General features: G+C 39.8%; 4 protein-coding genes across 6 annotated transcripts; 3 read left to right on the top strand and 1 right to left on the bottom strand.

Moving 5' to 3' along the window:
* The first annotated feature begins 30,459 nt into the window (after positions 1–30,459).
* LOC139469591 (voltage-dependent calcium channel gamma-5 subunit-like) lies at positions 30,460–101,960 on the top strand. Of its 3 annotated transcripts, none has more exons than XM_071251799.1 (5): positions 30,460–30,895; positions 87,069–88,213; positions 90,349–90,435; positions 91,670–91,804; positions 96,412–101,960. In XM_071251799.1, exons 2-5 carry the CDS (start codon positions 87,997–87,999, stop codon positions 96,708–96,710), a joined length of 738 nt encoding a protein of 245 aa, XP_071107900.1. In that variant the 5' UTR covers positions 30,460–30,895; positions 87,069–87,996; the 3' UTR covers positions 96,711–101,960. The 3 variants fall into 3 exon arrangements, with proteins under 3 accessions (XP_071107900.1, XP_071107899.1, XP_071107901.1); XM_071251798.1 differs by lacking the exon at positions 30,460–30,895 and adding an exon at positions 45,979–46,059; XM_071251800.1 differs by lacking the exon at positions 30,460–30,895 and adding an exon at positions 55,163–55,259.
* A 4,371-nt stretch (positions 101,961–106,331) lies between these two features.
* Positions 106,332–123,914, top strand: LOC139468633 (ankyrin repeat domain-containing protein 50-like). Its single transcript, XM_071250755.1, has 10 exons — positions 106,332–106,372; positions 107,713–108,315; positions 109,684–109,830; positions 111,406–111,519; positions 113,777–113,914; positions 115,147–115,272; positions 116,053–116,129; positions 116,407–116,533; positions 118,288–118,502; positions 120,228–123,914. The coding sequence occupies exons 1-10, from the start codon at positions 106,336–106,338 to the stop codon at positions 120,786–120,788; spliced, it is 2,145 nt and encodes a 714-aa protein (XP_071106856.1). The 5' UTR covers positions 106,332–106,335; the 3' UTR covers positions 120,789–123,914.
* A 276-nt stretch (positions 123,915–124,190) lies between these two features.
* LOC139469378 (microtubule-associated protein 6-like) lies at positions 124,191–125,309 on the top strand. The gene has a single exon (XM_071251538.1). It carries the CDS (start codon positions 124,191–124,193, stop codon positions 125,307–125,309), a length of 1,119 nt encoding a protein of 372 aa, XP_071107639.1.
* Positions 125,310–126,724: 1,415 nt separating this feature from the next.
* Positions 126,725–142,608, bottom strand: LOC139469589 (methionine aminopeptidase 1-like). The gene is made up of 13 exons (XM_071251796.1): positions 142,485–142,608; positions 141,632–141,683; positions 141,191–141,273; positions 140,327–140,387; positions 139,720–139,811; positions 139,076–139,159; positions 136,367–136,434; positions 135,656–135,726; positions 134,390–134,521; positions 133,765–133,870; positions 133,218–133,255; positions 132,130–132,195; positions 126,725–129,792 (listed from the first exon to the last, which is right to left on the bottom strand). The coding sequence occupies exons 1-13, from the start codon at positions 142,602–142,604 to the stop codon at positions 129,626–129,628; spliced, it is 1,140 nt and encodes a 379-aa protein (XP_071107897.1). The 5' UTR covers positions 142,605–142,608; the 3' UTR covers positions 126,725–129,625.
* Between the last annotated feature and the right edge of the window lie 1,571 nt (positions 142,609–144,179).

Raw genomic sequence — 144,179 nt, 5'->3', positions numbered from 1 at the left:
TCTAATGCGTTTTGTTCTCAAGGGTAGAGCTCATAGACCTTTTTTATTCATAGAACCTTTCGGTATTTAGGTGCATGCACCACACACACACACACACACACACACACACACACACACACACACGCGCGCGCGCGCGCGCGCACTGAAACAGCGTAGACAACCATTGTTATAATCCACATCTGATCACCACTGTCAACTCGCTGGATAAAGGTAGTACTAACTACTAACTAACTAGTACAGTACTAACAAAGTGGAATCGCTGTCACGCAAATAAATGGACAAAGAGAATTACCCTGGCTGGGTATATCAAGTTGAGGCCATAAACGTCACTTATGTATTAGTAACCTGGACATACTTAACACGGGAACACAAACTGATGCAAAGATTCAAAGTGTCCACGATTTCTGAAACTGTATTTTCTCGTGCGAACAGTTGAGTGATGAAATCGACAAGCCGTAACTCGACATGACGTGTGGACTCGCAGTGTGTGACAGCATGATATCGACAAAGAACTCAATTACACATAGCGGAATGCAGTCTGGTCCCCTGATGGAACAACCTGCCAACATTTCTAACATCCATGTGACAAGACTTCCGTGTGAACTGACCCTGAAATCAAAATGCACAGGTGGGATGCATCTGTTATTAACCGTTTTACATCCTTAGCACGGGAACGTTTTCTAAAAAGGAAAAATATCACATACATGTGTAGAAAAATATGAATAAAAGGACATTCCTTATAATGCAATTCATACCCATATGTTTTTTTGTCCTCAGTTTCTAATCATAATTTCAGAATGGATACTTGGGGGCACGTTTGCCAAAGTGACCTCAGGCTCAGCATCTCAAGCTCTTCTTAATTATTCTACAAACCGCACCCCACAATCTCATTTATTTATGATGGCTCACGCTTGATTTCCATCTGTGTGCGTCTGTTATAATGTACACAAATTCCAATGTCTTGCATGATAGATACTATTAGTAGGTTCAATAAATTACTAGTACTTGCAAATGGTTCACAAAGTAATCATATCATGCACAGGATTTAAACTTCCGTTTGTAAGTCGGGCATAGGTTTGTGTACTGATATGCTCATTATTACTGAAAAGAGAAATACACATATTTGTTTATTTATATGTATACTATTATCACAACGCTTCAGTGTCAAGGTTGGTATCGATTTCATATAAAAAGAACAATCAATAAGTGGATGACATATTTAGTTTGGAAGTAGTCACTTTCTGACCCACTTGAATGTTATGTTTCTAAAACAAAACGTTACGATATAACTGGAATACTTTTCAAAGCGACGTTAATCCCAACTCGCTCACTCGCTCAAAATTGTTTTTAGGGCGATGGGGTCACGCCGAAAGCCCGGATTTGGTTCCCCACATGGAGCTAATTTCTGGGGTTTCCTAGCTTGATATTGCTGGAATATTGCTAAAAGTTGCGTAAAACCATACTCACAGACTAAAACAATATTTTATTCTATTTCATTGCATCTGGTTTATGTAAAATATTACTGACTATCCACTGATGCCCTCTGTTTATTTTAAAGAAGAAAGTAATGTCAATTGTGAGATTGTGCAGGCTCTCTGTTAAACGTCTCATGTAACTGATTGCTTTACTTAAATAAAAGACATAGTTGCTATTGAGAAAAGCGCTAAAGCATTAGCTGCTCGAACCTAGCAGGGCTTTGATGTCAGTCCCTGGTGGTTGCAAACGTGTTAATCCATTTCCCAGTATGTCACCCCGTTGGGTCAACTGAAATGCCACACGTTCTCCCAGGGCAAGACGAATAACTGAAATACATGTAGTCTGCATGGATTGCGAACCAGTGGGAACTAAGCGCGAAAATAATGAATAGGAAGGTTTGGGGGCAAACTTTACATTCCTTCTGAGAACAAAAATCGATTTTGAAGGTGAACAATTGGCGAGGATTATCATATGTGATACTGTTTAGTATCAAATATTATTTAAACAATCATTTAGTATAAAAAGCACGTGTGCATGTTTAGCATTATGATCTGTTCAAAAACAAGCATGTATTTATAGAAATGAGCGATAAGTAAAGATTGCATAATGCTGCATCAACAATATTACAACTATTCTTTAAGCTATATTTCTACGCTATATTTATAACTAAAAAAGTACATCGCAGTGTGTCTGTTGGCTTTTCTATACAATTTAGAATAGCATCTGTCACCTCAATAATAAATATGTATGTTTTTTTAGTAGAAAAGAAGTGTGAGAATAGAGTTATTTGGTAAAGGTATAGCAAACATTTTCACATCAGTGAAAGAGTGAATTGTAATTGCGATAAATATGACTTCGCTTTGTGATAATTACGTTCGTTTTGTAATATTGCATATGTGATTACAAACTACAACTTAACGAAACAGAGGACAATCTCAACCTTCCCGGGTGCTGACATTAAGGCAGGATCTATGCGTTCTGTCCCTGACGCCTGGTGTTATAACAGCACATGACAGGCTCTTGAAATTATCCACGTCATTTTGTTCTGGACTGAAACATCCATCCCACAGTCAGATAGGAATAGAAATGATCATAAGGCAGTGACGTAATATATTGACACCGCCGATATGCAGTGAGAGTAAGGATAATTTGAAAGGTGAGTAACTAAAGGAGACAAAACCCTATGCATAAGCATAAGGAACGAGTTTGAGTGTGGGTGTGGGTTTTGTCAATTGATTTGTTATGATAGCACATTGATCAGGCGAATGACCAAATATAATGCGGTTAGTGTTTTCATTCTCAATAACAGACAGACAGGCAGACAGGTTAACAGATTAAAAACTATAGGAATTACTTAAAGTAGACAAACGTATCCTTTTTCGATCTTTTCACGAGCCTCCTTGTGAAACCTAATTATTTACAGTCATGAAATCACGCCATCATAAAAATGTTATTTTAACAACACATTGATAGCTAAGGTTTTATCATGACACTCAGTAAACATATGTACGTTGTACATGGCACATGCCCCATACCTGACATTGTTTAATACTTTGATTGTCTCTAATATCAGCTGAATGAGAGTATAGAAATATTTTCATTTGGGCTCCTAATCAAAGGTCGATGCAACAAATTGCAGCACAGTGGGTGATAAAAGCTGTTCCTGGCTTAACGAGTCCGGACAAGTAGATGCAAACATGCAAGACATGAAGGGTTATGGCTCCATAATTACCACAGACATGCAATTTACAAGTGATGCTGCCCGTCAGCACCATTTAACTACTACGTGGTCGCATCATAATGACTGCTATCAACAAGAACAGGGACATGAAGCTCAGGATTTCGTTTTACAGATCCAGAGTCAATAACACCCTTAATCAAAGTGGTATTACACCACTCGAGTGCGTATCACGACATCCGCGGTAATCCAGGCAATAATATATGTGTCAGGGTAATAGATATATTTCCTGGTCGGTATAATATGGCCTGTTACATCTAAACGATTCTGCTATGAGCATTGGGATTTCGTTCCAGAGGGTTATTTTTCTATGCAGTGTTGCTATAACGTTTATTCACATATATGTTTTACATGTAAGATATGTCCGTACGTAGGTGGGCAATTGAAACAGCGAGTGAGTGAGTAAAATTGGGTTTAACGCCTCTTTGAACAGAATTCCAGTTATATGAGATTAATGTGGCAGGAGAGCCCGAAGTGATGCAGGTCTCAGACCCACGAGCGCGATATGGTCCTGAACAAACTTTTAACCATAATCGGGGCGAACAGGGATTCGAACCCACACAACTCTGCACAGCGAGTTGTGGCGCCTTAAAAGATCTAATTATATATATTTAAAGTTACAGCTGAGCTGAAGCACGCATTTAGCCAATCAGATATTATCAATTTAATACTGACTCTGGAATTTAGGAGACCAGAATGTATCTAAATAAGTCACATGTATTCCCCTGCCACTTCTTTGAGCAAACTATTTGTGAAATTTGTCCAGTATTGCAGTATCTTAAACTACTCGCCCGCATGACAATAAAAATGTATACATAAATGTGACAAAACAAACAAACTCAAACAACTGGTAAGTCATGTTTAGTTACATTCAACACCTGGGAAATTTAACAAGTGACAATTTCAGAAGCAACCCAAAATAGTTATCAAAAACAAACAAGTTATATTGACAGCGATAATTTGATGTACATGTACGCAGTACCGCTAGTTTTGGTATCTAGTTCAACCGTTAAAACATTATTTAAAGGTGGTTGACCTCCTCTTTACAAAGGTTAGATGGTCATGATTGTATACATGTGTGTTTGTTGTATAGCACAAGAAGCCAGGTTTTCCCCATGTTTAATAGTGTTTCAGTGTGAGTGTCAGTGCATCACTGTTTGTCTATTCCACGCCCTTGCTTCTGACCTTTATTGCTTTCATTCAATATAAGTTAGCAATAATGTATAATCTCCGAAGAAGATTATGGCAATAATTTGAACAAAATGTATTTTTTCCTATCTATCACAACGACGGAAAGCACTTATCGTTTCCACAAATTCGTAGAAACAAATGTCCTCTCTCTAAGGCATTCCACAAAATTGAATTATATTTATCGTACCAAATCCCCAGGAGTGAGAGGGGCACGTACTAAACAATATCGATGCCGGGGTTTAGAAGGGTTATAAGGTGGTAGATCGGCTCTTGTGATGACTGACCACTGTCAAATAGTGCAATGAAACAGACAAACATCGTTTTTCACTTGACTGCCTGTGAATTGCAGCGATGTGTTCCCCTTTAGCAATGAAGTGAGACAATGTTTCTGAGAAAACAACAGAGTTCGTTGGCAGAATGAATGTACCCTTTCGTACACATCGGTTAGAATGTAACGCGTATGTATATTTCCTTGGGTTTGCCCACTAAAACGGGTGACCGCACGACGAACAGTTGGAGTCACAGTTATGGGTCATATTGATTACAACCTTTGCAGGTCTTATTGTGAAATATCCACGTACGCCTTAAATAATGGCGAGGAAAAGACTGTTCCATTTATATTCGAAGTGCATGCACGTGTGTGTCTGTAGAGGGGGTTTGGGCCGTTTTTTCTAGTCCGCATTTATGCAGGTTCTAGCCTACTGAGATATCATGCCGCAGTTTAACATGAACAACCCACTCAGACACATTATACTGACTCCGAGCTGAGTAATCCTTGTTTATCGCATTAATACGGAGTCCAAGGCAGGGTAACAACAAGTACCAACCTTTAACCACTTTCGGTACGACGCAGCCGGGAATCTGCTCTCCTGGCAGAAGCTGTATCCACTAGACTGCGGAGGCGGTCCACAAATACAAACCAAAAAGTTATATTTTGCATATCATTACCAGTACCAGAAAGTAAAAATCGATTCCAAGTAAAGAAAAGAAACTTCCACAAGCAGATGACTTCCTTTCTTGAAATGGGTACAATGTGTGAAGCCCATTTTTGGTGTCCCCTGCCGTGATATTGCTGGAATATTGCTAAAAGCGGCGTAAAGCCATACTCACCCACATCCTTTATTGAAAACAACAGGAATGGCGTCACAAAAAATAGGGTGTCAACTTGAAGTCACGTCATACGACAATTTCCGGAGTTAACCTCAAAATGCAGGGATGAATTAGTAATGTAAATATCTATTTTGATTCAGACTACGGTATTTTGTTACAGAAGTGACACGACAATATTAGAAATGTAGTCTAACATCTCTGAGTCCTATCATTAAGAAATACACCATGCGTGAAATAAGAAGTAGCCATTTATTTCCCATTTCTTACGCAGCGTCACCACACTCCTCAGTCATGGCCACGGTGTCTCGTCCGCCTGAGATGACGGCAGATAGAGTTATAACTGTTGAATGTAAATCAATATCAGCATTGATGAATTATTGGAAAATATAAAAGTCGATATTTATCAAGCGTTATGTGGTAGAATCATATCCCCCGAAATATGAATTTGCATTACAGTGAATCCCCATTTATAACAGAATGTATTTGATATATATCGCTATATACACATGTAGCAATACGTTAATGAGAAACTGCAAATATATTTGCATGGCTGTACTTAGTGGTTTTATTGAAACGTAAAGGGAAATCTCTGCTAAAAGAAGTCCATTTTACTATTCCGACTATATCATGAGCATGTGTTTATGAAGCACTATCAAATAGTGATGACACTCGGTTTTTGCGAAAAGGTGAGTGTGTCCTGACCCATCGGTGGCCCCGTCAGAAACACATACAAAGGCAAGTCAATTGTTCACCTGAGTTAAACATAGAAGAAGCAATACAAGCCAAGAAAGACCATTTCTGGTGTTCAAAGCCAAAAAGTAACAGAAGATTTCGAAAGGACATTATTTGAGTTCAAGGGTACAAAATGTTACCTTCAATATTTCAAACATGAAAACAGTCTCGATGGGAGCATGCAAAATGACACTACGTCAACAAATAAACGCGCACATATATGAGCTAACAGTTCCTGTGAAACAAATCATGTAATATGTACAATTTGGATTAAAAATAAGAAGTTGAATCTTTTATATATCTGTTAACAGACACGATGTAGCCAAAGGTTTCAAAGGTTTACGTAAAAGTGATATGTTCACATATACATATAACTAACAGTTTACAAATATTCTGTTCTGATTGGTCAGTCAGAGGTATCAAATCAAAATTACCACCTCAGATTGGAACAGTTGATTTGACGGCTTTATCACAGCGGAAGCTAATATTTATAGAAAATACGTCTGTCTCAATCATTGTAGGTAGGCAAATAATGATATGTACAATTATAGGTTACAAAATATGTGGCAAAAACAGTACGCGCTTAATTTTGTCGTAAAACGAACCACAGTATTAAGTATGCTTACCTAACATAACTTAATGGAAGATTTTAATAAACAACTACTACTACTAATACTACTGCTGCTGCTAATGTTACTACTACTACGTCTACTACTTCTACCACCACCACTACTTCTACCACCACTGCTGCCATTACTACTACTACTGTAACTACTACTTCAAATACTACTGCCACGTCTACTGTCACAGCACTACCACCACTACTACCACTACACCACATTTGCTCTTACTGCGGCTACCAGTACTACTACCACCACCACTTGCACTACTTCTACCACTACCACACTCCCCCACCCCCCTATCGTGAAGATCCGGGCTAGAATTGGTCCTCAACCCATGTTTGTCGAAAGAGGCAACTAACGGGATCGGATGGTCGGACTCGGCTACTTGGTTGATACAAGTCATCGTATCCCATATGCGTAGGTCAAAAAGAGTTTTAAATTTAAACGGTTTGACAAGATTCCTAGTAACAGACATTTTTTGTGAATAATCCTAAAAATCTTTTTTAATTCCTCGCAAGACATTTTTATTTTGTTTGTAGTCACTGTTGTCTAGCGATAAGCATAATATTTTATCGCGCTTCAATTAGTAATCACAGCCACTTACAAATTTCCGTACACACACCTGGAGATCGTACTATGTACTGTTCAGTTGCCTGGGTACTGTGTCGAAGCTGGTATCACTCATTCAACCCTGTTGTATGAACCTCAGTACGTCGTGTAGAAGAAAAGATTCGCAGATAACGGCAAGATGCGTGTACCCCTCTCCCATTCCTTTGTGTCCAAACAGATTGCTCAGTGTTTCATGTGTCTTTGTCAAGTGCGAGAATACCGAACGTATTTCGTTTTGTTTGTTGTGTAACGTCGTGCACACGTGTTCCTATGGTGGATACAGACATTTACTGATATATGATATACGGGGATACAGACATGTCCTGATATATGATATATTGTAATACAGACATTTACTGATATATGATATACGGGGATAAAAACATTTCCTGATATATGATATACGGGGATACACACATTTACTGATATATGATATACGGGGATAAAGACATACTGATATATGATATACGGGGATACAGACCTTTATCATGTAATGGGTAAGTTTCTCGGCAGGATAAAGCCAACGGATAAAAACGATATCCGTTGGGGTCATATGCGGATAGAGATGCAAATTTCAAAGGTCAACTAGGGACTACTGTCACTGTTTATAAACAAACATGGCGTCTCCCTCGTCATTCGGCGATCGAGTCAAAATAAACCATCGGGAATCTTGATAAACTACAGGGATAATTGCTATCATTATTAAAAGAACAGTCTAATATACTCAAAATCAGCGTGTAACTGTGACGTAGCTAAGGCATTGGCAACTTTTGAGACATAAATTTCGAAACAATTTTGTGAGGGCACGAGGCCTAGCCAAGCGGGATTAGTAGTCATATCTGTGCTTGTAGACCTCTGCGGCTCGAAACTTTCTCCACAAATTACAATAGTTGGATTTGGCCGAAATATGCTTGAATTGTTACCTTGTTTCGTTTTGTCGCTGTGTGTACATCTGACTACACTTCTCAACGTTTTGATAGGAGAAACCGACTGTCAACAACGTTTGACCGTGGCCGTGACGTCTCATAGACTAGGGTTAGAGTAGCTTCCCTTTGACAAAGGGCAGTTACTCTAACGGACAGACCGATGGATTGCTGCAAGAGACAATTAAAAACAATTGTTGTTTTGCGTATATGTTGCTTTGCCACTGTAGAAGAAACATATTTCAGTTGGAACTATATTGCCTACTGTCACTGTCCGACTGATACATCACTTACCCTGTGACGTAATAAATATTAATGCGCGTATTCCAGGAAAACTCGCAATGTTTCGGTAATGTTTGTGAGAGAGGGAAAGCGATTTTGAAACACAGAATTAAAGAATGACATTATATGATAAAGAGGTTATCACGCTTCTGTGTTTGGGGATGGTAAAAATCCTGTCTTAGGAATAAACACTATGTATTTAGCTCGCCAAGGCTCGCTAAATACAATGTTTATTCCTAATGCAGGATATTTACCATCCCCAAACACACTCGCGTGATAACCTCTATATAGTGACATATGATATACGGGGATAAAGATTATACTGACATATGATATACGGGGATACAGACATTTACTGATATATGATATACGGGGATAAAGACTTATACTGACATATGATATATGGGGATACAGACATTTACTGATATATGATATACGGGGATAAAGACTTATACTGACATATGATATACGGGGATACAGACTTATACCGACATATGATATACGGGGATACAGACATTTACTGATATATGTTATACGGGATACAGACATTTACTGATATATGATATACGGGGATAAAGACTTATACTGACAAAAGATATATGGAGATACAGACTTATACTGACATATGATATGCAGAGATACAAACATATATTGACATATCGATAGGCATGGATATAGACATTAATGACATATGATATACGGGGATACATAGAGGTTATAACGCGAGTGTGTGCGTGGATGGTAAATATCCTGTATTAGCGTATTTAGCGATCTTTGACATGCAACAACGCCGCTTGCTTTTAAGCAAAGGTTTGCTTGGCCCAGACTCGATTATTTACCAACCGCCACGACAAAGCCGGAATATTAATGACTGAGACGTACAATAACCAACAGGCCAAACTGTGTGTATTGATTAATTCATCACTTGTTCACTTGAGGAGATGTTCTTATGGTGAAGCAACTTCTCTATTACAAGTGAGGCGACGTGATCAGGTGCTAAACTCTACACCGCCTCGGTTGTAAAAGAGAGAAAAATATCCATAAGAACATGCCCTTGTTCAACTTCTTAATGCCACTCAAAAATGCTACGTGTTCATTTGGCCAAGTATACTAGTGTGCACATTAGTGCGATATAACCCTTTGAACAGCAGGGGGCAGTAGATTAAGAGCGATTTCCAGTTCCTATTGCGTCAGTTGATGCATCCTGGTACTTCTTCTGCTGAAAATAGCCGCTAATACATCCAGGGGACATCTTAATGAAAACATAGTGGAGTGTTAACCCACTGCTGATAGATACATTGTAGGTGGGTGGAATACATTTAAACACCCCCTCAGTGATGTCACAGCACATGGAAGGTATAAATATACATGCTGAGTATGATCAATCACGAACCCAGGCAGTATATCTTTTAGTCGGATAACCAGTTGGAAAAACTCGCCATACAAACAATCTGCAATAGTTGCCGAAGGCGTTTCTATACACCAGCTACAGATGACGCGCGAGACACCCACACGCCAACATTGGTAACGTTGTGTGCAGCTTTTTGCAGACAAGACATCATAATTGGAGCTAACATCAGATTCGAAATCGCGACAAGCGGATTCGGAAACGGCTAAGGGACACAGCTGTGCAAGTCATATTACGGCTTCGTTGACCTCCGGCCAAACCGTGTTCCTTCTGAAATACTTTCCAAAAAAGAAACGCAAAAGTGATTTTAGATATATGTTTTATATATCATATAAATAATCAACAGATGTAATCGATTGTTCAAAAGTGGCACACGATATTTCCGTTGACAAAGGTTCCATGTGGCATATATGGAACAGAAGATGTTCAAGTTCGACATCATTGTCCCATGGAAACAATCAGATCACGAATTGAGGTCCTGGGAATGTCCACCTATTTTGCCTTCAGTGCTTGTGCCAATTGTCGAAGGCCCCAAGGTTGTTGCTGACGTATCCGCAGTCGTTGATCCAGTGCATCCTATAAATGTTGGGTTCAAATTTTGAGACCTTGGGGGCCAGGGCAGGACCGGGAAGTTGTGATTCCTGAAGAAGGCGGTTGTCAGTCTTGCCATGCGGTCAGGAATTGTCTGGTTGGAAAATGACGTTCGCTTGTTGCATAAAAGGAAGGGCGTGCGGCCGAAGAATCTCATCCGTGCAATGTTGAGCCGTTAAATGTCCCAGAACTTTCACGAAGTTTGTTCTACCAGTGTAGGAGAAGGCTTCCCACATCGTCACACTACCACCACCAAATCTATCCACTTCCTGTTTGCAGTTTCGAGCATGACGTTTCCCGCGACGCCCGTAAACACGGCGTCTACCATCCGCACGCCGAAACCTAAAACTAGACTCCTCACGAAATCAAACTTGTCTCCATCGCAGTTGTTCCCATACTCTGTGACCTTCTCATCATTGACGTCGCATACCTTTAGCGCGTAAACGGTTCCTCACTGGCTGGGCTGATATCCTACGCAATCCAGGAAATGCCGTAGTTGTAGAGGTGGCCGTGGTAGTTCTTTCACGTAAGTGACGTTGCCGTATGAATCTGTCCTGTGGTTGACCGACGGTCACGTCTTGTCCCATGTGTCTGATAACGGTTCCAGTCTTGTAATGGTGCTTGGTGCTACGTGGAAATACCTGGGCTACAGCTGAAGATGATTCTCCTATTTGCAGTCGGCCAATGACGTTATTGTGTGGGGCGTCCGTCAGTCGTGGCACGTTTTCGCTGTTCCCTTGCTGTAAGAATGTGATGGCATGCTAATGTGTGTGTTTGTGTGAGTTTGGTTTTACGCCGCTTTTAACAGTATTCAAGTTATATCGTCACAGACGTTTACCACTTCGGTGAAACCCACGAGCACGGGTATGGTGCTGACAAACCTAGAAACATAATCCTGGCGAACCGGGATTCGAACCCATGATCATAGGTTTCTGGCGTGCCAAAGGGACGCAACCCTTCACAGCGAATCGCGGCACCTAAGACGACTGGGCCACCCGTGCCCCCGGCAAGCTAATGAAAAACAAACGGTTTTTTCTAGCCCAACAGGTGATGTTGAACATGCACGTCACGTTGGTGTGATTCGGCGCCAGGCTCTCACGTGGTTGTGCTTTTGCGATCTCTTCACCATATTTCTGCTGTACCACATTCTTTCCGGACAAATTAATCCCAATCTGTGCAGAAATGGCCAATTAATTCTTCGTATTAATTTTGTATGAAAGTCGGCAACGTACGATTTACGATTTTACTACTTTTGCCTCTGTATTTTTTTTTTTTTTTTATTTTGGACAGTATGTGTTAGGCAGGGTTGATAGGTTTGGCAAAGCTGCATTTGAAATGTTAGTGATAATTATTCAATATAACTGTATATGTATTATGTACATGTGTATATGTCTGTTATATATGTTTGTGTGTTTATCGATGTAGACGTTATTTATACTTCCGAACAAAGACAGTCTTGTACTTTTAAGCGTTCCTTGGAGTGATCCTTCTGGTGTGGCAATGGGCATGCAACTACTGCAGCCTTCATTAACATTGTATGTTCCACTATGGTTCAAAACTCAATTCTCTCAAGAGCCAGACAGGATAGGCGGACTCACTCTCGTGGTATGAAAGGTTGCGTCAGGTTCATTCGTGTCTGTTCTTGCAAAAGAACAAGGCCAATTTATATCACATCAATTCAGTTGTTTATTCCCACCAATTTATTCTACATCATTTGGTATTTATGTGCATGTATAGGGACAAAACAACTGCTGAATTGGCGTGGAATAAATTGGTCTTATTTTATGGCATGAAATTCATATATCCTACGGGCCAAAATAATCATGAAAGGTAAATTTGAATGCGTAGTACGCCGGAATTGATGCAAGGAATTACTATGTTCTGTTGCTATCTCCCCATTCTGTATTCGTATTCCTCAATAGCAGCCGTGATGGTGCTCCAACAAAAAAAAAACATTCACGTGTTCTTTGGCTTGGGGCAGGATGATCGGAGCAACTGTATCCATGTTTGTGTCGTTGTGAAATTAGGAATGCGTATAAGGAAACAACCAAGCAACGATTCTAAGGCATGACCATAAGGCATGTTCCATTTGAGTAATATTTGTGTGTGCCGTTTCCTTTGGAACGCCATAGAACATTCAGTCTCCATTATCCGCCGAAATAAATTCCACTGGGAATAAAAGGCAAAATAGTGATGAAAAATATATGAATGTTTCACTGAAAATCCGTGATGACACATCTATAGTACGAGTTCTTATTATGCAAAACAAACAAAATGCATTCAATATTCTTATATGTTTAGTGTATTGTACTATATCATTCAAGATTAGTAAACACATATAACATGAAATTAAAATTATGAGGGACAAGTTCCTGCAAGTTGCCAAGACAATTACATTGGTTCATGCTTTCAATTTTAAGGAGTGAGTGAGTGTGAGTGAGTTCCAGCAATATCACGACGGGGGACACCAGAAATGGGCTTCACACATTGTACCCATGTCGGGAATCGAACCCGGATCTTCGGCGTGACGAGCTAACGCTTTAACCACTATAGGCTACCCGACCGCCCCTCCATTTTAAGTAGAAACAGAACAACGATTATTGTACTCATGTTGCTCACTCAAGCCATAAGAGTTCATTTCAAAGTACATATTGACATAACATCTGAGCAGGTGAGCACAACGTGTGTGTGTGTGTGTGTGTGTGTGTGTGTGTGTGTGTGTGTGTGTGTGTGTGTCAGTCTGTCTGTCTGTCTGTCCGTCTACTTGTGTGTTTGTTCCAGACTATTTTTTACAACGCATAAAGTAGAAATCACAAAAATGTCCAACGACCATGTACTCGATATTTAAGGATATTCAGTGGTCGGATCTATTTTTTCGTCCGCTCTTTTCATTATGAAATTCTTTTGCCTATTTTCGTTTTCATTGTGTTTGTTCGATTTCTTGTGTAAGACCTGTGAGTGTAGATTACCCCTGAGGCATTGTCGTTATTAAGAAATGTAGATGAACAATGGTCAGGGGAATAGAAAAGACATTACTTCCAAAGAAGAGAAATGTTAGTTCGAACAAAAACAACAATCCTTTTAAATTGAGAAACGAGCGATGTGCCGGGAATGTGAAAAACACCCACATTTACACATCTGAGGTAAACTCAAATGAAATTAAATATTCATGTCCTGCCACTCACATAATTTGCATAAAAACTTATATGTTTGTTGTTTGACTCCGCACATCAGTTCTCCTGCCATGCGACCGCGGCCTGTAAACAAACCAGACAATCAAGTGATCGATGGACCAGAAACTCCAGGCACACGATGGTGTATTTACGGAATTTGTTGAAACTAAAAACGAAATGCTAATTTGGAATTACGTCTGCTGTGTACAAGTGCTGATATATTTCGCTGCTTGTAAGTATAGAAAAAACGTTTGAGAAGCATTTTTGCTTTGTAACACAGTGGGGGCAGTTTTATGTCTCGGCCGAAACATGTCGTTTTTTTCTGTAGTTTATGATGAAACTCGGGGACTTCAGTCCACTCGCAGACAAAATTGGTTGCATTTGGGAGAAATGTTTCTCCCACATTTCATTTCCATTCTCACAATTATTAAGGAACTGAAGTTATTCCTTCTTGGTATGGGGCGGTCGGGTAGCCCAGTGGTTAAAGCGTTCGTTCGTCACGCCGAAGACCCGGGTTCGACATGGGTACAATGTGTGAAGCCAATTTCCGGTGTCCCCCGCCGTGATATTGCTGGAATATTGCTAAAAGCGGCGTAAAACCATACTCACACACTCTTTCTTGGTATAGTTTCTTTTTATTGGGCCCAATCGACTACTTCATTCATATATAATTAAAAAAGAGATACTCTTAATTACCAACAAGATCTGTTTGGTATCGACAATTTTATCTACAATAGAAGCGGCAGTTGTAATTTTTGACTGTGGAGATGTACCTGAGCTGAGATCTACGAGCACAAAACCTCCGCGAAAATGACGAGGTACATGTATACCAATAAGTGGTTGTAAATAAAAGCGAAAAAATCATTTCCGCGATCATAAGAAATCTCTAACATAGGTATGTGTTCATGAATCACCATCCAATACTGATTCTACCAGGTGTTTGCGAAAAGAAGGGCCCCATCGGTGAACCGGTCACAAACACATGCAAAGGCATGTCAATTGTTCAACACGGGAACATCTGGTGCAAATCAAAATCTTTTTTGTTACTGATGCGTCAAAATTTGGTAGTGTCCTCCAAATTACCTCTGCCATACAACAGTTTGAATGCTTTACTGATATGTTAAACCTTTATTTGTTTTGATTTTGTTAATCATGTGCATAAGGAAACAGATCAGCAAGGAGTGGAGCACAGTTTGTGTCCATGGAGATGCTTACTTCGTGCCTAAATGTCTCAGTATTTCTGGTTCTTGGCGTGGAACTTGTACAAGGTGCTGCTTTGACGCCATACCTTCCCGTGTTTTTTTGTTGAACAATCGACATGCCTTTGCATGTGTTTGTGACGGGTTCCCCCGATGGGGCTCTCCTTTTCGCGAACACCTGGTATCACCACTGTTTGATAGTGATTCATAAACACATGCTCATGATAAAGTCGGAATCGGACAATCGATTCTGCTTTTAGGGGAGATTTCGTTACTTTTTTTTAATCAGCCAGGAACCGAGAACAATAGGGGTCCTTGACTACTTCTTGCCCAAATGTCTTACCCCTAAATTTCACATAGATGTTATCTGGGAGGAAATGCTGCATTTCACATATTGTTTTCTCAGTACACTTCAGACAAACCTCTGAAGATACAGACAACTTGTATATATATGTCAATGGTCAGCACGTTTAGCAACACATGCCTGAAGTTTGTCGTGTGGGATAGTGTTGTCCAAAGTTGAAAAAAAATATTTTGACAGAATTGAGCTTGGTTATTCTGATATTGCAAAAATCCAAGCAAATCCTTTGACTTTTTTAGAATCCACATGGTATTAATTCCACTTTCCTCAATTTTTTTCTAGGGAAATAAAGAAATTCCTCCCTTGATTGCATTAGACTTGTGATTAATCTTTGAGACAGGGATCTGGTGGTACATTTGTTGAATCCACATGGTATTAATTCCACTTTCCTCAATTATTTTCTAGGGAAATAAAGAAATTCCTCCCTTGATTGTATTAGACTTGTGATTAATCTTTGAGACAGGGATCTGGTGGTACATTTGTTGGACCAAGTAATATGTCTGTTTTAATGGAGTTTTGCAATCAAATACAAAAGAGGAATGGAAATGTCTTCAGGTCTTCAGTCAAGTCAAAAGTGGTTTTAGCAGATTTCGTCCGCAGTTAACACATTTGCCTTATAATGCTTACATAAAACGGGGATGTTATTTGAGGCGTTGCCAGTGGGACTTTTGAAGATACTCAGTTTGTTCAATCTACCAATGACAACATCTTTTGCCCCATATTTTGGCACATGCTTCTTCGGCATCCATAATATTTTAAAACATGTGATTCCAATTTGTAGGATTCTGTATACGATATTCTGGTCCAAATGTATATAACCGACGAAGGTTGTCATTCTCAACAATAGAGAAGTCCACCATGGTTATATGACCAACAGGTTGGTTCGCAATATGATGAGTCTTGGCTGATAAACGAAGTGGAATTTATTTGTACATTATGAGATGCCACGTCCACGTTGTGCAACACGCCGCTGTAATTAAACAACTTGGATGATATAGTGTTCGTAAAGGAAAATTAAACTGTTGGTGCTTCCTGAAATTTGAAATATTGTTTGATATTTAGGTAAACTGATTATTGTCTGAGAGTGTTACTCAAGATTAAATCATCAATGCCCTTGTTTGCCAATTTCATATTCTGGAACATCAGGTCTTTTTTCTGATTTAGTAGAGTCTGTTTCTGGTTTGGTCAAAAGTTTCAACGCAATATCAAGACGCAGTCGATGCTGTGGACAAAACTATGCACTTGTATAGCAAAGCTTGATGAAAGCCAACGACAGAATGAAACATCATGGAAAATATCCTGTTTTAAGAATGATTCTATTTAACATAATATAATGTCATTCTTAAAATCCATCATTAGAATATGTATTCAAATTTCGCAAAAAAACGGTATCTGCTCAGTGCAACTTTTCCTGGAATGTGCGAGTAAATTACGGTCAGTTACAGCAAATCAATACAGTTCAAACTGAAACGTGTTTTCGTATTTAAACAAAAGGACAATTACCTATAGCAAATTTTCAACTTTGTCATTGGTCGTACAATCCATTGGTTCGTCCACGGCAGTGATTGCCCTTTATCAAAGGGGAAGCTTCTGATATATATTGTACATGAGGCGTTACGTTTGTCTTCCGTCTGCCTGGCTTGTCACATTTCGTGACGGAATTACGAAATACAGTCACATCTCACGAAGCGACAAAATGAGGCAAACTGTGGACATTATACGGCAAAAAAACGTGATACGATTAAAAACCTAAAGTTGCAGAGGTGAATAAGCACGGGTGTGGGAATCGCTGAATGTCTTTGCAATTTATATTGACAAGGGCGACACCATATTTGTTGGTAAACACTGAAAGCAGTACCTACCTTACTTTTTCTATTTGAACTGAAAATGACCCCAATATTTTTGTCCGATGACCTTATCATGCCGAGAAACCTACCCATTCTATGATAAACATTCTTATCTGTATACATTGTATATATATATATATATATATATGTGTGTGTGTGTGTGTGTGTGTGTATACATATAGTAATAATTAAAAATATGTGGAGTAAGATTGAACGCAGCCTATTAAAAATGTGTTCAATGTTTGTGTGTGTGTGTGTGTGTGTGTATTAACCACATGCAGAACGTAATATAGAAAGGAGGAGCGGTCGGGTAGCCTAGTGGTTAAAGCGTTCGCTCGTCACGCTGAAGACCCGGGTTCGAATCCCGACATGGGTACAATGTGTGAAGCCCATTTCTGGTGTCCTCCGCCGGGATATTGCTGGAATATTGCTAAAAGCGGCGTAAAACCAAACTCACTCACTCACTCACTCACTCACTAATATAAAATGGTCATGTAATATATAGCGAAAACCTCGCTAGGTTATTTTCTAACATTACGGAGGCGTCCCTTAATCAATAATGTAGCCACAGGCAATTACCGATGGAACCTGTACTTTTACAAATTTATTCAATCATTACGTCTTTTAAATTATGGACGATTTGAAAACACTATCGGATGAATGTTCTTGCCAAGTGATGGCATTCATTAGTAGAGTCTCCTAGTAGTCTGTCACTTGATACTGAAACTATACGTCATGTGGGCTTTCTTAACAATGCGGCTTCCATTATTATCCAAAAGACAATGTGTAGCAATCAATAATCGCTTCATACAGTGCTGCGATGTTGCTAGTTATGTTACACGAAGTACAGCTCCAATGTTTATAAATTAATAATGTATAGAGCATATTGATATTGCTTGTAGGTATGCTATAACAAGCTATACGTGGGTACGATAGTATAACATTTATATTTGCCCCTTTGGGATATCGGGCTTAAGGCGTTTCCAAGAACGCAATGCGTGTCGCAAGAACAGACTAAATAGAAGATCGGGTGGTTAAACGTGTGATATCGTACCCCGGTGGGAGTCACGTTGGGTTGCCGTGTTAGAATATTTACAGATCATCACTGGAATGTTGCTTACGTGAAACATTTAATTACGACGCATTTAAAGACTTTGCCCCAGTGGTACCTTTGAGATGAACACATTGGATTTTGTACAATAGTTGGTTGGTTTCAGCGATGATTCGGTCATTAAGAGGAAGTGATGTCGATATACTGATGATAGCGGTTTGGTTGGTTTCTTGTTTAACGCCGCACTCAGCAATGTTCCGGCTATATGACGGCGGTCTGTAAATAATCGAGTCTGAACCAGACAATCCAGTGACTGATATCAAAAGCATCGATCTACGCAATTGGGATCGATGACATGCATCAACCAAGTCAGCGAGCCTGACCACCCGATCCCGTTAGTCGCCTCTTACGACAAGCAAAGACGCCTTTTACTGCAAGCATGGGTTGCTGAAGACCTTTTCTACCCCGGATCTTCACGGGTCCATGAATAAAACAGACATTTTTTATGTGTAATTGAGGCAATCAGTAACTGTTAGATTGTTATAAAACATATATACTAGTGAGTGAGTATGGTTTTACGCCGCTTTTTGCAATATTCCAGCAATATCACGGCGGACGACACCAGAAATGTGCTTCACACATTGTTCCCATGTCGGGAATCGAACCCGAACGAGCGAACGCGTTAACCACTAGGCTACCCGACTGCCCCACATATATACTGATGTAAAATGGTAACCGTGCTTCACATAAAGTGCAATAAAAAATTAATTTAGTCTGAAATTTAACACCAGTAATGCATCTTTAAAAAAATATTCTTTAAGAGATCTCATGGTCGTGATTTACAATTTTAATGCACGGCTCACAATTTGGATATTTGCATGTTTGTGCAGGGACGTAACGTCACGTAGCAGCAGCATAATGCACGCCCACAAATTGCATGTGTTGTAACATACTTTTGAGCCAGCATAACATTGTTGTATTTTTCCACACATAGAACATGTCTTGGGTGAGATGAAAACGATGACTACAACATACCAACAGCCGGTAAAGCTAACTCAGTAAGATCCATCTTTGGCCGCGCCGCCGCTGCCTCGCCCATGTCAACGTAAATGGTGGTCACACCCAATATTGACATCGTGAATTGAGTTGTTACCCCCACCTCTCCTTTAAGGCGTATCGCCCAATCTCCTGTTACCAGGTATAGGTGTTGTCATGAATGAATTTGTTATGATAAAACATTCAGATGAATGACCAAATGTAATGATGTTATTTTCAATAACGTAGCATTTACAACACTTTATATGAAGCATTGTTACTTTTTTTCGCGAGTATATATGAATTGGAAAAGAAATATAATGTGTTTCAATAGATATCAATAGATATATATGTGCCCGAGCCCAGTTCATCTGGCTGTATTTGAAGGGCTTTTCCAACAGTTCCTTATTTAGATATTTAAGATACCTGACCATGGCTACTTTAGATAATCAACGATTCTATTAGGGTAATTAAAGGTTTTTTTATACAAATTCCATTTCAGTCACCGTATCGCCGTGGTCACATTTAACAATGTTAAGGATATTGGAATTATATCAGCATTTGTTAGAGCCTTTTCGTCCAGTCTCATGCTCCCAATTCGATTAAGTAAAGGTCACATGGCTATCGTAGTTATGGTAATGAGAACAGTAAATTACATTTTTGTCAAACTTGACAAGTAATACGACGCCAAAACATAATGTCTGTCTCTTAGTTGCAATGATGCTTCAGAATCCTTTCGCAGAAAATTTGCAAGGAAATCCATTTGATTCGATCGATCTCCGCCTCTATTCCTTTAAGTCAGTGATTAAATCGCCAAGCATCATCCTTAGCATTGGAATTGGAAATATCGACTTCGAAGGAAATCCGAAAAAATCTGGCTTTTCTCCGTGATTGTGCAGACAAGATGGGCTTCAGCTTCTCCAGAAACAATTGATGTTTTTTTTCAAGGGCAGAGCATGTTCCGTAACACATCTGAACAGATCTTCTTGGACTGCTCTTATAGTTTGTCTTCTTCTAAATTGATGTTTTAAATATTGATATTCTACATTTTAACACCGCAGAACCCGCGTTTAGAGACGGGAAAATAGATTTGTCTGCCATCGAATTGAAATTTGTTTTATGTGTAAGGAGAAATGTATATAGTTCGCATACAATCAAAACAAGGAAAGGAGGTTTTCATTTAGGCTTGTGTTGCTTCTACGATTTTGACATGAATTCACCTTTAACGTCTTTTTACGCTATATATAATTGAATAGATTGATGCAATTTCCTCGACTTAGACATGCATGAACAGATAGACAGGGACAGGTATGAAGAGACATACGACAGAGACATGTAGAGACGGGCAGACACATGGAGGCAGTTAGAGACAGGCATACAAATAGACGTACAACAGAGACAGGTCCTGACAGAAAAAAAGCTCAGCATCTGTACAGGTATCAAAACAAGCCATCTGCTGACACAGGTTGGGTTTTTAAATGAAACTGGCATTCTGCATCACCGTTATGGAGGTATTTAAAAATTGGAGAAATACGTTAGAGATGTTGACGTGTTATACCCTCATAATAATTATGTATATACAGTTAACTACGGTTATATCGAACTCAAAGGGACTGCTGATGTTAATTCGTTATAACCGTAACAGTTATAAGCATATATACAGCATAACCACAGCAAATAGTCGGGACCACAAAAGAAAGTTCGTTATATCCGTCAGTTCGTTATAAGCGTGTTCGTTATAACCGTAGTTTACTGTATGTTTACTGAAAACATACCAGATATATCGGGTAACCCCAGATCCCGATTTGACAGCATGGTGCAGCTGTTGACATCTACAATGGATGATGTGCAGGTGGCAAGTCGCCAGTTATGGGGTAGATGATAAATGCACAGTACATGCTGTTTACGACACACCCATTAATCATGATCATTTCCTGGAACTCCCACTGGTGTTCAATCTGTTTTGCTTCCACTTGGGAAGTGTTGTTGGAATCTCCGAGGCTTCCAAGCAAAGCTCATGTTGCATTGTGTTCCAAATGTAGTGGAATCGGTCGAATACTCCATAGCCTTCACATTAACTAGTCTTGTCTTTGTGAGTGAGAGAGTGTTCTTTGTCGCTGCAGTCAGTCATAGTAACAGTCAAGGCCGTCTGAAGTAGAACAAGGAGTGCTGTTTTGGTTCCGTTTTAACCCCGGATCCCCACAGTGATGTTAAAAGTGTAGTTCTGTTTTGTGATATATTTAAACTGTAAAGAAAATATGAAAGGGTGTCACTCAGTACATCTTCCAATGTATTACCGAGGATCTTGTTCATATCAACAATTCACGTTTCATAAGCAGTTAATAACAGACAGACAGACAGATAGATAGATGACAGACAGACAGACTGATAGATGACAGACAGACAGACAGACAGACAGATAGATAGATAGATAGATAGATAGATAGATAGATAGATTAATGGAAGTAAAACAATACATCCATTATAATACATTGGCAAACAGGATCAAAAAGGTAAAAGGTATACATGATTGCGCTTAATATGTTCTCGCGACGCTGGAATGTTGCCAGCTCTTGGCAATGCAAATGATAAATCCATACGCAAAAGTTAACCCCTTGTCCTCCTAAACACGCAACAAAGCGTCCAAGTTTACAACCGGTATTGGTGTGATCGACATTAAGTTTATGGCCAATTACACATCAAAACCCTCTGCTTTCATACAAATCTTTGAACTTTTCAAAAACTCAAAATAGCAACGATATCTCTTAAATCGATTAATGTATCCAGTGGCTTCGAAACCCCTAAAGTGAAGACGATGTGGCAAAGACAACGGAGTGAGGACACAAAGACCACATTTCCCCCTACGTGTTGAGGTAAACAGAAAGTTGCTGCTATGTACTTCTGTGTAATTGAACTTGGAACCCCCATCACACGTTCTGACACAGCCGCAAAGACTAAACACTTCAGAGTTAAAAGGGCTGCATTTAAGAAACCTCAAGTGCACGGGGAAGCAAAATTAATTTGATAAAGCATTTCCAAATAGTTCCACACGTGAATTATACATTTGCACGTAAGTGGAAATCGTACTGAGGTTTGCAAGCCAAAGTGTGCAGTGTGTAATCGAACATGTTCATGTTCAATGTCGAAGCGCGATTAAGCATTATACATATCTTTTTCTAATCTTATGCCATGGAATATTAATAACTAATTGAGATTACATCATTCAAAATATATGTCAATGAAAAAGTAAATGTGTACTCGGGATCGCTGAAATAGTCTTAGAAAACATCCAATTTGAAGGAGATTTTATGACATCGTTATTCCTCATATTCGATTTCAAATATTGCTTTCGTAAATACCATGGAGAAACATTAACAACTCAAGGAGACCTATTTCCCGATTTCCCTCCTATTTGTGCCATAAATTCAAACCTTCATTTAAACATGTAGCATGTGAATATAAAAAGTTTAAATTCAAAATCCCATTAAGAATGAATTAACCTTTCCGCTTGTAATAAATATACTGCCAGTCTTTGCTTGATAACATGAAATAATCACAGTTAGGTTGAAAAACAATTGACAGGCTTAAAGATTCTGTTTCTTTATGTAATTACAGCAGCATGAGATATTCCACATGGGTTTAGCCTCTCGGTGTAGTGTTGATACACTTGTGTTTTTGGCAAGAAAATAACATTGGACACTGTTATCGATTGCATATAACCTCGCTAGCTTCAATCTGGGATGTTTCCAATAAAACATATTTGCCCAAACATGATCATATGATTCCAACACATTTGCCCTTATCGGAGGATTACCAACATCACTCGTTTTCCAATGTTTGAAGAGGAACCATTAGATGTGGCGTATTTTCCCTCTGCAGCTATTAATTTCCTCCTGAAGACGATTATTCAAAGACAGCGAGTGAATGGGTGTGAGAAGTCAGTTTTTGCACTGCCTTAAACTGTCCACTGATACCACTATTGCTTACCCCAAGAAAGGGCTTCACACTGTGTACCAATATGATGAATTAAACCAGGGTCTTCAGAGCGAACGTTATGACCACTGGTCAAACCCCACCATCATATTAAGAGCTACATGTGGATGTTTCCATGTTATATAATTAATAAAACTATCTTGCATGTCTGTAACTGCTAAATCCCTACAGCCCCATATGTAACAGGATGTACAATTCAAATCATTCACCATTGAAAATATTTACAATCTGGCTTTTATTCTATGCAATATACACAATGTACATTAATGATGACAGTCTTGACCAACATTTCTGTTGGATAAAAGACAGGATAGTGTGTGTGTACATTGTGAACATGTGCGACTCACATATGTATACATGATTACGGTTTGATAAACGCATGGAGACAAATTGAGGCATGAAATGCTGGCGTAGTTTCCTTAATGTTTGGAGAGCAGCTTCAAAGAATTGGTATTCCAATGTACGTTTCAGATATTGTAGACTGTCTAGACAAACGTTTGAAGTGCTCTGCACATTGAATGCTTTGGTCTGAGAGCTACATATACCCAGAGATTATAAATAACTTCCAGATGGCCATTAAATGTAAGGCTCGCAGTGCCCATTATAATGTTTCTCTTTGAAAGGTGCAGATATGGGCAATCTTTAGAGGTAAGCGTGTCCACATTGAGGTTTATTTGAAACATTAACCAGTAAGAAGCTATTGCAACTAGACATTTGACATATTAAACAAGATCCATTTTCCATCTCTACTGGGGGATTGATGAGGCAAAGCAATGCTTCCATTATCCGAGAGTGAGCTATAATTTACTCCCGGTGAAAGGAATCGCTTACAATAAAGCTGGATGAGCATGGTACAAAGAATATTCTGTGTATCGTTTGTGAGTGACGTATACTGAAACAGACATTCTATATATTAGATACGGGTCAACCTGGTATTATCAGAGAAATATGCTCAACTGTGATCATGGTCTACTATTTTCTATACAAATTGTGTGAGTGGTACATGCTACTGATACGGCAGGGCATGCTTACCCTTTTCGCGAACACCTGGTGTTAATACTGATTTTCAGTGGTCCTTTTATATAATGTTCACCACTGCTTTGTCTTTTTCGCCAAATGGAATCTGTTTCGGTAGACGTTTTACATTTACGAGACGCAAACTCATTTTATACTCTTTATATTTAAAGATTCCTACTGCTGAGAGTTAAAAGAACTCCATCAATGATGTTCTTAATAATGTACTTCATCTGATCTTCTGATCTGTGATTTCAGAATAGGAGACATTAATACTCAGTAAGTAATTTATGCCAATATAAAACCTGAAGTCACCAAACTGGTGCATGTCTTTCCAAAATAATACTTAATGTCCATTTAAAACAAGTTAATTTGACATTGAAATGTTTTAGTTCTTCTTCTTTACACTAAAACGCTATGATAATTGCTACTATTAGCTGTTCCCTTCCTCAGGAAACAGTAATTTCAGGGGACGAGGACATTGCATGATGAGAACAAATGCCAGTGAGCTTCTTCGATTTCCCCGTTTCCCGTTCCCTGATATGAAAAACGTCCAGCGTTCTAGATTTCTGTTTTTCCTGGACTGTTACAGAAAATCACTGGCTGTGCAGCAAACTGTTGCTCGTGTAACAAGTATCCTACTTTTTGTGATGACTTATTATCAGTTTCTATTTGTAAATATTCTCACTGCAACATGTTATATATCATTTATATAGACTATCCGTAAATCACTATAGAATAATGATGATTCCAGGTGTTCGCGAATATATACATTTGTAATCGTATCCTTTCCCACCGTCTTAAACACATGCAGAAGCAAGACAATTGTTCACCTAAAAAAACCGGGAACATTATGGTAGTTCAATAACAGTCAATAGCCAACTCAATTCCATGATTTACCCAACGGAAATACAGTTAAAAGAGTCCACTGAAAACGCTCCATCTGTTTATCTCTGTGCATGAGAAAAGTGACAAAAATACACACACGACAATGACACGAGGGATATGACTTCATCTTTCGAATAGTCAACTTTCTCATTTATGTCTCAATATTGCAGCATCTCCAGATCTGTCTACATTTTACAACTAAGTAAAGCTTTCAAAAGGTTGAATGGTAGACATGTGGAGGACATTTTAAAATTTGAACCTTCATTGACCAATCTGATGACAGATGCAATTCCCTATTTTGACTTGTACAATATGTTCCCGTGTCTGTTCAGTTGAACACTTGACTTACCTTTGTCCCCTTTGCTCACCTTTTCACGATCATAGTGATTCCTAAACATATACTTGGGATGGAGTCGCAATCGTACAATGGACTGTGGTTTTGTGGAAAGGTTCTTTTGTTATCAGTGTTATAATGTCAACTATTCAATGTTCCTCATACATCGTATATATCCGTTGATATTTTATTTCTTCGATAATGTGGTAATGTGACACCACCTGGTAAAATCTGTTCCAGCAACTGAACAGGATTATAATCATGAAAAGTACTTCGTTTATATTTTCACAGTTCATGTTAACTGGAACAAAAACAATGAAAGAATCCTGAAGTGGATGTGAACTTCGCAGTAATCAATGTAGTGATTGAAGCCTGTTCCTGAACAAGAAAAACTCTGACTGACAATCCATTTCCTGATTCTCCAGAAAGCAATTAAACCTTTTTCTGTCTATTCTTTGATCTCCATTACATCGCCTGTTAACATTTAAAAACATTAATATTTCGAAACAATTTCTAATTCATGTGTTAAAATAGGTTGTAAAATTAAGATGTTCAAATTTAGTCTCATCGCCGCAGCACCACGTCTTGTCTTAACAAACAAGTACATCCCATGAAATATCCAGCATTACCCATGTGGCCATGTAATCTTTAATTTAAACGAATTGCCTGGAAATAGGACACCATTACTGTAATCTTTACAATGCTATGACGTCTTATTTATGTGCCTGTAAAAAGTATTTTCCTGGAGACACACTTGGTTTCAGGGAATCTTTGACTAGATTGTTGTTGGAAAGGAATGTCTCTAGACATGACAACAGAGGGAAAATACTGCGGAAAATTGAGCGTAATAAAAAAAGAGTCAGTGGCTTACACAGGAAGGATCAATTCAAAGGCTCCAAGCTCTCTCCTAATCTGAGTCACAGGTGTAACAATAGTTACATCCTAGATAATTACACATTTAGAACGCTTTAAAGACAGCGATGATTCGGTCATTAAGAGGAAGTGATGTCGATATACTGATGATGGTGGGTTGGTTGGTTTCTTGTTTAACGCCGCACTCAGCAGTATTCCAGCTATATGACCGTGGTCTGTAGATAATCAAGTCTGGACCGGACAATCCAGTGATTAATATGATGAGCATTGATCCACGATATTGGGATCGATGACATGCATCAGCCTAGTCAGAAATCCTGACCACCCGATACCGTTAGTCGCCTCTTACGGCAAGCATAGTCACCTTTTACGGGAAGCATGGGTTGCTGAAGACCTATTCTACCCCGGAATCTTCACGGGTCCATGATGGTAGGAGGCCACAGATAAAATGACGGTAGTGTTAGTGGCTTATGTTTAGAACTTCATTATGCCTGCGATGTTGACAGTCAATTTGATATACTTATCTAATGTATGAATAAAGGACATTTCGTTTCATGCGCATATGATCACAATAATTAGTGATACCGCCAATGACCTTTTAGATTTATCTAAATAAACCTTGTATATGATTGTCAGCTAAGAAAACAGAAGACAGTTTCATTTCCGGTAAAATCGAACGCTGAAGCAAAACTGACTAGAAATCTAACACAGTTAGCATAGGTCATTAATCACAAGGTTATTTCTTTCCATTCGACGTTTCTTGCTGCTCTAAAGAACTAAAGGATTGATTTCTGACGCTCTCATTCTCTGAACTAAAGGCAAAATCCATGGTGTTTTCAAACCTACCACTGATATTTATTTCTCAATAATTCACAACACGTTGAGAGCCCATTACACGTACATCTCTTCCAACTGCAGTGACATTTAGCTTGTAACTCTTCATCTTCTGAAAAAAGTAATAGTTTAATTACACGATTTCTATAAATGTCGATATTCTTGGACTATTTTGATGTGATTATATTGAAATATGACCGAGGCGGATTGTTTTGTTGGAAGCAGATGTATTGACAATATGGGTTTAGCCATGTTCATTGATCACAATTATATGTTATGTTATGTGACGATTTTACATCTGCCAATTACATTTCTTGCGCATGAATATGTTTGTAACATGGTGTTTATGTAAACATACTTCTGTGACACATTTTATTCCAATTTATTTTAAGTCCTTTTTTTAACACTCGCGAACGTCAACCGTATACTGAACGGAGATTATATTTTAATGAAAAATGATTAACAACAATGTATTCGTTAACAAACACTGTCTGTTGGTTAACATGCACTATTTTCTGCATTCCCGTTTCGGCTGAAAACGCAGGGAATCCCGGAGGAAAGGTTTATTGTGTCAGATATATATGTAGAACAGACTTATATACATGTATGTAGACGTTACAAATAGACTCATCTGGGATCGTTCCGACTCCACTGTAGTTTCTTTGTTTAAATCATTTTTATCTCAAAAGCGTCTGGCATTCAACGTGAACGTGAATATGAACCAGTTCAGTCCTACAGCTACAGATCCACATCGATCATTTAATTTTGCTTCCGGTCGAGACGTCGAACCAAGCTTTTCGATAAACAGAGTTAAATAAATCTGGCATTGTCAAAGTCTACCGTGCCAAAACGTGTGAGATGTGAGTCGAAATGTAACGCATCTCCAGACGTTTTTTCAATATGTAATGCCATAATGGTATTATTTTCATGGAGAGCAGTACAAAATTGAACAGTGGGTCACTCTCACGTCAAGAAGGGCCACCCAGTATTGACATAAGGTTGTCTCCCGTCTCGATCAGCAAAGAATCATTTCCTTAGCACGCCCAGCGCAGAACACTGTGTCAACGTCTTTACGAGGTAGCAACATGTTGCGCAGTATCTGGGCCATGGGCTGTGCCTCACCAAGGGCCGATAATCAATACAAACAGTGTTTCGTATCGTGCATAAAATGTCTAGACAAGTTTTACACACAGATGCCATTGTATTGTTCCTTCTTTTATTGCGAGTGGTTCTGATGTCCAAGCTCCTCTCAATGTGTTCACAAGACGTTCGTTAAATGGCTGAGACTAGGGTGTAGTTTTTATCAAGTGGTGCAGCTGTTTGGACCACTGGAATGAACGATAAACAACCTGCTATACAAGCTTGTGTTGTAGTTTTATATACCTTGAGTGTATCTGGATCTTATAATTATTTACGTGAGAGAACTACATATTTGATTAAGTATCTCTGTAAAACATATGTGAATGTTATTAGCTGAAACACGTGTTTAAATGAGAACCAAAGACCAGAAACCTAAACTGTCACCTTGAAATCAGAAAGTGATGATACCAGGTGTTCCAGAGAAGGTAAAACTCGGGGTTTGATATTGGATTCATTTTGATGTCACTGTGACACAAAACCGTTGTGTATTTGCATTTACCCCATCATTCTGCAAACAAGGTGATTATGGTTTTTTTTGAACTTTTGACGTCATTCCTTCATTCAATGGCCATTTCTGCCTCACATATTTTAAAAATATACAAATACATTTTCGATTTACAAGAGCATTGACATTGTGCTCTTACACCTTTGCGGACGTTATTTGATGCCAACGAATTAAGCATACAACCCAGATTGACGTAATGGCCCACTTATATCCAAACATACTTTCACACATGATTTGATTGTATTTGCTGAGGAATACTTCAACTAACTATAGCCACACTAACTATAGAAACAACACTTACGAGATTCTGCCACAGGCTGCGACTGTGCACACTTCTGGCAGTTGCTTTCTGCCATCGAAGGGTTTGGAAAGGTTGAAGGTTTTTGTTCTTATCGACATGGATAATAGCAATAATCTATGGTATATGTGCACTCTCAAAGAACCGCTTTAATCCGGTCGTTTCCAGTGAAAATCGTCCGTATTTAGAAAACATGTAATCTTTATGAAACTTCAAAAAACTCTACTAGACCATTCAGCAAGTTTGCCTATCTGTATCTGCCTATATTCCTTCTTTTGATTCCGTATTATAAATATAACCATCTCCAAAATCGTAAGAAATGTCCATTGTACGATTCCGACTACACCAAAAGCATGTTCTTCTGAATCAGTATCTGACAACACATAACACCTTGTGTCAGCACTATTTGATAGTGCTTCGTGAACACATGCTCATAACACAGTCGAAATCGTGCAATAGACTCTGCCTTTAGCGGAGAATTCTTTAGACTATGGAAAGGTTTATTTTTTCTTTTATTTATCAAAGAGTGATGAAACCAAGTGTTCGTAATAAGGTGAGCGTATCCTGCCCCAACAGTACCACCCGTCACAAACACATACAAAGGAAAATGAAATGTTCGCCTGAAAACAGGGGAACCAATGGCACAAGTCAACACAGGGAATTTCAAGGACTTCCTTTGTGTCCCGGATACGCCAAATTTGGAATCATTCTCCAGATAGTATATTAAACCTTTTTTAAAGCTTTACTGTGGCTTTGAATGTTCTTCTTACCTTTAGACCCGTGAAACCGAGAAAATATAATTAATGTAAATAGCACTCTTTATCTTGTATCAACATTTGTAATCTGGTATAGAATTTGTATCCGTTTGATAGGATGCACGCCGTCCTGGCTTGCAGCTTCACAAATCATTTTAGTGGACTGGGCGGATTATAACATCGTCACCCAGAATAACTTCATGACCGTCCGCTTCTGATGTTGTAGATCACTGCGGCTGATAATTGTATATCTCACAACCAGTAACATTAAGATACGTCCTAACGCTTGGAACGGTGCCATATACGTTGTCGAAATGTGTTTAAGCTGAACTAATTAAGCGATAAATCGTCGCTGCAGACACACAAGTAGGGGATGAACAACTCTTTGTATGCAGACACACACCCCAAACTTCTGTCTCTTTCATCACATCGGAGGAAATTTGCATATTTTCTGTTTTGAAACACCCCTTGCATCGACGGAGAGAAACAGAGATAGCTCGCAGTTTTCCGAGGTGTTTTGTGAGGCTAAGAATAGTTTCAAGAACCCCTGGGGTCTGACATGGAATAAACCAAGAGAAAGGGTAGAACCGAGATGTGAGACCATTTTCCATTCTCACCATTTCGTTCCTACAGCAAATGGACGGTTAATTTAATAATCTCCCTTTAACGCCTGTACAGCGAGGAATCTCCCTTAATTGAAAGAAAAAAGCTTCTCAACAAATGAGGAATTCATGGGACTGATCCATACTTGGTGCCAAACTGGTAAAGCCTATTCTTGAACGGGGCATGCCGTTAGCAGAGACGAGATGCGTTGTTAGGAATGGAACAGAAGACGCATGAACACTGAGTTAGAGTACAAAAGGGGATATTTCATCGCTACTCCTTGTTTTCCGTTCTCGAGTTTTCAGAGAGGTGAGTACTGTCTATGTTGCCTCACTAGAGCCGCGTTACTCCAGTTGATTAATGAGACGTCGTCCGCCCGTGGACGCTGCGCTATTATTGTCCTCAAACGAATAGTCGAGCATGCAGTGATCTTGAAATAGTATTCCCGGTTAGATGAAGAATATGCATTCTGTCTCGAGAAATTATAGGGTTTGCTGAGCTGTATTTATTAAATGTGTTTGTGTGAGTGAAGCGTTGTGTAATGGTATGGCTCTTATTTCAGTCGTACTTGTTATTTCTCTTGTCAATGATCTTCAAGTGAACATTAGAGTTTAATCACGGATGTTGATGATGTAGCGAAATCTAGACACCTGTTAATCTGTAAATTATCTGCAATGCGTTAGGGCAAACTATGTACGCCTCTGTATAATCACATGCCTAAAATGTATTTTGCTCGATGGGAGAAATGAATAGTTTAATCTTGGAATATATCTAGTTTTACCTTCTGACAAGTAACTGCCTCTTATGGTATCGTGAATAGTCAATGAAGTTTTTGCGTTTGACAAAAATTCAAGTACAACAACAATATTAGCTGTAAGTATTTCAAGTCTTCTTGAAACCAAATGATTGTGTGATATGTATTGATTATTGACGGCACGGCGAGAGGTTTATAGAAGGCATTTAAGCGCTCAAGAAAGAGCTTACGGGACATGCTGAAGAACGTTACTTGTTCTCAATAGCATTGTATTGTAAACAAAGTAAAATGAGATCATGAACTGTCTGTAATATCTATTTAGATCGCAGAGCATCCTGATATTCATGTGTTAAGAATGAGTGTTTTCGTTTCATTGAATGTGAATACAAGAGACACGTCAAAGGCCGTCGTGTCTTCTTGCTCCCTGTGCAACTCTTAACATGTCAGAAAATTGATTAAAAAATACAGCTATGAAAAGGATCAATACTTTCTGATAATTTTAAACACTACATAAAAGTTGAAGTTGCTTTCATACTCCAAGCATTAGAAATGTTATCAAATGGGAATGGTGGTGTGATGTTACCGTTATTCACCAAATAAAGTTTATTTGTTTTAATGAATGATTCAGTGAACATGGTTAATATTGCAGCATTGTGGGTTCATACATCTATTATCCTCATGTGGTATCAAGTGGAATATCATAAGGAGTTGATTTAGGTATGTTATTCTTTTAACAGAAATTCTGCGCTGTTTATAATGGTGGGGGCGGGGGGTCAAAGTAAAATCTTCTCGATCTTTGTCTTCGACTGACTGAAAAGCATAAAGTAGGATATTTCAGTGAAATTTCAATGAACGCAAATATTCACCCATCCAATCACTCGATCCCGAAAACCTTCAATCAAACTTAAGAAGTATCTCCCTTATCAATAATCATATCCACTCATGGGACCCTGTTCTTCAGTGAAGGTAATTTGTTAATCGTTTTAACGTTTGTATACTCTCTTTTTTACCCGTCCGACCTAATTCCTTAACCTTTAAGTTGATCGGGAAAAGCATAATTGTAAAGAATCTTGCCTGAATGAAGTGGTATCCCCACCAATAAACCCCCAGTGTCAATGGAGGGGTTGTTACACAATTGATCTGACAACAACCGATGCATTTCTGTGTCTTGTTACTACCAAGATTCGTTACAATCGTCCTGTTACATCTTTTTTATAAGCTAAAATAATGTAAGGCTGAAATATCACTCAAAACACATCTTATAAAGTGGCTGTGGAAAACCTCATGTATTGAATTGAAACGAATTATGCATTTCTTAATAGAAAACAACACATTCAACTGACGCCTGAACTGTGAATAACTTTGCATAATATTTCTCTAATAATGTGTGAGCGCTTCACAGTGTACAAGTGTGTCTCATCTTGACATCAAGGTATGTGTTCTCTATTAGTCTAAGGTACAAATTGTCAATCGGAGGAAATGGAGTGGCATGTCGTTTTCAACTGCGACGAACTCTGTTAATAGTAAACCGTGTGACATAACAAATATTTTTGTTCCCTGAAAAATGCGTCGACAAATAATAATGACAGTTTCCCATGGCTAAATATATATTTATGTGTGTGTGTGTGTGTGTGTGTGTGTGTGTGTGTGTGTGTGTGTGTGTGTGTGTGTGTGTGTGTGTGTGTGTGTGTGTGCCATTGCTACAATATACTAAAACAGATAAAAGATAAAATAAATGTTTATAACTACTCTAAAATAAGATTCATCCTGAAGCCTAACCAGACTTCATTTGTTATCCCTCTCGCCATTTTCCCCATATGGGACACAGAGACGAAAGTATTAGAATTACCTTTTAAAGGACATCGCCACTGGACGTTGAGATGTATATGAAGTGACAACAACATTGGGTTTGTAAACAGTCTTCATACACCTCCTGTCATTCTCCATACTGTTATCTACAAGCAAGAAGCACAATTCATCATATATTACACTTGGCGTTCAACATATTAACCCATTGACTGCTTCATCGATGCAGGACAATTTACATACTTCACATTGTAAACTGGGGAGATTGATTATCAATATACTTTAGGAAATATTTTCAATAACAACTCTTTAGCAAAGGAAAACACAATCTTACACAGTCTTGTTAGGAACTGATATAAATTGCACTACATTTCAATAAATCACATTCTATTGATGTCATAATGCAAAAATAGGAACAATTACCATTTATTCCAATGTTTGTGTCAATGGGTGCGAAACTGACGGTTGAACGCAGTCGGATAACTAAAACCAATCGATGCAAATTGTTTGCTGATCGCTGTCCGTAGAAGCGAGTCAGGATCATTGATGATAACATGTTGGTTTAATGGTAATAGGACTATGCTCTCTGCTGTACTGGGCTGATTGAAATGCAAATGCAGAGTTGGGGCAAGCGGGCTGTAATCTAGTTATCAAATAGCCTTTAGTTTATGACTTCTTAATGCCCATTTAGGCATACCGTAAATAGGTCACAATAAGCACAGCATGTTCAATATCGAGTCTCAACGTGTTGGTTGGAACCCTGTTTCCTCAATGATAAACCCACTGCAGATAAATACTCTTAATAAAATACAAGGAACAACCAAATTAAACATTATTAACACGAAAACAGCTTCATATCAAGATTATTAATTATTATGAGAATGGCCCACAACAACAGTTCATCTGTGGACAGAACGATATATCTTGTTAAAAAATGTTACATATTGATTAATTTTGTATATATGTTTTCTTTGTGACCTTGGGAGCAGGTCTGCTGATAGTCATCCAATTTCTGTTGCATATTCTATCTTTGGGGGAAACTCTGCGGATTGTTTTCGAACAGCTATTATTTTGTAATTATTTAACAAATGTTATTTTTCGAAGGAACTTTTCCAACATCCATTAATCAGTTTTTGCAATCTGCGTCATCTGTGCAAGGAACACAAATCTCGTCTTAAAAAAACTTATCGAACGCATCAGTTCGCCCCAGTACGAGATAAACGATGCCACATTCAGGCAGATTTGAATAATGAAACCGAAAAGGGGATCTCTTAATGCACCCTCAGCAAATCTTAAACAATAAGACGAACTCAGTATGCAGCAAAGACTGCCTGTTAATGTTCACCCCATAGAGTCGGAGAGTCTGACTACGTTGATAATGTAATGAAATTCAGTGTCCCGCCGACTGAACATCAGAGAAAAATGTAATAAAACAACGCTGCAGTCAAATCGAAGGCTTATCAAGATCTCACCTAATTCATTTTACATGTTTCCGTCAGAATTTTTAAGTCCTCCAGCCTGGAACGAAACGACAAAAAAACTTTGATTGGAAACTCAAAAGTTTTTCCGTTGCATCTGAACTTGGAATATAGTTCATTTGGTACATGTTCTAATTGAGGTTCTTACTCAATAAATGATGTTGTTTGAAATGAGAGGAAGTTTATGTAAAGGTTTTGATGTTTGTAGTATAGATACAACTTGGTAGTATTTAGTTTTGTAACTACAGCTGTTCTCTCTATAAGCATGTTCTGTTCTCTCCTTGATCTTCTGTTCTTCTCATTATGACCTTGTTCTGCTGTCTCTTTGACCCTGTATTGGTCTCTCTATGACATTGTGTTCTCTCTATGGCCTTGAGTTGATCTGTTTTGGGCCTTCTTTTGTTCTCTCAATTACCTTGTTCTGTCGTCTCTATGACCTTGTCCTGTTCTGTTTTTGGCCTACTTTCATTTGTTCTCTCAAAAACCTTGTTCTGTCGTCTCTATGACCTTGTCCTGTTCTGTTTTTGGCCTTCTTTCACTTGTTCTCTCAATGACCTTGTTTTGGTCTCTTTTTGGTCTCCCTATGACCTTGTGTTCTCTCAGTGACCTTGTTCTGGTCTCTTGTTGACCTTGTGTTGTTCTCTCTATGATTTTATGTTGTTTTCTCATAGATCTTGTTCTTCCTCTCTATGACCCTGTAGTACTCTTCTCTCTTTGACCCTCTGTCATTATCACCTTGTGTCTCTTTGCCGTCTGTTGTTCTCTCTATTACATTATGTTCTCTCGAAGGCGCATACTGTTTTACCACAATATAAACCAGTATGGCTTAAAAGTGAATAGGATAAAGGATGGTAGTCTGGACCATTTTCCCGCACAATTAGTGGGAGTTGCACCTATGGGTATAATGCATTCCATGATCATGTATCTCTCAGACTGCCTTGTGTCATCTGCATGCTTGTAACAACCCAGACTAAATTAGTGTATTAATAGCTGCATAGCACCTTCATCAAAACAATTTTATTGTTATGAATATAATTCGCAAACGCTACTGTAATTGTATGAAGGGGTGAATATGATATGTTATTAATGTTAAAACGGTTTTCATTCAATGCATCTAAAGCACACATGTTGAAAGTCGTGTTCTTTGAATTCCAGAGCAGGCTTCAGATGGCGATTGATTTAAAATGGCCATTTCCCATGTTTATGGCATTTGTGCTTGAACTACCATGTCATTTGACACAAAGCGATCAAAATCCTTCGCCTGGCGTAATTATATATGTCATCTTAGAGATGTTTAAGTGAAATATGACATGGGTATGGTAACATGGCACATGGGATGAAGTGATTACGCTGTGTTCATATGTAGATTTATGTGGCAATTATGACCATATATCCTAACCAGCATAATCATTAAAGCAGCTTATAAAGGGAAGTTATGCGTTGTCAGCAATATCTAGCTTAATGATAACATTGGTTGATAGGAATGGCATTGCCTTTAAATAGACGTTCCTTCTGTGAACACTTCTAATGATTATGTAATCATATTGTCGTTATTCGTTCACACATCGCAAGATATTGAGGACAGCACAAATTCACTGAGAGGGCTGCACACGGTCATTGAGACAGGCACACAAGGTAAGATAGAGAACAGCAAAAGGCCATAGAGAGAACACAAGGTCACTGTGAGAACAACACAAGGTCATGGAGATAACCTCGGAACCTCGATTGTGATTCTGTGTTAGAATATACAGAATACGCTTGTCGTGGGGTCAACCTCAATGACTTGTATTGACTGTCATCTTACCCCGGTGGCGTGGGACGATGCTCATATTATCAACCACTTGATTGTCTGGTTCAGATTCAATTATTTACAGGCCACTGTCATATAGCTTGAATATTGCTGAGCGCGGCGTTAAACAACACAATATCAACGTGTCTTCGCAGAAAGTATACATTATTTCGTGAGTATATGTCTCCCTGAATTTGTCACACCCATTTTACGATAATGTGGTCCTCTTCCTGCGACAGGGATACGAGTGTTAATCGAAGGCAATAGTTTCTGGTTTGATTGGTGGTTAGGAAATATTACGACCATACCTTGACGTCATGTTGGCGAAGTGTGACGCAGCTGGTGACGTAAAATAGCAATTGATCAATGAACAGAGACATAATATGGTGTGTGTAATACTATCAAACTAACTATGCAATATATCATATATCAGATACCGACCTTCTGCCAAAATCGACAAGACAATAACCAGACTCACCAGCAATCATCCTCGATTATCCAGAGTATTATATCTCCATTCAATAATGTTAATTGCCCTGCACAAATTTGCCATCGCATTTTGTTTTAATGAGGTCTCAAAACAAGTTATTATCGCGAATGGGTGCAGGATACGCATCATAATAGAATGTAATATGCTCTATTATCGACGGATGATTACAATGAATACACCATAATGAGCCCATCCAAGGTTCTCCCTTTTTCAGATGTCAACCGCATTGGCAACTTCACCTAACTATTGACTGATGTCATTTTAGAGTCGGTACAAATAGAGGAGTATACAACCCACTTATCATACATTAGTTCTCGTTACTTTCACCCGCCCTATCAGTGGGTACTGGCGAGGAGGGACGTAATGACGTTTTAACAGTTCAAGTATATTCATTTTCTATGTGCCCGATTTTCTCCAAATAAGGTTATATTATTTTCTATAGCACCTTGATATCTATATCTTGACAACTATCGGGGAATATCCCTACTGAGTTGTTTTGGAAAATTATATACCATGATTCTTAATGGCAGATAACGTTTTGATCAGATGCAGTGGGAAACATTTATGAAGAACAGGCAGGATTTAGAGCTGGAGCTTCAATTACAAAATAGCTCTCAAAAAGGGGAGGTAAATTATATGCATGTTTTGTTGATTTCGCATTTGATCTCTGGCGCGTATTTGGTAAACATGGTTGGGCATCAACGATGAAAAATCATTAAAAGCCATTCACGAATCAGTTAAAGCTTGTGTACGAACCAATGGCAATATCCTTACAAGTGTGTTTGATTGCCCTTTGGGAGTGAGTCCGGGTTGTGTATAAAGCCCATTCTTGTTCTCTTTCTTTATAAATGAACTTGTTCTTGAAATTAACTCAAAATCTAAAAATGGCATCCAGTTATATCCAGATCTAATAGAAATATTCCTTTTACATTTTGCTGACGATGTTGTCCCTATTTCTGATTCGGTAATTAGTCTTCAACGTCAAATCAACATTTTGGAAAATTATTGTGACAAGTAGTCATTGTCCGTCAATCTAAACAAATCTAAAGTTCTTGTTTTTCAAAGCGTTGGGAAATTATCAAATTAGAGAACTGGATAAACAAAGATGCACATATAGAGGTAGTTTCATCTTATACTTACCTTTGAATACAGTGTACTAGGACTTTGAGTTGGAATCTACATCTAGAATCTACATCTGTTAAAGCTAAGAAAGTGTTGATGTCAAATGGGATTGTTAAAATAGGATAATCTGACCCATAATTTATACTTTCATTTTTTTTATGCAAAGATAATGCCAATTTAACTTTATGAATCTGAAATATGGGGTTATAGAAAATATGAGTGTGTAGAAAAAGTTCATCTTTATGCGTGTAAACATGTAATAGTTAGTTGGCCAGGGGTGAAAAACAAGATTTTCGTTCCCACATTTTACTGTATACCTTAAAGCTTTTGTATTGCATAAAGGGGGTATCAGTACCCAAATTTCATTGGGTAGTAGGCTTTCATGTGTGTGCGTGAATTTTCAGGGTGTCGAAGTTGCATCAATTGAAGGAAAAATGCATTATTTGACAAAATTGGCTTTAACATTTTTATTAAGTCATTAAACTATCCAAATTATGTCTTTGATTACAGGTAATGTGTTCGGTTATCTGAATTTGGCAAACATTTTGTTTCATATAACTGTTATTCTAATTCTCAGTGGAAACATTGATAAAAATAATGTTTTTTAACTTCATTTTCAAATCTTGTGAGTAGGTAAAACACTAATTCCATTGAATTGTGACAATAAAACCACTATAACTGGAATTAAAATCTGCCTGAACCATTGTACTATCCTCTACAGAAAAGAAAATGAAAATATATTACATTGGGGCTGAGATAATGTATGCAATGTTACCCCAACCCCAAAAAACAATTTTGACGAAAATTGCTTATTGAGATATGGTTATAGATTATGTTGATCTAGTGGATGAGTGGGATAATTGCAACAATGCTTAAAAACACCAGAATAGTAAACTCAAAATGAAAAATGATGTTTCAAGTTTTTCTGTGAACATCTATTTTGACCTGTTTTCAAAATCAAGATCTAATATAGTTCTTCAACATGGTCATGTAATATGTCATATGAAAGTATTTTACATTTTCTTTTCAATGATGTACATTTCATTGATCCCCAACAATGAAAAAAAAGTATTGAAAGCTAATTTCTCTAGCGACTTCAACCCATACCTATATTCAAATATAAATTGAAATGGACATCGTTTCACTCAACATTGTAGATATACTGCACTTTTGTCTGAGCATTTCACTAGTTTATCATTTGAGTGAAGAAACAAACATTAGAATACTTGCAGTATTATTAAGTATTAAAACTAAAATGGGAAATAATGTCACCTCTAGTCACCGTCAGAGTCCGTCTCATCTGGAGAGGTAGGTAAGTTGTTTCTGTGTAGGCATGACATGGCACAACTGCATCCAAGGGAACATCCCATGTTGTTCTTGGTGCAATCTGCCTGTTGTGAATTTACAGGTGAGCAATTCTAGACACAGTGCTGGCATTCGTTCCTGGGTCATTGTGATGGGTTCTATGACATCGTCTGTAGACGTCCACGTATACTCTTCTGGCGGTGAAATGTTAGCCTTTCCTCTGAGTGCAGAACACCACGTGATGAAAATGTGCTGATATCTGAGTAGAGGTTGTGTGGTGGGAGTTTATCTAGGTCTCCAACTCTGTAGAACATGTCAGCCATAAGTGTATTTTAAACGCTAGTTGCAGTCGATGCTGGATTGTACACTTTGATTACAAATGATTCTGTCTTTTTAATAATACTAATGATAATAAGTGCATTTATAATGCGCCAGATTCCATTAACCAAGTGGATGCTCATAGCGCTACACTATTATTACCCCGGTCAATGGATCAGTGAGCACTCGATTTTCATTCTCAGCTCCCTGGGGAGTATACAACCCAAGCTGTGAGGCGCTAGAAGGTTAACAGCCACATTACTCAAACAACATTACATTATCTCTTCAAACAACAATTTATATTCGAAGAATATCTAATATCTGTTACAATAAACAAAACTTTGAGTACCGCTAGCGCAGTTCAGAGCAGAGCAGGTTATTATGATTTAAAGATCTATAGAGGTATATTTAAACAGTCTAACAATATGTCTACATTGTGTTACCTTAATGTTGTAGAAAACGAGTATCATTTTATGCTTGTGTGTAAACTTTATCTTCAATTAAGAAACAAGTATATTCCAAAGAAGTATACACCTTATCCAAATATCAATTTGTTTTGAATACTCATGTCAACCTCAAATATTACTTTATTACAAGGGGCACGGGTGGCCAAGTCGTCTAAGGCGCCGCGATTCGCTGTGCAGAGTTGCGTCCCTTGGGCACGCCAGAAACCTATGATTGTGTGTTCGAATCCCGGTTCGCCCCGATTATGTTTCTAGGTTTGTCAGCACCATACCCGTGCTCGTGGGTTTCACCGAAGTGGTAAACGTCTGAGACCTGCATCACTTCGGGCTTTCCTCCCACATTAAGCTGACACGCCGTGATATAGCTGTAATACTGTTAAAAACGGCGTTAAACCCAACTCACTCACTCACTCACTTTATTACAAAATATTGCATTGTACAGACAGTTAGAAGAAACATGCATACCTTTAAATATGTTGAACTGTGGGCCTATGGCCTTTCAGTTTGCAATGGATAAACAATTTGATATCTATAGGGACAGAACACATCAGCTTCCTAAAATAACGTATATTAAGCCTCAATATTCCAATAATACCAAGCGATTTTTATTGTTTAACCAAAGCATATAAGCATATAGTGATACATAATGTTTATGCTACGACTGGATGGTACATAAACCTTATGTATCACTACAACCTTTAGGTGATTCTCAAAGCCATGCAGAGTTTCGTGAAGTGGGTAAGCACAGGATTTCTCTGATTTTACCATTGTCAGCTCAGGTTAATTCTATGAATACTTCAATTAATCCAAGACATTAGATATTTTGATAACTGTAACTCCCATACATATACAATCAGTGCTGGGGGTGTACATTAGGAGGGTCATCAGATCCTGCAACGTACATTGAAGTGTGGGTTAACATTCCTCAGGTAACAGAGTGCTCCTTCGTAAAACAAATACCATTGCACAGCGATGTTGATATAACAAATCACATTATGTTTGCTTTAGTTGAACAATAAGCTGCGATCACCAATGTAAGAGTAACGTGTTTACTTTCAACATATTTTATTCTCAATAATCACTTAAAAGGGGTCTTTCAGTGCCAGATGTGTTTGCACCTCTGGAAGGTACGGAAATCGATAAACCACTTTCGTAATGCGTTTACCAGCTTTGTTATGTGTAATTGAAAACCAGTCTGGACAATTTAATATTCTTAATAGCTTCCATATTCACATGTATTTACGCTAGGATAACAGTATGTAGCACATGTCTCCCAAGTGTCAAGTAGCAAATGAATTACACAAATAACCCCAGGAATTTTTTAAGTAGGTGATACTTTCAAAGCAACTAATGGCAACATACATCGTATCATATCTTATCGTATCTTAAGTGCCAAATTACGTCTATATCAACTCTCGTCAATGCTGTATAGATTTTAACACCAAACCTATTTACATTTGCACCCGTTTGAATATAATAAATAATTGATAAACTGTTGTTTTATAAGTAGACATGATATTGACCATCATGCTGTATGGCACAGCGAAACGAATATTTATTGTCAAAGACATTGGAAATTCAATGGGAAGCAATTAAGAGACCTTGACTCGAATGTTACATGAAACAGTTCATAATGGCAAGAACGGTCGGGTAGCCTAGTGGTTAAAGCGTTCGCACACTACGCCAAAGATCCGGGTTCGATTCCCGCCATGGGTACAATGTTGTGAAGCCAATTTCTGGTGTCCCCCGCCGTGGTATAGCTGGAATATTGCTAAAAACGGCGGAAAACCATACTCACTCACTCATTCATAATGCCAAACATATAGTTTGCATAATCACAATGAACATATTGTAAAATAGCTTTATTGTTATAACTGGGCGAATAAGTAACAAAGTGAAATATCAGGGCACTGCTGGCAAGTACATTGGAAGTCACACGATTTAAAACGAAGTCCTACTATTTCGTCATGTTAACAAATGACATACAGGGAGACAGAGAGATCTTGACTATGAGTCACGCCTCAATTATGTTATATAAATACAAAATAAATGAATAGTTTACTGTAATGAAGCATAAAAGGACTACGTAAGACCTTTTAGGGTAAAATGAAATATTCAACGGCTAAATTTACATTATCTTAGTTTATAACATTGTCAGTAAATTTAGCACGCAATTAAAAATAACAATTTCTGTACACATTATATAAAGGTGCAATAAAGCATGCCATTCGGCGTCAATAAAAACCTGCAATAGAACATTTCATTTCAGGTTGTACTGGGATACCGACTTGTCTCCAGGAAAGGTGCTATACCACATCTGAAAATGCTGCATTCAGAACACAAACAATTTTTATCTTAACTCACTTATTTCTTTATTTCTTGTTTAACCGTCATTCCTCTCCACATTATTCTGTCCCTTTCCTTTACTTAATGAATGCATCATGAATGAACAATTTTATCACCTCACACAACCTCCTATTGCTTACAAATCCTGTCTGGCATGCAGATCTACTGGTTCATACGGGGCTAAATATACACTTGACTGGGCTTTTCACATTCATTATCAGACGAGACATGAAATATAATAATTGTAATTATATGTGATTGAAATTCTCCTTGGATATTCACTACAGAATAGATTATACGTGTTATACATACTAGTATGCTTGTTGAGATTAATGGTACAAAATCCAGCGTGAAAGATCACAGCTGAAACCGAAACGGCCCCATCCACACACTCCATGGTCAATGTGAGTAGCCGGCTACCAACTCCAGAAAGATTGTAAAGTAGCTCCATTATTGTTAACGTGATCTGATGCATCCAATAATATCATTAATACCTACCTGGGCCCAGTGACAGGTGTTTCAAGACATTAAACATCTTCTCTAATATTTCTGACGACGTCTCGTGGCTTTTTCTATTAAGCTTAAGCATCCCATACCAAGCCCAAACTAGTCACCAGCCAAGCCAAAAGAGTTAACATAGATGTTACCTTAGCTTCTGACATTTCACTACAAAAACATCCTTCATGCCAATGCAGGCCCTTTCGAGAGGGTGTGTGTGTATGTGATCACGTGTAAGTGTGGAGACAAATATATATTGGCGAGATGTTACCCCCAAAGCAAGCAGAATCAAAGACCACAAGACTTTTGTTCCTAAATCCGACCTGAAAGCACCCCTCTCGGAACACGTAACCAAGCATCCAGACTATATCTCCTGGTAAGACACCAACGCCCTCCACGCAAACATTGATCCCTGGAAAGAAAAGGTAACTTCGTGAAACCATTGAAATCCAGCGAAACAATTCATCCATTAAGAGATTAGAGCAGGCACCTTCCCAATATGCACTAATATGTGCTTCAGATGGGCATCACCACAAGCGCAACCACGCACGCAGGCACGCAAACATGCACGCATGCACATAAATGGGAACACCGAGTCTCACTTCTGCACACTGTCATATTGTTTCCCTAGTAATCAGCCCCTTGTTCCCACACCCAGACCCATCACTGTGATGTCAGTACAATTCACTACGACTTCACTACAATTCACAACGTATTCACTACAATTCACTACGAATTCACCACAATTCACTACGACTTCACAACAATTCACTACGACTTCACAACAATTCACTACGACTTCACAACAATTCACTACGACTTCACCACAATTCACAACGACTTCACTAAAATTCACAAGGACTTCACTACAATTCACAAGGACTTCACTACGACTTCACTACAATTCACTACGACTTCACTACGATTTTCACTACTACGACACTTCACGGAACCCACAAATCGATGATATTTCACAAAGTAATATTGTCCTATTTCTTCAAACTTACACATGTTCAGCTGTTATAGTATATCCTGGAAATATTACGCATTCTTGACGGTAGGAATACATTGTCAATAAAACAGTTGTACATTTTATTGCTTGAAAATCATTTTTGTTAAAATCTGATCTGCCAGGTCATCCATCCAGGATCTTATACTGGAGCTAGGTTCACTTATAATAGCCAAAACCACCCCTGTGCTCTAGTGGAAGGAGTCATCCATCCAGGATCTTATACTGGAGCTGGGTTCACTTATAATAGTCAAAACCACCCCGTGGTCTAGTGGAAAGAATCATCCATCCAGGATCTTATACTGGAGCTGGGTTCACTTATAATAGTCAAAACCACCTCCGTGGTCTAGTGGAAGGAGTCATCCATCCAGGATCTTATACTGGAGTTAGGTTCACTTATAATAGTCAAAACCACCCCCGTGGTCTAGTGGAAGGAGTCATCTATCCAGGATCTTATACTGGAGCTGGGTTCACTTATAATAGTCAAAACCACCCCCGTGGTCTAGTGGAAGGAGTCATCCATCCAGGATCTTATACTGGGGCTAGGTTCACTTATAATAGTCAAAACCACCTCCGTGGTTTAGTGGAAGGAGTCATCCATCCAGGATCTTATACTGGAGCTGGGTTCACTTATAATAGTCAAAACCACCTCCGTGGTCTAGTGGAAGGAGTCATTCATCCAGGATCTTATACTGGGGCTAGGTTCACTTATAATAGTCAAAACCACCCCCGTGGTCTAGTGGAAGGAGTCATCCATCCTTGACTAATTCAAATTATATAAATGAAACAATCTTGAACGCGACGTTAACCCCCATTTCATATCACCTAGTTTATTAGCAGCACCATAAACCTGGAGTGATTTGAGGATTTGTACCACATGTTCCCGTGTTTTTTGTGGGGTTTTTTCAGGTGAACAATTATCTTGCCTTTGCATGTGTTTGTGACGGATGCCACCGGAGGGGCTGGATACGCTAACCTTTTCGCGACCACCTGATATCATCACTATTTGATAGTGATTCATAAACACATGCTCATGATATAGTCGGAATCTTGCAATCGACTTTTAGAAGAGATTTCTCATGAATATGGAAAGTTTTTTGTCGCTTTATTTATATTCAGTATACGATCTTAATGTCAGGAACAAAAACTAATGTCGACACAACTTCCCTTTTTTGATTTGGTTACATCCTTACACTGACAGTTAGACGTGGATGAAGAATTGCATGTTTCAGTACCATCTTTACGCGAACACCTTGTATAATCCCCTTTTGACACGGAGACCGCCTCTGTGGTCTAGTGGTAGAGCATCCACCCGGAGAGCGGAAGGTCCGGGGTTCGATCCTCAGCCGCGTCATACCAAAAGACCTTAAAAGATGGTACTTGTTGTTACCCTGTCTGGCGCTCGGCATTAAGGTTCTAAAACAAGGACTGGTCGGCTCGGAGTCAGTATACTGTGTCTGAGTAGGGTATTCATGTTAAACTGCGGCATGGTATCTCAGTGAGCTAGCCCTATAAATCAGTCCGGACTAGTACAAGCAGCCACACAAACACACACACGTACATGCACGTCGCTATATAAGTGCAATAATCTTGGACGCGACATTAAACCCAATTTCACCTTACCTGTGTGATTTATTGGGCTATGAACCTTCATAGAGTGAGGGCCACTCGTTGGAGCGTTCGACGTCGTACAGTGGGCGCTGCTGGGGAAGGGTGCTGTCGCCTTTATGTTTTATTATGAAAACCTGTGTCATTCGTTGCCGGTTGTTGTTACATCTTTACTTGCATTATTCTGAAACTTGGTAACTGTTGCACCTTAGGAGGATTATTGGTTGAGGAACAAGGTCACAATACTTTGCTTGTGGTGGTGGAGGGATTCCGATAAATATCACCCGGGTCTCTTTTCATATCAACGATTTGAGTCGATACCTGTGTATAACTCCGATGTTTGTCATCCTAAATCATTCTTTTGTAAACAGTAATAACTCGTGTCTTCAGTGGACAACGTACAGAGAGATTGGTGAAGTTATTTGAATGGTGTGCATGCCCAGGAAGATATCGCTTGATCTCATTGTCTGTGGACGCCCGTTTCAGGTGAGTAATCTATTTTATTGATAATATTCATGGTTTACACCAGTATTGTGTTGGTTCTTCTCAAGGGTGGTACGTGGCGTTGTTGATGTGATGGACTTGAACTGCGTCGTGGCATGTTATGAATATTGAGCTTTGAGGAAAGAGCGATTGATGGTCTGCTTCTGATTGTTCAATAACTATTTATTTATTTTTACCGTAAAAATATTTTCTCCTATTATCTTAACTACTTGCAACAAGGCTAGAGTTCAACGTGATTAGTTCATGTTTCGTAGTGACAGCATCACGACCATATTAGCAGCAGCTGTAGACAGTGAGTGAGTATGGTTTTACGCCGCTTTACGCAATATTACAGCAATGTCTCGGCGGGGAACACCAGCAATTGGCTTCACACATTGTACCCATATGTAGAATCGAACCCGGGCCTTCACCGTGACAAACGAACGCTTTGACCACTAGGCTACCCCCTCCCAAGCTGAAGACAGGGAATTATACAATTGATTAAATGTATTTATGGAATAAACGTTTCAGTATTGATTTCAATATGCTTTCAGTATTATAGTTTGAGCACAATGAGCTGTATCAAATCTGAAACGTGTAATTGCGTTTTTTTAATAACTGCATTGATTTGAAAAGCTACAAATTCATTCCAACTGCGACGAGCGCCGGTGCTAGGACACGCGTGTAAGCCCCGTCTCGCGGATACATCGCTTATAATGCCTAGTGCATGGCGACGATAAACCTAAATGTCAGCGCCAAAGTCATTGCATGAATTACAAATGTTCTAAATTGAAAAGAAGATTGTCTTGGTTTGAAATCTTACATAACGTCTAAAAGTCTGTCTCGGGTTTATTAGGAAAAGTTGAACACGTTTTCCGTCAGTTGGGAGTATTACCATTTTGCACTGATGATTAATTTACCTCGTTATTTCAAGATTACCCAGATTACCCAGCACATAAAGATGATGACTTTGACTACAAATAGTCGATCGATAAAAGTCCATATAGTCACTCGCACTGTTTTTATGTTCAATACTAGTGTTAGCGACAAATAGGATCCACTACAGCTCAAACAAAGGAATCGATCCATATACCTCCTCCATATTCTTCTACCATGTCTGGCGGCACGGGTGGCCAGTCGTCTAAGGCGCAGAGTTGCGTCCCTTGAGGAACGCCAGAAACCTATTATTGTTGGTTCGAATCCCGGTTCGCCGCTATTATGTTTCTAGGTTTGTCAGCACCATACCCTGGCTTGTGGGTTTCCCCAAAGTGGTAAACGTCTAAGACCTGCACCACTTCGGGCTTGGATATAACTGGAATACCGTTAAATGCGGCGTTAAACACAACTCACTCACTCACTCACTCACTCACTCACTCTACAATGTCTAAACTTTACAAGTAGCTGTCCTACTGTTCCCTCATCAACATGGTTCTGTTCACTCTGTAAATACAAGTGACAAATAGTTTTACAAAATCTCCACTGCGCGATTCCGACGATAAACATCTTTTTCAATCACTATCAAATAGTGATGATACCAGGTGTTCGCGAAAAGGTGAGCGTTTCCTTCCCCACCGGTGGCCAATGTAAGCATTACTATTCATATCTAATATCATCATTTAAGAATAGTTGGGTGTGACAGAAAAAACAACGTTTTACAGAATACCGCTATGTTGGAAATATAAGCGACAAAATCCTTAATTCAAAACGGTAACGCCAGAGAATCTGGCTAGTCTTGATTATTGCGATTACACTGGGCGTAAAAGACACGCACGCGTGCACGCACGCACACACACACACACACAAACACACACACACACACACACACACACACACACACACACACACACACACACACACACACACACACACACACACACACATACATACATACATACATACATACATACATTCATACATACACTTAGAACCATATCCACTGAATCTATGTCATTGTAGGAATTAAACCAAGGATCGGTAGAGACAACAAAGAATACTCACAACTTATATCGTTAGCCTCCAGCTAATTCCCAATTGCGCTTTACATCGATTTGATTCTGTAAGTGGCAGGGGATTTACAATTCTACGCGGAAAGATGGAAAGAACGACAATGAAATTACAACCCAATTCACTTATATGGCCAATCAATTTCGACCACACTTTACATGACTCTAGGCGGCAAATTGCTTTAAATCTCAGTCCAATATCCCACGGAAACCTAATCTCATCAGGAGACCTAAAAACATATTCGATCAACAAATCCGCAATAAGGAATCACGATTTAACATATCGTACAATGTACATAGGAAAAGGGAGTATTACAACTCATAAATTGGTTAATGGTGTCCTCTACGTTGTTAATCTTGTACGACATATTTTAACACCATTCAATTATCATTTTCATAATAGCATCACTGATGAAGCAACATCATCGCCCATCCCATGGGATCTCAACACATTACGATGTCTCATTGCTGTAGTATTCAATCATGTGTCAGGTGTCTTATCATAGCTGAACAAGGCTCGTCTTAACCTCTCTGCACAGGTTTCAATTAGCCTGATCCATACTACATCAGCGGCGTTGTCAGATAATACCCTCAATGGTTTGAAAATAATGGAGTGACACTGGAGAATATTTAGAAGAATCGTGTGACTGATTTGAGATTTGAAGGTTTATTATCCAGATTTCACCAGAGACGAAAGTTGTTCTTGTTTGCAATGTGATTCAGGTCATTTGACTTGGCATACACATCTTATGTTATATGGTTGGCCACAAAAGTTGAACTAATTTCTTAATGTGAACACGACATACACCTTTTTTCATTGGACGAGAAAACCCTAGGAATTTCCAAGAATGGCAACATAAAAGCGTTTTTCTGATCATTTAGACCCTTTAGCCTCGATCTCGTTTTAGCTTACATTGGGGAGTCAGAGAATTTGACTGCATGCCCGTTCAAGAATACCCACGCTACGATCCATCCCAGCGAACAAAACGAAGAAATGTACATCCAAACTATCGTAGTATCGACTCGTTTCGTGTCTGGACTAACAGTAATCTATGAATTTACCTTAGTACCGATTGATTTATCCCAGAATGACACATCGTTATAATCACTGCTCAGTGATTGACCAATTGATCAATAATAACTAACACTTGTAACCGCTAGATGTTCGTTAACAAGTTCGGAAATATCTCCCGTCACGTTTATCAGACCTGTCACTTGATGTTAATGTATTATGATGCACTGTCACTGTGTCTGACTTACTGAAGTAGTTCTTAACATACATGTTTCCTCTAATGATGATAACTGGAATACTGTTTAAAGTGCAGCATACAGCTCAAGTCACCTCTCCTTTTGAGGAACTATTGTATTCCGCGATACCGCTCATTCTTGAATGTCTGTCAGTGTAAACATGAAGCCACACGTACTAAATGAAATCATCCTTATAAAATAGTGATATTACAAATTACAAATTAAAAATTATACGATCTGACATTCACTTTGTTCGAGTTCATTTAAGTATGAACCTTCATAGAATGAGGGCCGAACATTGCAAGAACGACCTCGAACGCTCCAACGAGTGGCCCTCACTCTGTGAAGGCTAGCCCAATGAACTCACACATGTAAGGTGAAATGGGGCTTAACGTAGCGTCCAAGATTATTACACTTATATAGCGACGTGCATGCACGTGTATGTGTGTGTGTGTGTGTGTTTGTGTGGCTGCTTGTACTAGTCCGGACTGATTTATAGGGCTAGCTCACTGAGATACCATGCCGCAGTTTAACATGAATACCCCACTCAAACACAGTATACTGACTCCGAGCCGACCAGTCCTTGTTTTAGCCCCTTAATGCCGAGCGCCAGACAGGGTAACAACAAGTGCCATTTTTTAACGTCTTTTGGTATGACGCGGTCGGGGATCGAACCCCGGACCTTCCGCTCTCCGGGCGGACCCTCTACCACTAGACCACGGGGGCGGTCGAACTCCCACAGAGTGAAAGACAATTCTTAATTAATTTTCCATTTATCAACGGGATATAGATAAAGATATATAATGTTTATGGAATCTATGCAGAGCACTAGTGGCTAGAGATATTTTTGAAAGTATATGAGCCAAGTATGCAAAAGGGTCTGTAAACCTCACAAAATGTCATCCAGATCTTATTGGCATGATAAAATTGTCGTTGGATTACAACAGAAGATGTTGTGTGTCTTAGCCTGCAGGTGGGTTTTTTTGGCAACACAGAACTAGAGGTTGGAATGATACGGAAGAATCCTTCAATAATCGAGCTGCCAATTGGAGTCGACAAGATGTCCACATTGCCCCGGAGAGCAATCACAGGGCCAGCTGGCATTTGCAGGGTCTCTGTTATAATAGAGATATCATTATTAGTGGACAGAAGAGATACTGTCAGACTGGAAGTTTTGCGTTCGTCAACTACAATACGTCTCGGCCTTTGTCATTTTACATCCAGTCTGAGTTGTCTATATGCAATTGTTGGTAAGTTTAACTAAAACTGTCGATCATACAAAGAACAAATACATGGTGTATAAGACACTATCAAATGTGTGTTTGGTTTGGTGGGTGCCATTCGGAGTGGTAGGACAAGGATATAGGTATATATCCATCTAAACCTTGACGATGTTGGATGTTATTTGTTCGTCCAACACAAAGAGCATTTGACAGTCTGTTGTATTGTGTTATGTTATGTGTGTGTTAATATCTGCATATTCGATGCATGTTGGTACTGCATAAACAACATTGTTATTACTGCATATGTCCATCAACATCATCCACATCAACCACAAAGCATATATGTCCGTAATATTCAATCCATTCATCATCGACACATGTCTGTTGTATTGTTCCCACCGCGGGTTTCATAATAGAACTATGGATATAAAATTGTATTGCTTGCATGGTCACAATATGATGGCGAGCTCTTTACCTGATCATAGAACTATTTCACTTCTATACAAAACCTCCAACTAAGCTTTTATCTTAATTTGATTTAGGCAAATACGCTTGCTCTTGGGGAATAGGCTCCATGGACTCAGTGTAAATAATTAATAGAGAGACTATACTGCAAGCAAAGGGTCTGTTCATGATCAGTCAAAAGGAACATTGCAGCATTTACAGGAAGTAACCACAAGAGTGTGTTGTGACGCCTAATGTTGCAAGGATATGTGATTACTCATTGAACATCAGAAAGAATGTTTTTTAATCATTGGTAAAGTACTGCCATATACATGAAGTTTTTTTAAACCTAAATGAATAGCATTACACATGATGCTTGCCCTACAAAACGTACTTAGTTTGTTCATATTGATGTCATCATTGATGACTTAAGTAATTACATAACTTTTTAGCCTCGACTGTGTAAGTCAGTGAGGCAGTGAATAAACCTGTTGACGTTATTCAACGTTGATCTAGTATATTGATTACATTTGTGTCACAGTTGTTATGGTAGCCAAACGTATAATTGGTGTACAAGCTGGTGCTGTATTACAGTATATAACGGTTACAGTATATGTAACGTTGTTTAACGTTTCAGAGTGACCGTCGCCGTAACAATTAGCATGGCGACAGTAGTAAAGAGTCCCTACCCACGAGTATTCAAAAACGCACTCACTGATCTGTATATACCAGTTATTCATCAGGATTCAGAAGGCGTGTGTATGCATACAGTGTTTCTTTGATCCCATGAGATGCATTCCAAAACGTTGTGTCGAAAAAAATATATTCCAATGTATACGAACAGCGAGGCGAAACAAATAAAATAAACGCAGTGTTTCATTACTGAACTTTATTAAATTTCTGACTCAAGTTCATGACATAAAGACAGTGTAGTTGGATTGTAAATTGCTCTTATGACACTATATGTGAAGGGTCCAAAGTCTCGGTTTTCAAAATGAGCATAGCGTATTGATTGTAGCATCATTGCCGAAAGCACGGTTACTCTGCAAGTAACGTGATAAGTGGCAGGCCAACTTGACTTGGCAAACTGTAGACTAAACCAATGACAAATAATAGAACGGGATGAGGACACATTGTAGCTAATAGAATAAACCTTGGGTCAGACAGAGGACTCAACGCAGGCTCGCACATTTAACAGGTCAGTTGAAATCTTTGCAAAACAACCTTGCAGCCTTATAACCGGAAGACTAAACAGGACTTTTGAAAACGAAACAAACGACGATCTGCAGGCTTTGTACACTCTTCAGAACATGATTTTGATGTTGTAAATCTAAAGAAAAATCTGAAAATAAAAGGAAGGCCAACTAAAGAAGAAGCTAAACGCTTATCCTAAAAACAAGATAAAGGAAAGCGATCAAAGCAGTTGAGACAAGGTGATGCCAATTTCAGGACGTGACAAAATCTACTCCTTACACTGCGGCAAGGCGACGACATAGACATAACCATCTATTAGGCCAGCGCAGAATACAGAATACCTCTACACCTAATGACAAGTCAAGAGCATGCAAGTGCCCTTAATTTCAAGTGTGCTGTCAATAAAAACATAACTGCCAGACAGGCCAACACTCGCAGATAGATGATACATAGAGCTAGATATCGATATTAATATTCAAAGAATTTTAAGTTTTAGAAATCGGTTTGAAATTATATACTTTTTGCACTGATGATGTTATACGTTCATAATGTGCAAGTACAGTATATAGAGGTTATCACGCGAGTGTGTTTGGGGATGGGGAATATCCTGCATTAGGAATAAACATTGTATTTAGTGAGTCTTGGCGAGCTAAATACATAGTGTTTATTCCTAATACAGGATATTTACCATCCCCAAACACACAAGCGTGATAACCTCTTTATCATATAATGTCATTCTTTAATTCTGTGCTTGAAAATCGCTTTCCCTCTCTCACAAACATCATCTTAACATTGCGAGTTTTCCTGGAATGCGCGCATCAATATTTATTATGTCACAGGGTAAGTGATGTGTCAGTCGGACAGTGACAGTAGCAAATGTAGTTCCAGCTGACATCTGTTTCTTATACAGTGGCGAAGCAACATATACGCAAAACAACACCTGTTTTTACTTGCATTCCGCGGCAATCCATCGGTCTGTCCCCTAGAGTAACTGCCCTTTGTCAAAGGGAAGCTACTCTAACCCTAGTCTATAAGACGTCACGACCACGTTTAGACGTTGTTGACAGTCGGCCTGTCCTGTCATAACGTTAAGAAGTGCAATCAGATGTACACAAACGAAACAAGGTAACAATTCAAACAAATTTCGGCCAAATCCAACTATTTTAATTTGTGGAAAAGGGTTCAAGCCGCGCAGGGGTCTACAAGCACAGATATGGCTATAGATCCCGCTTAGGTCTAGTGCCCTCGCAAAATTGTTTCGAAATTTATATCTCCAAAGTTGCCAAAACTTATAAAATGCCTTAGCTACGTCACAGTTAGACACTGGTTTTTTTCAGTATATTAGACTGTTCTTTTGATAATGATAGCAATTATCTCTGTAGTTTATCCAGATTCCCGACGATTTATTCTGACTCGATTGACAAATGACAAGGGCGACGCCATGTTTGTTTATGAACACTGACTTTTGAGGTGCAATCGCGAATACTCTTTGCTCATCATACGACTCTTGATTAAAAGTTGTTTTATGAGGGTTACGACATTCCATGCCTAAGTAAAGCTTTAAAAATGTTTTATGGTAGACATTTGGGAGGACATTTCCAACTTTATCAGTGACAAAACCTATTCCCTATTTTGATTTATACCATATGTGTCCGTGTTATTCCAGGTGCACAATTGACTCTCCTCTGCATGTGTACATGATCATAATATAGTCGGAATCGTACACTGGACTCTGCTTTCAGCAGAAAATTCTAACGATTTTGGAAATGGTTTTGTCGCATTGATTTAAACATATGACATTTCCATTAGGCCGAAAATGGTCTGTTTGATACATTGTCCTTTCTTTTACCACCAATAACCGGCACTGGTTTTAACCAGGTTAAGAGAACTGCCTGTTATCGATTCCCTTTAATATGATGAAACAATTTGTTGGGAAATTTTCACATTCTTTATGGCTTACACATTATAATTTGAAATTGATCTTGAACCATAAACTAGTTATATTTTCGAAACAATCCCTGTTGATGATCCACACGAAGTTTTAGTAGTGAATGGAGAGCGTGGAACATGTTTCAGTTCAAACATTGTATTAGATTGTTTTCAGTTCTTATTTTCATGGGCTGTGAGCCTGTAACACTATCGACTTGAAGTTGATTTGGCATGGGAATGCAGGATGACCTGAGCTTCTCGGGATTCCTAAATGGTTTTTTTCTATACTCCTGTCTAACGTGCACTGTTCGTTCAATTCTGTTAATATGTAACAAGTCAAGAGTAATTCAATACTTTTGAAAGGTTTCGTTTGAGTTTGAAATTTTAGCTTTGATTAATTACACTTAGACAGAATTGCCTTCTTAACTCGTTAACCATTATTAAGGAAATAACCTGAAGGGAGACAAATAATCTAACCTATCTGTGGTTAGCCGTCTTTTTATCAAAGCGGTTTAAAACAAAACATCAATGGCTGTAGTTTTCTTATCAAATGGTGATAATTTTGATGACTAGTTCACCTATAAATACCACGTCAATAGGTTTGTTTGTAAGAACAATTTAAACGAAACACACAATTACACCTAAATGTAACTTCATATAACAAGAGAAAAAACAAGTATTCTGTTTGTACTGACACGTTCGCCATTGCCATCTCAGATGTTCCCCTGGTGGTTCTGATTGCAACACTTCTCTTCGTAATACAACCCACGAATCATTTTTTTCCTCACACTCGCTTCCAAGCTGTGAACCCCTGTTTGGAACCATTAATAATTCACCTGCTAAGACCCTATGATATTCAACCTCCCATCAAAGATTCGTTCTCAAGAACAGCCCTCGCTAGAGTCTACACCTCCATGACCAGAATGTGAAATGGAGCCGGGGAGGACCACGTGGGTATAAACTGCAGTGTTTAGCCATAAAGTTGCAGACATTCTCCCGACAGTCAAGTGGATCGATTCTACTCGGGATGTGATGGTAGCCTTTTTAAACACTGCCAATGCCTCCTCCACATCCGCGTGAGATTCTGTGGAGCCTCGGGCGGTGTTCCTGTGACCTTGGCTACCCATGGAACAGTTGTCTTGTAAATCGGTTTACAGACGCGGTGAGTGCTTCCAATTTGTTGTTTGCATGATATTAGTGTCCGTTGTTCAATCAAATTATCATTGATCCATGCCTTACACCATTCACCTATGTCGAGGCAGAGCAGCTGTAATAGAAACGATATATGGTGTATACACATCTAGAAAGGCTAGCGTGCCTATTGTTACGGAATGCTGAATAGTTACAGGGGTAAGGGAGAAGAATGGTATGTGATAGCGTGTTCTTATGCCATCTGTTGCAATATGTTCAGATGTAACTGTGTAAATGTACATGGGTTTGTGTTCCGATCGCAGTAAATCTACGGCCTATGCGCACGTGACAAGTATTAGTTCCCAGGCGAGTGTATAATGCATTTGTGTTGTTCTTGTCCAACCTCCGTTTTTGTAGGAATTGGTTACATGGCTGAAATCTTTGGAAATCGGAATATTTGCTGTCTAAACAGTTATTTGTAATACATTCAATACCTTAATGATAAAACTATCGATTCCTTAGACGATGAATACATACAGGAAAATGCAAGCTTCATGTAAATTGAATTGCCTGAAACGCTTTGATGAATTCCTAAAAACTGATACATGCACATCTCAGAGTGAATTGAGCTTCCAATAGGAGCTACCGGGCTGGTTATTTGTTTTACTTCTAAATAAACGACTTACACCTGGTAGAACGTAGCTTCTCTCGTCTTAACGTATCCTGATTTATACTGAGGGATGATCTGTCTCTGGCACAGCTGACAAAATGTCCTTTGATATAAATAGCCACAGATATCCTTCGCAAGCCCCTGTGATGATTAGCAAAGCCACATGGGTGACGGAGCAGTGTTTGGTAATAGCAGTGAAACCGTATACGTTCAGCACTAAAGGGTAATCAGTTTGACTATAAAATGACCAGTTATGTCTTTATGAAGATGCCAAAAGCCTGAAATTGATGAATTCAAAAAAAGCTTCCCTTTTGATTGGAGAATTAAATTTCGTGTCTCATTTGATAGCTGTCAAACTGGTATTTATGCATGTAAGCAGAGAATTCTTGGCATATGAGGCTTAAGCCTGAGGTATTTGCGTGTGCGGTCACAATTCGTCTCTGAATCCGATTGGTAATAGCCCAAAATGTCCGCCTGAAGAATTCAAAGTGACGATGGTTCGCGGAAATTATTAACGAAGCCCCTCGGGAGAGTGCGACGTGAATTGTGTGGAGGATGGAGAGGAAAGTTCAGTCGCGAAAAGGTATCTCTCGGGAGTTCGTGTCAAGTTTTTTGCATGTTGGAAAGGTGACATATATTTGGAGATAACTGAAGATAACGAACTGTTGTGCATCAGGACACATGGCGCTGGGGCAGACTTCACATCAAAGGAATGATTTACCATGGTAATATTCTAACTTACTGTCACATCACATGCACTGGTCGTTCATTATCTCAAAGGGGGAAATAAGTTGATAAGATAAGATAATTTCGAAGAGTCGAGAGCGGCGAGTGAAAATGTATGAAAGAAAATATACGTGCGATAAGAGAAGTCATGGTTACGAAGTAACGTCCCTTAGGTATGGTCATATATGTATAGATAGTTCCTATAGGAATCGTTTGGAATGCAGGATTTCCTGACTCAGGAGGTCCAGTCAAACGCGTTCCACTGTTAGTCATTCAATCAATCTATATTCATGAGTTATGAGTGATGACTCCCAACGTCTATAGTACATAGTCGTGGGAAGTTACACATTCATACACCTTCTGAGTTTCAATGCATGATAAATGAACATAGATACATTTTGTATAGTTGTTGTACATTCAAAAGCCATTAATTTACATAAAAATGTTAACATTTAGGTTGTGGTAACATAGTATTAAGATATTTTGTTTTAAAGTATACATTCATGAACAACCTGATAACAATGCATTTGGAAGTCATGTGGATGTGTTTGCAATTTCCATAGTCTCCACGTGGTTCCATTTCTGAACAAATAATGTAACATTGGCATAGCAACTACTAAAAGCGGCGTCAAAAAGTACACACTCACTAATAGAGACATATTCCCGTCGGTATATAAAACTGCTCTTCCCCTGAACTACCGATTAGCATACACGATCATGAGTTAGTTATTGAGGTAAGAAAATTGACCAGAAGTTACCAGCTTTCCCTGTGACGAATCAAAATTCAGCAAGTTCAAACGGTCGATGTATCATCACTGAGCCGTCTTTACAGAAACAATAGAACTTCTTTCATCACCAGTGAACATTTCGCCCTCTCAAAATCTCTAGAGATCGAAGATAATTGGGAAGCTATATAGGGAGCGGTACAGTGTTTAACTGTTATCTCGTCCATTGATCCAAGGGACTTACAAAGAAGTTCACTTGATTCCAGACCTCAGCGCCTGGGACGAGACAAAGAAGTTGTTTTGGGACTGATCTAGACGATAGAGACGGGGTGTTTTTTTAAATCTCAATTACAGCAATGGGTGGGGGATATACTTTGGTCGGGAAAACGATTCTTTTTAGTTAGTTTAGTCTGAAGAGGTGGTTGGTGCTGTGTAATACAATTTCTGAAAATAGGATAGATAGTTGCTTACGGTCATATTTCAAACGTCGAATTAACCAGCCTGCGTCAGGAAAGATCGTTATACTAACCTGTTGTATAATGTACAATGTATTTTCAGGAGTGAATTTAAAACTGAAATTGAAATTGACGTTCCCTAATGTACCATGTAGAGGTTATGTCAATTCTTGTTACTGTCTGGACCACGTTTATTTTTTATGTTGATGTTTGAATAAGGAGCTGATGGCCTCTCTGGGAACGTCTCGCGTCCCTGCACTAAAGACATGCATTCCCGTAGGTAGGAATGTATAAACTGCGGTTCTGATTATAATCCTTTAACCTTTAATCGAAATGTATCTTAGATTCGATATTATACTGTCTCCAACACTTGATGTATTGTTGATGGCATGTGTTCATTCGGAAGCCTGCGTTTCTCAGATCATTGTATCTCTGGTAAAGCGAATTGGCTGTGGCAGAGTAGTATGCTCTAGCGGTGCCTCTAAGTTACATTTTGAAGTAATTCAAAGGTTAATCATTTTGACTTAAGCATCAGGCATGTGTGAATAAAATAAAAGCGACAAAACCTTTTCCATGTTCAATAGATATTTCTGCTAAAATCAGAGTCTATTGTATGATTCCGACTATATCATGAACATGTGTTTATGAACCACTGTCAAATAGTGCTGATACCAGGTGTTCGCGAAAAGGTGACCGTATCCTGCACCACCGGTGGCATCCGTCACAAATACATGAAAAAGGCAAGTCAATTGTTCACCTGAAAAAAACACGGGAACATATGGTGCAAGTCAAAATGGGGAATTACATCGGACAACATTTTTGTCACTGATGCGTTGCATTTGGAAATATCCTCCATATGTCACCATAAAACCTTTTGAAAGTTTTACTGAGGCCTTGAATGTTGTTATCTTGATCAAACAACTTCTGAGCAAGGGTCTTTGAAATATTCGTGGAAAGAACATGCTCGATTGTATCAAAAAAGTTGTGACATGTAAACACCAAATGCTGGAGCTGCTGGAATATTGCTCGACATGAAGGGGAAGTTGACTATTAGAAAGTTTAAGTCATCCCTCTTGTCATACAGTCTTGCGTAGAGCTACATGCTACACTAGTGTGTACACGTGAGGTTCATGTAATTGATGCCACAATACTCATGACTTATACTTAGTTTTGTTTTCTCAGTCAGAAAGGTAAATGACATTAAAATGTTTACTTATTTATATTGTCCATAAAAAATAAATAGAAGAAACAGTCTCGATTATTTGGCAAAATAACGGCTCTTCTTTCCAGATGTTCAAGGTGTAGCAAGATTGTATGTTATATGCCATTGCCGTGCTTTCGTGACATCACTTCGTCCCATAGCGTAGGACTGTTTTGTATCATCCTGATAAGTATGTCATTGCGCACACGCCTCCCATGTTGCCAAGTGGATGGGTTTCATGTGGGGGGTTGGTGGCCTGGTCCTCTCCAGTGCTGCAACTTGCGGAGAAGAGCTTCGTCCCATAGTCTTCCCAGGATCCGATGGTGGTTGGTTCGAATCCCAGACACGCTGAAAAAGATTCTTCGTGAATGAGTGAGTTTTTACGCATTGTACATTGTACCCATGTCGGGAATCCAACCCGGGTCTCCGGCGTGACGAGCGAACGCTTTAACCACTAGGCTAACCCGACCGCCCCACTTAACCAATAGTTTCAGCAAATTGATCATGGCATACGACCAGCATTACTGTACTGCTTCCACCGCTGTATTGCTGAAATATTGTTCAAATCTGCGTCACACTTGCTACCAGTTTTATTTTACCAAAAATCATGGCAAAGTGTAATGGCTGGATCATTTTGGTGTATGTGATTTTCATACTTTGGTTTCTCCTAGTGTAACTACTCCATTCTTTCAAAAATGTTACGCTGTCTTCGTGAACATGTGCCAAAGAGATACGCGGATTCCTGTTGCGTGTTTCTTAAGTTATTGATAATTAAATGCTAAGGAACCTACTTAACTCTGTTCGTTTTTGTCTTTGTGATCCAGCTGTTAAACATTAATTTTTGAGATAGCCAACATGAATTAAAGGAAAAGGAAAAGATAGTTTATGGATTCAGCACAAAAACTCTATGCCCTTTGTTTCTCATCGCGAAAAATCGATGTTTTACACAAATCATGCCTTATCCGTGGCCTAAACATATGTGGTGTTCCTCGCTCCATCAAATCAAGTGTTGACTACCCAGGGTTAGGATCTCAGATTTAAAGCTATGTCACTCAGCATCAGCTTCATGTTCGGAGGAAATTCCAAAGCGATGTCGGTCGTAGACTATTTCAACTTTGTAAATAAAAGCGACAAACCCCTTTCCATAATAATGCGAACTCGCTTCTGTAAACACTCTGTATGGGAGCGCAAGGGCTAGGTTTTCAGATGTTAAGTTATGTCACTAAGCTTCAGCTTAGGGGGGCAATCAAACGTGATGTAAGTAGACGTTACCACTTTGCGGCCAAAAACTCTTCAGAATGATAATACAAACAGTCATTTTACTTTTGCGACTATATCATAAGCCTGTGTTTATAATCACTTTCAAATAGGGATGATACCAAGTGTTTGCGAAAAGGTGAGCGTATCCTGCCCCACCGGGACACCCGTCCCAAACACATGCAAAGGTAAATAAAGAGTTCATCTAAACACACACGCAAAATTAAGGTACCAGTTAAACCCCATGGGATTCGATTGGACAATCAGCAGACTCGTGCCATCCCCTATATTCGTGAATAAGTATATATTATGTAGAAACAAGATTTGACATCAAATATGGATACAACGTTAACTGTCTTTCCAATTGTACGACGTAACACAGTTAGTCCAGAATCACTGCATTCTAAAGGACTGTTTTGTAGACAGACGTTACTCACTGACAATGATTCGATAATCCGGAAACTGGTTAACCTGGACGCAATCAGTTTAAACGGTATCGTCCGGAATAACGGGGTTTCAATGTATAGCACAGGATGTAGCAGTGATTGGATCACGCGCAGTCTACAGGTTACACACAACCAAATGTTTTCCCATAGACTTCTATAGTAACGTTATATTTATATTTTTAAAAACTAAGCATTCAACAGCTATTACCTGTACGTGTGTGCACAGTTTGGCCTTAGAGCAGCAACAAAAACAAACAAAAATGTCTAGCTTAGCCAGCTCCTTTTCCGAGTACAGAAAGCTAAACACACCACCCCCAGTTTCGCACCAAATGCCACCTACTTGAAAATAGCTGTGGTCACATTCAGCATAAGTCATCATGTTGCCTTTAGTTTTAGCGAACACCTGATGTCCTCTCTATTTGTTAGTGATTCATAACATATGTTTGATATATAGTCGGAATTGGACATGGTTTTGTTGCCTGTATTTTCTTGCAACACATTTTGTCATAATAGTCCCACATTTATCGGTACTTCATTTAGCTTGTTCGTTTTGTTACACGCACAGCAATGATATGCATGACATCTACATACATTTTAGCGCTGGAAGAAATAGTCCCGGTAGTAGTACTGGATAGATGTGCATTGCTTAAATTCTAACTGTTTGTACTTGAAGTTTGGACGATTGAGGGTACAAATAAATTGAACTATTTACCGATTTAAACAGAATATTTGGAATCATTTGGTATTTTTTCAAATGCAACAAGAACTGATTTTCATGAATATTAAATAATAATGATAATTCATGTTTGTTATGTATCTTGTTACGTGTACAATTTCTATAGTTACGTCACATGTTACGTGTTACATGTACAATAATTGTATGTTAAGTGTACAATTTCTGTAATTTATGTACATGTATCTTGTTACGTGTACAATAACTGTATTTTATATAACTTGTTACGTTAAACGTGTACAATTTCTGTAATCTATGTACATCTATCGTGTTACGTGGAACGTGTACAAGTTCTATATTTCATATAACTTGTTACGTGTTACGTGTACATTTTCTGTATTTGGTATAGCGTGTTATGTGTTACCTGCACATTTTTTTGTATGTTATGTATTGTTTTACGTTTTACGTGTACAATTTCTGTACGTCGTGTAACTTGTTACGTGTTACGTGTTCATTTTCTGTATTTAGTATAACGTGTTATGTGTCAAGTGTACATTTTTGTATGGTATGTATCTTTTTACGTTTTACGTGTACAATGACTGTACGTCATGTAACTGGTTACGTTTTACGTGTACAATTTCTGCATGTTATCTTGTCACGTGTTCATCATTTCTCATTATTTGAGTTAGGTATGATGTTATGCATTATGTATTTTATAACTCTTATAATAAGATATATAACATCAGGCAACACGAAAAACTTTTTATGCAAATTGTGTGTTGTGACTGCAACCGATAGGGCAGGAAATGCTTACCCGCGAACACCTGGTGTCATCACTGACCTTTTCATATAACGTTAACATCTATTTTGAAATACGGTTCAAAGTGGCGTTAAACTCAACTCACTGATGCACCGTATATGTTTTCATGATATAGTAAGTAATTAGTATAGGATGATGGTATAGGCTATTGGTTGGTAGATATCTCTCAAATCTCTACAGAATATATCACCCAGTCCACATAAACTAGTGTGTGGTCACCTATTCTTAGAATTTTGTCTGAGTACAACATAAATTATTTTGTCTACATTCGGGGTTACAATTGGTTCGCAGCAACCTGTGCGAGTCGTAAAAGGCGATCAAGTGGATCGGGTGGTCGGTCAAGGCTGATTGCATGTCTTCGTCCCAGACCTCATTATTGTCAGGCCACCGTCATATAACTGTACTTCTGCTGAGTGTGACTTAAACCCCAAGATTTGTAACTTAAATTCCAGATATATCGATGATCTGATATCGTTCAATAATGATCAAACAACCAATTCCCTTCCACTGATTTACCCACCTGAACTAGAAAATAAAAGCAACCAGTTCACCTCTTATATTTATATGTATGCATAAAGATTCAGAGTACAAATAAACTGAGCTTTCCAATAGTTAACTGTCCATAAATTTAGAGCAATATTCCAGCCTTGCGACTTAACCTTTTCCATGTCATGAGAACTCTCTGCACGCTTCCGACTATATCATACGCATGGGTTTCTGAAACACTACCAAAAAGTGATGACACCAGGTGTTCGCAAAAAGATTAACGTATCCTGCTTCATCGGTGGCAGCGGTTACAGACACATGCAGAGGCAAGTCAAATGGTCCACATGTCTACCATAAAACGTTTTGAAAGCTTGACCTTGAATGTTGTAACCCCGATCAAACAACTTCTAAGCAAGGGTCTTATGGCGCTCTTAGAAATCTTCATAGAAAGATCATGCTCGATTGTACCTCAAAATTGTGAAATGAACACTAGCATCAGTGGGTTAGTGACGCGTGTCGGCCTCAGAAAACCAGTGCCATAAAGATCAATAAATGACCAGTCGCCATCCTGTTATTTAACCTTTCCTGTTAATATATAGCTACATTTCGCCTCTGTCTTTCAAATCACAGTAACTCATATTCATCAACGTCGAGCCCATCACTACAAGACTCTAAACGATATACCCAAGCAGCGGTGGCCTCAATTCAATTACTTCACCATGAGCCAAAACACTGAAGTGCATATCAGGTCTGTACTTAACATCTAGATCGAGGCTCATTTTCACACCAATGTACTCTATAATTGAGTTCAGTGTGTTAACTTCTTCGGCCTAGCTCCAAATTTAATCAGGACTCTATATATCTGGTAGGTTCCCTTTCTGCTTGGTGCATATTGATTCTTGAGTCTGCCTCCAGAAGCCGGAGTTTGACCAAAGTGTAATTACTCTGAGTTTTCAAAGGACAAGGCTGGACTCCGAAAAAGTTCACTTACTGTTCTTATGAATTAGCTGAGGCTTGTAATCAGTAAGGATTTATTGAAATCACTGAAAAGTTTAAGCTTTACAGTTTGTGCATCACTGACAGATACGCTGTATATTTTGGCAACTGAAATACCGTTCAGGGACACGGGAATACTATGAATACAAGGGATGATGTATAATGGTGAGTTAGAACACATGTGATCATTTTGATCGCTGAGTGAAACGGCCAAGTTCAAACATATACCTGTTTAAAAAGTTGTGAATACTAAATAGATATGATATAACGGCGTTATATCAATACTCTAACCATAACATGAAGGAGAACACAAAGCGTTGGCTTTACCCATTGTACCCGTCTTGGGGAATCGAACCCAGGTCTTCGGAGCGGTTAGACAACCCTGTGATCGCGGCCTCACCGCCTGATGTCGTCCCATTGTAACATGAGGCACATAGTGACGTTTTAATAATACCCATGGTTAACATATTGTCAAATAATACCTGGGATATCTTCGGGAATGTCTTCAAACAAACCCTTCAATGTGCAAACGTTCCGTTATTTATATTATCAGAATATTTCAGTCATGTTGCATTTGCGGGAAATCAACAACTCTAAAGGATCCTTTTAAATACGTCCACGGCTTATTGGCAGATGATATGCCCTCGGGTACAATTTTAACCTGAGCCAACCCCCAACTTGGTTAACATTCGATCGCCCCCCCCCCCCCCCCCCCCCCCCCCCCCTTCTCCCACACACACACAGCCCGGCCTCACTAAAACAGTTCTTTATTCAAGCGATAAAGTGAGAGACTTGGGACTTGGTGTCTCTTTGAACAGTATTTCAGTTATTTCCCGGAATGTCGGCTTCACGTAAGGGAATCTCAAAGTGACTCAGATCGTAGATCTTACCGCCTTTGTAAAACATATTGTATGGATACGGATACTCGAGACTGGTTATTCTCTGGCGTTGACGATTTATATTATATACAGGATCCGCTTATTGTTGAGTTGAATCCCGTCCTTTTGACTGTTCAAAGCTAACTGACTTGTAAGTACCCCCCTGGACACGAATCGGTTGCCAAACAAACCACCTGAACCTTTTAATACCATTAGTGACAGACACTTTACTGTGTATGTTCCATCAATCGATCCCTTGTTACAAGACATGGGTGTAGATACATGCACATAGCAGGTTCTTACGGCTATGTGGCCAAGTCTGTCCCACCAAATTGATGTCAAAGCTATTCCGTTAGCGTGACTTGATCCCAGACAAGAACCTCAGGCAAGTTCACAACTTCACATGGCGCCTCAATCCCTGATCAGAGTCGGAGTGGCTAGTACCAAGATACCACGGGGGACGGACCTGTCTGTGATGAAGTGTGAACCCAGTCTATAAATACCATTCAAACTCACTGTCTATCCGTCACTGTCGATTTGTGTATTCACGTGTTCATTAGGCATACGGTCAGTCGTACATTGATATAATTTCACATATATATCAGTACATTGATTCCATTTGAATTCATGATTAAACGGTCTGTCATGTACAGGAGAATATATCGCCGCACAGCCGGTTGAATTAAGCAAGATGTCGTCCGCTGGCTATTTACGTGCTTTATGAGTGTCCGGACGTAAATTGGTTGTTACTTTATCAGACGACTTCTGCTCTGTGGGACCGCCCGTGGCGTGTAGTGGCTGGGGCGTTGTCCGGCGAGAGGAAGGTCTATGGCCGATCCGTATCATACCAAGAGACGCTTAAAGATGGCACTTGTTGTTACCCTGACTGGCGCTCAGCCTTAAGTACGCTGTGTATGATCATGATAGAGGTATCCATGTTAAACCGTGGCGTAGTATCTCAGTGGCCTAGCACAACAACTGGCAATAGTTGAGACTAGTACAAGCAGCCACACTCGCACACACACTCGCACGCACGCACGCACGCACGCACGCACGCACGCACACACGCACACACACTCACTCACCCACACACACACACACACACTCACACATGTGATCTTGAACGCGACGTTAAAAGCTATTTGAGGATTGTTATTGTTTATAAAGAATGTATGTGCACTGTACATTATACGGACGCTGATATAATATCGCATTGTACCTTGTTTTAAAACACCTGTACGTGAGTATGAGTACTAAGCTATTAATCTGATATCATATACTTAGATTCGGATATACCATCATGTAGTGACTGAAAATGATAGGATTGAAAGAAACAAAAGTAAATGTATATTTGTTTTAATTTATTGGCTTCCAATCCCAGCACAAGTCTATTGTGATGGTTTTAAGCCCTTCGGAAGTTCTTTATAACCTTTTTCAATCTAAGGGGACAATAATTGTAAAATGACTGAACTCTCTTGGCGTAAATTGCCATTTTACACAATTTTACACATTTTTACACATTTTACATATCAAGTCTTGCTTGAAAACGGTATAAGCATCTATACCGAAACGTCGCCTTTACAGTAACATAAGGAAGTTGTTATCCATAAATTGTGTCTACTTTGTCATCCGTCAACTTCTAAGTAATGCCTATCAAACTATTTTTCACATTGACTGTAACATATTGATAGTTAGACATATAGAATTGAATTTCAGTACCACCTTCAGTAACACCTGGTGTCATTCCAATTTCATAGTGATTCATAAACACATGTTTGTGATGTAGTCAGAGTCCTTCAATGGACTTATGTCAGGATTATGGATGTATTTTGTCGCCATCCATTCATGTGCTAGGATGCGCTGACGAGTGTTCGATTCCAAATATCTCTTCGATTATGATGATATTTCTGTCAGATCCATAAAACGTGTTCCTGGTTGATGGAGAAGACCCAGTCTCACTTATTCATGTGATGTACGTGTGCAAATGGTACTTCCTCCGACAGTCTCTTGGTGACGCCATGCTTTAGCTCAGATACTGAGATACTGTTCGTAGCAACTTCAACTAAACTTACTCGCGCCATATTCACGTATGCTGACCCGTTTCACTGCTGTACTACCGTTTTATTTTTATGAAATTGTCTTCATGAAGCCAGATAATGTTCCAGTGACAGCACTGAAATATATTTAATTTGTCGTATTCTCAAAGGTACCTTTACATCGATCAAAATCTATGAAAGTGACAAAGTTGAGATCATTAGGTTCTCTTAAGCCGCTCTGCTGTTTTCCTCTGGGTACAATCACGCCATCCGTACATTGTAGAGCACATATGCATGACCACAGAATAGTGTTGCTGTCCGATTACTAGTCCCCGTCGCTCTATTCTGTGCAGCTCCCGTGTCAAGTGAATGGGAATACATATATATACCATATGTCGCCGTTTTCAATGTACAGTGAAATCTTACATCGCATCAAATATCTCAATACTTAAGCCGTTAGAATTCTATGCTCCCGACAGAAAATATACTCACCGACATATATATGCTACGTTTGCACAAATAAGCACGTATAGAGTGTAATAGTGTAATACTGTTTTGTATTCAATTTGTTGTTTAACGTCACACTCAACAATATTCCATATCTATGAGAGTGACGTTTAAATAATCGAGTCTGGACAAGACAAACCTCCTTTTATACCAAGTACCACGTCATGGTTACATTATTATTCAAACAAGTCACCGAGCCTGACTACCCGACTTTATAGCCGCGTCGCGTCGCAGCCAAAACATTAGCATCAGTAGCTTCAAATTACGTTGAACACATGGATAACCGGATATGAAAATTTGGTTCGACGACACTGTTTTGCAACTTTCCAGCAATATGGCGCCGGGGATAGGCTTCAGATGGTGTACAATGCAGGGAGTCGTACCCGAGTCTGTCGTTTAGTAGTAGTCTAAACCATGAAGGAAATGGGAAATATAGCGACAGAACAGATGGTAGGGCTGTGGAGCTGTATTCTCAGTGGTATATTCAACTAACGTTAGATTAGTTGTAACGACTTTTGGCAAAGCTAAGTGAGGTTTCATCGGTGGTGTGATCTGCCTCTCATTATCTAAACATGGCAGAAACTTTCATTACAAAGTGCAATTGATCTGATGAACATTCTTGTCCACCGTTGCTTCAAATTGCGTTTTATAAATGCTGCATCCGTGCTACAGTTGTGTTTCAACCAGTGGATTTACTATAACGTTGTTATCGGTTTTACCCCAAGTACGATGTACTTGTATCAGAAAAGCCTTAGTTCTTAAATTAAAAGGCGTGAAGGATTGGCCCAAAAGGTTCATTACCTTGAACGAATTGTATCTAATCCAGAGTTGATCCAAGATGTTAAATATTTACAATGCTCCGCGTAACCAAGGCATGGGGGGATTTCAGTACCAAAACTTGGCGGGATTTCAGAACCACATTATACCATCACACCACTCACCTGTGATGATAACTAACAGACGTGACCTGGGACGTGCTGATAGGGATTTTTAACGTCACTAAAGTCCCTAAAATAGATATAATCAAGGGTAAAAAAGAAAACCCTCCAGTTAACTTAAACGTTAAAGATCTTCCAGACCTAATTACAAGTGTCCCCGCGCCACAGTGTGATGTGTCACAGATCGATGACCTCAGCCGGCAAACGTGATTGTGAAAATGTGTCCCTTAGCCGTTAATGGGTTTAAAACTGCCGATTCATGGTTCCTCGCTAATTGCATTGAAGGAATTAGTCAACACTCAATGGATCATAATCACTAGTCAATATGAACACAGAACGGATTTTATCAAGGTCAACAGTGAACGATTCTTGATGAATACATATTACAGCTTGGTCAAACCTGTCATATTTGTAATACTCTTTGGACATTTACGAAACAACCTAAATAAAACGTTTTTCAGTATGCCATATATGTTACATATATACTTGTATCATATATTTGTCATTTAATATGGACGGCTTAGTCAGAGTAGTAGTGTAGCTTAACATTAACTGCTTCATTATAATAAAACACGGTAAGTCTTTTAGTGTGAATAATCTTATAACATGTGTGATAAGATGTTCATAGTGTGAATGATCTTATAATATGTAAGATAGGACTTTCATGGTGTGAATAATCTTATAACATGTAACATAAGACTTCCATAGTGAGAATAAACTTACAACATGTGTGATAAGATGTTCATAGTGTGAATTATCTTATAACATGTAAGTTAAGAATTTCATGGTGTGAATAATCATATATACCATGTAAGATACGACTTTCAGGGTGTGAATAATCTTATAACATGTAACATAAGACTTCCATAGTGAGAATAAACTTACAACATGTGTGATAAGATGTTCATAGTGTTTATTATCTTATAACATGTAAGATACGACTTTCATGGTGGGAATAATCTTATAACATGTAAGATAAGACTCCCCTAGTGAGAATAAACTTATAACATATGTGATAAGATGTTCATAGTGTGAATGATCTTATAACATGTAAGATACGACTTTCATGGTGTGAATAATCTTATAACATGTAAAATAAGACTTTTATGGTGTGAATAATCTTATAACATGTAAGATACGACTTTCATAGCGTGAATAATCTTATAACATGTAAGATAAGACTTTCATGGTGTGAATAATCTTATAACATGTAAGATAAGACTTTCATAGTGAGAATAACCTTATAACATGTAATGTAAGATTTGCATAGTTAGGCTAACCTTTTGACATGTAAAGCACAACCATCATTACAAACATATCAGCAATATAATAAAGAGAATTGTTTCACTCATAGAATCATCCGTCATATAATTCCTTTTTCATATGACTACATTATACAGCATATTTCTTTAGTTTTAGGAAGGTTATTGCAAATGTACGTTGTTAGCTACGTCTATAACGAACACGCTTGTAACGAACTTACGGATATACCGTTTTGGTCCCTTTGAGTTCGTTATAACTGGAGTTTACACGGTATATTGTATTCTGTTTCCAATTTTCTTTTCAAACACGTACGCATGGACAGTGTAATGTTGTTTTTGCTCCTTAGCCAGCTGATGCAAATGTGCTCTGAGTGCCCATTACTAGTTTGGGTTTCAGGTCTTGCCAGCAATGCCCTGTGGAACGCTGGGTCTATTTGATAAGGATAACTAGTTATGTCGACAGGAAAGAAGCCCATCAAACATCTGCTGGTACATCACAGAGAAAGTGAAGCAGTATTGGTACTTTCCGTCACGATAACTGGAATATTGCTGAAAGCGGACTAACCACTGACTCCCTCACTCACACTAAGAAGCGATAAATGTAACATATCGTTCTACTTGTTAATGTTCCTGACAATATCCTTTGAATGCAGGTTGCAGGTATCCCTGTATAGCATGAGTTACATGTGTCACTAGTAGGGTGTACAACATTAAATGAGCTGAAGGGCTTATACACCACGAGACAGATCAAGTGGTACATGTAACGTATTCATCATTACGTGTTTATAAGGGTGAGTGGGTGAGTGTGTATGGTTTTACGCCGCTTTTAGCAATATTCCAGCAATATGACGACGGGGGACACCAGAAATAGACTTTACAAACTTTACCCGTGTCGAGAATCGAACCCGGGTCTGCGTGACGAGCGAAAGCTTTAACCACTAGGCTACCCGACCGCCCCAAGCATCCCTTGTGATGCAGACAGTATTATTCTATACCAATTACATTAAATCGGTTATGTATTAATTGCTACCCGACCGCCCCTGTTTATAAAAACAGAGACCTAGTTTCGATTAAATATATTTGTGTGACAATACCAGATCTGCCTTGTGGCCGCTAGAGGACTCGGTAGCAACCCCAGACTGTGACGTGAGAAGCAGATGACGTCATGTGAAACACTATGATGTCATGATGCCCTCACACCCGACTGACTAGCATGGATTGTATTACGAGTAATGATATTCTGACACACATGTAACTGTGCCAACCGAATCCCCCTGCAATATTATCACGTTCCACAAACATGATCTCTTGCTGATTGCAATCATTGATCACGTACAGAGACCTGAACTTTCAACCACATTTCTGCCCAGGATGTTTCAGCAAGGATTCTTAATTCTTTTGTATACCAGGAGGATATGTGAGTCACGAATGGTACATAGAAAACGCCTCATGGTACAGTTACCTGCTGAGACGTTACTACGGCTATTTCAACCATCACCATTAACGTTTATGGGGCGCTGGAGTAGCCAAGTGGTTAAAGTGTTCGTTCGTTAAGAACGGGTTTTTATTGCCTACATGAGTACAATGTGTGAAGTACATCTTGGTGTTGCGCCTGATATTGCTTGAATATTGCTAAATGTGCTGTAAAACTATACTCATTCATTTATGTCTGTGGTTTGGTTTTGAAAAGCTCTCTAGGTTCAACAAATGGCCAGCTCCACTGTAAACACCCATACGTGTCCTTGTCTGTCTGTTCATTGAATACGCTGCAGCATTGACGCCATGCACTTTAACGGTTCCTCCACGGCATTAATGTTAGAAATATTATCAATTTGTACGGAAGTAGTATTCCAAGGGGATTGATATCTCTAGATTCCATTTCAGGAGAGGAGACTGGTCAAAGGGAACCATGGTCGAGCACCAAATGTTACTGCGCTATTTATAGTAGTAATTTAGCTCAAATGACATTAAATCGATTGTTCAGAACATGAATATCATAGCAAACCGTGAAATAGATTAACATGTTCCGTTTCTTCTTTAGCGTGTCGTGCATGCACGTTTGTCTGCAACCCATAGTGGGTAATTTGTAGCGTAATAAAAGCCCAAGGAAAGCTGCGGCAGTTTTATTATGATGATAACTCTTCGATACAGCAGAGAGGCCTTTCACTCTGAATGTGTAGTTGAATGGTGTATAAAGTCAGTATTTCATTTCCAATATCTCGAACTGGGATGGAACAGTTTTAGAACTCAAGGATTTCGATATACAGGAACAAATATGAATAGAAACAATTGTACCTTGATATTTCCCTTCAGCTCTTGTCTTGTCCAATCCGCAGAGATAATTTCACTATAACGGATGCATCCTATGTTCGAGTGACTTCGATATAGTTAGGATGTCACTATAAATGATGCAGCCTTGGTTCGAGGGACTTCGTGATTGACAGTGTGTCATTGATGACTTGGTTGACAGCGTGTCATCGAACTAGGGCGGTGTGATCGTTGGTCACAATATCGATCACATGATTGTCTGGTCTGGAATCGACGGTCAAATTGTAGGAATATTGTTGAGAGCGACGTTGAACAACATACACGGACACACACACACACAAACACACACACACACACACACACACACACACACACACACACACACACACACACTCGTGCATGTATGTCTCTACAGAAGTGCAATAATCTTCAACACGTTAAACCCCTGACCTCACCACATGTGAAGACGGTAGTGTAAAGGTGTCCTTTTACTAAAGTTAGTTATGATGCATTGCAGCCTCTACTGGCCCCGTGTCAGTCAGGCCACGGCATTCAAGATTTGCCATCCGAAGATAATCATTTGAGCACCAGCAGTCTTAGGAAGGATGCTATCCAAATCAATCTTCACAACGTTGAGTGATGTATGGCCTTGGATTCGTTTACAAGGGAGTTTTACTACTTGATGTGCATGCATGTAGTTGTCAGTGTAGAAACACATATATGGGTACTTTGATAAGGAGAAAGAAAACCTATGTTTAGGTACGTATATATCTTTGGTACGTAAATATAGCGTTGCTATTACTAATACTGCTCGGTATCGCATTGGAGGTGCTTGTGTTACTAATACTGATCGGTCTAGTATTGGAGGTGATTGTGTTACGAATACTGCTCGGTATCACATTGGTAGATGCTTATGTTACGAATACTGCTCGGTATCGCATTGGAGATGCTTATGTTACGAATACTGCACGGTATCGCATTGGAGATGCTTGTTTTACTAATAGTGCTCGGTCTAGTATTGGAGATGCTTATGTTACGAGAACTGCTCGGTATCGCATTGGAGATGCTAATGTTACGAAAACTGCTCGGTATCGCATTGGAGATGCTTGTTTTACTAATAGTGCTCGGTCTAGTTTTGGAGATGCTTACGTTACGAATACTGCTCGGTATCGCATTGGAGTTGCTTGTGTTACGAATACTGCACGGTCTAGTATAGGAGTTGCTTGTGTTACAAATACTGCACGGTATGGAAGTAGAAAGACAAATTTACCGTATCAAACATTCAGTGTTACTGATCCGATTCAAATATGTGTATATCAGTTTGGCGGCCAACTAAACTATTCAAAAGAAGTTAAGGAAACCGATTCTTTCATGTTACTATAAGGGCGTGACAGATTAGCCATAATGTGAATAATCAGGTGGTCCTTAATATATTTTGAGTACTATATCATTGTTTTATTCAATGTAAAATCTAAATGCATATCATCAATACTACATCAAATGTCTTATTATATTGAATCGTAGGTCGGATATCCATATGGATGTTTATTTGACATGAGAAATGGATGTTTCATTGTACATCTACAAACGTCTTGTATCAGCATATCAAGACGATAGAAACTTCTGTACCATGATGTTTGTTTTTCCAATTGTGCATGAGCAGCAAAATACTAGCAGCTCCAGCTTACGGCGTTTACAGTTGCTTAGTTACCTGTTTATTATGTGAACGTGATAAAGTGTAAGCTTCCGCAAAGATATAGAATCATGGCCTCCTACACAGAGTAAATCTTTCTTTGCCTGACAGTTGTCACGCACTTTTAAACTACCGCAGGTGAGACTGGTTAATATATCGAGCTTACCCTAAAGCATGCTAATGTTGCTAGCAACTGCCTGACGCGTTAGATCATTTTGTGTTACATTTTCACACTTTTTCAATCTGATATATTTCCCAATCGTCATGAACATCGCCATTGATTCTCAAGTTTGCTTTATATATCAGCTCATCCACGTCCACATCCGCATCCTCATCCGCAAACACATCTGCATCTGCATCTACGTTTAAATCCACATTCACATCCACATCCACATCCACATCCATGTCCACGTGTCCACGTCCACGTCCACATCCACATCACATCCACATCCACATCACATCCACATCCACATCACATCCACGTACACATCACATCCACATCCACATCCACATCACATCCACGTACACATCACATCCACATCACATCCACATCACGTCCACATCCACGTCCACATCCACATCCATGTCCACGTGTCCACGTCCACATCACATCCACATCCACATCACATCCACATCACATCCACATCACATCCACATCACGTCCACATCCACATCCACATCCATGTCCACGTGTCCACGTCCACGTCCACATCCACATCACATCCACATCCACATCACATCCACGTACACATCACATCCACATCACATCCACATCACGTCCACATCCACATCCATGTCCACGTGGTCACGTCCACGTCCACATCACATCCACATCCACATCACATCCACATCACATCCACATCCACATCCACATCACATCCACGTACACATCACATCCACACCCACATCCACATCACATCCACGTCCACATCCACATCCACGTCCACATCACATCCACGTCCACATCTACATCAACATCCACATTTCCATCCACACCATAATCCACAACCACATCCACGTCCACATCCACATCCACGTCCACATCACATCCACACCCACATCCACATCCACATCTACATCAACATCCACATTTCCATCCACACCATAATCCACAACCACATCCACGTCCACATCACATCCACATCCACATCCACGTCTACATCCACATCCACATCCACGTCTACATCCACATTCTCATCCACGTCCATATCCAAATACACATCCACATCCAAATCCAAATCCACGACATAATCCACAACCACATCAACAATCACATTCACGACCGCATCCACATCCTCATCCATATCCTCATCCACATCCTCTTCCGCAAACACATCCGCATCCACATCTACGTCTACAGCTACGTCTACAGCCACATCCACGTGTACATCCACATTTGCATCTACATCCACACCAACGCCTCGCCCACGCCCACAACTACGCAGGCACACAAATGATTGTCTAAAAATCAATGATTGTGTGCTTGGACCATATCATACAGTTTAGAGCCAAAATGTAATGTTCTTTTTCTTATAAACATGGACTATGAAACATGATATAAATGCACCCAAAATTGTACTGGTTATACATCGTATATTCTGTTTATGTCTGCCTCTTTCGTTCACAAAACCATCTCCATTTGCAAAAGAATGAGCCATACTTTTTCAGCTTGTTCAACAAATACAGAAATTTGTTTTGAAGAAAAACAGAATCCGAAACATCTGGGACGCTGTTGTAAACTGTGCCATTTTATTTTATGTAAATAGAAAAAAATACATTTCCTATCCACGTTTCCTTCCTTTCTGAAATTACAATATTTTCACTTCTTGAATTCTTTTTTGTGTATTTCAATCGCCTTTTTCTTCCTTACGACTTATTTTTACAAGCAATATTGTGCAATTTCTAAACCAAAGTTTTTACACTTACCTTATTACGCCTGAGATTGATCTGTCAATATTTTGAATGAACTTAACTCAACTCTCAGACTCCCTTCAACACAATGTCTGCGATACCGCAGGCTAATGATTTTTGTTTTATCAGAGTGGACCTTGTGAAGTGCATATACCCATGGGAGCACCAAACTACTTACTGTGCTTCCATCATGTTTGAATTCCATGTCATATACACACGTATAAGACACAGTTGGGAATGGCTCCCTGGCAGAATCAATACAAGTGCCTCTGATAAGGAATTTCAATTTAATGTTTCACAGGCATGACTGATGCTGTGGCTATTTCATTATGTCCTCTGCTTTACATGTAAACCATGCGGTGTGTAGGGTGTTGCCTGGATACCCTTAACTAGCCATTCCTTCGGTTCTCTACAGGAACCGTTAATTTCAAGAGATTATATATTGTTTTCAATTACATCAACACATATTTCTTTTCTAAACAGAAAATTATTCCAACTGAAATGTGTTGTGGTGTTAGGGTGATAAAGCATGTCAAATTAATCGAAATAAAAGTAAAGGTTAGATTGTCAATCAATCTTGATTGTACTGGTTGAACTCCTAGAATTTAAAACGAACCACACATGCGGTCAGCATATTATTCTCTATAAATGCTAACGAGTAAGAGTCTCCCTTGTAGAGATTGGTATCCTGGAATGCTTTCATTATACATATCCAACGAATACTAGTTATTTCTTGGTTATAAAACAAATACTAACAATAACAAATAGAAATATTGTGTTTACTACCTACTTTTGATAATATATCAACGAAACAAGACACGGTGTGACATTTTACCCTGCTGTATTATCAGTGCCGAGTAAAAGAGGCAAACCGATTAAGTTAATAACCTTTGGATATTCTGGGGGCGGGGGATAAGGGAGGGGGGAATTCTGCTAGACTCATTGTTCTGCGAATCCGTGTGTGCGTGCATGCGTGCGTGCGTGCGTGTGTGCGTGTGTGTGTGACGGGTGCCACACGTGGTGCAAGATACGCTCCCTTTTGGGGAACACCTGGAGTCATCGCTATTAATGATAGTGATTCGTATACACATTCTTATTATAATGCTTTTAGATTTCTTATAAGTGTGGTAATGGTTTTGTCGCTCTTATTATTTTGCAGACGTAACCTGGAATAGACTGATATGACATCCGCAGCATATGTTCTTTATTCTCCAGACTTAAAGGTCAAGAAACAGCAGAGATCTATTACATAGTGATTCAGTATTATCGACACGAGATCTATAGATATTAAATTGCCTGATAACTTTGACGTGCGATGCCAGGCTCTACAAGATCCAATGAACGAATGTCCATAGCAGGAACTGTAACAAACCACAATAGTCTGGAACTGTCAGATTTCGGTAGGCTATTATAGCTGCTGTTGGCCCTCCGCCGCTCAAATCCAAGGAACCCTCAGAAATTGAAAAATTGATCAGATTAACTTAATCCTATGCTCGCAATAGGCACGAGTCCATTCTAATTTTGCTTTGCAGAAAATATAAGAGGTTGGTCTCTCGAGGATGCTATATTTCAAATATTGGTGTCCTCACGTTTCGAAATATTTTAACAGCCGTTACGAAGTAGAGGTTGTCATCGATCTCTCATTCCAAGCGCTGCGTAATGCAAGAGGTTGACATTATTGTACTATTTCTAGCGTCACGAGGCGTTTTCTCCCCAAAATTCTTTCCGCGATATGTTCAGAAGCAATATATAACACTGGTATCGTGTGCAAACGGTAATTCACTAACGCGTTAATTTAGGTCTTTAAGCCTTTGGCTATCGCACCATGGCTTCCTTTAATAAGGTAGGTCAAAGAATGAAAAAAAATAATACGATTTTTCCTTAAGGTACTGGCATGTCTTATCACTGTCAACTGTGACAGAGCAGACAGATTTGCTCGTTAGAGCGGAGTGGCGCCTTCAAGGAAAAGTTCTGATAAGGGCCCTTTTTTGGCCCACACAATCAACATGATTTAAGAAAGAGAAAACTGAAGCTGTTTCTATAACTCGTACACGAGTCAGACATTGACCCAGCTAATTTTCGTAGGATAAGTAGACAAAGAACACAAAAAGTAAATAGAATCACCTTGTGTTACGTACTTTAGATTCGAAGTTCGAAAAATCGACAACTGTCGCAAAGTTTATACAGCAAATGTGACCTTTCCACTAGACCAAAAGAGACTCCTATCCTATGTCGTCTTTTCTCACACACACTTGAATTGTTGTTAAGGGCTTAAAACCGCAAACCTATATGTTATGTGATAAAAACCTAAACCTTTTAACGTTATTCAGCTAAGAACGAATAGTCTATCACTAACTGCAACAACGCCCTTTTGGTATATGGACAATGAATACAGAGAAACCCATGATTAATCGACAATCTTCAATTTTTATCACGGTTCAGTTACATCTAAAAGCCCGCTACTGTTATAAATTATTTACTGTTGCTGTTAGGAAAGTGCAGCCGTCGTTATATTATTTCTAATAGGCGGTATCATCATGTTATCCATTATTGTTCACTTGCCTCATTTCTTTTTATTATGGTTGACATGTAAAGGAGTCTGTCGCCCTTTCGGCTGAAGCTCCCAGTAATTTGATATTTCCCTTGGCTGTGATATACAACGGAGTTACAGCTTCAATCTAAAGTAGATGCAGCAAAAGATAGATTGATATGAATTTTTAGCACACAGGCCCTCGTTAAGTGTAATCCTAAGTCTTTTTGGTGATGTTTTTATACATAAGATTGATGCTTTTTCAGTGTGGTGACGTTAACTTATAGACATTTTAGTGAGACACTCCAGATATAGCCTAATGCCAGATAGTTTACACTGGTTATAAATTGTGAGAAAATACCTTGAAGCACGACGGTATTACATACCGTAAGCAAATTAGAACGTCACAGAATAGTTCCTGTTCAATGAAACATCAGTCAAGCTCAAGTCGATTTAAAGTTCTTTTCAGCGAACGTGTTAACGTTTGGTGTTTTTGTTCTAAAACTTGAAACTCTTGGCACCAATTCAAACATAATATAACGTCACGGCCAATGTGTGGGAAACGAAATAAAAATTGTATCTCCGCCAACAGGTAAACGAAAACCGTGAACGTGATGAAAACAAATTATTTTTATGTACAAACATGGAGAGCATGGCAGAGAGGAATGGCACCTGGTGTTCATAACACGGGACACGCTTGCCGACAAAAGAACTGTCATATGTTAAGAATTCATCATCTTGTTGATACTTATCGACTGTACGCCACTGCTCGGCTGTAGTGAACGATAAATCAGAATGGAACATGACAGGGAGATATTTCCTGAAGGATGAGCGAGTGAGTGAGTGATTTGGTCTCAGTGCTTCTTGTGTCTAGTCATGCTAATATTCTACTTACCTGGTTTCTGGTATCGGGGATCAAATATTAATAACCACAGACAAATTCTATCTGGACATAAGAATGCGTCTTGTTAGACTGAACGGGTTTACGAGGGCAGTAATAGATGTGAATGAGATAGTTCAGACACCGTTTTGACAACCTTTGGAACACTATTACAACTCGGCGTGTCAGCTTTCTGTAGACAAAGGCCCAGTATCACGCAGGTCGGTACTATGGAACGCTTCTCAGCATTGTCGGTACGTTGTCTATGGGGATTGCGGGTAAGATTATAGTTCTTTTCAACCTGTGCTTATGGTTATATCCCGTGAAGATTCCGGGTTAGAATTGGTCTTCAGCAACCCATGCTTGTCATAAGAGGCGACTAACGGGATATGGTGGTCAAGCTCGGTGACTTGGGTTATCCATGTCATCGCGTCTTAATTACGTGGATCGATGCTCATGATGTCAATCACTGACTTGTCTGGCCCAGACTCGTTTATTTACAGACCGCCGTCATATAGCTGGTATATTGCTAGAATAAAGCTTTTCGTAAGAAGCGACAATAGGGTGGTCAGTCTCTTTGATATTTGTTTTTGCACGTCACCGTATCCCAAATGCTCATGATGTCATTCACTGCATTGTCTGGTCCAGACTCGACCGAATGCGGACCGCGGGAATATCATTGAGTGGGGCGTTAAAAATCAAACAAACAAATTGGCCGTGCCTTCATGAGAGGAAAATACTAAATGTTAACTACATGTAACTTGTTTTAACGTATTAGTAGAGTCGCCACGTATGATACATGCAGATACATGTATCTGAAGATGTTGGTAAACAGACATATAATGATGTCATGAGAGGCCTTTTTTCGCGCATGTACACAAATCACTTTGGAAAACCGATGCGTATTTTAATACAACCATCCATTTCCAATATGTTTCAGATGCAAATAGTTCGTGCAAACATACTTTTAGATATCAACAGAAATAATGACTCCCTTCCACCTCAAAGCCATCTTCGGTGACGTCGTATTTCGAAATCCTCTAAACTGATATATACCTTCAGGCGACATGGGGTATTTTTACTTGGCACTTCAGCTTATAGGAAGCCATGAGCTGAACTAATAGGCTCCTCGCTCCGCATTGTTTTCTTGTGATTCCATGAATATTTCATTAAGCATTGAATATTTGTAATTGCTGATATCAACAGTTCATGGCAATCCGCTTTTTGATTATAGTGTGTCACTATGATTTATCGCGCGCGTTGAGATCTGAGAACACGTGTGAATTCTGAACTGGACAAGCGTGATGCTGCATGGGTAATGGTGACTCTGACAGCTTTCAGTGTCGGTTTTCTAGTACCCCATATATCAATAATGAACATGTGTACATGGGAATGTTATATCACAGGAGCGTGTCATGGGAGATTACTCACACGTAACACTGACGTGTTTGAAGTGTTTTTAAGCGCATTGTGATCCATGAGCTTAAGTGTAAGCGACACCACCAACTAGATTAGAGGGAAGAGGATTTACATGGCTGTAGACATTTGTGAAGCCACGTCTCCAAGAATTGGCATTATGCACGTTATTTTGGTGTATTTTGCGTGTGTCTCAACTATACGCCTAAAAATAACATTAAAAGAGGAGTTTATTCTAGCCAATTGGCAGTACTATCAAGTTTGATTCACGTCAATAATAAATAATAAAAACAAGAAAAAGAGTTTGATTCACATCGTTCAAACAATATGGTGCAGTCTGAGTGGTGTTTAACGCCGTACTCGGCAATATTCCAGTTTATATGACGTCTGACGGTAAATAAAGCGACAAAACCCTTTCCATTTTCAATATAAATCTTTCCATGAAGCAGAGTCTATTTTACGATTCCGATTATATCATGAGCATGTGTTTATGAATCACTATCAAATAGTTATGATACCAGGTATTCGCGAAAAGGTGAGCGTATCCTGCCCCACCGATGGCACCCGTCACAAACACATGCAAAGGCAAGACAAATGTTCACCTAACATAATGTTACAAGTCAAAATCGGGAATTGCATTGGACATCATTTTTGTCACTGATGCGTCACATTTGAAAATTTCCTCCACATGTCTACCATAAAACTTTTTGAAAGCATTACTGAGGCCTTGAATGTTGTGACCCTGATCTAACAACTTCTGAGCAAGAGTCGTATGACGCTTTTCGAAATCTTGGTAGAAATAGTATGCTCGATTGTATCTCAAAAGTTGTGAAATGTAAACACCAAAGGCTGGAGTGGAATATTGCTCGACATGAAGGAAATGTTGACTATTAAAAAGTTAAAGTCTCCCTCTTGTCATACAGTCTTGTGGAGAGTGTTTCGTCACTCTGAATCTTTATGCATAGATCTAAATATGAACAGATGAGGCAATCCTACTGGTCTCATTTATTTCTAGTTCAGTTGGGTAAATCAGTGGAAGGGAATTGGCTTTTTTTATTGTTATCGAAAGATATCAGATCATCGATATATCTGAAGTTTAAGTTAAACTCCTTGGCCAAATCACCTTGTTTTGACTTTGTCAATCCGAGCAGAAGAACCGATTCATGTGCACAAAGAAACAGATCCGCAAGAAGGGGAGTAGAATATGTGCCCATGGGGATGCCTACTTCTTGCCTAAATGTCTTACCCCAAAATTTACGAAGATGTTATCATTGAGGAAGTCCAGCATTTTAAATATTGTTTTCTCAGTTAACTTGAGATGGCATTTGCTTTCATTTTTCACAAACTGTCCTGAATCTCTGAATATAGATAAGTAACTGTATATGTGGTCACCACGTTGTGTAACAAAAGCCCCATGGATCAAGGTATGAAGATGTTCCTTAAATTTGTCATGTGGGATAGTGGTGTACAAAATCAAATCAAATGTTTTGACAGAATGGAACTTGGTTCTTTTCTGAGATTACAACAAGTCAAGCAAATCCTTTGAGTTTTTGAGAATCCACATGGTATTAATTCCACTTGTCCCAAATACTTTCTGTGAATATAATATAAGTCATTCCTTGGTTGTATTAAGGATTATGGCTAGTCTTTGAGACAGGGATTTGGTGGTACATTTATTGGGCGCAGCGATATATCTCTCTTTGTACGGATTTTTATGGAGCTTTGAAATCCAGTACAAAAGAGGAATGGACAAAATTGTGATTGATATTAAGAGCAACGATGCGCGCCATCGCGGTTACGCTGACACGGAATCAACCAAGACACGAGTCTGACCACTCGCTTCATCTTACAAACACACCTTGTTTCCTGTTATACTGTTAACATTGAAATACACACACTTTATCTACACTTACATGGTTTTAGATTTTATAAAATGATAATGCTATGAGTAACATGGCATTGAACATATTGGATTCATAGCTGCAACCTTTTGAATAGAGAACACACTCATCCCATTCTGTCATGGCAGTATCTAGCACGACGCGCGCATTCAAACAAGTCCGTTTTATATACGCCAAGAGCAATTAGAATCACTGTACTTATCGTCAAAGGCTTGGCTGTAGTAAATAAAGCACAATTAAATTATTTATAATAACAATTTACTGACTGATCTAATATTATCAAGGAAGAGACTGCGGTCTCAGGACGCTGTGGGAGTTATATATTAAGCAGACCTAATTAGATCAACTGAGCACTTGTGACGTGGCAGACCATGGTCAGGGTTCAAAGAAATCCCATGTGCATAAAACGGCTATACATACATGAATGATTACATTCGATTTCTAACTTGGGAGCTCTACTTTAAGTCTCCTCTGAAGTTCAAGGTCACACATATCGATACGAGATGAAACAGATGCATTTGACTTGACTCACGTGATATCATGAGAATATTCTGATATAATGAATAACATCTCACACAATAAGTAACATGTTATAGTGAGTAACATCTGCTTTAATGAGCAACATCTGATGTAATGAGAAACATGTTTTAATGAGTAACATCAGCTATAATGAGTAACATATGATATAATTAGTAACATCTGATATAAGTAACATCTGCTATAATGAGTAACATCTGCTATAATGAGTTACATCTGATGTAATGAGTAACATGTTATAATGAGTAACATCAGCTATAATAAGAATAATCTGATACATGAGTAACATCTGATATAAGTAGCATGTTATAGTGAGTAACATCTGCTATAATGAGTAACATCTGCTATAATGAGTTACAGCTGCTATAATGGGTAACGTCTGCTATAATGAGTAACATCTGCTATAATGAGTAACATCTGCTATAATGAGTAACATCAGATATAAGGAGTAACATCTGATATAAGAAGTAACATCTGCTATATTGAGTAACATCTGATATAAAAAGTAACATCTGATATAAGGAGTAACATCTGATATAAGTAACATGTTATAATGAGTAACATCTGATATAATAAGTAACATCTGATATAATGAGTAACATCTGATCTAATCAGTAACATCTGACGTAATGCGTAACATGTTATAACGAGTAACATCAGCTATAATTAGTATAATCTGATATAATGATTAACCTCTAACATCTGAGTAACATCTGATATAAGTAACATGTTATAATAAATGATATCTGATATGATAAGTAACATCTGATATAATGAGTAACATCTGATATAAGAAGTAACATCTGATATAATAAGTAACATCTGATATAAGAAGTAACATCTGATATAAGTAATATGTTATAATAAATGACATCTGATATGATAAGTAACATCTGATATAAAAAGTAACATCTGATATAAGGAGTAACATCGGATATAAGTAACATGTTATAGTGAGTAACATCTGATATAATGAGTAACATCTGATATAAGAAGTAGCATCTGATATAATAAGTAACATCGGATATAATAAGTAACATCGGATATAATTAACATGTTATAATGAATGACATCTGATATGATAAGTAACATCTGTTGTTGAGTAAGTATCAACTGAACTGAAAGAGTAACATCTGCTATAATGCTTATCATCTGCTGTTATAAGTATCAACTGAACTAAAAGAGTAACATCTGATGTAATGAGTAACATCTGTTCTCATGAGAAACATCTAATATAAAGTACATTATCAGCTTCAAATTGCATATAGATTAAACAGGCACTTGTATTTTTAGCAAAACGCGAATGAATAGTGTTTTTGAAATGGCCATGTGCAATGTACTGAATAATTATTGTTCTATACAGTTATACCTTGTCTACATCCTCCATAAGGATGCGTGCTTTGTACTTGGGCAATGAGAAGTGTCATAGCATATGCCCCGGGGACAGCCCCCGCCGATGTATTGATTGCTTCCGCTATACAACCGTGTTGCGATAATGATGCATTGTCTTGTGCACACGAGTTCAAATGGAACTGACCTCCAGTTGTCCGTTGCGTCCGGACTCGGTGCGTCTATTTGAAGCTTGCAGCAGTAGTGAAAGGATTTCCTCACTCCATGTTCTGAGGAGAATATAGGAATGAATAACAACCATTCACAAGTAGAATGTAACACTTTGTTTGCGGCCCTACTTCTGAAGTTTCCAGGTTGTCTTTGTAACGGAACATCGGTGTCGAGTGATGTATCGCCTTCGTCTGGTGCATGCACAATTTTGCATACATTTTATTTCCAAAGGGAGGTAGGTGCAGTGGTTAAAGCTCTCGCTATGGTATGTCCGGTTCTGTTCCAACTATGGATACAACATGTGAAGCCCTATTTTGACCTGTACTGACGTCATGTTGCTGGAATATTGTTCAAAGCGGCGTAAAGCCTTACTCACTCACTCTAATGAAACACAAGCAAATGAACACATGTAACACATGCAGGTTTTTCAATGCAACTTCCATACTTCCTCTCTGTGTGTTCTCGTCTGAATAGCTGGCAAATTAAAATATGCTGTGCGTTTTTGTAGTTTGTAATCTACAGTGTACACGAATCATTCTCCAGGATCTTTAAGAACCAAGAGAGGTATATTGTTAGGTCTCATGTGACGGATAAGTCACAATACGCTTCCTGATGTCATTGATTATTTAGTTCAGTGTTCTGGAACAATAAACAGCTCAGATACCAAGAACTGAAACATGCGTCATATCATTCATCTCAAGAATAATCTCAATGCCAACATTTCACTATCCGGGGACAAATTCCATTCCAGCAAAGAGCAAAAGGGACTAACCATTTGCCCATCGATCCGTCACTTCCAAATACAATTGCATCCAGTCTTACCATGAGATCCGTTGCTCCAACACTGGTGTCCTGAAGACCCCATGTCCAATCACACTGGGACCTGCTTTGGAAGGAGATCAGCATCCAGATGTAATCGCTCTAGGGTTGAAATGGCAGGTTAGATCAGTGGAGGTGCCATGCATGGTTAATTAACAGTCAGTGGTCAGTGATCAATCAGAAGATGCACAGTGGGATAAGATGTAGAGAAAATGAAAAACTTGTCGCTGAGAAATATTCAGTAACGTTTAGTTCTGAAGTTCTTGTTATGATAATTACCATAGTTATAATACTTAGTAGTAGTAGTAAGTAGGTAGAAGTTAGTAGTAGTAGTAGTAGTAGTTAGTAGTTGTAGTTCGTAGTTAGTAGTAGAAGTTAGTAGGTAGTAGTAGTAGTAGTTCGTAGTTAGTTGTAGTAGTTAGTTGTAGTAGTAGTAGTTAGTAGTTGTAGTTCGTAGTTAGTAGTAGAAGTTAGTAGTTAGTAGTAGTAGTAGTTAGTAGTAGTGGTAGTAGTAGTTAGTAGTTGTAGTAGTTGTTAGTAGTTTGTAGTAGTATCAGTAGTAGTAGTAGTAGTAGTAGTAGTAGTACTTAGTAGCAGTAGTAGTAGTAGTAGTAGTAGTAGTAGTAGTAGTAGTGCTATTGTTGTCGTTGTTGTCATTCTTCTGTAACTACCAGTATGTGTCATGTTTCCTCGTGCCAAAGGGGGCCAGTTTGCAGATGGTCCTACAGTCTCTTATCTGCGTTTTATTACGAGCTGGGCCATGATGCAGAAGCAAGCATGGCAATTACATGTCGTGATTTGTCTTGATTATGTGGTGGTCGTGTTCCTAATACCCTGCACTAACAGTGATGGGGATACAGCTCACTGATAACATGCAATCATCTTCGCCATTTCCAAACCAAGGTTAATTATGTACACATAGAAAAGGCATCTTAGTGTGTAACAATTTCTGTAGCATTTAAAATAGTTTTTTTCCCTATCTACCTTTCAGGATATTATTTTCACCCTAAAAGCATAAATTTAAGCAAGCCACCGTTGGTTGTTAAACGTAACGGGCATCATATATACAAATGAACATAAAATGGTATTTTTGCCAGATTAACATGAGCTGTATTGTACTGTGCTACGAAATGAATGGACGAAGGAAGGAACGAACGAACGAACAAGCGAATGAACGAAGGAATAAATCCATAACTGATTTCCATTAAATTCGCTTTCTGGTAAACAGGGATGAGCAGTGGTCTCTAAATGAATTAATTCTCATCTAACTTCAAGCGGAAGGCCTCCACCGTTTATTGATCACAGGGGCATCTCGTGTGCGTATACTACACTTAGTATTTGGCATGTCCCATTATAGTTGTACTGTATCGAGATGATGAAACCCCCAGATGATAACGTCCACTCATGAGCAAATGGTTTGTAAGGGAATCATGTACGTCACTGTGTTTGTGTTTCGTCAGACTAGATTACAGTCTGGCAGGGCGTGTGCGCCCACTCAGCATCCCCCGAGATGCCGTGAGACAGTATTATTCTACAGCAATTACATTATATCGATGACGTATTCCTTTGTTCACAATAATTAAAACAAAAATATGTCAATACGTTTATGCACATATTAGAATCTTTTAATCATCTGCAATTTACTACCATCTGTAAAATGTGACTAGATTTTAGAATTGACAAATTGATGCAAATAAGATGGCATTGCAAGTTGAATGAGGGAAAGACGTAATGATGTAAGATTTCTTAATTTAAAATATTCTTTTGTACAAAATGTAATCCATGCACAAGCCTTATAAGATTACTTTATTCGAAATCGATAATGACAAAAAAAACACTATCTTAGCTTAACGTTATCAATACGCTTAAGCAGCCGAATCAATCACTGAAGAAATGAGTGTAAAAGCCGAGTTAAGCTCTATCGTCTGTCAAGTATTACATATCAGTGTCACAATGTGACGATGCGAAGATCTAAATGTTGAATGGATGTGCCTTTTTCTGGCAGAAGCATCCACATTTGCTATATAATCCCCGATCGATCCACGGCACTTGGCAAGTAATTGAAAATTTTGTCAATACGTTTCATTAACGTCAACTTAATGCGCCTTTTCACTCCAACTCCATGGTAAACTGCTAATGACTGTGTGGCCTGATCTTCCACACACTGAAGTCAGTGATTAACGTAATATTTGTAATTCTCTACCCCATTCAATGACTGCTGACCTTATCTATGGATCTCTCCCTTTCAGCTTAGACAGAACAGAGGACCGTCCGTCCTGGTTTAAATGGTCCTCAGAAAGCTTCCTGCCACTACGCCTGTATTTGGTGGTATGTGAATAGATGTCCTTGGGGTAGTTTTCAAGAAGAATTTGCTCTCCAAGGATGAAAGGAATAGCTCCATGAAGAGGAATCGGATTCTATCGTTCCAGCAAACAAGTAATCAAGCTTAGAACAGCATCAGCGAGAACATGTTTACTTGAGAAGGCCTTTTATAGCAACCTTAAAGCAGTTTCTTGCCCTGAGATACACAGCGAACGATCAACAATGTATACACGTGATTCAAGAGTTGTCTACATGAACGAATTATTCAAGGAAGGCTAACAAAGTTTGAGAACAGATTGGCACGTTACATACCAGCAAATCAATCTGTCCAATTCCAAGGCCATTTTTGGTTGAACGTGCTTGCAAAAGTGTATATTCGGTATCCTGACTTTTGAGGGATGCTAGATTCAGACAAGCCCTGACTGGAGCGATGTCCACAGGGCATACTGGAAGATAGAGCGGTGATTGCTTTTTATATCCAACTCACTACCAGATATGGGTTGAGTGCTGTGTTTGAATGATGGTAACTGCATCATCAATATTCGAGATGTTCGTGAACTAGAACAAGACGTAATATTTAGTGTGTCAAATGTTGTGAAGTCAACCAAAGGCATTTTTATTTACAGACGTTTCTTACCCTCGTGCTTCCTAAGGATGAATGTGGATTTGGTGCCTGTTCATTGATGGACTGATTTATCAACCTATCCATTTTCAACAATGAAGACCTTTCGCCTGAAAGCAAAACGGAAGCCAATGGTTGTTTACTAATTATACTGAACTCCAGCAGGTTCATGGGTCTGTATATCTCTCCATCTTGCTGTGTACGCGTCCTTTCATGATTCATTCAGGAGAAACATGCGTTGTAATATACACGTTTTGACTTCTCTAACATTCGTGTTCGGAGCTATCACTGTGGGATCGCTGTGTCTGTCTGTGTCGACTGATTGCTGGCTGTTAACCAGAGAACACATCAAACCTACTGACGGAGAAGGAAAGGTTATAAAAAACGCCTCTAAATTTTGGTTAGAGACATGGTCTGGATTATGGAGATATTGTTTAAAGAATGAATTACGTAAGTAACTCTTTTACTTAAATAGATTCTTAGATTTACTGTAATTCATTATCCATAGCTTATACCATTGATATAAGAATCATATTTGATTAATAGCATGTTTGATTTACATAAGGTAACACACTTCATATTTGAACAAATATTAAAAAAACATACATTTACGAAGTTGTGTGCGTAAAATATACTTTCACAATATGCCTACATGATGTACTTTTATGGGGATAAAAAAAACATCCAATGAAAATGGTTATCTTTTTATATCATAATAACAAGAATTGAATAAGTCAACATTCCTAATGTCCTGTATTGCTACAACGAAACATCCGGTTCTACTTGATGTGTGCAGCACCCGTATGCCCGCATTGTATAACATCTGTATGAGTGAGTGAGTAAGTGAGTATGGTTTTAATATCACGGCTGGGGACACCAGAAATGGGCTTCACGCGACATCTGTATGAGGCTACTGTATGTAACGACTCCAGCACACCAAGAAAAACAAAGGCAAACACAGGACAACTATCGATGTATTCACTGAGCGAGGCTCGATTCACATAACTATCCCAATGTATTCACGGAACTATCCTAGTGTATTCACAGAATAATCCCAATGTTAATCTCAATGTATTCACACGCGAATCAAAATGTATTCCCGGAAATATTCCGATGTTTTCACAGAACTACCCTTATGTATTCACGGAATAATCCCAATGTATTCGCAGAATTACCCAAAGTATTAAGAGAATTATCCTAATGTATTCACATAACTATCCCAAAGTATTCTCGGAACTATACCAATGAACTCACATAACTACCCTAATATAATCGCAGAACTATCCCACTGTACTCACAGAACTATCTCACTGTACTCACAGAACTTTCCCCAATGTATTCACAGAACTAACCCACTGTAGTCATATCGCTATCCCAATGTATTCACAGAACTATCCCACTTTACTCACAGAACTATCCCCAATGTATTCACAGAACTATCCCACTGTAGTCATATCGCTATCTCAAAGTATTCGCAGAACTATCCCATTTTACTCACAGAACTATCCCCACTGTTTTCGCAGAATTATCCCAATGTATTCACAGAACTTTCGCTTAACAACCCCAATATATTCACATAACTATCGCAACGCATCCTCAGAACTATCCCAATGTATTCACAGAACTATCCCAATATATTCACAAAACAATCCTACTGTACTCACAGAACTATCTCACTGTACTCACAGCAGAACTATCCCAATGTTTTCTTAGAACAAACCCACTGTATTCACAGAACTATCCCACTTTTCTCACAGAACTATCCCCAATGTATTCACAGAACTATCCCACTGTAGTCATATCGCTATCCCAATGTATTCACGGAATAATCCCATTTTACTCACAGAACTATCCCCAATGTATTCACAGAACTATTCCACTATAGTCATATCGTTATCTCAAAGTATTCGCAGAACTATCCCATTTTACTCACAGAACTATCCCACTGTACTCACAGAACTATCTCACTGTACTCACAGAACTATCCCCAATGTATTCACAGAATTAACCCACTGTAGTCATATCGCTATCCCAATGTATTCACAGAAGTATCCCCAATGTATTCACAGAACTATCCCACTGTAGTCATATCGCTATCCCAATGTATTCACAGAACTATCCCCAATGTATTCACAGCACTATCCCACTGTAATCATATTGCTACCCCAATGTATTCACAGAACTACCCCATTTTACTCACAGAACTATCCCCAATGTATTCACAGAACTATCCCATTTTACTCACAGAATTATCCCACTTTACGCACAGAACTATCCCCAATGTACTCACAAAACAATCGCAATGTATTCACAGAACTATGTAATGTATTAGATTAATGTATTCTGTATACCGTAACACATTACCTTAAGGATATATCTGGGAAAGGTGATTTTAGCGGAGATTTGTAGATGGAGTATGTGCTCATTGCCCGAACGTCTCGTGTTCACAACATCAATGTTTGCATGGATGTAGTTCTGCCACCTTGACGAAGCAAACATATTGCTAACTGCGTCGTAAAACAATCGTCATACAGAGACAAAAACTCTAAGAAGCAATGTTTCATCATCTCCGTTTCTAATTTCAGTTGAAGCCGCCATGTGTTCCTCCATTAGCTACCAAGTCAGTAACGAAGGGCGAGAAAATCAGGCAGAAACGACCATGACGATCATTGGTAATCAAGCTAAAGTCCCTGAAGTGTTCTCATTGTGACGTGTTTCTCAACAACTGAATTACTAAAAGAACGCATGCTTTATTATATGTATTAAACACAATCCGTACCACCATTCAATGTTTGTTTCCAGTAGGTTTGTCGAAATAAACAACCCGGCAAAAGAAAATATTCTCTTGAATATTTGGTCAAAAATTACAAACGTAACTAGGCTGTCACCCTTACATTGAAACTTAAGGTCCAAAACAGAGCTGTGAGACCCATCACAAATACATCACCATCGAATAACCATTTCTGGTTTGTATCATTTCAGCCACCATAAAACCTGATTGTATACTTTTTTTTGCCGGTAGTTTGTGAGTGAGTGGGTTGGGTTTAACATCGCTTTTAACAGTATTCCAGTTATATCACGGCGTGTCAGCTTAATGTGGGAGCAAAAGCCCGAAGTGATGCAGGTCTCAGACGTGACGCAGGTCACTTCGGTGAAACCCACAAACACGGGTATGATTATAGAAACATAATCGGGGCGTAACGAGATTCCAACCCACAATCATAGGTTTCTGGCGTGCCCAAGGGACGCAACTCTGCACAGCGAATCTTGCGCCTGAGACAACTGGGCCACCCGTGCTCCCGGCAGTTTATATGAATAAACATAACGAATTTCTTTGGTGAAGAGCCAATCGTTTATTTGACAGATAATTCTTTTTAGACATCCTCGTGGTAGAATAAAAACAGAGATCCAAAGTCTATTATGTTTTCACTTCACTTAGTGGTTATCTTCAGAAGTGAATATACCACAATTGCAAATATCCCAAATGGGACTTATCCAATGTCTTGGTTAACCATCGTCATTACATCATGCCTTGTATCGTTAAGGGACTATACAACATATGCACTGAAAATCGTCTCAGAAGCTACTTGGCCTTCACATATCGACATACCATCTGAAAATAACACCATAACGTCTAACGCTAAAATCAACATACCTTCTAGTTGCTGGTAATAAGTGACCTTCGAAATGGCTTACAATGTAAATACATACATTCATACGATCGATTCTTCCTCCGACCGATCTCGTTACTATCTGATCCTTGCGATTGATCCAATTTTCCCCTCTCCGTCTCCTAACTTGGAAAGTTAGAATATTGTGATCTGAAGTTACAAAAACTATTGATATATACTGGTACTATAGCGGCACATGTATTCTTTAGTTGAACTTTCGTTTTATCTTCAACAGCAGCCATGCGAGGATCGGTGCCTCTGCCTGTCACAGCGTTATTCTTGGCCTTATTTGCCGCCATCCTGAACGTCATGGGGAGCATCCACTCCGATGTGAAGACGTTAGTGTGTGCTGTATTTTACGTCCTAGCGGGTACGACCTTTCTCCATTCTTTGCATCATGCATTGTGTTTTAGGTTCATGAGCGGACTTGGCCAAACCCAGAAAGTCATCAAATATTGTTTGATGTTCACGAGTTTTTAAAAGCGACACTCTGTTACTCTGAATTTTAATCCCCAGATCTAAATATGAAACAGATGAGGCTGTTTCTCTGGGCTATTTTGTTTCTAGTCCAGGTGGGTGGATAAATCCATGGACATAAATTGGCGTCTTGACCATTATTGAATTATATCAGAACGTCGATATACCTAGCGCTTACGTTGAACTTCTAAACCAAATTCGGTTAGTTTGATTTTACCAATCCGAGCAGAAAATCCTATTCATATACATAGAAAAACAGATGAGTAAGAAGGGAGCATAGTTTGTGCTCATGGAGGTGCCAACATTTTCTTTTTTGTCTTGCAAGGTGTTTTGCGTAGTAAGTGAGGGTTTGATGCTGCTTTGAACAGTACAGTAAACTACGGTTATAACGAACACGCTTATAACGAACTGACGGATATAACGAACTACTTTTTTGGTCCCGACTATTTGCTGTAGTTATGCTGTATATATGCTTATAACGAACTACGGTTAAAACGAACTAAAATTAGTAGTCCCTCTGAGTTCGTTATAACCGTAGTTACCTGTAGTTCAGTTATATAACGGTGTGTCAGTTTGATGTGGGAGGAAAGCTCATAGGTGAAGCAGGTTGTGTACAACAATCTTGGTTTCCCCCAACAAGGTGGGTAATGGTGCACAATTTAGAGAATCGTGCATGCAAGATATTGAAAACAACTAATAACGTCATGAACATTCGTTTGATTGGAACATGTTATAATGCCACCAATGTCACAGACCCTTGTGTGTTTATGGAGGATCTGGTACTGACTGATAAACTATAACAATATAATGAAAAGTCAGCGTAATCCTACGTTATTGAAATCGTGCACTTTGGTGAAAAACACGAGCATGGGTATGGTACTGTTTAACTAAGGATCGGTATCAAGCGAATCTTGTATCTGAATCCACGATGTCAGGATCCTGGCGCGGTTAAGGAACGCAACTATGCATAGCGAATTGTGGCGCCTTTACCCATAGATCAGTTTATGACATTATGCACCTATCTATTGCGTTCTGCTTATTCCAGTATTATTAATAATGATTAATAATAGGATCACCACAATACTATGACGGTCGGTAACGCTTTTACATAGACTTACGGGTCTCTTTATGGGACGTGGGCCTGAAGGGTGAGTGAGTGAGTAGGGGTTTACGCCGCTTTTAGCAATATTCCAGCAATACCACGGCAGGGGACACCAGAAATGGCTTCACACATTTTACCAATGTTGTGAATCGAACCCGGGTCTTCGGCGTGACGAGCGAAAGCTTTAACCACTAGGCTCCGAAGGTTGAACCTCATCCTTTACTGTAATGGCATTTTTCTGGTAATATATAACATTAAGTTAAGTAATATGCATTTAAACATAATTTGAAGACGACATCTGAAGAAGCAGACTTATGGCCATTGAGTTCTAAATTCAATAGTTCAGCATCACCCATATCCCTCGTCAAACCCAAAAGCATAATAAATATTGCGTAAAGTGATGTTTGGATGTATGACTTGTGGGAGGTTGTCATGCGTACTGTGGACAGGCCACAAGTCGGGTGGGTCTAAGCAATGTCGGTCGCGGAGAGTAGCTATGTAGCATTCTCTTCCAAAACCTCGTCAAGACAGATATAAACAAACACACAATGTGGCTTCTTCCTCCGTGGCACTCGCCGAGGCATTTACTCTGCATTTTACTCACAAACCCAGTAGCGTCACTAGCCTTGAACTATCATTTCAGAACCATGCCAGTCACCGACACTGAACATCTTACTGTACGATACATGCATGTACCAGGTACCATCCATGCTTTGTGGTTCAGAACCAGTCACCGACACTGAACATCTTACTGTAAGATACATACATGTACCAGGTACCATCCATGCTTTGTGGTTCAGAACCAGTCACGGACACTGTAACATCTTACTGTAAGATACATACATGTACCAGGTACCATCCATGGTTTGTGGTTCAGAACCAGTCACCGACACTGTAACATCTTACTGTAAGATACATACATGTACCAGGTACCATCCATGGTTTGTGGTTCAGAACCAGTCACCGACACTGAACATCTTACGGTACGATACATGCATGTACCAGGCACCATCAATGCTTTGTGGTTCAGGACCATACTCGTCACAGTGACGACATTTGTCTTGCAGCAAGACTGCCATCGTCTGACAACAGAAATGGTCTAACCATAATCCACTGGACATACAATAAACAAGGCCACACTGTAACGGCGACACCACAGGAGAGATTGAACTACCCGGGCTTCACAATTCCTATAATATACCCTTTCCGGTAACGCCCTCTACCTTGACTAACCTCCCTTTATATCTGTCTTCAAGAGAAATCAATTTCATTCTAATTCACTCGGTTCAATCGAATGAATTTTCATCAATATGAAGAGACCGGCCTATCCTGATGGAGAAGAACTTGGTTAATGATTGTGAATTTTCAACCAAGTAGCATACAAAAACCTGCCACGGTGCATTGACCTCCCTTTGTAGTTGAGCGACTTGCAGATACAGCGGTCGCTTCATCAGAATACACTGGTGTACATACATCTGGAATGCCTGTGGCTATAAATATTCCCGCTCCATTCCCTTCCAGCTTCCTACTGATCAATAAATACGACGAGGACAATTTCAGGCCCAATACGCCGACCATGTTACACTTGACGTGGTTTGATAAACGGGCATATTTTGGAATTCACTCTACAGCGACTGAACAAATATGTATTTGATTCAAAGTGTAATATGCTGTTTAACATATACCGTGTCTGGCGATATGAGAAGCTTCCGGAAGTCAATAAAGAGGCAATAAAATCTCCTTTTATGGTAGATATTACTCGAAAATAGGTTGTCATGGAGAATTATTTCCAGTGATCTAGCAAACTGGCTTATGATGTGTGATTGAGTTTGTTTTGTACAGTATTTCGATTATATCACGGCGACTAAGCTTCATTTTGTAGGAAAGCCCGACATGATGCAAGTCTTAGAATGTTACCACATTATGGTGCTGACAAACCCAGAAACAAAATCACCGGGATTCGAACGCATATGGGCCACCGTTTTCTGCCACAGAGAGTTGTGTTGCATCGCTGCAATGTGATCACTGATCACCCAGTTCATTCCGCAGCCGTAACCTACCAAATTCTTTGGTACTGCCTGAAGAGAAAAATGATAAAAGAGAACAAAGAACATCTAAGCCCTGCAATTCGCAGAGTTGCGTCCCTGGGGCATGCCTAAACCCCGTTATCGTTCGTCCTGATGATGTCTTAGGTCTGTCAGCATCAAACCCATTCTCGTTGATTTCACCAATGTGGTAAACTTCATCACTTCTGGCATTCCTCCATTAGCAAGATGATACTGAGATGATGTAACAGAAATAATATCACGGCGGCGTTAAACCAAACTCAATCACACATAAGTGATGCATTTCTCTGAACTCAAGGTCGACACACTGTTAAATGGCTTGGTTCGTGTCAGGGTTATATATTTTCTCATTGGCATGGGGGAACTCATTTTCAATTCCATCTGGATCATGGTTCAGATCCTTCAAACCAGCATAAATTTCTATTTCTGAAAATGGATTATTTAGAACAAAGTCAAATGAATCATGTCTGCGGATGATGTACTTGTATGTATCAGTGCCTTCTTGCACGAAAGACATAAGACATTCTTATTGTCATGAAAGTGGATACATTCTGATGTAATCCCTTTTTTATTCAGCTTTTTCCGCAAAGCGTAGCTCACCTTCCTTGTCTTGATCAAAATGGAATATCTTTGTTCTGCTGATAACTTTAGTCTACATTCTGATCATATAACGCTTCAGGTAGCCATTTGGTTAAAACGACGTTCGTTCGTCACAGGAAAAACCTAGGTTCGATTCGACACATGTAGAACGTGTGGAGAACACTATCAGTGTGCACGTTACTGTTGTTTGTTGTTGTTGTTTATTGTTTGTGGCTTAACGTCGCACTCAGCAATATTCCAGTTATATGACGGCGGGCTATAGATAATCGAGTTTGGACCATTTTGGATTATCTGCATCAACCAAGTCAGCGAGCCTGAGTACCCGATCCCGTTAGTCGCCTCTTACGACAAGCAAAGTCGCCTCTTACGGCTATATGGGTTCTTTACTGCTGTATGGCTGAAGTATTAGAAAAAAAATAATATTCATTGACACATTCACTCTCGACCCTTTTTATTTCATACTCCGGTGTTGTGTTAAAGGATTTTCATCTATTGTAAGGTTTCTTATTGTAGTTTTGTTTGAAAAATGCTGACCGCCTTCGTGGTCCAGTGGATAGAGCGTGTGCCCGTAGAGCTAATGGCTGAGTCAAACCAAGTTTTTCCTATTGATAATATCGTGATAGCATTGCAGTTGAATAAATAAAAGCGACAGAACTCCTTCCGTAATCATAAGAAATCTCTGCTTCCGACCAGATCATAACCCTACCATAATTCATTGCTTTTGGTTTACAGGGCTTGCTCTAGCCGTTGGGATAATCCTCTACATCTCTGCAATAAACGACGAAGTCGGCTACCGGGCGAGCTCCAAGAAAGAGGCTGGGGGCTTCGAATATACTTACGGGTGGTCTTTTTTCTGTGCAGGAATTTCATTTATGTCCTCCGAGATAGCGGCTGTGATTTCTGTGACTTTATATCTCCGGCGCAATGCTAAAGTGGAGGACATGATCCGGATTATTCCAGGATTAGAGGAAAAAGTGGATTCTGACATAACGAAAGAAGAAGGCATAAACAACCAAACCATAATCCTATGATTGTTTCCGTTACCGGATTTATGGTTTACAAGTGATAACCTTTGTCATTTTTAATAAGTTGTAGCAGTAGAGTCGACTCATTAAATGAGGTTATGTAATACGTTGTGACATAATGATCAATGTTTACACGAAAACCCAATTGTTTCCACTATGTTTCTAAGACGTTTGATCAACGGTATAGATGAATCATCCGCTTCAAACGCTAAATGCGACGGTAATTGTTTACACGCGCTGTTATCATTTCCTGTTGAAACATAATGTGACAAATGAATATTGATTAAGTATTATTGATTAAGCGTTATTATTAATTATTCTAAGCATTTGGGTGCCGTATAAATTTCGATTTTCTTAATTTTAACACATACCAAAACAAATGATGTATGTGGCTGACGAGTGTCCAGCTTCGCATATATTTCTGTTGAAGGATAATTCTTGAGGATAGTACCAAATATAAGCACAAAATTATTATTTTGCATTATTAGAGTATCGTTAGAATCACATTACTAGATCTATCAAAACTATATAATTCACACGTACATATTTTCCGAATATAATAAATTCCACTGTCAATGGAACATTCTCTCATTTTGACATGAAGGTGTACAGATGATAATCATTTGAATCTCCGTGTATTGTCGTCATGTCTGTTCGCATTCTAGACCGGCTTTTTTAAGCGTAGTTGTGTATGGATGAACTATGCTTCACCCACGATCTAATAAGATATGCAATTGTATATAAACATGCTTACCGTGTGAGTTTCCGTCAGTAGAACGAATCAGTTGTATACCACATGACAGAACATGGTGTTATCTTCTATTCTATGTACTGCAAAGTACGGTTATAACGAACACGCTTATAACGAACTGACGGATATAACGAACTATTGTTTGGGTCCTGTCTATTTGCTGTATATATTCCGTACATTATCTTATAGCGAACTACGGTTACAACGAATTAAAATTAGTGGTCCCTTTGAGTTCGTTATAACCGTAGTTTATACCGTAGTGAATACTAGTGCCAGTTGAAACGTGTACGCTTGCATCCTTGTCTATTTCTTACAGCTACATATGTGACAGTTAAATGAAAGACATTGTATCTCAAATGTGTAGGGAATACACTGTCAATACCACAATTGAGAACCTGTCCATCACATACATTTACATTAACACATATTTGTATGTACTACAGCTTTTTATATCACAATTGAAAGTGACACAGTTAGATTGCATACTTGTTTATTGAAAACTGTAAGCAGCGTTTATAGTTACACATTCTAATTAATTTATCTGTACGAAAGTTGCTGTATATATGACAGTTGAACTTATGAAACATATTGATGATAGAGCAACACAATAGATGGGTGAAAATCACAGTCAATAATCTCTTCCCATCAGATGCTGACACAGTTTTATGTCTTACGTGTGCACATCGCACAGATGCATGTCACAATAGTCAATGTCATCAACTGTTTATATATCACTTAACACACTTATAACACAAATTAGAGTAAAACATGCACTTATATTGCTTACCTAAGGTACATAGTTGCACATATGTGGTATACAACTGGGTATCGTATGGCTCCTTCTCAGTTGTGTGTTAAACAACTGTAATTCAGTTAACCTCGTAGGTAAGATTCATAAACCAAACTTAAATCCTGTTCTTGCCGCAAATAGATGAAAAGTTAAGGCAGTGAAATCAATATTCACTCACGCACTATATGATGTTGAAATGTTCTTGTGCAGGTGGTGTACTTATAGCTGGAGAATGGTGATGTTCAAGTCAACAACGTTTGCGCAACACAAAGGCGCCAACCATAGTTTAACTAATGAAAGGTGGTGGATTTGAATAAGCAGTGCCTTTCAGATAGGGGTTACATGTAACATATGTTATATTTGGGATTACATCTTCTCAGCAAAGTACAAATTCTAGTACAGAGATGGCGTAATCCAAAATATGACATGTGTTACCATTTGGCCACATTCTAAAAGGCATTGTCTATTCATTGAGTTCATCCATGGGAGCCGTGCCAATTCACACGCAGGGTACGTGATCTGAGACTAGCAGTTGTTGGACTTCCATTGTTGTGGAAGCCTCGGTGGCTGAGTGGGTTGGGTCGCTGACTTGTGTTGGCGATTGGTGCCCACATTTTCAGAGTCTGGGTTCGAATCCCGGATGGGTCTCCATTAAAAATCGTATTACAATTTGTAGTTGGTAAGAGGGTGCAATCCCAAATTTAACATATGTAATAGTTGATTAAGGTTTCACACGAAGTGAACTGTTATTTACAGGAGGAAAAATTTACATATGAAGTTATGTGGTAACATTTTGCTCAATTGAGGGTCCCTCGAGAGAATCATGAACAAAATTGACAATTTTTTCCCGATATTCGCCAAAAAGGGACATACATAGGTAGGCTCATCGGTAATTATGAATGAAACAACTGTCCCCAAATATTCATCCATGGAATATATCCAATGTTTATAAATATCGATATGGACGCGGTGTACAACTGTGGATGCCGTTTAGAGGATATAAGTCCTGGGACTGTTGGGTGTGATGCACATGGCTTGGACCATCCGAGTTGGGGTTAAACTGTAGAACTATATTCACGTGAAGGGCATATTATCAACCGAGTAAACATGCACAGTGGACTGTGCTAGTAAAACCACGCACATCAGTAGGCTATATCACATCAGTCAGCACTAAAATTCCGTTCTGCTCAAACTACCACCATGACTTCCAATTCCTGTGTCGAGATAGTCGACTATAGCGACGCTAATCCCGTTAGGAACTATTTACGTTTCTTTAGAAAAGTGGTAAAAGTTGGATAATTTGATTTATTTGGAGTCAAGGAGAAAATATATGCAGCTTCTATTCTTTTCAACATTTTACTTCCCATGCTACTCTGAATCATTTTTTTCTGATACGCTGAGAATGGTGAACTCGCAGCCGCTGCTATGTTTTATTATAACCGTTGCATGTTTCAAGATCATATACAACACCACTCTGTTATGTCACTGTTCTCAGCTATCGGACCTGCCACAAAGTCACGGCATGAACGGCTGTGTAAAGTGGCATTTTGACGTTACAACTGACAGAAGCATTTTGTTCTGTCTCGACTTTAACTATTGATTGGTGTTCATCACAGATGAAAACAACCGTGATCAAACTTAACCAGCTTCTTATGACATTCACACTGGAGTTTATTCAACATCATCCTCGATTAGACAGGGTATTATTACTTCTATTATGACACGTGTACTTTGCACCCATTCGCTACCGTGTGGGAGTGTGGTTTTTCGCCACTTTTAGCAATACTCCAGCAATATCACGGCAATATCATGTTACACCAGAAATGGGCTTCACACATTGTACCCATATCGGGAATCGAACCCGGGCCCTCGACGTGACGAGCAGACACTTTAACCACTAGACTACCCCACTGCCCTTAGCTTGTTCTGAGCCCGATTCCAACTACGTGTCGATAATAATAGCCGTCCAATCAAATAACAGTCATGAGCGAGAGAATTTCTATGCTAAATAGTGACGGAAACTTCCGTAACGAATCTACGGTAGCGACTGGGTCCGGCGTGGTTTATCATCATAAATATAAAGCTCTGGATAATTGAGGATGCAAAAACGACAGTGAGTCAAAATGACCACAAAATATTTTGGTAACTTAAGATCTTATGGTTATATTTCAAACTTTAAATATCACGTAGTGCAGTTAGTTTATAAATATTGCTTCATACATTATGTGTTAACAGTTTAGTGAAGTCAGATTAACTTATTATACAGTAGATATGACCTAATTGTGTTTAGTTGTATAGCTGTTTTCCGATGTATCATTTGATGATAAGCAGTTTAAAAGTTTTAAATGGAGGTTTATATATGCCTAGTTTGCATTGTAGCTTGCGGACTCATATCATCCTTGCTATATGTTATACACTCGTTAACCCGGACGATTTTGTCGCCTAAACAGTCAAATTACGGTATGGGGGGAAACTAAACAGAAATAACTCATTGACAAGCGGAGTAGGATTTACAAACATTGTTGCAGCATGTTACACGTGGAAAATGTTTAGCATGTGTTTAACGTCATTTATCATAACTCTATGTCAGAATGATGTGATCTGGTTGGTCCACGTGATCTTGATCAAATACTATGTATCCCGCCTTGGAGGGAAATATATTTCTCAGCGGGGAAATATATCTCTTATACCCCCGCCACGAACAAATCGGGCTTCACGCGGATTTCTGAGCGGCAGAATAAATCCTTTAAATCCCCGCTTCGAAGCAAAATGCCGCACGCTTTTTCCGAGTCCATAAAAGTAACGTGAAATAGCACAAGTTAACCTCAGCTCAATTGAACAGCTGTTTTCTCTCAATTTTGAATTTGTTTTAATTCTTTTACAAAATCATATTAAAACCACCTTCCCGAGGTAAGGGAGTTAATTGACTGTAAAAGTCCAGTTGGACTCTTGCCGAACCAGGCTGCAATTTCGTGGTTCGATCGTAGTGCAACCAGTGGCGATTACGGATTATGTCCCTTCTATTCCCTTCTATGTCCCTCCTATTGACCAATCAGATTCTACTTATATCACTTGCAATTGTTGCAAACAAAATGGCGGCGCCCAGTCAAGACAATCTGATCGATAATCAAGATCTATATTATGATAAAATGAGTCTTACCTCGCGAAGTACATCTGAACACTTGAGCACCTTGATTAAAAACATGAAAAGATTTGTAAAACATCTGTCCAGGCCCATTTGACGGTATACATGCTCTACAAATCCTGCAATCTGCCGACATCTGCACGGCAGTCGCCATGTTGTATGTCGATTTCGTTCCGCGACTTGGATTATGTATGGACTCGTTAGTCAGGCTAAACTATAATTCCATAATTCAGCCTAGTTCGACAAGGGTTGGAAACTGGACTTTTATATCTAGTAAATTCCCTTCCGTCGGGAAGATGTATTATAACATGTCGGTAAGACAAGTTTGTTGTAGCAGGATCACTCGGGGTACAAATGTTGCTCCTTGTGGTGGCAAAGACTGGCTCGTATCACATAGTGAGACAAGACTGAAGAAGCTATAGAAAGGACAGTCAGGTAAACATTGGCATGAAACCCTTACAAATGTCAGGTAATCGATTTCGATTTCTGTATTTCAATATGAGTAAGTCATTTTGGAAACAAACTTTAATCTGATTTGTCAAAAAATAAATATAGGATACTATCATTATGTTCTATCATTATGTTCTATTCTCTCTCTCTCTCTCTCTCTCTCTCTCTCTATATATATATATATATATATATATATATATATATATATATATATATATATATATATATACATACATACATACATACATACATACATACATACATACATACATACATACATACATACATACATACATACATATATATATGTAGTAGGCGATGCTTTATTCATGTAAATAGCTGTAAAACAAATATCCAGAGACTGACTCACTAGCTCATGAACATCATATACACTAGGGTATATTAGTTTCAACGTATAACAACAGTATAAACCCGTGAAGATCCGGGATAGAATAGGTCTTCAGCAACCAATGCTTGCTGTAAAAGACGACTATGGTTGTTGTAAGAGGCAACAAAAGGGATCGGGTGGTCAGGCTCGCTAACTTGGTTGATGCATGTCGTGTTGTGTAGGCCGATTGTCATGGTGTCAATCACTGGATAGTCTGGTCCAGACTCGATTATTTACAGACCGCCGTCATATAACTGGAACACTGCTGAGTGCGGCGTTAACAACAAACAACACTGTAGCCAACACAATTGGTAATATATGCGTTCACCATTTCAACACGACTACTTTACTTTCTGAGGAGACTATTCGCATTCATTAAAGGCCCGTTTCATAAAGCGATCGTAGCACTACGATTATCGTAACTCCTATACGTCAACATAGACTCGCGGCCGCCGTACCGCTACGGTCTCTTTTTAAAACGCGCCCCTGGGTGTTTTGCAGCCTGGTCCTCTAGGTATGTTGCGCTGGCGCTCAGTGAAGCGCCAGCGCCAGCGCAGCATGCCCACGGAACCAGGCTATTTCTTTCATGGCTGCTTAAATATGCCCCTCCGTTTTCTGTTTCCGCTCTTACATTTTGAGTTGTCCGGTTTAACGAGTGTGTGCTGTATGACATCAGTACAGTTTGTCACAGTGTTCGTCATGGCATGCACTACGTATATAGTGTAACGATGTGTGGGCCAGCACGTGGGTTCATAGGCTGTAAGGCAAAGCATACTGTGATCTGTATAATGAGTTTTCATCAAATTTCATTGTTATCTTTAATAAAGTTTTACTATACCTTTGTGTTGAGTCTTGGATTCAAAATGGACACCAAGGATACAGGTCGAATTGCACCGCAGTCGGACCAGGTTCGAATCCCTTTTTTGAACAGTTGAGAACACCTACGCCTGTATACGAAGTTTGATAATAATAATTTACCAAGTTACAAAACAATTAAGTCGACACAATCAAATTCATGGTGCACGACATATTGTTCCAACGACCAACGGACATTCACATTTCATACTCAGCTATACTGGATATATACGAACTGAGCTGTTTGTTAAACTTTGGAGGGTAGGGATCGTGACAAACATGACAAGATGGCGAGCAGCAGTCACCTACTATCCACCCCGTGAGGTCTGAAGGTCCGGTGTTCGAGTCACGGCCGCGTCATACCAAAGGACGATTAAACGTGGTACTTGTTGTTACCCTGCCTGGCGTTCGGCATTAAGTGGCTTAAACAAGGGCTGGTCGGCTCGGAGTTTTCTGTATCTGAGTTGGGCATTCGTGTTAAACTGCGGCATGGTATTTCAGTGGGCAAGCACTATACATCGGCGTCAGTCCGGACTAGTACAAGCACACACACACACACACACACACACACACACACTCGCGCGCGCGCGCATGCCCGTCGCTATATAAGTATAATAATGTTAAATCCCATTTCACCTCACCTCACCTCACCTCACCTCACCTCACCTCACCTCTCCCATGGAAGAGAAACCATACGCCACAATAGAATCACAACGCGCATTCATAAACATACGTTATAGTCTGAATCGCAAAATGGACTCTGCTTTTAGAACAGACTTATTACGGTTATGAAAAACGCTTTGTGGCTTTTATTTCACACATAGACATTTCAGCTCCTGCTATGTCTGGGTTGTGTTGGCTAGATGTGGCTTCCGATGTCTGTGTCACCTATTCGAAATAAGATAAATAAAACATGTAATAGTTTAACATTATATATAGCATGTCATTTCCGAAAATATGTACAAAATAAGTAATGAAATAGTAAGTTTATACATACGGAAAACTATGAAATATAGTTTTAAAAGTTTTCAGATATGTTAACACGACCGTCAAGAAAGCTTGCCTTCATCTTTCACTGCAGTGAAATACTGCCGATGTGACTTTAAATCTTAACGCACTCACTCACTCATCTTTGACTTGCAAGTGTTGAGACATTCACAATACAGAATTCAAAGTGTGGCCAAAATGAGAGAAAATGAAGATTTTTCGATATTCTCGGGAAAACATTAACGTTGAGCAAGTCCGATACTCATACTGAACTTTCATCATTAATTTTACTATCTTTAAGGGTAAACATTCTTATGAGTTCAAACATTTAAAAAAGCACACTGAAAATAACTACAACAAATCTTTTTGATAAAATGTATTTTCCTGTTGTTATAAACGAAACTAAAACATGCAAATGTTAATATGAATAGAATTACTTGATGTCCCTATGAACACTTCTGTCGGCTTTTCAAAACAATTTAATCTTTATAATCTTACAATAGATTTTACTCATTTTCAACTTAGTAACATCAAACTGGATATAAAGCGGCCTTCTCGTGCTTCATTTTGGGCTTTATCCCTGTCAGTATATTATCTGTACTTATTTAATTAAACGCAATAAACTCCTTTCAATATTCATAAGAAATCTCTGCTAAAAGCAGAGTCCATTGTCCATTCCGACTATATCATGAACATGTGTTTATGAATCACTATCAAAATGGGATAAGATACCAGATGTGCCCTCTGGTGGCACCCGTCACAAACACATGCAAAGGCAAATAAATTGTTCACCTTAAAGAACACGGGAACATATGGTATTCGACAGGAAGGGAAAGTTGACTATTGGAAAGTTGAAGACATCCCCACTTGTCATACAGTCTTGTGGAGAGAAAAGGGAAATAAGAAGACGAATTCGTAAATTACAAGACACAATTTCTGAAAATAAGATTGAAGTAGTCAAGGAAATAATAGCAGGAGACATTGATGTTGATTTTTACTACAGAGGCCAAACAGCATTACAGCTAGCAGTCCGAGAAGGCCATTTTGAAATATGCCGTCTGCTTTACTGAAAGCTTTACTGAGGCCTTGTCTTTGAAATCTTGGTAGAAAGAGCATGCTTGATTGTGATTCAAAAGTTGTGAAATGGAAACACTAAAGGCTGGAGCTGTTTGAATATTTACTCGACAGGAAGGGAGAGTTGACTGTTGGAAAGTTGAAGACATCCCCACTTGTCATACAGTCTTATTGAGGGTGTTTTGTCACTCTGAATCTTTATGCATAGATATAAATATGAAGCAGATGAAGCGGTCTCGTTGGCCTCCTATATCTGTAGTTCAGGCGGACATATCAGTGAAAGGGAATTGGCTATTTGATGGTTGTAGAATGATATCAAATATTGAGTGAAATCAAAGCAATTTATCAGCAAAATTATGTGAATGTACGCATGGAAGGAAAGAGTTACGTCCTTTGAACTTGGACGTGACCACTAATATTTTGCAGATATAGTGTTCGTTTTTCAAATCTGTTTTCTTCGTCGACATTTCACAAAACATTGAAGCCTTTACATTGGAGTTAGACCAGTGAGCTGTCCCTATATCACTGACCATCTGCATGATCTTTGGCGTAGAGGTTAATAGTAAGGCACAACTAGATTCATAGGGCACACTAAGGCCAAAGGTCGTAGAAGGATCGGATTTCAATATATGAATCAAAATAAAATATATGTAGATCTATAAACATAACACATTTCATTCTACAAGCGACATACGTTCCACAAGTAAAATATCAAGAACTATCCTGGCAATAAATAACATTTACATTTTCAATATGTCTGCTTTTGAAATGTAACCTTGATCAAATAACGTCTGAGCAAGAGTCCAAGGACGCTCTTTGAAATCTTGTAAAAGAGCATGCTCGATTGTATCCAAAAGGTTGAGAAATGTAATACTGCTCGACATAATGCGAGAGTTGACTTTTGGATAGCTGAAGTCATCGCTCTTGTCATATAGTTTTGTCGAGAGTAAGGTTCAAAATTATATTGAGTGTGTGAAATTTTATATACCGTGTGTGAAACGGGGATATTGGGTAGCTAGGAGACTAGTCTACATGATGACAACCGCCTCCGTTAAAAACTCCCAATTGTCTCACATAACTACAGTTGACCTTTCATGGCAATTTGGCACGGAATCATTCCAACAGGAAAGTGTTTTGGATATCAAAATGCAATGAACTCTCCCTTACAATAACAGGTCCCTCGTTATCAAAATGGCTGCCACCAGTAGAATTTCGTCAAGAAGTAACGGTATTATAATTTCTGTGATTTTGCAAACATCATTAGCTGTGTTTTGATAAATTCAAGTGCTATGAAGGCATCACTATATGCTTTATCGTATTTGTGTATGCAAAAGTGATGTGCTTCCGACATGATCCATAACACAAAGCTCACAGTGTCTGATGTTTTTGTGAAGAAATGTTCAGTTTTCGATCACTTGAGATGGTTTGCTGTAAGCTGTAGTGTACCGTTTACTATGGCCAGAACACACGAACATGACCTCCTCATCGATTGTGATCTTCATAAACTTATGGCTTGGATTTACATCCATAGATCCTACCCTTAATAGCTTTACCTATTGACAAAAAAACAGTCTGTAAACGTGCCATCTCATGGATGCCTGACATTCCAGCATAGATCAGTGTGACCGAAGTGTCAATTAAAATTGTTCACATATTTCTTATCATCAGAAATAATGTAAACATGACCCAACGCACCTGGGTCTTTTTCTTTTCTGTTTATATTTGTTAGTCTTGATAAGCATACGTCTTAATATATCTGTGAAATACTGAATGAGCATCAACAAAGCAGTTTACTGGATGCAGCTGATGGGCCTATAGCCCTAGGTTAATTGTCTCAGACTGACTCTCTCGCTTCACAAAGACTGATTATGTCAGCCTCTTCGATCCTTATGGTTAGTTGTGTTTTGGTTACGGTAGGTTTGGTTGGTGCATTCCTACTCTGTCCTTAGCCCTTGGCTTTGATCCCGTTTTCAATCAAACACCCCATCACAATCATTTGGTTTGGGAGTCTCATGCCAGGCAAACACCCCTTTACAATCCTTATGGTTAGTTGTGAGGTCAGGTATGGGGTAGCTAGCTCTTATCGTATTAATCCAATGTAGTTTGAGGATTCTCTGAACAATTAAAATATATAAAATTTTGAGTTTCGCGAGAAAATGGATATGTAAAGTTAAACAATTAGGTGCTGACAACTTGGTAAATGAGTACTTATTTTTTACTAAGGCACCCATGTAGCTAAGAAATACCCTACAAATATTTCTACAATATTGTCACTTGGCTGAAGTTTTATCGTTATTCAAACATATGAAAGTCAAAATGTGTGCATTATCAGAAAGAAATGCTAACATTTGTGACTTGTAGTGTATAACCATGGAGTTCTAGATGAGTTTGGTCCTTAAATAATATACCACATACTAACCATGGGTCTGGGTAGTCATGTGGGTACCTTGGTCCTCAGCACCCACCTGACCCAAGTACCCGAGTTTCCCGTCCCAGTCCTTGTTTCTATCATCATCATGACTTGTTGTTAGATAAGATATTCATGATTATATAATTGTTTTCTTTTAGGTGAGAAAATATCTGCCTACGAGAAAAGGGAAATAAGAAGACGAATTCGTAAATTACAAGACACAATTTCTGAAAATAAGATTGAAGTAGTCAAGGAAATAATAGCAGGAGACATTGATGTTGATTTTTACTACAGAGGCCAAACAGCATTACAGCTAGCAGTCCGAGAAGGCCATTTTGAAATATGCCGTCTGCTGATAGCCAAAGGAGCAGACGTCAACAAAACAGATGCAGAAATGAACTCACTATTGAACAGTGCATGTTGGAGAGGTCATGGGGACGTTGCACAGTTGCTCATAGAAAGTAGAGCCAATGTTGACCTTTGTAATGATAATGGTGCCTCTCCCTTGAACGTTTGTGCCCTGAAAGGCCGGGAGGATATCTTGAGGTTTTTGATACAAGCTAAGTGTGACCTTGATCTTTGGAACAGCCGTGGTCAGACAGCATTGTTTACATCAGTGCAGCAGGGAAATGTTGAAATCATGAAGATTCTTCTTGAGGCTGGGTGCTGTAAAAACACGAGTGACCAGTCCAACAGGACCCCTCTTATCCTCGCTGCTGGTCAAGGTGACATCGAAGCAACAAGCATCCTGCTGCATTCAGGTGAGAGAGAGACTGAATGTTGTTTAATTGTTAGTTGTTCAACGCCGCACAGCAATATTTCATCTACATAACGATGGTCTGTAAATTTCGGATCTAGACAATCCTGTGATTGACATCATGAGCATTGATGTACACAGTTGGGATATGATGACATGCATCAACCAAGTCAGCATGCCTTACCACCTGATCCTGTTAGCTGCATCTTATTACAAGCATGGGTTGCTGAATGTGGGTCAACTTTTTATGATAAAAGATTTATGTGGAAAAGACCATTAAAAACTGCTTACTGTAAATTATGACTTAATGAAAAAGTCATATATAACTAGATCTGACACAACAAAACCAAGCAATGTTTGGTATTTGCAGAACATAAATTGCAGTAATGAAATATGAGCAGGATCAGCTGTCCCCATGCTTTCCAACAGACTGACTAAAGATACCTATTCGCTAAGAGATTATTTCGAATTGTAGATTAAACTTGATAGTATGTCCACTGTTAACATGGTTTTTTAACTGACTAAGCCAATTTAATAATGACTCTTGGCTAAACCATGCTAAAGTTCCCAAATTTTACTGACTTGTGACCACCCCCACACCAGTGATCAATCATCCTTGAGACAATATAAGCCTCGTTTGAACCCTTGCCAAACTAGGCTAGAATTTCCATTGTAATAAATTTATTGTATTTATTGCAGTAAAAACATGAAAAAATTTGCAAAAAATCTGTCAATGCCCAGTTGGCGGTACACATGCTTTGCAAAGCCTGCATCCGTCCAAAATCTGCCTTTTGAAATCCATGTTGCAAACCAGATGTCTAGTTCGTCACATGAATTTTATTGGACTATGCAAAGACTCATTAGTCCAGCCACAATGTAACTCCAGATGTCCAGCCTTGTTCGGCAAGGGTGGAAACTGACTTTTATAGTCAGTTAACTCCCTTGTCTTGAGAAGATGTGATCAATAGTCTTAACCAGAGTGTCAGGGTTGTTTCACCACTAGCCCACTCCAAATTTTGTCTGGTTGAACATTTTTGAATAAAATTTTCCAGTTTGCAGTTTAAGGTCCACCCCGAGATCCCCATGAGGTTTAAGTGGTGTCAGATTGTTGTATGGGGGTAAGACTAAGAGGAAATGAAGGATGTTCCTAGTTGGGCTTACCATGCTTACACACAATGTACTATGTAGACAATCTCTTGGTAAAGTGTCCTATTTACTCTCAGCTCAAGTGTTCATACAGTTTAGCCCTCACTATGTAAATGTTCATGCTCAAATAAGAATCTTACAATGTGTAAGTGAATTATTTGATACCGATGTCATGTTTCTGATGATAATGTTTTCAACAGCCTCGTGATGTGTGGACATTTTTCAGGCTGTGACATCAACAGACAAGACCGACTTGGGCAGACCGCCCTGTACCACTGTGCAGCCCAGGGTCACCTTGACGTAGCCTTGGCCCTCATCACAGCAGGAGCAGACGTCAACATAGCCACCATTAAAGGATTCACTCCTCTTCTTGGTAGGAAAATGTGGACGGATTGTGTGTGTTGTCTGATTCTGTTCAGGGACCGGTCATTTATACAACCTTGAGATGATTCAGTCAGTTGGGGAAGAAGTGAAGATGATCTTCCCCATAAGATTGCCTAGATTGTGACTCTGTCTGTGTCTGTTCTTTTCATTGTATATTTTTATGTTAATTCAGTAGCCATGTAAGCAATGTCTACATGAGATTTTGAAAGCAACTTGTGTCTTTGCATTGGCATCTTCCCGAGGCAAGGGAGTTAACTGACTATAAAAGTCCAGTTTCCTCCCTTGCCAAACTGGGCTGGAATTTCTGGGCTGGATTATAAAGCGGATCTTACCTCACGACGCCCAGATGACGTACAGATCCTTTGCAAATCCTGCAGTCGACCAAAATCTGCACATTGGTATCCATGTTGTTTGCGAACTGGATGTTGATTTTGTTACACCATTTTGATTGGACTATGCATAGACTTGTTAATCCAGCCAAAATGTAACTCAATAATTCCAGCCTAGTTCGGAAACTGGACTTTTACAGTCAGTTAACTCCATTGCCTCAGGGAGATGTTACGTTGTTTGCAAACGTGCAGGTCACTTTCTTTCAAACTTGGCAATACTGTCATTTTGATTTGCAAAATAAATTCAGCTATTTTTTTTTCCTTGATAATTTTCGGAAACCTTTTTGTCTTGGATACTTTAGAGATAAATATACCTTTTAACAGCTAAATCCAGATGGTTAACAGAGCCATCCTCCTGGTTTCGGTTAGAAAGAACTATATTTACATGAAGAAGTAAAGCATATCCCAGTTGTGTAGCTCGATGCTCATGACATCAATCACTGATTGTCTGGTCCAACTTGATTATTTACAGACCACTGTCATGTAGCTGGAAAAATGCTGAGTGTGGCTTCAAACAACAAACAAACAAACAAACAACACTGTAACCATTTGCTGAGTGTGGCAACAACAAACATGACAAACAAAAATTATAAAGTGTATGTACGATTACAGTCACATTCTTGTCCAGCCTGTCCCAAAGGATTCAAAACCACCAAAGTAGTGACCTATCATGACAATGAAACTTATATTTTAACTATTAACCATATAATAGTAAATGTTTTTATACCCCTCCCCAAGTTTTGTATTTCTTGCCATGTTCGTCCCCTTGCACCTTGGAATCTGTTGTGAAAGGATGGGGTTGTTGTCTGCATGATAGACAAGGACTGGTCGGCACAGAGTCAGTATACTATGTCTGAGTGGGGTGTTCATGTTAAACTGTGGTATGGTATCTTAGTGTGCTAGCACTATATAATCGACATTAGTCACACACAAACACACATGTGCACATCGCTATAAGAGTGCAATAATCTTGAATGTGACGTTAAACCCTGTTAAACCCGTTGGTCATCTACCCCCCACGACTCCACCTTGGCTAAACCACTGATCAGCTATAATGATCACCAATTATTTTGATCTCCAAGGTAGCGTTGTAGCAAGGGATCACTGTATCAATGTTTGCGGGATGACCTTTGCTGTGACCTGTTTTTATGACCTGTTGTGCTTCTTTCTGTCAGATTCCATCCGAAACAATCACATTGAAGTGGCAAAGGCACTGATAAAAGCAAGGTGTAACATCAACTTGAAAGACAGACTTCATCACGCTCCTATACATGAGGCCATCAGACAAGGTAACATCTGTGCATGTGAAAACTTATAAGTTTACCTTATCCTGACTCATCATATCTCATGACTTCTTCTGATCTCATCAGGTAGGGGAAACTCCTGTGCCGTGTTCCAAAGAACAGAGAAAAACATCTCACCTGAAAGCACCCTGCAGCCGCACCGGAAGCTCGGCCCAAACCAGTACACTCGTCCCTCTCTCATTTTCACGACAACTGGATGGTTGGGCTAAATTTCTGCGCAATCATAATCCGAGCCATCTTATCAAGATTAATAGTTTTGTTAAAAAATGTTGTAGCGAATACCTCCTTCAAAACTTTCTTCATCATACTGTACTTTATTTTTCTACTTTGGCTTAAACTTTTTCACTAATTCGTTTTAAACTCAACCATGCACAAGGGAGTCTTGCAGTTTCTGCACATCCTTTGGGGAAGAAGACTTTGCAGACTTCTTGTATGTAGTGCAGAGGAAGAAGTTGGACCGTAAAAGACGTGATTCCCCTTGGTCATTTTCCACAGGAGAAGCGACTAGTATTATCACACCTAAACAGTTTCTTCTTCAGATGAGGACAGATCCTTTGTGGTCATAGCTGAGGTGACTGCTGAAACCCTTCCTCGCGAGGTCACAGAAGTCCTTCACTACGTCCCTAATACAAGGCGACGAGAAGCAGCCAAAGGTGAGGAAACAGTCATCGAGGAGGATGAAGAGCTGCTTTTCATTGTCATCACAGTCGTCTTCTTGGTTAAGGATGCCTGCACAAAGGCAGCCACGAAGTCACAGAAGCATGCTTCCTGCACACTGCCGCCTACCATCACGCTGCTCTCGTCGCTAGTTAACCTTTCACAGGTTTCAACAAGTCCTATCTACGAAAGCCGGCAAAAATTCAGGATGCTCTATCTAACTCATTAGTGACAGATGATAAGTCAGGCCAACTATCTAGCCAGCATAGATCAGGATAGACACATATCTATCAGTCCAGGAATTACCTCCCTTTTCTCTTCAACAACCTTCATCACCAGTGGGCAGTGCTTCCATTTGGCATTTCCCCAGCCCTGTGGCTGTTTTCACGGATAACTAAGCCTATGGTGACCTTCCTTCACAACAAGGATTTTGTTCTGCCTTTTACCTGGACGACGGCATTGACGCACAACAGACTGATCTAATCAGACAGCAGTTGATTAATCCATGCCATAAATTTCAGCAGCACTAGATAGCAATGGTGACAACGTATCAGCCCATCTGTGTCTCTGTTGGGATGTCATCGCCAAGCATCAGCTGCCAAGTTAACCAGACAGTTTCACATCCTGCCTTTATCATCTATCCTTGGTTCCGAAAATACAGAGGATTTTTCACTGTGTCCAGTCAGAGTCTAATGTATTTATTTACGGAGGACAAATTCCAGACGTCAATAGTTGAGATGACTTTTCATCCTGTTAACTAGAAACGTTTCTAGAATTACCATCTTCTGCTGGATGACTTATATACTTCGAGCCTGCAGAGAGGCCGGTCTAGACCCTTCCTTTGGCTTACAATCTGCTTAAGGTCAGACCTCTTCTTCCACGTTAGCCTTCCATAGCAACTGCTCCATTCCGACAATAATGGAAGGATGTTTCTGGAAATCGGAAACAGTTTTTGCCATCCATTACCTTCGAAACTTCACCACAGAAACTATTCACCAGTTCAGACCCTTATGGGTCGCTTAACAATCGACAGTAATCGAAATCGACTCGTAGAAGTCAGGTCAGTGATTCATAACCACTGACTGAGAGTCACTGCTCCCCTGTTTTACTACGTGAATCAGAACATGAGTGATGATGATTGTGTCAAGATAATGACCATTTCTCAACACAAAAATCGTTCTAAGTAAGCTTCAAATATATGTATTTCACTCGCAAGCATAAGCAAAATGTCTAGTGAAGAGTTGTTTCCAGAGCAGCTTCTGCAACTGAAGGGTGCGTTCAGGTGAGATGTTTTTCTCTGTTCTTTGGAACACATCACTGAGATGAGATAAGCAATTAGTACAAGTCAGGATAAGTATAAATGATATTTTACTCTAAAAAATACATTTTAGTGAAAAGATCCAGCTGTTTGCCCTGTTAATTTACCAACTTGTTACAATATCTGGTCCACTGAAACAAGTCGGTTTCATCTGTATATGATGGAAAGGTTGATACAGGAGACAAGGCAATATGCAATGTCAAATCTCGCCACCAGATATGGGCATATGTCATCAGCTGCTGACAACTTCGTTTTTTTCTCTCTCAGTGTCCCAGTATTTTGGAGATCCGGGAAAGCCATCCATCAACATCGTGGAGCTGCTAGTGTCAGCGGGAGCAGACCTTAGTATCTGTGACACCGAGGGCTGGACTCCGCTCTACCAGGCTGCTTCCAGCGGAGACCTTGGTCAGTCACAGTCAAACACATGGTCATAGACATAGTCACATCCACATCCACAGTCTCAGTCACATCTATAGTCACAGTGACATCCACAGTCACCATCACATCCACAGTAACATCCACAGTCTCAGTCACATCTATAGTCACAGTGACATCCACAGTCTCAGTCACATCTATAGCCACAGTGACATCCACAGTCACAATCACATCCACAGTAACATCCACAGTCTCAGTCACATCTATAGCCACAGTGACATCCACAGTCACCATCACATCCACAGTCACAGTCACATCTATAGTCACAGTGACATCCACAGTCACAATCACATCCACAGTAACATCCACAGTCACAGTCACATCCACAGTCACAGTCACAATCACATCCACAGTAACATCCACATCCACAGTCACATCTATAGTCACAGTGACATTCACAGTCACCATCACATCCACAGTCACAGTCACATCTATAGTCACAGTGACATCCACAGTCTCAGTCACATCTATAGCCACAGTGACATCCACAGTCACAATCACATCCACAGTAACATCCACAGTCACAGTCACATCTATAGTCACAGTGACATTCACAACCACCATCACATCCACAGTCACAGTCACAGTCACAGTCACATCCACAGTCACAGTCATATCCACAGTAACATCCACATCCACATCTATAGTTACAGTGACATTCACAGTCACCATCACATCCACAGTCACAGTCATATCCACAGTAACATCCACATCCACAGTCACATCTATAGTCACAGTGACAGTCACCATCACATCCACAGTCACATCCACAGTCACAGTCATATCCACAGTAACGTCCACATCCACAGTCACATCTATAGTCACAGTGACAGTCACCATCACATCCACAGTCACAGTCACAGTCACATCCACAGTCACAGTCATATCCACAGTAACATCCACATCCACAGTCACATCTATAGTCACAGTGACAGTCACCATCACATCCACAGTCACATGTACAGTCACATCCACAGTCACAATCACATCCACAGTTACTGTCACAGATAGAAAGCTGTAGTACACTCATATGCTTCAAGTAAGAACTGAAATAAAATCTCTCAGATTCCATGTTAAGGGTCATATGGTAGCCAGTGCTTCTTACATGGTATGTCTGTGAATTACTTCATCACAATCACTCTGGAGCTTATATCTTCACAGAGGGTTTGCATGATTGTTAAAGTTTTTCAATTTTTTTCTAGAAATAACAAAGCTGTTATTAAACAATGGTGCTTCCTTGGAAGTCTCGACAACAGCAGGGGAGACAATTCTTCACGGCGGCGTGTATGGTAACAACCCCGACATTGTGGAACTTCTGATCCAATCAGGTGGGTGGCCCCATGACCCTGGAATACAGGACACATCCATTGTCATGGGAACTATGGCGATTAGTAACGTGATGATAAGATGCTGGAACCACACATTACAAGGCGAATGTCCATATCATTTGATGCATATAAACTTGGCACTCTCGTCACGTGAGCAGATGCTAAACCATGTATAACCTGGTAGTTCAATTTGTGCCTGGTGCATTCTTTGTTAATGACAGGCATCATCCTTCCTGTGAAGATCCGGATTAGAATCCATTTTCAGCAACCCATGCTTGTTGTAAGAGGCAACTAACTGACTGGTTGATGCTTGTCATCGTGTCCCAATTGTGTAGATTGATGCTCCTGATATCAATTACTGGGTTGTCTGGTCCAGACTCTATCATTTACATACAACATCATATAACTGGAATATTGTGTGTGGCGTTAAACCTGCGGTACATCGATTGTGTCTTGTAATGTAATTTCTTATGTTGGAAATTGAAACGATTAAACTGACAAAATGATCTAGTTAAGAGGTTATTAAAAGGAATATTTAGAGCTATTAACAGAATCGAAGGAACACTATAGTCTTATATTTTGTTTTCAGAAAAATATTTCAGTAGAATCATCTTGCTCAGATACTTTGTACACATGCATTATCTGGACAACATGAAAGAAAATGATCTCACCATGCAAGGTTTTCTCCAGGAGCATGCACCATCATTATGTTTGTATATCTAGACTTGCTTGTTGTTTTGTATTATTTCCTCGCTGATTTATTGCCATGGATTTCAATAGGTTGCAAGATCAACCAGGTGAACTCCCAAGGTCAACACCCTCTCATGGCAGCTGTTGTGTCAAGGTCACATAAATCGGTATGTCACATTATCAAGTTGAACATTGGGACTGGTCATTCATTATGGGTAAGGGAGTCATGGAAAAATGTTATAGGATGGATATTGTTGGGACTTTGGTGAATGCACAGATAACTGAACCACTGTCAGGAATAGACTGGTCCGACTTATTGACTGTCAATTTTAATAACAGTGAAAACTAAACCTGTATCCCCTGATCAAGCCTAAGACTATCATGGCCATTTGGCTTATTAAAACTATCTTCTGCTACAAGCCATGTTAAATGACCTACTTTCAGATAGTGAAGGCCCTGATTGCAGCAGGCAGTGACCTGAATCTCCCAGAGAACACTGAGCAGCAAAGCCCACTCCATGCCACCGTCCATCACCACCATCACGAGGCTGCCACCTTGCTCATCGACGCTGGTAAATCTCCCAACAAGTTTAATCTGACTGTGTAGTAGATGGCAGAGTTTATAGCAGTCTTGCTCATCGACTCTGGCATCTTCCCGCGGCAAGGGAGTTAACTGACTATGCAAGACTAGTTTCCACCTTTGCTGAAGTGGGTTGGAATTATGGAGTTATATTTTGGCTGGACTAATGAGTCTATGCATAGTCCAATCAAAACCACATAATAAAATCGACATTCATTTCGTAAACTGCCTTGTTGATTTCGGTCGATTGCAGGATTTGCAAAATATGTGTGCCGTCAATAAGCCGAATTTTTCCAAATATTTTCATGTTTTTAATCAAAGTGCTAATGTGACTTGATGCACTTCACAAAGTAAGACCCGTTTTATAACAATATAGATCTTGATTATTGATCAGATTGTCTTCACTGGGTGCCGCCATTTTGTTTAAAGCAAATACAAGTAATATGAGGGGTGGAATTTGATTGGTCAGTAGAAGGGACAGAGAAGGGATATAACTCATTATAGCCACTGATGTCGCTACAATCGAGCCCAGAAATTCCAGTTTAATTTGGCAAGGGTGGAAACTGGACTTTTATAGTCAGTGAATCCCCTGCCTCGGGAAGATGCAACTCTGGTTAATCTACCAACAAATGGAACATGACTGTGTGATAGATGGCAGAGTTTATAGCAGGCTTGTTTGTGGCAGGTGTATTGTGTCAAGAATTGAATGGGTGTTCACCAAAGTACGTTTGATTTTGTCGAAAAGGTCCTCGGGCCCAATACATCCGTAATTCTTCTAAATTGTAGTGAGTGAGTTTGGTTTTACGCCGCTTTTAGCAATATTCCAGCAATATCACGGCGGGGGACACCAGAAATGGGCTTCACACATTGTACCCATGTCGGGAATGGAACCCGGGTCTTCAGCGTGACAAGCGAACACTTTAACCACTTGGCTACCAGACTGCCCCTCTAAATTGTAAGAGATGATTGAAAAGGTGATTTGCTGGTCATGGTTTGAACTTAGAAATATGTTAGAGGCGAAATGCCAGGGGTATTTGTGAGCCCTGTCCACTTTTTGCCTTGTGAATGTTTTTTATTTTAATTAATCACAATGTCAAGATCAAAGGTCTATTCACACATTCAACAAAGTATGCTATTTTGTTATTTTTGTAAGATTAACAGAAATAGCAGAAGCACTATATGTATGACAGCTAAGAATCACAGGATAAATAAACACAGCAAACATAAAAGCCAATCAAACAATAGCTGTAGGCCTAGTCCCCAATTAGAATTCAGCATTTTCATTTGGACATTTAAATACTGTCTACGAATATTTATTTCTTGGAAAGTGCCTGGATGTATTTGATATCCACAACAAAATCGCAATCATGTTTTTCACTTTACCTGCAATTTAAAAGATTAATCAGGGGCATGTCTGTCCCAGTCGTGTAAGGTGCCGCAGTTCGCTGAGCAGAGTTGCGTCCCTTAGAGACTCCAGAAACCTATGATTGTGGGTTCGAATCCTGGTTCGCCACGATTATGTTTCTAGTTGTGTCAGCACCATACCCATGCATGTGGGTTTCACTGAAGTGGTAAACGCCTGAGACGTGCATCACTTCAGGCTTCCCTCCTACATTAAGCTGACACGCTGTGACACTGGAATACTGTTCAAGGCGGCATTAAACCCATCTTTCTCACCATAAGATCAGTCACTAAACTGAAAGCTGTCCACCATACAAAGTATACTGACGACACTGCATTCCCCAGGTTGTGACATCAACTGTGTGAACACTCGACACCAGACTCCACTACATAATGCTTGTGAGAAAGGCAAGACAGACATCGTAGCTCATATCCTGAAACAGACGCGTCTCAACCGAGATGACATCAAGACGATCGCCCTCCCCCTCCATGCTGCAGCAGTCAATGGCCACGTGAACATAGTTCAGATGCTGGTGGAGGCCAATTTCAATATCGACCAGGTGAGCGTTAGGTTTGTTTGTTGGTTTGTTTGTTTGTTTGTTTGTTTGTTTGTTTAAAGCCGCACTCAGCGATATTAGGGTATAACAGTATTGGAAATCTCCAAAGCTGGAATCTTAAACACACACAACAACATTTTGGTGAGAAACAGTCCGCCACACATACATTTTTATTTTTTACATTTTATTTACTTATTTACTGAGATTGGTCGTTTCCATGCTGTGAGTGTCAGTGATGACCTGACTTCGCTCAGTGTGTGTTTTAAGTAAATTATATAGTTGGCAGTTACACTGGACAGAAAATCTACAACAACAAAAGCATTTTCAGAAAGATAAACTTAGTCATATCAATTACTTTGACAAGAAATCTCACACTTTTAGAGTTTTCTGACATGATAGCTTGTGATAACTCAGTCATGTTGTTTGATTGACATGTACTGATTTTTTTTTTGTGTGTGTACACCTATATTATATACACTCCAACACTGTGCTTCTAACATCAGTTGGCTGTGTGATATGACCAGGCAGGATAGTATAGTAGTAATGTTATATTGGAGCTGCAGCTCATCACCCTAACGACTTATGTCAATTCCTTCCACAGGCAAAATTGGTGAATGGAAATGGCTGTTTGTGGTGTCCACTGCTAAAGTATAGATGTATTATTTGTAAAAACTGCTGAAGTCATACACAAGATCATGTTCACTTATCCTGAGCACAAATCAATGGTGTACAAGCTTCGCTTTGATGTATTTTCATGGATACCGTCAGTACTTGTGTAGCAGGATCTGCTGATAGTGGGTTTGAATCCCAGTTACACCCTGATTATGAACCATGGTTTGTCAGCACCATACCTGACTCATGGGTTTCAGCAGGGTGGTAAACATCAAAAACCTTTTTGGGCTGGGAAATCGGGGACTTGGGTCGGCCGGACCCTGTGTAGGACCGGGTACCCACAGGACTACCCGGACCCATGATATATCATTTAATAACAAAAACTCACTATAGCTCAGTTGCTACTCTACATGTCGCTAATTTTTGCATTTCTTTCTGACGATACATCCATTCCTTTTGACTTGTATATGTTTGAGTAAAGATAAAGGTTCAGTCAACTTCAGCGTACTCATGATCTCGTTGTTTGTTTCATAATTTTTGCCAGGGCTGCTGTAAAATAATTACCAATCAGACATTTTGTTTTCAACTCTTGGGACCTGTACTGGGTACCCGGGTAGGGTCGGGTAATAGGGGGTTGGGTACCCGGGTAGGGTCAGGTAATAGGGGGTTGGGTACCCGGGTAGGGTCCGGTAAGAGGGGGTCGGATACCTGGGTAGGGTCGGGTAATAGGGGGTTGGGTACCCGGGTAGGGTCAGGTAAAAGGGGGTCGGATACCTGGGTAGGGTCGGGTAATAGGGGGTTGGGTACCGGGGTAGGGTCGGGTAAGAGGGGGTCGGATACCTGGGTAGGGTCGGGTAATAGGGGGTTGGGTACCCGGGTAGGGTCGGGTAAAAGGGGTTCGGATACCTGGGTAGGGTCGTGTAATAGGGGGTCGGGTAACTGGGAGTAAATTTGGATTCGTCCCAGCCTTAAAACCTACTTTCAGTTGTCACACGGATATCAAACTGAAATCTGAAACATCAACTTGTGTTGTAACTTATGCAAGTACACTAATTTGAATAGTATTACATAGTATAAGAGAAAAGGTGGAAAAATGAACAATTCCATTATTTTCAGCTGAACGATGGCGGCCTCACTGCACTGCAAGCTGGAATTCAGGAAAACAAATACTCGGTGAGCAAGACCTTACTGCAGTATGGCTGCGATGTCGACGCACACGCCAAGGCAAAACGACTCATGAAGTGCTGTCTCCTGCAGGATGACCCACATCCACACTTTGCCCTTGAACCCCTCTTCCTGGCCTTGACCCACAAGGACCTTGACCTTATGCAACTGCTGCTCCAGTTCTATATCCATATGCCCTTCAAGGTCATTAAAATGCTGAATCATATTCTCAAACAGTCCCAAGAACTCAAGTTCCATTACAGCGCCCAGAGTAAAAAGAACATCCTTGAGTTCTTTTCTCAAGCTTTGAAACAACCCAGGCTCCTTCAGGAGATCTGTCGATGCAACATCCGTGCTGTTTTGGGGTCAAGGCCACAGGTCAAGGTCATGACCCTACCCATTGCAAATAAACTGAAAAATTACATTTTGATGACAGACACTTTCTTGACATTGGAGGAACAGGAAAAGATAGAGGAGGATCAGCTTGATCAGAATGGGTTTGTCACTGTGTAAGGGGATTTCAGTGAAGAGGTCCGTTTATAATTTATGGTGCTATTTAATGTTGTAGATTTACTGGTGCTCAAAATCAACACATTATACTGGGATGGTATCTTCATTAGAACAAGGTTGTGTGTGTGATGTTATATCGTGTAACCCTGGTCAGTATATCTTCGTTTGTCAGTTGGGTTATTTACTCACATATATCACCTTTCAATGCTGAAGTACAGAAGTCAAAAACTCTGTCCGTCATGAACAAAATGCCAAAGGTTTTTCTTTCTTTTTCCACCATGAAGAACGATGAAACAAGGTTGGAATATTTACATACAGAATCCTCCTTAATTAATGATCATGTTGTTTATGTTTGAATGAAAACTGTTATCTCGCCGTTGTTTACCAACAAGCCTAACTATGTCAGGAAACTACACATCATGTAGATATATGTACATGTAGAATATATCAGGAATTAGATTTCTCTCGGTTTACATCTTTGTGAAATGTAGCAGGGCGTGGAGTCATCTTTGGTCTGTGGACAAGGCGTCTGACCTCAGATCAGAAGGTACGAGGTTCGAACCCCATCACAGTACTAGGAAATATTATGGCAGCTACAAAAACAACACTCTTTCAATGCATATTGAGCAAAAGGAAAGCAAGTTGCTGTACTTTGGTATCAGTTGATGTTTTTCTTCAACTTCAGGTATGTCCTTCAACAGTAAGGAACACATCCATCACTGTTGCTGCAGTTAATTTAGTTGCTGGTTGACAAATGTTTTAGTTTTATGTTTCTCAGTTACCTTGTGTTCATATTGGTGATATTTTCATGTTAAGCAGGGCATAAGAGTGTTGATGCTTTAGATATGGTTTGTACTGTAAGAAAGACACACGTCAGATTTGTTTGTTTTTTGTTTAACGCCACACTCAGCAATATTCAAGCTAAATGACGGCGGTCAGTAAATAATTGAGTCTGGACCAGACAATCCAGTGATTGACATCATGAGCATCGATCCACGCAATTGGGATATGATCAACCAAGTCAGCGAGCCTGACCACCCAATCCTGTGATTACAGCAATCAGAATGTCTATGGGAGTGTTTAAATTTTTTCACTTTTTTTTTCACATTTCAGAAAGCATTTCTTGTTTATTGCTTCTGTTAAAAGGAGGGATTTTGGTCATTGTGCATTCTATTGCAATACTTAGCAATGAGTCAAATATGAAACATACTGCATGGGGATGCAAGGAAACCAGTCGTCATGCTTACCATGATGGTAGCCTAGTGGTTTAAGTGTTCACTCGTCACCTGATTGGTTCAATGTGGGAAGCCCGCTATGGTGTCCGCAGCGTGATATTGCTAAAAGCAGTGTAAAACCAGACTCTCACCTTAAAAGAATGTCACTTGGAAAAGACCTGTTGTAAAGTTGGAGTACAATTGGGTCAGCTGTGTATCATTGACAATTTCACCCTTGGCTTCTGGCTATGAATCTGACTGACACAAAGTACATTGTCCGAGTACACTGGTACGTGAACTCATCTTCATTGTTTGGTTTGGTTTGTTGTTTAATGCCGCAATTAGAAATATTCCAGCTATATGACAGTCGTCTGTAAATAATCGAGTCTGAACCAGACAATCCAGGGATTGATATCATGAGCATCGATCCACGCAATTGGGATCGATGACATGCATCAACCTAGTCATCGAGCCTGACCACCCTCTTACGACAAGCATAGTTGCCTTCTACGGCAAGCATGGGTTGCTGAAGACCTATGGTACCCCGGATCTTCAAGGTCCATGACCAGGTCCAGCACACTGAGAGTGAATCCTGTTGGCAAACTGTTTCTGTAGAACTTCATTACACGTAAAAAGACAATTGCATCACAGAGGTGCTTGTGAGCGTCGCTTGTAACCATTGTTATTTGTTGTTGTTATTTATCACATGTATCCTGTGTCATGCTATGACTACCAGATGTATCACTGACACTGCCAAAATGACACGAAGCAAAATGTTTTCTTGGTTGTTTAACACCACAATATTCTAACGGTCTGTAAAAAATCGAGTCTGGACCAGACAATCCAATGATTTATATCATGAGCACCGATGTACGCAATTGGGATACAATGAAATGCATCAACCAAGTCAGCAAGCTTACTACCCAATCCCACTGAAAGGCAGCCACTGGTCATAAGGCCTTGTATGCCCAAGATTGAACCCACTATTGACAGATTTATTATAACATATTCAACAAGTTACAAATAATTATTTTTAGGCGACATTATTTTGTGAAAGATCTGTTTCTGTCTTCAAGAATAGGCAACAGGAGTAAGATGAAACTGTTCCACAGCTCATATTGACTAGTGGTATCTGTAAAATTATATATTTGGGAGAAAATAGGTACGGTAGTCTTTCCAGATTTCCACCGTCTTCGAACTAACAACCTCGGTCCTGTCTCATCCCTATGTCTTCTTCCCAATGTGTGGTTACTCCAAATGCAAACGTGGTCAGTGGTGACGTTGCCAGCAAATTATGTCCATCAAACATGTTCAAACATATATGTTATGTGATCTACCATGTCACCACATGGATGTTTGTTACAAGTGTCATATTTGGGAATCTGTTCTTTACTGAGAGAGTGTTATCCCAAATATAACACTTGTCACATTTGACTGCTTTCGAAATGGCATTGTGTATTCATGGATATTTGTTGTTTTGAGGAGGTTAATACTCGCATATTTCATGTTTACAGTTATGTGGTCGGTTTTATGGAAAGCTATCCAAGGGAGATAAGTTATATAACACCATTGAAGACACTGTACTTACCTCACGACAATACTCTCCTGCTTTTGTTTTTGAACAACTGCTGTCGAGACTTAACAGGCTTTGTTGTTGTTGATCAGACTTCAAACTGGGAAAGGTCATCTTTCCATATTTTATTGTTAATTCCCGTTTCCCTAGGGCTGATCCCTGTATATTTTCATTGATCATGTCTCACCTTCGACATGGAACGTGTTCGCTGCATTGTTCAAGCTAGAATGGTGATACGCTTCATGTGCTGAGAACCAAAACCTACTTGGACAAATTGTTTGAGTTGGTGGGTTCTCAGTCTGAAAATAATTGAATTTATGTAGTTGTTCAGCATTTATCAATAAGGACTATTTTTGGTGATGCTAGATTTGTATGTTATATGTTCATAATAAACAGTTTTTCAGAAGTTTTGTTTTGTGTATTTTGTGTTTCTGATGCCATCAGGGCAATGACTGGTTGACAGCATGAGGTACATTCCAACATCAGGGCATGATGACACGCATTCCAAACACAGTCAGGGCATCATGGTCTCCAGTGTGGCCCGCAGTCAGGGCATCAGGGCACAATAGCACACAGTCAGGGCATGATGGTCCCAGTGTGGCACACAGTCAGGGCATGATGGTTCCCAGTGTGGCCCGCAGTCAGGGCATGATGGTCCCCAGTGTGGCACACAGTCAGGGCATGATGGTCTCCAGTGTGGCCCACAGTCAGGGCATCATGGTCTCCAGTGTGGCCCGCAGTCAGGGCATGATGGTCTCCAGTGTAGCCCACAGTCAGGGCATCATGGTCTCCAGTGTGGCCCGCAGTCAGGGCATGATGGTCCCCAGTGTGGCTCACAGTCAGGGCATCATGGTCCCCAGTGTCGCACACAGTCAGGGCATCATGGTCCCCAGTGTGGCCCGCAGTCAGGGCATCATGGTCCCCAGTGTGGCCCGCAGTCAGGGCATGATGGTCCCCAGTGTGGCCCGCAGTCAAGGCATGATGGTCCCCAGTGTGGCCCACAGTCAAGGCATGATGGTCCCCAGTGTGGCCCACAGTCAAGGCATGATGGTCCCCAGTGTGGCACACAGTCAGGGCATGATGGTCCCCAGTGTGGCACACAGTCAGGGCATGATGGTCTCCAGTGTGGCCCACAGTCAGGGCATCATGGTCTCCAGTGTGGCCCACAGTCAGGGCATCATGGTCTCCAGTGTGGCCCACAGTCAGGGCATGATGGTCCCCAGTGTGGCCCGCAGTCAGGGCACGATGGTCCCCAGTGTGGCCCGCAGTCAGGGCATGATGGTCCCCAGTGTGGCCCACAGTCAGGGCATGATGGTCCCCAGTTTGGTCGCAGTCAGGGCAAGATGGGCCCAGTGTGGCCCAAAGTCAGGGCATGATGGTCCCCAGTGTGGCCCACAGTCAAGGCATGATGGTCCCCAGTTTGGCCCGCAGTCAGGGCATGATGGGCCCAGTGTGGCCCACAGTCAGGGCATGATGGTCCCCTGTGTGGCACACAATCAGGGCATGATGGTCTCCAGTGTGGCACACAGTCAGGGTATGATGGTCCCCAGTGTGTCCCGCAGTCAGGTCATGATGGTCCCCAGTGTGGCCCACAGTCAGGGCATGATGGTCCCCAGTGTGGCACACAGTCAGGGCATGATGGTCCCCAGTGTGGCCCACAGTCAAGGCATGATGGTCCCCAGTTTGGCCCGCAGTCAGGGCATGATGGGCCCAGTGTGGCCCACAGTCAGGGCATGATGGTCCCCTGTGTGGCACACAGTCAGGGCATGATGGTCTCCAGTGTGGCATACAGTCAGGGTATTATGGTCCCCAGTGTGGCCCGCAGTCAGGGCATGATGGTCCCCAGTGTGGCCCACAGTCAAGGCATGATGGTCCCCAGTTTGGCCCGCAGTCAGGGCATGATGGCCCCAGTATGGCACACAGTCAGGGCATGATGGTCTCCAGTGTGGCCCGCAGTCAGGGCATGATGGTCCCCAGTGTGGCACGCAGTCAGGGCATGATGGTTTACAGTTTGGCCCGCAGTCAGGGCATGATGGTCCCCAGTTTGGCCCGCAGTCAGGGCATGATGGTCCCAAGTTTGGCCTACAGTCAGGGCATGATGGTCCCCAGTGTGGCACACAGTCAAGGCATGATGGTCCCCAGTGTGGCACACAGTCAGGGCATGATGGTCCCCAGTGTGGCACACAGTCAGGGTATGATGGGCCCCAGTATGGCACACAGTCAGGGCACACAGTCAGGGCATGATGCACCCCAGTGTGGCCCACAGTCAGGGCATGATGATCCACAGAGTGGGCACAATATGGCAGCCATCAGGGCACGCTGGCATGCAATCAGGGAATGATGGTCCCAAGTGAGGGCACAATGTCACGCAGCATGCAGATTTATTAAAAATATGTATATGATACAAGATGTCCTGGGCCCAATTCCACAAAGCAATCTTAGCTCAAACACAATCATAACTCGCATGCATCAACACAACCTCAAACAGTCATAGTTTTGTAGAAGGAGGCCCTGAAACTCAGCCTCTACTCAGTGAGATGCTAACATGTTGACATGGTTGCCATGCAGGACCCAACACTGCAATATTTAATGTGTATTTACTTATGGAGATCCTGTATCGCTGATTCATTTCCAGTTGGTCAGCCTTGAGGTCAAGCATCCATAGTTCCCATGTAAGAGTGGGGTTTGATTCCCCCATCTGTGAGCCAATGCTTGGTATCCCCCGTCGTGAGTGAGTGAGTATAGTTTTATGCCGCTTTAAGTAATATTCCAGCAACAACACGGCAGGGGAAACCGAAAAATGGGCTTCACACATTGTACCCATGTCCGGAATCGAACCCGGGTGTTTGGCGTGACAAGCGAACTCTTTAACCACTAGGCTACCCAATCGCCCCTCCCCCCATCATGGATTTGCAGGAATATTGTTAGAAGTGGCATAAGCCTTGCTCTCATAAGTGAGTGAGTTAGTATGGTTTTACTCCGCTATTAGCAATATTCCAGCAATATCACGGCGGGGAACACCAGAAATGGGCTTCACACATTGTACCAATGTCGGGACTCGATCCCGGGTCTTCGGCGTGACGAGCAAACGCTTTAACCATACAAAATAATTTTACAAAACAGATACAAGATTTGATATCTTCACTGTCCATTTAATCCTGTGTTCATGAGGTATATGTACAGTCAATGAACAAAGCTACAGGTCACAAATACAACAAGTGTCACCATGGTTACATATTAAAAGTTTAAACTTTGATTCTTCGTCCAGCTGCAAGTTTTAGTTTATTTTATTCAAGCAATTGATATTAATACATATTGGACAATGAGTAACATGCAATTAATAAGCCAATTGCAAGACAGGATTTGACACATTCTAGCACTGAGATTAATAAGATGAGCTGATTAATTGCCTTAAGAATGAAGACAGATTAAATGAATGCATGTTGTTTAATGCCAAGCAGTCCATTGGTTGATAGTGTGAGCATCCGGTAAAATCCCAAGCAATCAGCCAGAAGCACACAATTACAAAAGATGTAAAACGTTTATGGTTGAAAAGTGTTTTTTTGTAATTTTGTGAACAAATTGAAGTTCACTTTACAGAGTGTGAATTATCCCTTTCTAAATGAAGCCCTTGCTGTCTTGTACAGCACACAGTTTGTACAGAACACTTTCAGAAGTGTGCTCATCTGGTGACATATGAGGTGGGTTTCAATGCTGCTTTGAACAGCAATACTGCTATAATGGAGTGCCATGTTTCAGCCATCTTCTCTAGGCAAGAGAGTTAACTGACTTTAAAAGTCCAGTTTCCACCCTTGCCGAACTACGCTGGAATTCCTGGGCTCGATCGTAGAGCCACCAGTGGCCATTACGAGTTATGTCCCTTCTAAGCCTCTCCTATGGTCCAATCAGATTCCACCCCTCGTATCACTTGCATTTGCTTCAAACAAAATGGCGGCACCCAGTCAAGACGTTCAGATCGATAATCAAGATCTTTATTGTGATAAAACGGATCTTACATCGCGAAGTGCATCAAATCCTGCAATCGACCGAAATCTGCATGACAGTTTACGAACCGGATTTCGATTTCATTGCGAGCTTTTGGTTGGACTATGCATGGACTCCATAATACCAGCCTAGTAGGGCAAGGGTGGAAATTGACTTTTATAGTCAGTTAATTCTCTTGCCTCGGGAAGATATGTTTCAGTTGCATTATGGAGTATCGGTTTATGACAAAGCAAGGTAAATAGACACGGTTGATAGATGTTTACGCTCAGGTGAAATCCACAAGCACAGATCTAGTGTTGACAGACCAAGGATCGTAATCAAGTCAAATCAGGATTCGAACACATGACCAGCTCATCCTGGTACAGCTAGGGAACAGAACTCTGCATAGCTAATTGCAGTTGCTTACACCAAAGGACCAACTGTATGGAGATGTGAGCCTTCACCATGTGGCACCAGTGCCCCTTCTAGGTATGCGAGTCCTGACAATGTGACAAAGGTGCCCCTTCTAGGTATGCGAGTCCTGACAATGTGACAAAGGTGCCCCTTCTAGGTATGCGAGTCATGACAATGTGACACAGGTGCCCCTTCTAGGTATGTGAGTCATGACAATGTGACACAGGTGCCCATCTAGGGATGTGAGTCATGGTAATGTGACACAAGTGCCCCTTCTAGGTATGTGAGTCATGACAATGTGACACAGGTGCCCCTTCTAGGTATGTGAGTCATGACAATGTGACACAGGTGCCCCTTCTAGGTATGTGAGTCATGACAATGTGACAAAGGTGCCCCTTCTAGGTATGTGAGTCATGACAATGTGACACAGGTGCCCCTTCTAGGTATGTGAGTCCTGACAATGTGACAAAGGTGCCCCTTCTAGGTATGCGAGTCATGACAATGTGACACAGGTGCCCCTTCTAGGTATGTGAGTCATGACAATGTGACACAGGTGCCCATCTAGGGATGTGAGTCATGACAATGTGACACAGGTGCCCATCTAGGGATGTGAGTCATGGTAATGTGACACAAGTGCCCCTTCTAGGTATGCGAGTCCTGACAATGTGACAAAGGTGCCCCTTCTAGGTATGCGAGTCCTGACAATGTAACAAAGGTGCCCCTTCTAGGTATGCGAGTCATGACAATGTGACACAGGTGCCCCTTCTAGGTATGTGAGTCATGACAATGTGACACAGGTGCCCATCTAGGGATGTGAGTCATGGTAATGTGACACAAGTGCCCCTTCTAGGTATGCGAGTCCTGACAATGTGACACAGGTGCCCCTTCTAGGGATGTGAGTCATTGTAATGTGACACAAGTTCCCCTTCTAGGGATGTGAGTCATGGTAATGTGACACAAGTGCCCCTTCTAGGGATGTGAGTCATAACAATGTGACACAAGTGCTCCTATGTGGCCCTACACTGTTGCATAAATCCATTATTAAATATTGGGAGTTATCACATGCCAGCAGATGGTGGAAAAGATGACAGATTCTGTGCCATTGTATAAGCTCTGTTAAGGCCAGTTGAGGTAATACTCCAGAATCTTCCTCTGTAGCATAACTGACTGCTATTAATACATCTAAAGAGTTTCAAGTCATATTTCGTGACCAGTCATGTACACATTTATCATCCATTTTATTTCAATGCCACTGATTCATAAATCAAATTTACCTCTCCAACCGACCCTCCTTCATCCCATCAACAATGGCCGTCCATTATACAAGTGAAGCCAAGCTGGTGTATACAACTTCAACTTTCTTTGAAACTGGAATATGCTATACCAAGATTCTTCGTAAAATGCCCATCAATGATGAATAATGCAAAAAATCGCTACTTTATTTATGAAAAATTGTTTCCACTTTCACGATACTCTTTTCAACCAAATCCCAAACAAATATACACCTGGACAACCTTCGATGACAGACATGACTTCTCCAGCCAGGTGATGTGGTCAGTGCAAGGATACATGACATCACATGAAGGTGTGTATATTGCTCCACAATAAAATAGTTCCACACACTATCATTCCATAAAACAGCAGCCAGTCTGCCATTACATCTTGTCCATGAAATGAGGTTGTCCATCCTTGTCAAGCCTCCTGGTCAGGACATCACAGCCGGTTTCTGTGACGAGCAGAGTGTGTTCGAACTGCGCTGACCGGCGGCCATCTTGTGTCACAGCAGTCCAGTTGTCCGGCCACATTTCATCCCTCCATGTTCCTGTAATCAAACGTGAGGATAACAACAAGAGGTTTTCATGGACATCAACTTCTGTTGTGGACATACACCCAACGTTTATGTTTGTTTGTTTGTTTGTTGTTTAACGCCGCACTCAGCAATATTCCAGACGGGGTCTGTAAATAATCGAGTCTGGACCAGACAATCCAGTGATTGACATCCTGAGCATCGATCAACACGATTGGGATACGATGACATGCATCAACCAAGTCAGCGAGTCTGACCACCCAATCCCGTTAGTCGCCTCTTACGACAAGCATAGTCACCTTTTATGGGTTGCTGAAGAGCTATTCTACCCCAGATCTTCACGGGTCCCCAATGTTTATGAGTAGTAAGGTCCACTCACTCTTAGGGGCAGAGATGATTTTCTGTTGTATTCTGGGACAAGGTATCAACTTCCTTGTGAGGTTTTAGCAATATACTACATAGGTACATTTCTGCTATATAAGAATTGAGAACGTAATAGATTCAAAAACCTAATGAAGTCATTTTTTATAAATATACAAGAGTCATCAGAAAGACGACATATCCCCCTGGCAGCTGTCTGTAAAGTAACCACAAGTAAATGTGCAATTCTGTATGTAAAGAGTCAAGAGGTGAATGTTCTTGAAGAAGCATACATTGTTTACCAACAAAAGATCCACCATGGTCGCATCCATATGAAATGGAAAGTAAAACAAGTGTGTTTCTGTGGGTTTTTGTTATGCAAACAAATGACAAATTACAAGAAACAATAACTAAACAAGCGTATAGTCAACAAAGTCATCTATATCCCCTGCCCATTATAACACGTTATGGTCCCAAACCAGGTAACTGACCTAACATTTCTCTTAGCCCATATCATAATAGCTGCAATGGAAATTCTAAAATAAACATTTCTAAAACTCCTTAATAACAAATGGCACCATTTCATGTGCTTTATATATAGACATGCAATGTTTGACATATTTAACAGTTTATTTGTTATACTCCATAAGTGAACCCACCCTATAACTTAAATCCAACTTGTTGCCATAGAAACATAAATAAATACAAATTTCTAAAAGTGCTAAATATCAAAAAGCACCAGTTCAGTATGTGCCAGGTAGACATGCAAAATTTTGTTAAAAAGTATTTTACATTTTTTGAGTTATGCTTCGGAAACGAACTCTAGCCTATAGAACCTAAGTCCAACTTGTTGCCATGGAAACGTAAAAAATAAAAATTTCTAAAATTCCTAAAGAGCAAGAGGCACCAGTTCAGCATGAGTCTGATAGACATGCAAAGTTTTGTTAGAAAGTATTGAATGGGTTTTGAGTTAAGCTCAGGAAACGAACACAACCCTTATAGAACCTAAGTCCAACTTGTTGCCATGGAAACATAAAAAATGAAATATTACAAAATTCCTAAATAGCAAAAGGCCCCAGTTCAGTATGTGCCTGGTAGACATGCAAAGTTTTGTTAGAAAGTATTTAACAGTTTTTGAGTTACGCTCCTGAAATTAACACCACCCTTATAGAACCAAAGTCCAACTTGTTGCCATGGAAACATAAAAAAAATAATTATATGCCGGGGGGATAAAAAGTCACAAAAATAACTTTACAGACTGTTTATTTAAACAATAACACAAAAAGTTGTAGGCAATGATACGGAATCACTGACATCATTCTTCACAATAATGAAACACAAGCCCCATCTCTATTATCAGCAAATCAGCAAACTAATATGCAGACTAATTTCTGTTGGGTTTAAGGAAATATATGCAAAAAATAAATCAAAAGTTGAGTAGAATCTTTAGCAACTCCCCTTTGAAATCCCCCAACAATATCACTGTTGCCCATACCAGCCATCTCTCCTTCTTCAAACCTTATGCAACATTATATAACAAAATAAACAGTTGTGTACTATCAACCTAGGAAAGGGCCTCCCAACATAAACAAGCATACAAACTCCTATTGCCGCCATGACCACAACACAAGTGCGCATGTAAAGGGAAGTAACTGGGTGCCATATTGGATCACATTTTTTTTTAGTATTTCTTACAATTTGGGGGGAAAAAATAAAATAAATAAAAACGAAACGTGCACCAGACATTATGATGATGCGGGCAGTGCCTGAGAACATGGAGAACCAGGACTATTAATCTTTTTAGCCTTACTCCAACACGATATTTAGTGAGGATTTGACAAACTCTCCAAATGAGGACGCATCATCTGAAGTGATGATCCTACGAAAGGGATGTCAGTTCTTCCTACAGAGAGGGGATGTATTGGAGGAAAGATGTGATTTGAATGAGAATCCTCCTGTAGGATGAGTGCTGTCTACCACTTGCTGTCTTACCTTCTGAGATCATGGGCTCTATAGTAAAGCAGTGTCCCGGCTTCATCACACCAACAGCCTTATTCTCTGTAACACCACACATCAAACATACATCAGTATTTCATAACAGAAGAAATAGGCCACAACAGGAGAAACATGTCACAAGAGAAACATATCACAAGAGGAGAAACATGTCACAAAAGGAGAAACACATCACAAGTGGAGAAACGTCACAAAAGGAGAAACATGTCTCAAAAGGAGAAACACATCACAGGAGGAGAAATATGTCACACGAGAAACATATCACAAGAGGAGAAACATGTCACAAGAGGAGAAACATGTCACAAAAGGAGAAACACGTCACAAGAGAAACATATCACAAGAGGATAAACATATCACAAAAGGAGAAACATGTCACAAGAGGAGAAACACATCACAGCAGGAGACTGTATTGTGATACAAATTAAAACATACTAGAAACATAACTGTGCACATGTCATGCATATTTGACAATCCCACGACAGATTTTGTTATATTCTGCTTTCTAGGGATCACATGGAACAGATTAACATTACTGCAGTTACTCTTCACAGCATTTCCTTCCATAGTAAGATTGTAGCGAAGATGTTGTCCTGAGCCCTGAGGACAAAGCCATCCTGGTGCTGTGACTGTGGTGTCTGTACAGCAAGGGAACTAAGGATTGTCTCGGCGCTAGGACTGCTTGAGTGACTGACATAATGAACAATGAACTACGCCATTGGGATATGATGACATGCACCAACCAAGTCAGCGAGCCTGACCACCTGATCCCATTAGTTGCCTCTTACGACAAGCATAGGTTGCTAAGGACCAGGGCCCACTTGCACAAAGTGATCTTAGCGCTACGACTATCGTAAGCCTATGTTAAAGTATGGGAGTTACGATCATCTTAGCGCTAAGATCGCTTTGTGCAAGTGGGCCCAGTTCTAACCCAGATCTTCACGCAGCACAGAGCTAGCAAGTTGGTGTGACTTGTTCCAGTGCTTCCAGTGCTAGACATGGTATGTAGACTGGTTATTGCTACTCTCACAATTAAAAACCTTCTGTACTTCACAACAGATTACACTTACTTGCATAATGAGGAACGCTGGGCGCAGTGTGGAATAGTCTGGAACACAACGCGGTACAATGTATTCAGAGGAGTGCTGTGGAGTGTCCCTGTCTACACCAGGCGCCTTCCATTACATCTTTCTTTGTTTATTTCTATATTTACAGAATGTTTTCAAAACCTTGATGGATGCTCAATACAAATGTAAAAAACAATTTAACTCTACAATTATGTTTTTGTTGCTGTAATCACAAAGTGCCCCTTGGATGAAAAACACAAAAATCCGATCACAATCACAGGCTAGTGTTTACAATGTACTAATCAAAACACATTTGTATCATTTCAAGCATCCTTTCATAAATGCATTGAATGCAAAGTTAAATACAATGTGGAAAATCGGAATCAAAGAAGATAAGAGCTTCAAAAAATCCCAAATTTGAATATAATATATAGATTTTATCCCAATTTGACTAATGAGGACATTAGTATGAATCCTTGATAAATCCCTGTGATATGTGGAATGCTGTGAACAGGACCAGAAGACACAGACTGTAACCATGGTAACTCACTGATGGATTCCATGTCCACAGTAACTTCTAACAACTGAGTAACCGTGGGCTTGAGCGTGTTTCTGTATAACATTGCCTATTTCCCGGTACCGGACGCCAGGCTTCACTGAAACACAAGGCATACATTCATAAGAGGGACTGCACTGCAACAAAGATGATGCCCTTTTCCAAATTCTCATCATCTCCCTCCCAAATGGATAATTTGTTTCACAGAGGAAACTGAAGAATTTATGATGAAAAAGAAACAACAAAAAAGGAAACATTGAGTTTCCATGGCTTGGCAATGTTCCTGCTATATGACAACTGTCTGTAAATAATCACGTCTAGACCAGACAATCCAGTGTTTTATATTGCCAAAAACATTCCACAGGCTACGATGACACGCTATCGACCAATTAACCGAGTCTGACCATCCGATCCATTCGAACACCTCTTACGACCAGCATAGGTTGCTAGGGAACACATCTAACCCGGAATCCCCACTGGGAGACTTTCTTATCAACTTGCGTCAATGATTCCACATTTTTGTTAGCAATAGCAGGTACGCTATTCTGGCTCCATGCATATTTTTTTGTACAAATTCTAACCTAAAAAACAAATATATTCAAATTCGGTTTGCCTCTACCTTCCTCTATTGCATGCTGTAGACACTCATGCGTTGTTTTCACCAATTTCTTGCTCTTTTCATCAACTTCTCCCACAAAAAATGTCTCATTCAGATCCCCATGGTAACCACCATGACAAACAGTGATGTCAACTGGAAGTAAAGGAAAATACAAATGAAGGAAACAGTTCTGAAAGTGTCGGGACACATGTGTGGAAGGATGAAGCAAGTCCCTGCCTCAGGAGACAAGTCTGCATCCCAAAATGCAGTCCTAAACTACGTCTCTGAAACACTTCTCTCCCTTGACAAAGGTCCAAGCACATGAACAGAAACATTCCATGGAAAGAATAAAGAATTTGAAATCTATAAGTCTCTCCTTTAATTTCTACAGGTTCTATATGCCACTTATGTTTTCTCGACTTTTTTCATTTTTTCGTCCAGTTTCTATTGAAAAAATTAATAAACCCATGAAATACAGCAAATCTAAAATACCAAATGATTCCAAACAATATATGTTCACGCTTAATCATCAACTAGTAATTCCCCACACAATCACACATTTCAAATTTAATACATTGCAAAAGTTGTTCCAATACATGTCCAATAACCTCGCTTATCCGGACACTTGTATTCTCAAATATTGTCTGGATAATCAAGTTTCTGGATATCTGAATCGATTGATTAGAATTACCTCCCCTACCCAAATTCTACCAAGGCATATGTGATTAATAAATAACATACACTGTGTTGTAAAGACTACAGGACATGCTGTGACAACGCCGGTAATTATTGAAACAGCTGATGCATGCTACCCTAGTTTAGATGATACACTTTCTTAGCATACAGTTGTGACGGAGAGGTTGCCACACAGAAACACTCCTTACAACTATGTTTCCCTCTATAATCTTTTGAGGTTGAAACCCTCTTTATGCAGCTTTTGTGAAAGTATGATGAGTGGTTGAGGGTTGGGATGAAACCGGTGTTATACACTGGGAGCTTGTAAACATGGAGAACGAGAGAGGGCTGTAATAAACGCACTAGGGAGACGCAGGGAGGAGGGTAGGTGTTTTTCTAAACATCCATCTTCCCAAGGGAAGGGATTTAACTTACTATAGAAGTCCAGTTTCCCATCTTGCCCAGCTAGGCTGGAATTCCGGAGTTACATTTTGGCTGAAAAACATCATTAGGCAGTACCAAAAGGAAACAATAAAGGTCATGCATAGAGAGGTATCACTTCAGAATAAAGGACCTGATTGCAGGAGACTGAAGCTTACTGTTCCTACTCACTGTTCATTATGTCCCCATCTTGTAGAGGACGCAAATCTGGAATTCCATGACAGATAACTTCATTGACCGACCTGTGGACACAATGGTTGCAACTAGAAAGATCTACCTCATCTTCAGGTGTGTTCTCGTCACGATCAACGTATCATTCAGCCTATTTAACATCTTCCATTAGTGCCCTCAGGATGACACAGGCTTACCCACAATATTTTGGTTGAAATTCTAGTAAATCCCACTGATAAATAAGTTTCCTTAAAAAGTAAGAGTGTGAGTTTGTTGTTTAATGCCGCATTCAGCTATATTCAGCAAAATGACTGCGGCCTGTTAAAAATTAAGTGTGGACCAGACAATCCAGTGATTGACATTGTGAGCACAACCCATGCCTCAGGGTACAATGACACACAATCAGTCAATTTAAGGAATTTTACCACCCGTCGCCTCTTACGACCAGCATAAGTTGTTGGGGACTATTTTTTAACCCAGATTTGTTTAGTATCATATCATACTGCAACATAGTGTATCCTTACAACATGTGAAACTCTAACTTTAATAACTAAAGCCAATCCTCTGTATTAGCTTCATACAGGTCACTGAGCCATGTTTCCAGCCCTTCCACATTGGCATCTCAAGCGAGCCATCAAAAACAGATCCTATACATCAGCTGAGGAGTTGACCAAATCAGGTTTTGGAAAGTATTGAAATGTGATGACTTACGTGCAACATGACTTTGGGAAGCCATAATAGTTGAGGGGAGACGGGTAGCACTCTCTGTCTATGCACGCCTACAAGTAGAGAGAAGGTTGATGTCAAGCAGCTGGTCCACTATCCCACTGTTGTCCGTGACCACACAGGTCACAAGACACAAGAGCGAGTTGGGTTTTATAGACGCTTTAAACAGTATTCCAGTTATATCACGGCGTGTCAGCTTAATGTGGGAGGAAAGCCAGAGGTTATTCAGGTCTTAAATGTTTACCACATCGGAGAAACCCACAAGCACATGTATGAAGCTGACAAACCAAGAAAATTCATCAGGGCGAACCGAGAATCAACCCACGACCATAGGTTTCTGGCGTTTCCAAGGGACGCAACTCTCCATAGCAAGCATGGTGCCTTAGACGACATGGCAACCCATGACCCCTAAAGACACAAGAGTACTGGGATATTGTAGGGAACTATAAAGAGTCGCGAAAATGTATGAATTACAATATATTGATGACCGTAGAAGCATAACTGCATTGAGACTTCATTCTGAGTCTAGTTTCAAATGACACAACTTAGCACAGGAGTGCTTATTAACCCTGCCTTCCATTTGTCCATTGCTAGTTACCATGAGTGCTAATTAAGCCCTGCCTTCCATTTGTCCATTGCTAGTTACCAGGAGTGCTAATTAACCCTGCCTTCCATTTGTCCATTGCTAGTTACCACGAGTACTAATTAACCCCTGCCTTCCATTTGTCCATTGCTAGTTACCATGAGTGCTAATTAAGCCCTGCCTTCCATTTGTCCATTGCTAGTTACCATGAGTGCTAATTAAGCCCTGCCTTCCATTTGTCCATTGCTAGTTACCACGAGTGCTAATTAACCCCTGCCTTCCATTTGTCCATTGCTAGTTACCATGAGTGCTAATCAACCCCTGCCTTCCATTTGTCCATTGCTAGTTACCAGGAGTGCTAATTAACCCCTGCCTTCCATTTGTCCATTGCTAGTTACCATGAGTGCTAATTAACCCTGCCTTTCATTTGTCCATTGCTAGTTACCATGAGTGCTAATAAACCCCTGCCTTCCATTTGTCCATTGCTAGTTACCAGGAGTGCTAATTAACCCCTGCCTTCCATTTGTCCATTGCTAGTTACCAGGAGTGCTAATAAACCCCTGCCTTCCATTTGTCCATTGCTAGTTACCACAAGTGCTAATTAACCCCTGCCTTCCATTTGTCCATTGCTAGTTACCATGAGTGCTAATTAACTCCTGCCTTCCATTTGTCCATTGCTAGTTACCATGAGTGCTAATTAACTCATGCCTTCCAATTGTCCATTGCTAGTTACCACGAGTGCTAATTAACCCCTGCCTTCCATTTGTCCATTGCTAGTTACCATGAGTGCTAATTAACTCCTGCCTTCCATTTGTCCATTGCTAGTTACCACGAGTGCTAATAAACCCCTGCCTTTCATTTGTCCATTGCTAGTTACCACGAGTGCTAATTAACTCCTGCCTTCCATTTGTCCATTGCTAGTTACCAGGAGTGCTAATAAACCCCTGCCTTCCATTTGTCCATTGCTAGTTACCATGAGTGCTAATTAACTCCTGCCTTCCATTTGTCCATTGCTTGTTACCATGAGTGCTAATTAACCCCTGCCTTCCATTTGTCCATTGCTAGTTACCACGAGTGCTAATTAACTCCTGCCTTCCATTTGTCCATTGCTAGTTACCATGAGTGCTAATTAACCCCTGCCTTCCATTTGTCCATTGCTAGTTACCAGGAGTGCTAATTAACTCCTGCCTTCCATTTGTCCATTGCTTGTTACCATGAGTGCTAATTAACCCCTGCCTTCCATTTGTCCATTGCTAGTTACCATGAGTGCTAATTAACCCCTGCCTTCCATTTGTCCATTGCTAGTTACCAGGAGTGCTAATTAACCCTGCCTTCCATTTGTCCATTGCTAGTTACTATGAGTGCTAATTAACTCCTGCCTTCCATTTGTCCATTGCTAGTTACCATGGGTGCTAATTAACCACTGCCTTCCATTTGTCCATTGCTAGTTACCATGAGTGCTAATTAACCCCTGCCTTCCATTTGTCCATTGCTAGTTACCATGGGTGCTAATTAACCCCTGCCTTCCATTTGTCCATTGCTAGTTACCATGAGTGCTAAATTAACCCCTGCCTTCAATTCGCCCATTGCTAGTTACCATGAGTGCTAATCAACTCCTGCCCTTCCATTTGTCCATTGCTAATCACCAATCATATGCTCTCTGCATCCTAGCGTTCATTCGCCGGATGGAGTTAGCAACTACCCTGAGACGTTATGTTCCTCTCAATAAAGAAGCTGACATCCATAAATTCTGTCTCTTATGTGTATCCCTTATAGATACCATTTAAAGACTTCAGGCCAGTCGGTAAACAACGTGGTTCATAGCAGACAATGTAAGGCTACACAACTGCCCTCTCTTTACCAGTGTCTATATAACAAATGTTATAGTTTGGATAACACCTTCTTAGTAAGGTACAGATTCTAGTACTTTACTAAGAAAGTGTTATCCAAAATATGACATTTGTTACATTTGACCACTTTCTAAATGGCATTGTGTGTTCATAGTGTCTATGGAGAATTCATATTTTCATATTTTAGTTGCAAAGTGATAGCAAATACTAAAAATCTGGGACAGTAGGCAGCTATTCCCACATCTCAGCTGAGTGTCTTACCTCATGTGCTATCAGATCTATCTCATCTGTTGTGATGCCGACTTCTACTGCTTTTGCTGCTTCGTCCAACACTTCACGGCCAAGCTATTTCAACAAAACACAAAGCCCTATATCAACCAAATAGAGAGAGGCTGAATATCAAACACATAACGACAACACTACACAAATGACAATGTTAACCAAGTGTGCCCATTATAGTGAAAAAGTTCTCTCAACCATCCCAGTCTTAGATGCCATTATTTGGTACCCATATCAATGATCATAATTCTGTTCTTCCAAAAAGAGTAATAAAGATACCATATTTTATTTTTTCGTAAATTGAACATATTATGTTGAATACCAGAATAAATCATAATTCAAAATATATGTTTGCTGGTTTGTTGTTTAACGAAGCAGTCGAGAAAAATAAAGCAATATTGATATTACAAGAAACAACTAAGCCGGTGGGGAATAATGAAACGCATCAACCAAATCACTGAGCCTTGACATGACGATCCTTTCGGGCGCCTCATAAATGATCAGAACAGGTTGCTGGGGACACATTCTAACCCGGACCCTCACAGGGTTCACGGTAACATGTAGGAACATAGACATGAGAGATCCTGGGATTGTTCACTGAACATCACTAAGGAAACTCTTCCTACCCTGCAGGCAACAGCCATTCCCTCCTTCTCCTCGTCATCCAGCATCTTTATGTTGGTCGTTCCTCGGAGTTGGCGCTCAGTCAGTGGGACGCCTGGAAACATGAATTAAGACATGGCTGGACACATGATGCATGATCTACAACACTGTCAATACTTCATGGCTTTGAGGAGATTTATCTAAACCTAATCAGAGGCCGATATTTGGCCCCAAATTTGCCACAACTTTCACTAAAAATTCCCAAATTGACTGCTAGGGGTCAGCAGTCACATTACTTTCCAGATTTACAGTATATGGATAATAAATATATACAAAACATATTGGGAATGAGGAGTCAATAAAATAACGTCTGAAATTTAATAAGGTAAAAACAGAAATACATAATGTTTTTTAAACCAGGTACAATTCTCTAAACACTTATCTGAAGTGTGAATATTAACAGGAGCTTGTTACATAAAAGAGAACAACTTACTTTTACGATAATAAACTCTCGATTGTTGTACTGCCGACATCTTTATCCGACAACGATAATACATCAAACACTCATGTTGAGTTGTGGTAGCGACACTTTTATTTCTAACATGTCGGGACTGACCACACCCTACATACCTTCTGGGTGGTCAGCATAGTCCGGACGTCCGATTGTGTCCGGGACCTGTCTTTTGGGGGTCTAGAAAGGATTGAAACAAACACCATGACACACGACTCATTCCTTTGAGTTGAATGCCCCAATACCTTTAAAACTGTTGTTTCTAAACTCTCTAACCAACATGCTCAGAGATGAACGACAGCCTGTAGTTTATTGTGCCTATCTCAGCTCTGCTGAACACTGAATCATAGTGGGGTTTTTTATGCAGTCAGCAATATTCCAGCTATATCATGGAATTCTGTAAATAATTGTATCTGGGCCAGACAATCCAGTGGTTGATATTATCAGCACTCGATGACACTGCCTGACCACCATATCAATTTTAGTCACCTCTTGTGGCAAACATGCTAATGGGAAGCAATTCTAAGCCGGAATTATGTGGAAGGGTACATTTAATAGAAAAACTTGTTCAAGCTTAGAGTAAACTAGAACTTGCAGAATAGTTAGCCTGTACATGAGACAGGTCATGTAAACCATGATCAGACTTATCATATATCATCATGATCATCTTTAGAAAACCAGTGACCTCATTTTAGGTTTTCTGGTTCAAGAAGTTTGTTGTTTTTTTGTTTGTCTGTTTGTTTGTTATTTAACGCCCCACTCAGCAATATTCCAGCTATATGACAGCGATCTCTAATAATTGACGTTTGGAATAGACAATCCAGTGATTGACTTTATGATCATCCGTCTATGCAATTGAATGTAATATCCAGTTATGTATGACTGTTTACTAGACACAGGCTTTGGGCTTGTTGTTAAACATGCTAACAGCCATTGCATGGTTAAAGAAATAGACATCAATTATGTACAAGAAAGTATCTTACCACAGAGAAGGGCCGCAGAGTCCCAGTGAAGTGAAACCCGGGCCAAGGGTTGAAACCTCCTTTGTTCTGCTCATCATTCTCTTCTGTGACCAACAAACACTGGCATTAGCAGAGAAACAACAGAAACCCAGGTCAATAGTGAGATAGCCCACCTGTTTTATGAGTTTAGCAAAGTGAGTTGAAATGGAGGTATATGACGCAGGAGTTCGCATCTGGTAAATCCTTCTAAATATATAAACATATAAATATAAACTATGCAGGGTTCCCTCTATGAATTTTCTGACATGGCCCTTTATGTGAAAATTTCAAATATTTCTCAGGTACACCTACACTTTTTCAAATTTAGGGGCTAAAAGCAGAAGACCCCACCCAGGAATTATCCCTGACTATGATAAATGACAAGTTTTTGGAACAAATCAACTTTATCTTCATTTCACTTACTATTTTTCTTGTGAAGCTTCTTGTGTTCAGACCACGACCCTTTGAAACAATCCTGAAAACAAAGGATGACTTTCTTACACAGCAGTGAGAAATTATATTGGATTAATTTAAAGAGATAACTAATCCATACCCAAATTCAGAACTTACCAAACGAACGCAAATGGGTACTTAATCCAAAGGATCATAGAAAGGTGCTTGATCGGAAAAGGGGATCCAAGGCTAATATAGTGTTGGGGGTTAGCAAAATCTGAAGCGAGAGACACAGCCGACAGTGTACCGATCAGCACTGTGCAAGTAAAGTGATTCGTTGCTGATCAATCATCCATGGTGCAGAATTAGCTGTGCTATGCAAAGTTGTGTCCCTTTGATGTGAAAGAATACTGTGATCATGGGTTCAAATCCAAGATTCGTCCTGTGACTTTTGGGTTGTCAGCAGCACATCTGTGCTCGTGGGTTTCATCAAGTGGTAAATGTGAAAGACCCTGTATCACTTTGGGTTTCTTCCCACATTAAGCAGACACACGGTCATGATCTTCGTCTTTAGATCGTTTAATCTATTATCTCGCGTAGGCCTAGTGATTTGATAATATAAAATACGATTCAATCATGAAACAAGTTTATTAAATCACGTGTTTCTTCAATCTAAGTTTTAAGCTTACGAGCTTTCACGCAGTCGTAGTTTTCGTCACACTACTGTGGCAATAGAATAAATCATCTACATTACGGTGACTTCACTACAGTTTCTTTGATTCCACAGCAAACTTGAGTGTTGAAGTGATCGAGACAGGGAAGTTGGAACAAATTAAAAAACGAACTGACATGTGATCGAAGACATCAGTTGACGTCCAATTACCTGGGAACAGAAAAAGGACCCTGGAATCCCTAGTTTTATACAGGTTGGGCACTGAAGCTTAGCTTCGCTGTTACAACCCGGTGTTTCGCAAACTCGTGCCGCAACACAGGCGGCCGCCATCTTGTTTCTCAGGACAAGCCTAAACTAGAGTTACCTCCCCTGTATATCTATAAAGTTGAAAGCTGAAAAAGCGGGGTCCATATAAATTACCGACATATGAAATCTGATGAAAGTTATAGATATGTATAAATTGAAAGTGTCCTTAGAAGCCTAAAATACGACTACTGCTTCAACAAGATATCATAAAGTGCGAGGATTATTTTTTCTCCAGACATCGGTTCCATGGGGATTACGGTGGAAGAGGAAGCCCTCCAGATTTCTTTCCATTAATTCTTTAGATTTTTGTGAAAGTAAAGCCCGTTATAATACAGGAAAATAGACGTCAAGTCAGACAAAGTAAACCAAGTCACTGTCTTAACAGTATTTCAAGTCTATGCATTTTATGAAATACTATGATGAGCGGCGTACTAACACAGTTTAATGTCAATATACAGTACACCTGGAAAAGAGGTAGAAATCTATTTTTGTTTACCAAATGACATAATCACATTGAAATTCAAAAACCGTGATTTATTATCTAATGACATGTTTTGTGACTGTGCCCAAGCAGTCAGTATGTTACCGGTAGCGGGTCAAAACGGCCGTTTTGTCTTTGCCTTTTTAAAGGCCGTCCTGACAAGAGTCAGGACGGCCTTTAAAAAGGCAAAGACAAAACGGCCACAGAAAAAAGGTAAAAACGGCGACAAACCTTAGTCAAAACGGCCACCAAAATAGTCATAACGGCCACACAGAAAATAAAGACAAACTCAAGTATTGTGTCCCATTAATTGTAGTATATACAATGTATAACAGTTCATAACACCATATCCACAATGGTATTGTAGCAGTGTTGGTACACAATCCGGCATGTTGTATATGTATCAAGTTGACACTGAGTTTACTTAGTATTACTCGGTCGTACTTACATCATTAGGATAAAAGATAAAGATGTTTTCACAACAGATTGGTACACTGGTCAGTACACCGTTTTGACTGTGGGTTTGAGGCCATTGTGACTCTTTTTTTTTTGTGGCTGTTATAACTTTTGAGTTTTGAGGCCGTTTTGACTACAACCCATTTGGCCACCCTTTCAATGGCTTTCTCTGCTTGTTTGTATCAAGTGAACTGACCCAGTCCTTGCCACCATCTGGAGAAACACATACAGTGTTATTGTACCTAATTCTTTTGCTCCTATAGCAGACTATCTTTTTCCATTTAGGTTTGCAGATTGTGATCCAAAAGTTCAGGTCGGTAGGTCGAATTTGATTTAATCTAAAATAACATTATGTCAACAAAAGCTCAAGCTCAAATTTTCATGTTTTGTTTGTTGTTTAACGCCCCACTCCGCAATATTCCAGCAATATGACTGCGGTCTGTAGATAATCGAGTCTGGACCAGACTATCCAGTGACTGACATCATGAGCATCGACCACGCAATTGAGATACGGTGACATGCATCAACCAAGTCAGCGAGCCTGACCACCCAACCCGTTAGTTGCCTCTTACGACTTATTTCATGTTTATCGTGTGTACATTTCATATTACATGGTTGTTGTTTGTCACTCCAGCTTGATAACGGTGTTAAAGTCTACATGG

Source organism: Haliotis cracherodii, unplaced genomic scaffold (assembly GCF_022045235.1).
Source record: "Haliotis cracherodii isolate W230 unplaced genomic scaffold, xgHalCrac1.p SCAF_2, whole genome shotgun sequence".
Classification (NCBI taxonomy): Eukaryota; Metazoa; Mollusca; class Gastropoda; order Lepetellida; family Haliotidae; genus Haliotis; species Haliotis cracherodii.
This window is presented reverse-complemented; position numbering and strand designations above follow the sequence as displayed.

Bases quoted from the DNA above. Each gene is read 5' to 3' on its own strand.
- LOC139468633 (XM_071250755.1), top strand. From the start codon at position 106,336: ATGGCTGCCACCAGTAGAATTTCGTCAAGAAGTAACG. The intron at 108,316-109,683 runs GTGAGAGAGAGA...GACATTTTTCAG, and splicing joins AAGCATCCTGCTGCATTCAG to GCTGTGACATCAACAGACAA. The intron at 109,831-111,405 runs GTAGGAAAATGT...TCTTTCTGTCAG, and splicing joins AGGATTCACTCCTCTTCTTG to ATTCCATCCGAAACAATCAC.
- LOC139469589 (XM_071251796.1), bottom strand. From the start codon at position 142,604: ATGGCGGCCGCCTGTGTTGCGGCACGAGTTTGCGAAACACCGGGTTGT. The intron at 139,812-140,326 runs GTATGTAGGGTG...TCATGTTTCCAG, and splicing joins CTATGCTGACCACCCAGAAG to GCGTCCCACTGACTGAGCGC. The intron at 133,256-133,764 runs GTGAGTTACCAT...GTTGTGTTCCAG, and splicing joins TGTGGACATGGAATCCATCA to ACTATTCCACACTGCGCCCA.
- LOC139469378 (XM_071251538.1), top strand. From the start codon at position 124,191: ATGGTTCCCAGTGTGGCCCGCAGTCAGGGCATGATGGTCCCCAGTGTG.
- LOC139469591 (XM_071251799.1), top strand. From the start codon at position 87,997: ATGCGTTGTAATATACACGTTTTGACTTCTCTAACATTCGTGTTCGGA. The intron at 88,214-90,348 runs GTAAGTAACTCT...TTCTAATTTCAG, and splicing joins TTGTTTAAAGAATGAATTAC to TTGAAGCCGCCATGTGTTCC. The intron at 90,436-91,669 runs GTAATCAAGCTA...TATCTTCAACAG, and splicing joins AACGACCATGACGATCATTG to CAGCCATGCGAGGATCGGTG.